At 40.3% G+C, this 121,896-nt stretch overlaps 1 protein-coding gene across 4 annotated transcripts; it reads right to left on the bottom strand.

Annotated features, from left to right (window-relative positions):
• Positions 1 to 922: 922 nt before the first annotated feature.
• On the bottom strand, positions 923 to 65,046 carry PAFAH1B1 (platelet activating factor acetylhydrolase 1b regulatory subunit 1). 4 transcript variants are annotated; one of them, XM_074974542.1, is made up of 11 exons: positions 64,930 to 65,046; positions 38,623 to 38,843; positions 29,967 to 30,051; positions 19,783 to 19,857; positions 18,461 to 18,667; positions 15,359 to 15,527; positions 11,067 to 11,169; positions 10,037 to 10,265; positions 7,653 to 7,754; positions 6,857 to 7,013; positions 923 to 4,715 (listed from the first exon to the last, which is right to left on the bottom strand). In XM_074974542.1, exons 2-11 carry the CDS (start codon positions 38,652 to 38,654, stop codon positions 4,642 to 4,644), a joined length of 1,233 nt encoding a protein of 410 aa, XP_074830643.1. In that variant the 5' UTR covers positions 38,655 to 38,843; positions 64,930 to 65,046; the 3' UTR covers positions 923 to 4,641. The 4 variants fall into 4 exon arrangements, with proteins under 4 accessions (XP_074830643.1, XP_074830647.1, XP_074830644.1 ...); XM_074974546.1 differs by lacking the exon at positions 64,930 to 65,046 and adding an exon at positions 64,438 to 64,459; XM_074974543.1 differs by lacking the exon at positions 64,930 to 65,046 and adding an exon at positions 64,096 to 64,226.
• Between the last annotated feature and the right edge of the window lie 56,850 nt (positions 65,047 to 121,896).

The following is a 121,896-nucleotide window of genomic DNA, read 5'->3' as shown; positions in this document are numbered from 1 at the left end:
CAGGTAGCACATATCAAGCCTGAAAAGGTTCATAGTTGCTTCTCCTTCACTGATGGGGTCTTACTCATTTCCTGTATGTCAAACCACCACTGTAGTTTTCCTGCTCTTGTGCAAGCAGCCCTTCACACTGGGTCCCTTCTACCCCAACTGTTTCTCAGGTAGAGCTTTCTAACTCAGGTTGAGTGCTGCATATTAAGTAGCTTATGCTCAAAATTTTCTACTCTTGAAGCTGACAGCGGTGGAAAGGAACCATCCTCTAGATAAGGTAAGTCTTAGACAAAAATTGACCTCAAACAAGCAAGCACTGCAGAGAGACGCCACTGCAATCTCTCTGTACTATTGCTACAAAGCATCATGAAGACCATTTCAATAAACCTAAATCCCCATGCTGTGCTGGTACCATCAAAAAGGCTGAAGACAAATAAAAGCGTTACATCAACCGATGCTTGTTTAATAGGAAAGGACAAAATTAGGAGGTAAAGAAACTAAAAATAATGGGAAATAAAGAGTTAGACAGCTTCCTTTGAACTTTGCAGTGTTGTATCTGTGTCAGTCCCAGGATATTAAAGAGACAAGGTGAATTAAGTAACATTTCATGGGACCAGCTTCTGCTGTTGAGAGTGCTTCTCTCTCTCACCAACAGAAGTTGGTCCAGTGAAACATTACCTCACAGACCTTGTCTCCCTTGAACTAGTCCGTCAAATTTTCAATTTGCATCACTTAAACCCAAGATTCTCATTTATGTAATTAAGTTAATACTCTTATAATATTAGAGCTAACTAATCAACTTGAACTATTTACACACTTCCTGGTTGGAATGGGTTTTGGAGTTAAAGTGTGGAGTAAAATCTGAAGGGTGAACCTACAGAAGCTTTTGTCAGAATAGTGTTACTTCCTGCATCCAAGGAAACAAAACCACATCTAGTTTTATATGCATTTAATAGTTTACCAATTGGTACAATAAGATTTTTTTAATATGCAGAAAACATGAATAAATTTTGTTTTACACAGTCTGAGAGCAACAAATCTTACTGTAAAACACAGAGCAGTATTATATACATTCCTTTACTGATTTTTTTTTTTTTATTATTGTGTCATATCTTCAGTTAACTCCTACAGTTTGGGAACGGTTTTCTCCAACTGCCACCTCTACATCGTTCTTATGAAAAAAGTTGATGTTTGCCTTCATGTCAATGTCAGCATCAAATTCTAAACTTGAAGATTTCACTAACTTATCTTCAGAATGAACTGGGGGAAGCCTGAAGGATAGGTAGGACAAGAAAGCAGCTACTTACATGACACAGTGGAAAGATAAAAAGGCCAGTTAAATCCAGTCGTGACTTGTAAATCCAACTCACTTCCGCCATCCCCCAAGTGTTCTTCCCTACCATTTTTTACAAGTAGTTTTCCCTCCACTCTTGGAGATTATTCTTTGTAGTAACTAGGTTTCTTTGTAATACACTGGACTTTATGTACAGCTGGACAGAGAATGAGCGGTTTAAGTGCCTTTTTCCTTCATTCAGTTCAGCAATTTTTAATCTTCAAATTGTTAAAGGATTATCAAGCCACCACGGTCAACAAAAAAAGTCTATATTTTTTCTTTTAAATAGCTTTTATGGGGAACAGAAGCTATTTAAGAGTGATATTACCAGGCAGTTCACAAAAACAGGAGGAGGCAAACAGAAGAAGCAGGGTACTGACAGTATAAGTAGACGGCTTGGTGAGTCTATAGCCAAAGCTTTCAAACCACTACAGTGCTCCACAGCCCTTGGAGAACTTGCTAGCAACTAGTTTTGCTTTGTTTTTTTTCCTTTTTAATTAGTGCCCTGGGCACATCATTGGTCACACCATACACAAAAGCAGGACGGCTTTTTTAATCTTCTAAAGTGCAAGATGCTATAAAACATCAACTTTCAGATTATGTCTAAACCACAATAAATTTTGCACTTTCAAGAATGCATCTAGGATTTCCTGGGCACATGAAGTTAGCGTGGCACTGGAATGTCTGTCTGTTCTCATTTGTTTGAGCAAATAATTCATATTTGTCTATTTGGGAATGTAGTACCACATGTTTTCTTTTAAAAACGCCAATTTTAGTAAGGAAAGTGACAAAGCAGCAGTGAACCTCTAAACCCTCCAATAAATTCTTTTTCCAATCCAAACCAGTAACCTCATCATTGTACTTATCACAGGAAAGGCACAGGATTAGACAGCTGACAGAAAACATTGAAAAGAGTGAAAAAAGATCAACACAGTGTAATATCAAGGGGCTACGCTGCAGGAAACCCTCAGAAACCCAACTCCTGTGTTGTAGCTTTCACTTTTTGTCTAAAAACAGGGCTTAACTTTTGATCCATTTTAGGACCATCCCTGAGATTATTCACTGCTTATTAAAGGAGAAGACTGCAAATTAAGTTGTTGCAAGTTTAAATACTCAGCAGGGTGTTTCACTTTCTCAATCAAATAAAATGCTGCTTACAAAACTTTAGTTCCTCTTTGTCCCTGTAAATCATTGCATGCTACAGGGGAAAAAATGCAGTGCACAATTTCCACATAATAGGTACCTTGAAGTTTCTCATTCATGTTTATGAATTATGTACACGTGTGGGGTTTACTTTACCCTTAAATAACTGAAGTTGCTAGATCCTATCAGGAATTAAAATGCAGTACTACTTTACAGTTGCAGATGTATAAAGAAATTTTAAAATGCACCATCTCCATGTATTTGGAATTCTCAAAACAGGACAAATAAATAGCAGCAAGTTTTTCCAGTTGAAACAGCTTAAGCAAAAACAAAGGCTTCAAATTTGTGTATGTTTTACTGTGAAAAACATTATCGTGAATGATATAAACCACTAGATTTAAGGAATTAGCCTCCATCTTCATCTGCTTTCAAAATATATTAACACTCAGTTTCCTCCCCTACACCAGAGGCATGTTTACGCAAGGAACCAATAGCAGAATCCAGGTCCTTCTGGTGGTTTTATGGACCCTTTTTGTATGTGACTGTAGGAAATTAACAATCTTACCACTCACCATTTTCTCCTTAGTGTGTGTACACCCTCCAATCCAATGCTTTCCATTGAATCATTTCTTTAAAAAGGGACAGTTTTAAAAGCCATGTAAACAAAATGAATAAAACAATGCACAGAATAAATTCACCTATTAAAATGTCAGACTGGTAACTTCATTATATTGCAAATTTTAAAGTGGATTTTTAAAAAGACCTGGTTAGATAAGCAATGGATTTCTTTATTATCTACAATGGAATTTGTCACAAAAATGCTGATTAAAATATTCATTTGATATTTTCATTCACTTCGGATCAAAATATGTAATTTTAGGGATATGCAAATTAAAACTTCTACCAGAAATGGGTTACTAATTACCAAATCAGACTAAGATTTTGTTTGGTTTTTAACATTTACCTGATAGTTTCATTCCCACACTTGGGCGGCTCATTATAAGGCTATAAATGTGAAAATTATTTTTAGAAGCTTGTATCAAAATCTGTAATGGAGTCAGTCCATCACTCTACAATCAGATCCATTTTAGTGCTTTATTGAAAGAATTTGAATACTGTACCCTAAGATCTTTCTTACACATACCACAGTAAATTTTGATGCAAGCTGTGTTAAAACTTGTTATGTTTTATATTACCTCACATTTCAGAAGGGTTTGAGGGGGGCACTGACGAACCCCTGCATTCCCCTGCTTCCCACATAGAATACAGGGAGAGTGTCCTTTGATATTGGGTAATGGGCATTGCACACAAACCATGTCAAAACCAAACAGTAAACTGCTACCACAAGGTAGTCACTGCAGAGATTAAGCTCTAGTTGGAAATTAGATCATTAAGTTCTACTAGGAAGGACGCCGCCTCTTGGAAGTATGTCTAACAAGAAAAGCATTAAGCTTAAAAGTTTTACATATAGCTTAACCACTGAATGACCAAATAAAATAAATATATCACATCAGCTGCTACTAAGATGTGTTCTCTTATTTCAGATTTACAAGTTAATTTGTTTATATAAATACACCACCCTTTGCGCGACAGGAGGCCAAAACAAATGTATTCTATTGATTTGGCAAATGGATCATGACAAAAATCCCAAAGTTTAATTAATTCCCATTAATTACATATAAGGTTCAGAAGATTCTGAATTGCAGCCTTATTATCTAGTATCCTTAGAGAAGATTTATTAAGCACACTTAAGTGATGTTCTATAGATACACATTTCTGAAAGAGCCCTACAAAACTTTTCCCAAATGAGGTCACCAATTCAGGCACCAACAGACAGCAGAAAGAAAAACAGGTATAATTATACAACATAGAACGACACCGTCAGCTATTCAGTTAAGTGCCCTATTTCAGTTATCCAACTTCTGCCTTCATAGGTCTGATGTGACCAATGCCAGCCCATGTTCTTAAACCTATGGTACTTCTAGACAACGTATGTAAATTTACAGTATACAATTTGGATTCACCATGCATGAATACTTTGTGTGTAACATTTAATAAGCTCAATCTACATCCAGAATAATTTACATGAAAGGACAATATTTATTTAAACAGAGCTCAATGGATAACCATGGTATCTGAGTGCATCCAGAGGAAAAGGGGGTCAAATGTGACTTCAATCAACGGCACTCCCACACTTTTACTGTTTGATCTACGCTGCCAGTAACCACATATGGTGCTGTCTTGTGGAAATCTGTGAGAAAGAGAAACTCTTATTAAATGAATGCAACAATTTATAGTGTTCCCCCTCCCCTTCAAAAATATCTTTTCCCCCCCTGAAAAGACACAACAATGCTATAAAGATCAAGGAGAGACTCAGCATGTAAGGTCTTTGGGGCAGGGACCATCTTTTGTTGTGCCAGGCACTGTACAAACACAACCGAGTCAGGGCCCATGACAAAACACTATTGCAACAGAAAACCATAATAAGCCTAAGAAGCATTCCCTAGAGTGTTGATGGTAGTCAGAATTACCAATGCAAGTGTTAAAACTCCCCAGCCCAGGATGTTACTGGAAGGGCGAAGTTAAAAGATCTTGCAACATAATTTCAACAAAAAGCATACTCTGAATATTCTAAAAAGGGTGCAGATCTCGATTTTCTCTGGAGTTCTGCTCAGGGAACTATGTTCTGAATCTGAGCCACAAAGGTCCCAAATAAGATAAGCACTCCCTCCCCAGTGATTGTTCAGCTAGAAGAACGCCCATGTTCTCAGTTCCCTCAAGGAAAGACTCTCCCCTTTCATACTGAAATGTTTGGATCTCATTAACATTTAAATCATAAGCTCTGTGGGGCAGGAAAAAAAGTCTTTTTTTTTTTAGAAAGTGTTGTGTAAATATATGGCTGTATCAAGTTTGTAGCATAACTTAAGGTGTACTAAGTAGTCAGATTGCTATCAGTTGGAAATAGGCTCAGGTCTTGCATCCTTTGGCTACAAATTCAAGACACCATTAAGTAACTTCATGCAGATCGAAGTGTTTGACTTTGGACATCAGCATATACCATGTTTTTATTCCTGGAGTAGACAGATTTAGTACTGATCAGGAATGGATGCGTGTGTATTTCACAGGCTTTAAAAGGGGACTGCTTTTCAGGGGAATCTGAGAGGCATTATAAATCTTGTAATCAACTTCTGATCAGGTCAATTGGTGGACAATATGTATTGGGAGGGCTAAGTGAAGACTTCATCACTGAAAAATTAAGAAACATTAATAATCCTTAAAAAGCGGGTGCTATAACATTTCAAATGTATATAACATTAACAACTTGATGTCATCTAACCCTCATCTTTTCTTTACTTCCCCATTGACTTTACTTCTTTTAGCAGTAAAACCCCTGGGCACGCAGAAAGCCTGACTCAAGTGCTAATTGTGATAAACACACAAATACTTAGTGGCCTAAGTTTCAGGCCTATCACTACCTTGACACAGAGGGTTTAAAAGAACCTAAAAAATTCTAAAGACTACAGAAAAACCACCACAGCTAGAGATAAGAGATTCTATGATAAATCCAGCGTTTTTCTTGTCTGGGTAGTATTTTAAACTTTTGGGGGGGAAGATTGAAAAGCTAATAAAGCCAATTAGCACAAAACAAGAGCGCACACGCACACAATGTAAAGTATTTAAAGGGACAGCTATTTTTAATACACTGTACACACAATCCCCTTCCACACATACTGGTAAAATGTTTCAGACCAACAACATTGCAAGTTAAAGCTTTTTATCCACAGCACTTCACCAAACCTGCTTCAACCCTATTCGAAGGGAATCTAAGTGGCTTGGAGGCTAGAATATGTACATGTCTCTGGCTTGTTTGCTGAAACTCAATCAATGCATGTGGAGGTTTTTGATGGAATCATCCACTAAAAACTGGTTTGATAATACATAAGCTAATGGCCATCAAATAGTAACTTTTAGTCAACCACCAGCCTAAGAGGAATGTGAACCACTGAGCATACATTAGGGTTTGTTTTAAATATAAATGGTTGACTAACCTTACAAAAATCTTGAATAGCAAAAGTATTTTCTACCAGATTTTCTCCCTGTAATACTGTATTGCTGATGTACCTTAAAATTAAACAGTCTTTTGAACAGATTTTGTGCATTCCTGATGGCAGCACTGCTTAGTGAACAGTGCATGAACTGCAAGTACAGAAGCAGTTCAGATGGGTGCCAAAAGGCCTTACATTTAAGCAGACTATTACTGTTATTTCTCTCAGTACTGTATTTAAGTCTTTGGGGTGGATATTTCTGGCCTAGAATGCAAGGAGTGAAAGTGCAGAAAGTTGGTAGTTTTGGTTTGGTGTTCTGCAGTAAGCATTGTAGAACAATACATACCCAAAGAGGTAACAAAGTGTTCGTGCGCATTAAGGGTTTTCATACATCGTTTGTTCTTGTAGTCCCAGACACGGAGAGTCTTGTCATCAGCACAGCTCAAAATAAATTTTCCTCCAGAATGGAACAGAACGCCACGTACCCAGTTATCATGGCCCACCTTATGAACAAGCAGACATAAGAAAGTTCTTACATTCTCTCTAGACCTGCTTAAAAGCATTTCAACTGTATCTCATTAGCAAGAAGATGTCAATATGGAATAAAGCTATCCCTTCATCACAGGATGCTAGTCTATTTTCTTAAAACCCATCCAACATCCCTTGTCTGTCCTACAAAACAAGGACAGCCCGTGTGTCTTCAGTGTTGGATATTTACACCAAATTTTCATCCCAGCCTTGATAAGTGTTGCAACCGCAGCCCAAACACCGCAACACACTTGATTTCACTTTTGAATTTGCTGGGTCTCACAAGACATTTATGTCGGGCAAAATTTAGACAAAACTAAGCTTAGTTTCAGAAGGTGAATCAAGATACCCAACCACACAATAGTACTCCAGAACCTATGCTTCTTTCACCAAGAAAAGCATTATATTTTATTTCTTAATGATCCTAACAAAAACCAAATACTGATGCTATTATGTTGTATATTTTGCATTAATGTGCTTTATTTTGTTGTATCTAGCATTGCAGAAGCTTTCTAAAGGAAGAGAGGTGGCCTATAAGTTTCAAATTCACATTTAAGATCATTCATTCAGTTACTGACTAAAGTAATATGTCTGCAGTACAGAAAAAACCTTACAAGTGTCATAAGGCACATGCCAGTGCTAATATCCCACATCTTAATGGTCTTGTCTCTGGATCCAGACAGTAGGAAAGGCCCAGGCTTACCACTCTTCTTAGTCTATGGAAACAAGCAGACTTTTAGATTATGGTATTTTTCCATAAAAGAAAAATATGTAGAGACCTCTCAAATGACACCCCTAATTTGAGTGATATTTCTAATTAAGCGGAAACTGGATTGTTGTCTGACAAGGTTAAGGCTACCAAGCACATTCTACCAAACTAAAATAAAAGTTCATCAGGATTTTATTAACATTAACAAAGAAAAGCACAAGCATTGAACTATTATATGAAAGCTGCAGCAAGGAATATAACTGAAAGTCGTCCCCCCGTTCCCCCTCCAGCGACCCAAACCAACTTTTCATTTAGAAGACTTAATAATGGTGCCCCCTTCTTCTTAACTTAGTAAGACAGTCTTCTCATTTAACATGCTGGTGGATATAGCCTGTGGCTTCCTCGGATCAAGTTCCAGTAGCAGTCCAATAATTAGACGAAAAGACATACCTTTTCTGTATTCTGAATCTTCATATAAAATACTATTTGGAAACCCTTACTCTGTGTGAATTTCCATTAGCCCCAATCCCAAATATCAATGCAATATTCGGTTGTTAGCTGCACAGCTGAAATACATTGTAGTCCTAATACATCTGCTTGCTTCTTTTTCAAAGTAGACTGTCAGACTGTATGTAGTGAATGAATCCAGAAGAGGGCAGGAGAGAGTACTACTTTAGGTAACTAATTTCCTCTTGCCATGGTAGTTAACATTTGGAAATTACCTCAAAAACTGTTAGTACATTAAGTGTTTTTAAAAAAAGTGAATAAAATCATCTTGACTGACATTTGTCCAAACCGGTCATTCTCACAAGTTACTATATAGCTGAAATTGGTCTACTGCTTCTTTTATTTCACCTAAATAAAAAGGAACTTCCAACAGCCACAGAACTGTCCACACAGCAGAACAGTCACATTTTATGTCACCCTTAAAAGGGATTTGTACAAATTCTGAACAAACCTTTCTTACTTTGGGCATTGGGGGGGGGGCGCGGCGGGGAAAAGAAGAGTGAAGAAAAAAAGCAAATGGGATGTGAGGAATCATTAAAAAGGGATAGAGAATAAGACTGAGAATCTCTTATTGCCCTTATATAATCCATGGTATGCCCACATCTTGAATACTGCATACAGATGTGGTCCCCTCATCTCAAAAAAAGGATACTGGGATTAGAAAAAGGTTCAGAAAAGGGCAACCAAAATGATTAGGGGTTTGGAAGGGGTCCCATATGAGGAGAGATTAAAGAGGCTAGGACTTTTCATCTTGGAAAAGAGGAGACTAAGGGGGGATGTGATAGAGGTATATAAAATCATGAGTGGTGTGGAGAAAGTGAATAAGGAAAAGTTATTTACTTGTTCCCATAATATAAGAACTAGGGGCCACCAAATGAAATTAATGGGTAGCAGGTTTAAAACAAATAAAAGGAAGTTCTTCTTCACTCAGCGCACAGTCAACTTGTGGAACTCCGTGCCTGAGGAGGTTGTGAAGGCTAGGACTATAACAGGGTTTAAAAGAACTGGATAAAATCATGGAGGTTAAGTCCACTAATGGCTATTAGCCAGGATGGGTAAGGAATGGTGTCCCTAGCCTCTGTCAGAGGGTGGAGATGGATGGCAGGAGAGAGAGAGAGATCACTAGATCATTACCTATTAGGGTCACTCCCTCTGGGGCACCTGGCATTGGCCACTGTCAGTAGACAGGATACTGGGCTGGATCGACCTTTGGTCTGACCCAATATGGCCATTCTTATGTTTAATCTCTTGTGTACTAGGACATTCAAATCAAAGCTCAACTCAGATGAAGTCCCCACAAATCCTTTAATAGGCAGCCAGCCTCTTCATTCCAGATTAGTTTTCCCTACCACTTCTCAAATGCCCTTTAGGTGATTAAAGGAACTGCCCTAACAACAAAAATGTACTCTCTCTTTTCATGTTCCTTGCAGGTTGGAAAATGGGGCTTCCTAAAAATCAGAGCATCTCCCCCTTCTCCCCAAAAGCAGAAGAAACTTGTCACACACACACACCCACCCCCGACCTCCTGATAGTAAGTTCACAGATAGCTCCTGAATTTACACAAAAAAGTCAATGGCAAGGGCACTAGAACCTGGGAACTCAGGAAGTGACACTGATAGGAACAATAACCAAAATTGGTTGTCATATATCCCTTGCACCCAATTATAAAAAATGTTTAACAGATTAGGCATTTACTTTTAATACTCCAAAACCTTTACAGTTGTCTTTGTACTGTATTTGCATTGAACAGGAAGGAAAGAGCTGTACTGTATTTAAGCTTACCTCAGATCCTGTAGCTTCCGATATGGTGGAGTATGAGCTCTCAGGAGCCCAAGAAATGCATTCTACCACATGCTCATGTTCTCGGAGCTCAGCTTTGCATTCCTTTGTTGCTACCACCCAAACACGCACTGTCTGGTCATTAGAACAGCTGGCAATCAGGGTGCCATCCTGATTAGGTCGCACCATGCGCACCCATTCTCTGTGCCCCGTGAAAGTCTTCACACAATAACTATCAAACATAAAAGCAAGTTATGAATCAGTCTATGTTCCTATAAAAACATCTGGTGTATGCAGTTTTGTGGTTTAGGGACACGGGGGCTGTTAAGCGGCTATGACTATAAGGTGGGCTACTGATGAACTGAAGTATCAATATGCTGGCTAAGCAAGATGGAAAAGGCTCTAGAAGAGTTAAAATTCACGGACAGAAAGGTCACTAGATTAGAAAGAAAAGGCAGCTAAAACAAGCAGACAAGGAAGGAAGGAAATATGAAAGTAGTAAAACAGCAGGCCTAGAGAAAAACTAGTGCTGAGAAAATTAATCCAGGTAAAATACTAGGCTTTTTTCAAAGACATCCGGGGAGAGCTGGAGAGAATACAGAAATACTTCACTGTGTGTTCAGAGCATATGGTTGGGAGCGGGGGAGAGAGAAGTGAAGATTTGTGGGATGGTGTTACATACGGAGGAATGTAGACGCTGACAGTACAAAGATGGGAAGAGGCTTTTGTCCACACCAAGAATGGCACACCTCTCTGGTAGCTATAAAGGTATAGTTGTTGTGGCTCAAAACTATATAGTAATCTATTGATTATATTCCTATAGTAGACTACAAGCTCACAAGGAGCAAGAGGGAAAAAATCAATATGTGGTTACTGGATCTTTGGGGCCCAGTCACTTTAGCAACCAGTCTCAAGGGACACAATCCAAAGGGTATGTTGTGATGACATTCAAGCTATATATAGTACACTTCTTACAAAGGGTACATAGTGTTTCCTTTTGGTATGGATGCTTTTTAAACAGAACTATACTTACCCTGTTTGAACTTCCCACATTTTGATAGTTTTATCCCTTGAGGCAGAGACTATGTGATCTCCGTTGGGCATGATAGCTACTGAAGAAACATTATGATCATGACCTAAAAACAAATCAAGCTTGTATTAAGTAGTGCTCTGACACATAGCATTACAATGCATAAGCAATCCAATATTCAATTCTCTTGAAAAATTAAACTACGATGTACTACAACTTTTATGGGAGAATATTAATACAGAAGCTTATGGGGGTATTTAATGAGCCAAGGAATATTTCAATGCATCTGCCCTAGCATGTCTAGTGTTTCTGTATGGCAGTGTTCGGGCATTAAAATATTAGCCACACTCCCTTTTGTAATTACTTTTACATACATGGTGCGCGTTACAGGGTAACCACTGTTTACAATAAATTCTGCAAATATGATACAGCAACACCATGTTTCTTGGAAAGAAAACTCTGAAGGAAAATAACTCAAGTTTTCACCAAGTGGGCAAGCACAAGACCTGAATGACAATCCTCATTCAGGGACTTAACACAATTTTAAAGATTAAACATTTCAAGAGTGCCTCATTTTAGGCATAAGTTATAGTACAACTGCATTATTGAGACCGACATAACTGATGGTCTCTCCCCTTATTATCTAAGGTAACTTAGATTATTATCTAAGGAATGGGATCAGGATTGAGTCAGAAAAAAGTCAGTTCTAGTCCAGGCTCTTCCAGATTCACGGTGACCTTGGATATGTAGTTTCACCACTTGGCTTCATTTCTCCCATCTAGAAGAGAGGATACTACCGTCCATCCAGGGGTGTTGAGGATTATTGAATTGGTTTTGGGAAGGCAACGTTTTCCATGTAACAAGAGATAATATTTCAAACATCTGAATAAAAGTGTTATGAATGGAAAGTATTAGTAAATTTTGCTGAAATAATTTTAACAAACCTCATCCAGAAAAAGTGTGTATTGTTTTGACAAGTCCAATTAAACAAACAAAAAAAAACTTTGACCATATCAACAATTGATATTTGTTCATTCATGTAGAGGTACTTAAACATTTAAGATAAATGCAAAATAACTTAAAAAAAATACTGCCTCCAGCTAAGATGTTGGGGCAGAAGTTAATATTTCTAAAGCTTTGGGTACAGTGATTTGAATAATCAGGGCAGCAGTTTAAGAGTATTAATTTAAGCAACCTCCTGTGTAAATATGAAATTCTAGTATTCCCCAAAAATTAGGTTACTAACAAGGAGGTTTTAGTGGCGAATGCATAATGTCTTGCCTACCAGATATCTATGAATAAAACAGGAAAACTCACTGAAACAAGTTTAAATTCTGCAAGATTTACTTTTTAAACTCCCACTAAAAAAATTAACCATTTTAGTGGATATTAATCATGCATATCAAGAGTCAGAGGAATGCTAGCTTTTGGTAGATTTTCTGTACTTCATACTGCTCCATCAAAGTGATATCCATCTCAATGGTCATTTGGAAAAAGAAAAAGGAAAAGTTTAAACAATGAAATTATGAAGTATGTAGTGAAGCCATTTCACCCATACCCATGTTAACTGAAAGAACATGTTTACAAAAAACAAATATCCTGTATGCTGGACATATGTACACTGGTTCTGAAATACTGCAGTAACCAAGAATCATTAGCATAGCAAGGGGGGGGGAAAAAAAAAAAAAAGAGGAAACACCACAGATTACATGTTCTTTCCGTGGCCCACTTAAGGTGAATATAGCCCCTATTCACCTACTGCTGAATGATTCAGAGGTGCTTAAAGAGGAGCAGATGCTTCACTGAAGACTCTGGGCACGAGAACAGCCATACTGGGTCAGACCAAAGGTCCATCTAGCCCAATATCCTGTCTTCAGACAGTGGCCAATGCCAGGTGACCCAGAGGGAATGAACAGAACAGGAGATCATCAAGTGATCCGTTCCTTGTCACCCATTCCCAGCTTCTGGCAAACCCCTGCCTAATATCCAAATGATGAACCTATCCTCCATGAACTTATCTGGTTCTTTTTTGAATCCTGTTATAGTCTTGGCCTTCACAACACCTCTAGCAAGGCTTTCCACAGGTTGACTGTGCATTGTGTGAAAAAATACTTCTGTTTTAAACTTGCTGCCTATTAATTTCATTTGGTGAGCCCTAGTTCTTGTGTTATGAGGAGTAAATGACACTTCCTTATTTACTTTCTCCACACCAGTCATGATTTTATAGACCTCTATCATATCCCCCCTCAAACATCTTTTTTCCAAGCTGAAAAGTCCCAGTCTTATTAATCTCTCCTCACATGGCAGCCATTCCATACCCCTAATCATTTTTGTTGCCTTTTTCTGAACCTTTTCCAATTCCAATATATCTTTTTTGAGATGGGGCGACCACATCTGCACGCAGTATTCGAGATGTGGGCCTACCATGGATTTATATAGAGGCAATACGATATTTTCTGTCTTATTATCTATCCCTTTCTTAATAATGCCAAGCATTCTATTCACTTTGACTGCTGCTGCACAGTGAGTGAGTGTTTTCAGAGAACTATCCACAATGACTCCAAGATCTCTGAGTGGTAACAGCTAATTTAGACCCCATCATTTTATATGTATAGTTAGGATAATGTTTTCCAATGTGCATTACTTTGCATTTATCAACACTGAATTTCACCTACCATTTTGTTGCCCAGTCACCCAGATTTGAGAGATCCTTTTGTAAGCTCTTGGCAATCGCCTGGGACTTAACTATCTTGAGTACATCTGTATCTGCAAATTTTGCCACCTCACTGTTTACCCCTATTTCCAAATCATTTATGAATATGTTAAATAGGACTGGGCCCAGTACAGACCTCTGGGGGACCCCACTATTTACCTCTCTAGTCTGAAAACTGACCATTTATTCCCTATCTTTTAACCAGTTACCAATCCATAAGAGGACTTCCCTCTTATCCCATGACTGTTTAGTTTACTTAAGAGCTTTGGTGACGGACCTTGTCAAAGGCTTTCTGAAAATCTAAATACGTTATATCCACTGGATCCCCCTTGTCCACATGCTTGTTGACCCCCTCAAAGAATTCTAGTAGATTAATGAGGAATTTCTCCTCTTTACAAAAACCATGTTGCCTCTTCCCCCAATTATGTTCGTTTGTGTGTCTGACAATTTTGTTCTTTACTATAGTTTCAACCAGCTTGCTCTGTACTGAAGTCAGGCTTACCGGCCTGTAATTGCCGGGATCACCTCTGGAGCCATTTTTAAAAACAGCAGATAGGCAGTTGATTGTTTCTCTTCTCTTGTTCTTCGTAGACTTTTCAATACAAACTGTGTTTCTTTAAAAAAAGATTATCTATTCCTGCTGATCATTCATTTTTAATACAACATCACCACAAAACAGAGAATTATCTTGAGATGATGCAGCAGCATATGAATACTTTTGTTCAGAACTTTCTGAAGACTGCAGGGGTGGCCTTCATATTCTCCACCCCACACCCACAACCCATCACCTCCACCATGTGTCTTTGTAACCTCGAATTGGGTGAGCCTGGAGGCTTTTCACTTTCCTCTGCACCATGGGGCACAGATCACTTGGAGGTTTAAACTATGTCAAGAGTGAATTCTCTGTAACTTGAAGTCTTTAAATCATGATTTGAGGACTTCAATAACTTAGCGTAGGGGTCTATTCTAGGAGTGGGTGGGTGAGGTTCTGTGGCCTGCAGTGTGCAGGAGGATCATGATGGCCCCTTCTGAGCCATGCTATGGCTCCTGATATTCTGACAGACTGGGAAAGTGTTCATCCACCACTGTACAAGGAACCCACAATTTACATACACAATTTATAGATCAAGAGCAGGAAGCATGTTAATTCAAAACAAGAAAATGTGGAACAAGAGACTCCCATAAAAGGTAGATTCAGTATACCAAGCAAAATAGCAAAAACCACTTTTATTCTTCCCACATGTACCAAGCTATGTTTTATACCCCATTCTCTTGTGGGATGGTCCCATTTTCTATTGAGCTCTGGACATAGCAAGTACTAAAGCCATCCATCTGCTGTTTCACTGAAACCACCACTACAGATATTTTATTTCCAGTACCATCTCATATACAGCAGATTAGAGATGCATTTTCAATAATGATGGGACAGAATACAGTTATGAACAAAGCACTCCAAAGGTTAAAGATAACTCTCTTTGGTATTCCAATTACATATCCGTTCTCACATCAGCAGTTTTCTGGATCAAAAAAATAAAAAATTGATTTCTCTTCATCTTATAGATCACTAAGTCAGTCTCCTTACCATGCATGGTTCTGATGCAATCAAAGCCCTGGAAATCCCATAGCTTAATGGTCATATCAGCAGAACAGGAGGCCAAGAGTTTGCCACTGTGGTCAAAAGAAATATCCTGCACAGAGTCTGTATGTCCCTTAAGGGTTCGTTCAAAGTCGCCTGTCTCATAATCCCACACCTGACAAGTGAACAGAAAATTCGTTAACACCAGCTTATCACTCTTCAAGTTCTCCAGCTTTATATTTGCACCCCACAGGCCAGTCTGGCACCTTGTTCAATAATTAATGTGAGCAGGAAACAAAGGAAGACTGTCCTAGAAAAGCCAAGCAGTGGAGGAAAATAAGGCCGTGCTATATTTATATGGTTTAATTACATTTAAGTTAATTATATTTAAAGAATAGGTTCACTTCCCAGATTTCAAAATAAATGAATGTAAATGGTCTCCTCTACAATGGGACTAGGAAAGGAGTTTGCTGCATCCCTGAAAAGTCTTGATACAAATTACAAGGAAGAAAGAAAGGAAGGTCACGCGAGCGAATAAAATTCCAGTTAGGTAGAAGAGTCCATATAGATATATGCAGAGTCCTTTTCTCTTTCCCACCCACTTCCACAAACCCTTGTCAGTGTTCTTCCCTTACACCCTACCCCTTTCTAAGCATTACTGTGCCATTAGTAATTAGGTGATGCTAAAGAGCCACATGATCAACACTCCCGACTGGAGAGCAGTATACGAACTCTGCAATATGCAGCACTTCGGTCAGGTTAGGGAAAAAGATCTGAGGTCACTCCAAAATTTAATATTAAGTAAATAGAATCTTGCATCAGCCAGGACACTAGTCAATAGAAATATGAAACACATTTGCAGTAAATACTAATCTAATTAAGAGGTGAAAATGAAGTATTCACACTATTACTTGTCAATACTCTATTAAACAAACCACGATGAACATAAACCTACTTCACTTGGAAAGAAAAGCTACTACAGATGTTAATTTCTTTAATGCCATTGGCCTCATCACAATCCAATTGAGGATTAACTAAATTAAGAGTTTCACTTAACATTTAGAAGCATGAAAACATCTGTGATTCTAAAATCATTAGCCTTATTTAATACCACAAATAAAATGAGAGGTAATTCTAGTCACAGCTATTATAAGGCTTAATTTCTGATGTGACCGGGTTTCTGAGGCTGCAAAGCGTAATTAAGAATAGTCATGGTTTATGCTGGACCTACGAAATATACGGTTTGTAATCTGTGTAGCTCTTCATCACTTCAGCATTACTTGGTGTTAACAAGTGAATGCCAGTTTAGAAAAATGACAGATGGTACTATATAGTTTGAATTAAAGAACAGCATTCACCAGATAAATTTCTTCTAATGGAAGACAGTGAAGGATACACAGAGCTTATGAAAAAAAAGTTTCCAGTAACATTTAACAAAGGCCTTTAAGAATGCCGCTACACAGTTTTAGCTGACCTTGTTAGAGAAATAATTCCCTCCCCCCGCAGGAACGGCATGCCTTGGAGCCTGGAAACGTAGGCTCTGCTAGAAGACAGGACCTTGCTCTTTTTTTTTTTTTTTTTTTTGGGGGGGGGGGGGGGGCTCACTGATATACTGGTAATAAGCTAAATGAAACAGTAACAAGTATACCTATGATACCTACCTACCAGACTAGGTAATTACTACACTATGAGGGACACTATGCCGTTCGGACTCTCTGCCTAAGGTGGTTCAAAGGAACTGAGTGGCAGTTGGGAGTCGTTGGGCACTTTATGCCCGGGGGGGAGGAGTGTCGTGAGGGCATGCAGAGTGCATATACAACCCCTGCGGACACTGCTGGTGAAAATGTTCTAAACTCCTATGCTGGGGCAAATGGACACTAAGTAGAATCCACACGTGCAGTAACTCGAAGAATGACGTTATAACTGGTTAAAACTTGATGCAAAATTATTTCAATTTAATCTTTGTTGTATCCTCCATCACGACAGGTTGCTCAATATTTCCTTACAATATTTGTTACCCAAACTCTTTAGGTCAGTATGACACTTTCAACCATTTCCAAAGCAGCATCAGCTCCCTGGTAGTTTTCATGCAAGCATATATTAAATTAATCCCCAAACAAATGCTCAAGGAGAAGGTCCTCAAGGATTGTAGCCAAGTAGAAGTACTCGTTTTCACTCCATGAATAAATCAGTTACACAAATATTTCTTTAGAATTAGGACACTAAATGGCCAAAGCACATGCCTACCACAAAAGAGTAGTATGGGTGCATTAACATCTGCAACAGGGGCTACAAAGATCTTAATAAAAATCATATTAGAAGTTCTGGAAGACTAAAAGTGTTTCTATACACGCTATCTTCCATTTCCCACAAATGTTTTTAGGTGAATATATGTTGAAAACCAGCATCAACTGGTGGCTGGGTATCACATATGAAGAAGATATCAATCCTTTACATTAAAAAGTAGTGGGGGAGGAGGGAACATTAAAGTTTGGTGTTTATTTAAAATTTTAGCCTGCAAAGTCGTCGTTCCATGAATCTGAGATAGTCTTTTCTCTATCTTTCTCAACATCTCTTTACTCTTAACCCAACCAAACACTTCTATATGCGTTACCTAGGGAGGTGGTAGAATCTCCTTCCTTAGAGGTTTTTAAGGTCAGGCTTGACAAAGCCCTGGCTGGGATGATTTAACTGGGAATTGGTCCTGCTTCGAGCAGGGGGTTGGACTAGATGACCTTCTGGGGTCCCTTCCAACCCTGATATTCTATTCTATCTATGATATTCCACATCATCTGCCTTAATCTTTGGCTATTCTCCTTCCACAAGAGTGTTTATCCCTTAATCTTCTGCCCAGTCTCTAAATCCATACTTGCGTCTCAACAGCTTTCAAATATTATTCTGACCCAAGAGAAACCCCCAAAGACAACTTGAAGGCATCAGACTAAAATCTGCTGAATACTACCACACAGACTATGATCAAAGTTATAAAGACTATGAAAGTAGGTAAAACTTGGCTCAGGATTGCATGTGTGTAGGTGGCCTATATTCCTCATTATCTCAAACTGATTTGCTTAGCCCATCATATAACTGTCTATAGCAAGCATTTACCTTTATTGTAGCATCCTCTGAAGCAGAGACCATAACACTGAAAACTGGGTGGAAAATTACTCTTGTGACAGGACTCCTATGTCCACTCAATGCATACTTCTCTGGAGGACGAGGGATCCACTCTTTAGGGTCTCGTTTCTGACCAAGAGGTCCACCTGATGTGAATTCTTCTTTTGCTTCATTTAGCTTAGATTCTAGTTCCATCACCTGAGATTTATGGGGTTTAAAAAAAGAGCAATTGTTTCTACAACCTTCTACAGCAAGATCTAGCTAATCTGCACTGGTCGTTAAGAAAGCTAAACTTTCTGAATGGCTTTGGATCTATAGTATTCTGTTTCTCTCTTAGATGGAGAGCAAGTTACTGACCTCCAGTAGCTCTGGACCATCCCTAAAATACAATGGGTCTGAGTAATACTTGATTTGAACCCAAAAATTTTCCTCATAGGTTTTATGTGGGAAGGGGACTAACATGCAAAGTCATTTAGCTCTACTATACTGGGAAGTTAACTACTTCAAACTGATTGAAAGTAGCTTTTCAAGTTGCATTTTGTGAACAGTCTTTTGGCAAATGATTGTCAAAGGTAATTTTACTACTAAAAATGCTCACACACAGCCCAAGGACCGCTTATCAAGCATGCATACAGGATACCCAAGGGCAAAAAATATTAAAAGCTCAGTAAAATCGTACAATGTTAACTACTACATTTGGTAGCCTGTGCTGTTAACATGCTATGATTTTTGATGCATTAATACAATATATACCTATGAAGGCTCTATTAAGCACGTACAGTTTTGTATTGTGTGTTTGCACTAGAACTACTTACTCTAATGTATCAGAACTAAAGGCTTCACTGCAAAGGAAGAGCCAAAGAGGACTAGCAGCAGAGCTTTTGCCTTCTTCCCTGCTAAGGAAGCTTTTTGGGGACAACTACTCAGCCTTTGCATTTCCAAAAAGCCTTGGGGCACTCTTTCCTTCCCACCATCTTCACAAAGTGCATCAGAAATCCACGAGATGAAGCAAAGAGTGAGATATCCGAGAAACCACTATAGGAAAAGCGTGAATATTTTTGCTGGAGATGAAGTGGATAGTAGAACACACATTTCAAGGCTAAATATTCTGCATGTTGGATACTGTTACCTTCCCTGTTCTGCCCTCCAAAAATACTTTTAGGAGAACATTTAATAAGCCCACACTTCGTTTGAATGCATATGATAGCTCGTCTTCAATTTCAGTCCACCAAATACTGTTAATTTGCTTTAAAAACTGATTACTCATTGTACAATTGTACAATATGAAAAATTCAAGTCCCCTCCCCATTTACCTTCTTTTGTAATCTTATAACAGATGTCCATTTTTTCTCCAAAAGTCCAGCATACTTCTTATCTAGCTCTTCATTCTGAAACAGTAATTCAAGAAGTTATAATGCAGTTGTTAAGAGACAAGCCAAAGCATGCCATAATGTTTTCAAGAACGTTTAAACATTCAAATTAAGTAATTTGTGGGAGGAAAGAAGAGGAATCAGTTGATTTTTAAATCATCTTAATTCAGTCACCAGATGGACATCTTGATTTTTATTTATTTATTTTGAAGACTAATACCATAAATACTTTGGCGGTCTACTTTGGTTACAAAGTAATAGTGATGTTTAGCCAAAGATTTTCTGTGAATCAAATCCACAAAACCAAAGGCTCATATCATCCACATTATTGTATTCTGGCTATTAAACCCCCCAACCCCCCTTTTCTAGAACTCATGAGAGCCTCTCAAATGAGTATTACTACTGGGGGAATTCTGTACCATGGCGTGTGCACAGAATTCATGTCTCCTGCAGATTTTTTTGCTTCCCTGCAGATGATAGGGAAGCAAAAGGAAGCTGCAAGAACAGTCATGCATCGTTTTGGGCGCGTGGAGCAGCTGGCGGAGAGGAAAATCACTGTGGGGTGAGGGGGGAGCCTGGCTCCTACCCTGCGTTGAACCCTGCTAGTCCCAGCAGGGCTGGGGGAAGACAAGACTTCCTATTCCCCTGCAAGGGAGCAGCAAAGCCCGATCAGACCCATGCCCAGAAACCCCCCCCAGTTGCACAAATATTTACACCACACTCCCTGCCCCATCGCTCCACAGCTACAGGTGGAAAGGTCACTATAAGGGTATTTGCTCCCCCGTCCACCCAACCCCCATGCGTCCAGTTCTCCCCACACCTGGACCTCCCACCGAGCCACCTGCACCCAGACTGCCCAACACAAGCCTCTCATCCCATACCAGAATCCCCACCACCACTAAACCGCTTCACACTTGGATCCTGCCAGCCTGAGCCTGCTTGCCCCACACCTTGGATCGGGGCAATGGTTGGGCATACATGAGACACTCTGTCCATCTCGCTTACTATCTTGGTACGCCTAGCGTGGAGGCAAAGGGCCCCAGGGTGTTTCTGGGGCAGGCCCGGCCCTTGCACTGTGTGCAGGCTCTAAGCCAAGTCTGTTGGGGAACGGTGGGAGTATTGCAGGATCTCGCATCTCCATGAAGCCAGTGGCCTGTGCTCCCCACTGCACCAAGATCATCCACTGCCATGCTAGAGCCGCCTCATTTATTTATTGACAAAATATTCAAAATTTTTATTTTTTTGGCACAGAATTTTTAGGTGCAGAATTCCCTCAGGAGTAGAGTATACAATGAATAGCTGAGAAAACCCTAATTATGACTTGTCTAATTATCTTTCCCACCAACCCCCATCAACTAGAAAAGAAAAGATAGGAAGGGATGTGTTGACTGTGTGGACGGGAAAGTGACCTGGTGATAATTAGGTTTTTGTAGTTACCTAACCTTTTAATCAATCAAAAACTGATTGACCTGTATGTACAACAGCCAAGGAGATATGCTACCACTGTGTTTGCACGCATAATCAGCTAACTTGAGACATCTGCTGCACTGCTTAAAATTTTACAACAAGCTGCCAAAAGACAGGCTTGCATATATATAGGCTATGGTGGTTTCTTCTTATTTTTAGCTGATGAATACAACGCCATCCTTGCTGAAAGGCCTTCACATCATACCAATCATGGGGTTCGACCCAAATAGTGATGGGAATAATTTTAGGCATTTCAATGATCTCAAACTATATGGCTAAAACAGAAAAAGATTTAAATCCTCTCTATTTCACTAGGTCTAAAAAGGTATTTCAAGGCCCTTTAAAAAAAGTCTTTGTAGTGTGCACAGTGGCGCCCAAGTGTTCCTTCTCTCAAAACAGGAGTACACTGGTAACACTGATGTAAAGGTTTCTAAAGATCTTAGTAGTGTAAGAGCACTGCTACATCTGAGGCCTCCTTGAGATTCATCCCAAGGAGTGGAAGTGCTCACAGAAATGTAGGTCAGGAAGAGACTGACACGTCATCCAGTTCAGTCCTCTGTATTGAGGCAGGACTAAGTGTTATCTAGAGTTTAGACCATCTCTGACAGATGGTCTGTCTCACCTATTCTTAAAACCTCCAATGGCAGATTCTACAATATCTCTAAGTAATTTGTTCCAGTTCTTAGCCACCTTTACAGTCAGTAAGTTCTCTATTGTCTAACCTAAATCTCCCTTGCTGCAATTTAAGCAGATTACTTCTTGTCCTGTCCATCTGGGGGATTCTACTTTACTCTTTCAAAAAATAAAATAAAAAATCAAAAGAAAACCCCCACAGATGATCACTACTGGGCTCAGAAATGGACATTTCTCTTCTCCAATTCTAGGCTTTTCCCTGCACAGTGAACCCTTTCTCCAACCTCTCCTCAGAGAAAAGAATCTGAAATTGAAGTGTGAAGTTTCATTAGGTCTGCTACACCTAGATGAAAAGCCCTCTCATTTCCTGCAGTATCCCAGATGTTGAGTTTTCTAAATCCTTGGCCTTACCCAATACGCTCAGAAAGGATAACAGCCTCCTGTCTCAAATCATGCTTCCAGATGCCACTACAGTTTGATCCCTGAAAGCTTTGCCCAGGATGAGAAATCCAGCTTTTGGCAAGACACACACTCCTTGTTCCTTTCTTTTGATAATACAAATACACAATTGCCAGAGCGTCCATCCTAATTGGGAAGGGTTTGTCTCACTTGCTGATGAACTGATCTTAAGGCTCTATTTCATTTGGATGTCTCTAGGAAGACAGGTATCACACCCCATCACACAGCCTGACATCTGTGGTGATGGTTTGACTTTGGGGAGTTTGCAAAGGCTAACCCTAAAAGATGACTACTAGAGACTCCTATCATCTCTGGAACAATCTTATGAAGGTTGAGGACGACACTCAAACCATTGGAATTTCAATAGCTTTTGCGTTTGAGGTCTAGAGTGCATTCTTGCCCAGTGCATTAGTTGTGTATAGTCAAACTGCAGGCGCTGAAGGGCTAGCCTCAACTTGAGTATTCTGAGACAGTGACTTGACAGGCCATAAAAATGGTTCTATCGATAGAGACAGAACTGGGCATTGAACAAACGGTCAGTGATGGAGTTGCTGAGCTGAAGTTAGCTTGCTGTAACTAATTAAGAATCTCTAATTAGGTACAGCAGATTCCTATACTGCTTTTCTAGAGGCAAGGGATGGGGGTCAGACAAGCCAGCTGTCCAAACAGAAGAGGGAAAAACTTATGACAGGCTACCTACTAATACAAGACCTTTGGAAGAGAGCAGATATCAGCCCAAAGGGGGAAGGATGGGAACTGGAAATGTCTAGGGAACAGAAGTAAACTAGGGAGAAACTTGACAGAAAACAGGAGTGTGGAGGTATGTACTTTAACTATGCAGACATTCATAGAAGTTTCTAGGCTCCACTGCTCCAATTATGGAGTTGATGCTTGCCATCTTATAGTTTGTAAGTGGTGAAAGTTCAAATCTAAATACATGTCCCCTAACATATTAGGAAAATGCAGCAGCAAATATGCTGCAGAATCTGGGAGAGTTTTGTGGACTGCTCGGATACTGATGAACTGATCAGCTGCTATCAGATAAGTCTTTAATGGACAAAATGTTCCAGGAGAGGTGGGGATAAGGAGTCTAATTACACACAATAACTAGTTGAAGGTAGAAAGCTTTCATCAGTAACAATCGGAGTTAACAAGCCTTCCCTCTTTAAAAAACTCTAATGGAGACTAGGTACCAGGTCAAAATCTCATCTGTTCAGTTTGCCACGGGATGAGTTTTAACTTGATCCCTTAGAGATGTAGGACCTACAGATGGAAACCTGGAATCAGCCATACGTTCCATATCCTTGCTGGTCTCTACATCAGGAAGAAGGAAAGAAGGAGTAAAGTCTGCTGTATACAGGGGAGGTACTGTCCCTCCAAAGTCTTGGTCTCCTCACAGGAGCTTATTCCTGTTAAAGGAAGTTACAGTAAGACACTATTTGATTCAGAAATCAAGATTTCCATGCCAGAGGCCAAGGCATCCTGTGACTTGCAAAGATACTGGTCAGGAGACAAAAAAGTTACACGAAACAGAAGTCATTTGATGAATCAAGCCAATGGATTAAAAAAAACAAACAAAAACGCAGTTTAGACTTGGAGGATTCTCTGCAAATATTCCATTCTAGCTCCTGAAGGTGCATCAGAGAAGTACATTTTGACAAACCTGACTTCATCATTCGGTACTAGGTTATAGTTCTTTTTGAAATTATCACAAGTCTTAGATACTAGGGCATTACCTTGATGGCAAAGGTCTTAAGCGGAGTGATACACAGGATCAATCTTAAGAGCATCTCCCATAAATCATGATGGTCCTTGAAGAGCTTTTTTCATCTGGACATGCCTTTAGGGTTGAGCAGTTCTGGAGTCCTGACATTTCCATAAAACTTGTATTTTATTCAATATCAAGATGAAGACATTATAAATTAATATCCTGGGTCCAGTCTTATTCTAAGACCCTGGGATTCTTTGCTATTAGATTAAGAGAAAATAAGGGTAACCAAAGTTTAAAGGAATCTGTGTGGAATTGTTGGTTTTCTGGGTGCAGGAGGGCCATGCCATCAGATCATTCCTTTCCCTCTTCTCACAAATTGGATAACTCTGACCTGTTAGCTCTCTGAAGCCTCAATAGCAGCCAGAAGTACCAAGAAACCTTTTTTTCCCTGATAAGTTTTCAGAGACAGACTCCATGAGGTTGTTCACTTAATGAGCTTAGATGACGGTGGGGAATATGTACAAGGTCTGGGGCATGGGAGGGGAACAGAAGGTTGAAGCTCTAGAAGCAATAACCAACAAAGCTTGGATGGTTGAGGATTTTTCCCCAAGCACTTTCCTTCCTTTTAAGGCTCAAGGGCTCAGTCAAGGAGCTCCAACAATGAGCAACTGATCCCACCACTACAGTGGGATAACCATCTTTCCTACTAAACACCAAGAATACGAGGAAAGGAGGCAAACACACTGAATCCTAATCCTCCCTCTGTGTGTGAGGAGAAGAGCAGGAGAAAGAACCCAGATTCAGGAGGGGCAAAAAAGGCAAGGAGACAAGGGCATCCTGCCTACATTACAGGTTATGTAGCTTCTGTCTCTGGGTCTTCAGATAACCTGAGCTGGAGGAAGGATACAGACTGGACAGAGGCAGGGGAGAAAAGACGACTTCAGAGTGTGACACCTTGACATCCCAATATTCACCACTGTTAAGTAATTAGCATATGTTTTGTACAAAGTATGCCTTGTGAGGTGGTATTCTAAAAGTCTTGATCTGCTAGACATTAATATCTTGTTGGATTGTATGTGCTATTGTCATATGTGAAGTTATGAAGTTTGGCTATGTATGCGTTACTGAAACACGTGCGAGGTTGAAAACACCCACAAGCAGCCTTTCAGATACAACAGTAAAGGCCAAACAATGTTAATGGCTTATTGAGGAAATGCACACAAGCACAAGGATTACCCCAGGAATTGTGTACAACAGAAACCTCTCAGAGACAGCACTACACAATGGGAACTGTTTGACCCAGGTCACAGCAAAAGAGCTTTCCAGCAAGTGGGGAGAAGATATAAAAGGGGAATAATGACATCATGAGGGGACCTCATTCTCCCTGCAACAACACACCAGGAAACACCCGAGGGGCAAGGACTGGACTGTGGAAAGTGATGGTCCCAGGCTGCCAGCCTGTTTATCACTCAGGATGAGCATTTGCTAATTTATATCCTACCTACCTAGAGTATTAAACTCAGTTTGAGGGTTTTGTTTATTTACTAAGGTAACCTGCTTTGATCTTTTTGTTATCCCTTATAATCACTTAAAATCCATCTTGTGTAGTTAAATCAACTTGTTTTTGCTTATTCTGAAACCAGTTTGTGGAATTCATAACAGGGTGGAGGGGGGCTCAAAAAACTGTGCATATCTTCCTCCACATTGAGGGAGGGGGCAGATTTCATGAGCTTACGCTGTACAGATTTCTGTACAGCACAAGACAATTTTGGGTTTACACTCCAGAGGAGGTGTGCATTTCAGTGCTGGGCAATTCCCGAGCTGAGTCTTCCTACACAGATCTGTTCTCAGTGTCTGTCTTTCTGCACCTGGGTGTGGCCCTATCTGTATGTGTGCTGGAGGAGGCTGGAGGGCCTGGCTCAGCAGGGCAGTGTACGGGAACCCAGACTGGTGGAACCAGTGGGCTCAGTGGTACCCCAGTGCATCAGGTGGCACCCCAGAGGGGGGACAACCCGTCACACAAAGTTTCTAGACAAATATGCTATCTGGGTCAGACTCCATGGTGGAGCAGCCTATTACTCCAGCAATGTTTCTGAGAACTGGATTTATTTGCAGAATTAATCAGTACTGGAACCAGAATCGATCCCCAGATAGGGCTCTGCTTAACTCCTCACCATTCACTGAACCCATTACTGTGTCAGATATTGTTAGTCTTTTTTAGATGTTTTAAAGTAGTCCCATCTAATTCTCATTTTCCTATGAGAAAGTTAAAATTGCACACAGGAACTAACTTGATTTTCTTGTACCTCCCTTAAGACTATCAAATAACCAGACTGCCTAGCATATTTAGGTCTTTTAACCTTTTTTTTTTTGGGGGGGGGGGGGGGGCGCCACACCAAATTTAATTAGGTTGATGGATAAGTTTGATAAGTGAATGTTTTTATGGTTTTCAATTATAAAACGTATGATATCTCAACTAGTCGTTTCTACTGATTTGTTACTTAGAACACTGAGTGCAGTTTAGGGAAATCAAGTAAAACCTCAACTGAATATTTTGGAAAATAGGATAAACAATCCTAAATTTAAAGAGAAATGTTAAGTTACACAGTTTGCTAGTCTGGAGGGATATTTTCAGAGAGAGGTGGAAAGCACAATTACAAACAATCTGCTCACAGTCAACTCAAAACTTCTCCTGATTAATCTTACATATATGTACATAGTATTAATTTCACTACAAATTTTCAATCCAAAACAAGGTATACTTGTCTATTTTAGAGTCAGCTCCTAGTTGTAAAACAAAGATCAGGGATTTCTTCATATGGTTTGGAAGTGAGAAAATTGGCAAGTGTTTGGTCAAAAGACATTGCACATATGCAAAAGCAGTTTTTGAATTTGAATATAATCCAGTTTTCAAGTTCATTTGACCAGCTGTTATGGAGACAAGTACCATACAAATGAAACAAAAATGAAAAGACAGGGTTAAATTCACCTGCGTTGTGAATCCCAGCCAATGGCATTACAGTGACAGTAAGTTTGGTCCACTATTTCTAATAAGCACTAAACTGGCTATCCTGTCAAAATAAATTGTTTGGCAGGATTCTGAGTAGCTAAGTTAACACTACTAAAACTTTTCTTCCTTCTACATTACCACCAACTGACTTCTAGCAGTTTCAGGTACTGAAGTAGCTTTATGAGTCCAACTCGGGACATAATAGGAACATTTTCTGGATGCTCTTAGTAAGATGAACATTGAAAATGGTGACAAACATGGCACAGGCTTTACCGCTCACAGAACATTTACAAAGAAGGGCACGGCCATTGTTACTGACAGTCTCTGCAGATGCAAACCGTGCATCAATGTTATTAGCCATTCCAGTTTCAAAAGGACCTTCGTAATTTATTCCTCTATGAAATCGTAGATTATGGAGTAAAAAAGCAAGGTATGCGGATAACATGAGAATAATATGATTGCAGATTTGTCATTTTATAGAAATAGTATTTTTAATAAAAGTTTAAATAGACCTTCAAAAAAGGTAGATAGATGATTTCTTGGAAAGACATTAAGCACATTCTGACCCAAATAGTTCAACTCTTGGAAAAATTAAAAAAGCTATTTTTAAACAAATTGTGTACGTTCAGCTGTTCAAGAGATGCTTTCACTTAAGTTTTAAATGACTCATTTATCAAAAATAAGTCTTTGCTACCATCAAGTTCAAGGTGTCAAATATTAGTAATTTTACTGACATGCAAGAGAGTCTCAATCTGTAATAACTGACTAGATTTTAGAGGCTAGTATTTAACAGGATTAAAGGTGACATGAGCACTTTCAGTCAACACACTCCAGTACTTATTACACATACCTCTATCCCCTGCCTCTCATGACTATACGGAATACAAATCAACAAATCAACGATCGAGTGTGAGAGACACCAAAACTGTTTCAGCCACATCTGGAAGGTACTTACAGCTGGAGCAGACACCTGATTTCTTCACTTTAGTTCAGCAATTAGTATATCCACTACACAGAACATGTTGCACTAGCACATTAATCCTGTGGAAGTGGTGCTGACTAAGGTTTCAAAACAGGAGGCCCAGAATTCATAAGTCACTTAATAGGAGTCGGTTAGATAAATGCTCTAGACTACAAAAGCCTCATTTAGCTCTCTGCTTCTGTATAATTCCCAGTAAAAAATTGAATTTGGGGGTAAGAGATGGGACCATCTAGCAGTTAAACATTAGAAAGCCAGGAAATTTTTAAAAGTTTAAATATATGCATATAAGTACATGTAGCAAGGTTGTCTGTTCAGTCAGCCGGCCTAGTGGTCTTCTGCCTCCAGTCCCTCTTCCTACCCAATGTGTCCTGGACAGAGTCCCAGCTGGGTCAGCTTCCTTGTCGGTAACCCATTGTCCTGTTCATCCCAGGGTTAGGAACAGGGAAATCTGGGCTGGGTAGGAAAAGCGTGGAATAGCCAGGATTAGGCCCACCTCCTGCTCACCTTCCCCTGGGCCACTTCCTACCACACGTGATGCCTCCGTTTGAGGTGTGGCTGCTACTGGGTTAGAGTCCCTTGTTTCAAACCCCCCACAGCCTGGGGCTGATACAGGAGACCCTCTGGTGCTACTGTATGTGGTTCTCCCTCCCTCTTGAGTGATGGCTGGGGATGGGGAGGGGACTCATACATAGACCTCCTTAGTATGGGCTGCTTCTACTATGAAGAATGCTCCTCCTGGAAATGCCTTCTCTCCCCCACTCCCCTGACCTGCTGGAGATCTCTTTATACTGGTCTTTTCCCCAGGAGCATGCTCAGCAGTGCCTACGGGGCAGAGCCTTCCTGGCCCAGTACTGCTCCAGCTCTCTTCCTGTCTCTGCCTTAGTTGTGGGATCCATAAACCTCTTCCCAGTACAGAAGAGTAGAGGCCAAAAGATTACAGCATTTTTAGAATGAATACAAAAGGATATTTCTGGAAGTATGACAATCCCCTCATTTTCCCCTTATGACACAAACAACTCATCCTATTTACTCCATGCATTCCAAAAGGTTTCCCCTCCAGCTTAAAACTTCCTGCCAAACTTGATATGGACAGGGTTAGTTTTGACAAAGCTAGATGGGTCAAAAGTGAATCAGTCTTACCACTGTTAAGGTTGAAACTAAGCCTGTTTCCATAACACTAAACTGGAAAACTGAAGAATTTGTACTCCTTTCTCCAGCTGGGACCCTTAAGCATTTTAGGAGGGGTTCTGATTCGTCCTATATGGTGGTGAAAGTTCAGTATAAGAATTGAGTAACCAAGGAAATGGATTAATTTTCCAGCAGAGTTAAACTAGTACAGCCAGGTTCAGATGATCAGCATCATCAGAATACTCAAGGAATAATATTATATGTCTCAGAAAATGAAATGCATTCTCCTGAACATTTACTTTTTTGGTATCAAGAAAAAGTTTATTTTATATTGCTATAGCACCTTTCATCCTGGAGGAACTCAGAGCCCTTTAGGAACTGGATCCCTACAATACCACAGAAAAGCAGGCTGCTCTGGAGTGATGGGTGACAGGCAGGTGGACAACAGGCCTAAAGAACAATACACCAGTGTCAGGAATAGGGGAGTAAAGTGGGGGGACGAACTTTGCCCAAGAAACTTCACGTTACAGAGTTGAGACCATCACAATATAGAGAGAACATTTACTGTCTCTTAAAGTGATTATTGCATTAAGCTTGCGTATGATGCATCAATTTCCACATTGTAAGAGCTAACAGGACTGTTTTAGCAGATGTTCAGAAGTAGTGCACTCCACAGAACTTATATAACGTTTTACAGAACAAATGAGCTTTATGAAGAATCTTGTGTTTCAACTCACCACATCTAGCTCAGCTTCCTTTTTAAAAACTGAATAAGCCTCTTCGTAGCCATTGGATCGAAGGTAATCCGCTATTGCTCTATTTCTAGACAAAGAAAAAAAGATTTAACAGTAAGACATTCTTATCTTAGCCACAGTTCTGAACAGTACTGAAAAACAGAATGCATGCGTACAGGTTTTCAAATTGTAACCAATAAGGTACACCTTGTTCTTCATTGTATTAAGACAGCATCTGCTAACACGACTAAAACCTTCAAACCAACTTTAAAAGCAAACATGGCATACGCAGTTATGTCAAAACATGACCAGTAAAACAAAAATGCACATTTAGTATGTAGTTTTAAATTCTAGCAAACTTGCTGTGATTGAAAAATTCAGTATTTGACAAGTTCTTATGATAAAGGCTGGTCTTGCTCACTATTTTAATACTCATTATCCCTTTAAGTAAGGATGAAAACGCAGGCCTTAAATACATAAAAGCCACAATGTTTTAAGAGCGGTTTTTGGTTTAGCTCAAGTAGATTTTAGGGAACAATTTTAAGACAAACCTAAATAAGTATGCACACAGGGATTTGCGCTGGTTTAAATTCATATCTTAGGTTAAACAGTGCAATTCTCTCAAGTGAACATGTCCCAAGTTTTAGAATACATTGTATTATTCTGTAAAACTATGTTTTTAATTGGTAAGTATCCCTACATATATTTCTGCCACGAGTATATATCATCTTCAAATTACAGGTAAGTTAACATCCTTAAGTAGATAAAGTTTCAGACTTAGAATCTTTATAAGAAAGAACCGAAAGTGACTTAGCAGTAACTAAAAAGGTTTATCGTTATGTACAAGATAATTAAAAAATGAATTTCTAACATGAAAGGATGCCCTCATGTTCCTCCTTAACACAGTAAGTTTAATTCATGCTCCATTATAGATTTGGAGGGGAGAAGGGAGGAATGTTATTCTTACATGGTATAACTAACAGAAACCTAGACTATTCTGCAGTATGTGTGTCAAACTGGGGACACTTCCAAATGAAACAGTCTTCCTCATGGTCTTTGCCTATATTTTTAGTTTGGTAAAGGACAAGTTTGTCAAGAGTCAAATAACCTAGTCGAAAGGGCAACTCTTACAGGTGGTTTCATGAAGTTCACTGGTGTTGATTTAATTGGTCAACCAGGGCTAACCTCCTAAAGAGGTTTAGATAGCAAGCATTCTGCATCTGTTACAGAGTCTCACTCCATTCTAACTAAAACAGTTAAAATTACCAGGAAGGCTGAAACTCAGTCCTGAATTTGTTTACTTTTCCCTTGAAAGAGTCTCTGAATCAAACTATCTGCTACAGTAGCTGTAACTGCAGAATGAAAACTGTAAATTAAAATACATTTCACTGGGCTTTAATATATTTGCAAAATTTAGAACTTTGAATCTGAAGCAGAGGAGCCAGGGCTTGAAATATCCATTTGCCATGAGTGAGCGAAATTTCCCAGGTAAGCATCAAGGCAAGCCAGCAATTTCTGCAACATTCAAGTTCTGATATACCACTAACATCTTTTGCCTGCAAAACCAAGCTAGAAACTTTAGTGCCTTGCTACTAAGAGACATGTTTAAAAACACATGACTCCATGTTTTGAATGCATTTAGTCAGACCACCTCAAGAAAATACTAACTTAAGAATGACAAACTTTACCTTACTACACATCAGATAACAATACAGCATATATGGACAAGTGTTTAATGAATAAACAGAAATGCTTTTTTTAAAGTAAATAAATAAATACAAAGACTAAAAACAGATTTAAAATTAAGTGCATTGCAATGTTTACTTTATTTCCACAAAAATGGCTAACACCTTAGAAACTGGTCTTATCTTGGGTGTGACAACTTTTATTTTAAATTCAATTCTATTTATGAGTGATTTAATTTTCCAAGCTATCCTGCTCAGATCTGTTCTAAACTAAGGGCTACAGGAGGACAAAGTGTCTAGATTAGATCATTTTAGAACATAAAAAGCTTATGACATTTATTCACAAGAGGCAGAGACTTTTTGCTGTCAGGAAAGAAACCCAAAAGGCAACAATTTCACTTTTTTTCTTGGTATTACTGCTCTTTCCCCACTATAATTTCTGAAGGAAATGACCGTATGTTACACTGACTGTGGGGTAGTTGGGTCTACAAACTTCAAGATCCACTTACCACTGTGTGCTATATTCCCCCTCACCCATAGGAATGAATGTGTTATTTTTTGTTTTTGTTGTTTTTATTTGTTTGAAAAACAAGGTTCTCTTTATGCAAAAACATCTAGGACAATAAAAAGGGCCAATACCATCAGAAGCTCAGTGAAGCTCAACAGAGCAAGTAACTTAGTGGCTGTGAGGTTGTTTAACTCAAATGACCTCAAACCCAGTGTACCCAGTTTACAAATAAAAAGGGTTAGTTTTCCACAGTACCAGCCTTGAAAACTCTACCTGGGATCTGAGAGTCAAGCCGGATTCATACTGTCTCATATACAACAATTGGAACTTAAGTAAATCACTCTCAATAAAAGAGCCTAAATAGAACACGACTTCACTCTAACTCTCTTGGATCGGCAGCATTAGGAGCAAACAGTGTAAAAAACCCCACACCACCACCACTTTTTAATCACTAAAAGAAGCGGAACTTTGATATACACAGGGACCAGATCTACATAGTAAAGCAGTTCCATTTTTACATAGTCACTCTGAGTAGACCCACCACTTTAAATAAATAAATATTAAATGTATTTAAAAAGTGTGGGTCTACTCAGAAAAGTGACTATGTAAAAAAATATATATAAGATGGATGGATATTCCTTTCCCAGGTATGGGCTAATATTCAAAAAGTCTAATCCAGTACTTGTAAGGTGCTCAAGATGTCATTTACATGTGTGCAGTAACTCAAGCAACAATAGAATGTCCAAGTCCTTAGTTTGTCTCCCATTATTAGGAACTCATTTTCCTTGAGTGCATACCAATGTGTTACTGTAAAGCTGCTTATACTTAAGATGGCATCTTTTTGTTCACTGAACAACTAAAAGGCACTTAAAATATTCCAAGGCTTTAGACCAATTCCAGTTTTTTTTAAATGATAAAACCACAAATCTCACCTCACATTTAACTTTAAAAATATTGAATAAAATCACTTGCAATCTCAACCTCTCCTCTACTGTCTTCATCCTACCACTTCTTGCCAAAGAAGTTCAGGGCCAGAGATAAACCTGGCAATTCTATGGCTAACCCAAAATATATACACCGAATAGGTTTCTCCACTGAAAAAAAGCGTGAAAGCCAATTCTTTTTAAAATCCAAAAACCTGTTGCCAGAATCTTTTCTTAGATAAGAATTCATTTAAACTAAATGGTTCAAAATAAAACCAGATCAGTCAGAGGTTCTCTCATAGCATATTGCTTCACAGCCAGGGCTTTGTCAAGCCTGACCTTAAAAACCTCTAAGGAAGGACATTCCACCACCTTCCTAGGTAACCCATTCCAGGGCTTCATCACCCGCCCAGTGAAAAAGTTTTTCCTAATATCCAACCTAAACCAGTGGAAGTTTTACTCCTTTCAACTAGCACTACTTTACAAAATAGCTTATTTGTCAAGAGGGTAATTAAAAATGTTCAACAGCAATAATAAATTGTGCAATTTACAAAAAGATTCCTGCTAACTGCCAGCACTATTACAGAGCTCACCCTTGTATTATCAGACAACCAGGCTGTGTTTTCCAGTCACCTGAGCAGTGAAAACCTGAGCAAATACACATCTGAAGACTCAAATCATAGCATCATAGAAGAACAGGGTTGGAAGAGACCTCAGGAGGTCATCTAGTCCAACCCCCTGCCCAAAGCAGGACCGATCCCCAATTAAATCATCCCAGCCAGGGCTTTGTCAAGCCTGACCTTAAAAACTTCTAAGGAAGGAGATTCCACCACCTCCCTAGGTAACACATTCCAGTGTTTCACCACCCTCCTAGTGAAAAAGTTTTTCCTAATATCCAACCTAAACCTCCCCCACTGCAACTTGAGATCATTACTCCTTGTTCTGTCAACCGCTACCATTGAGAATAGTCTAGATCCATCCTCTTTGGAACCACCTTTCAGCTACCTATCAAATCTCCCCTCATTCTTCTCTTCCACAGACTAAACAGTCCCAGTTCCCTCAGCCTCTCCTCATAAGTCATGTGTTCCAGTCCCCTAATCATTTTTCTTGCCCTCCGCTGGACTCTCTAATTTTTCCACATCCTTCTTGTAGTGTGGGGCCCAAAACTGGACACAGTACTCCAGATAAGGTCTCACCAATGTCGAATAGAGGGGAACGATCACGTCCCTCGATCTGCTGGCAATGCCCCTACTTATACATCCCAAAATGCCATTGGCCTTCTTGGCAATAAGGGCACACTGTTGACTCATATCCAGCTTCTCGTCCACTGTAACCCTTAGGTCCTTTTCTGCAGAACTGCTGCCTAGCCATTCGGTCCCTAGTCTGTAGCGGTGCATGGGATTCTTCCGTCCTAAGTGCAGGACTCTGCACTTGTCCTTGTTGAACCTCAGATTTCTTTTGGCCCAATCCTCCAATTTGTCTAGGTCCCTCTGAATCCTATCCCTACCCTCCAGCGTATCTACCACTCCTCCCAGTTTAGTGTCGTCTGCAAGCTTGCTGAGGGTGCAATCCACACCATCCTCCAGATCATTAATGAAGATATTGAACAAAACCGGCCCCAGGACCGACCCTGGGGGCACTCCGCTTGATACTGGCTGCCAACAAGACATGGAGCCATTGATCACTACCCATTGAGCCCAACAATCTAGCCAACTTTCTACCCACATCTATAGTGCATTCATCCAGCCCATACTACTTTAACTTGCTGACAAGAATACTGTGGGAGACAGTGTCAAAAGCTTTGCTAAAGTCAAGAAACAATACATCCACTGCTTTCCCTTCATCCACAGAACCAGTTATCTCGTCATAGAAGGCAATTAGATTAGTCAGGCATGACTTGCCCTTGGTGAATCCATGCTGACTGTTCCTGATCACTTTCCTCTCATCTTAGTGCTTCAGAATTGATTCCTTGAGGACCTGCTCCATGATTTTTCCGGGGACTGAGGTGAGGCTGACTGGCCTGTAGTTCCCAGGATCCTCCTCCTTCCCTTTTTTAAAAGATGAGCACTACATTAGCCTTTTTCCAGTCATCCAGGACTTCCCCGGATCGCCATGAGTTTTCAAAGATAATGGACAATGGCTCCGCAATCACATCCGCCAACTCCTTTAGCACTCTCGGATGCAACGCATCCGGCCCCATGGATGTGTGCACGTCCAGCTTTTCTAAATAGTCCCGAACCACTTCTTTCTCCACAGAGGGCTGGTCACCTCCTCCCCATGCTGTGCTGCCCAGTGCAGTAGTCTGGGAGCTGACCTTGTTCATGAAGACAGAGGCAAAAAAAGTATTGAGTACATTAGCTTTTTCCACATCCTCTGTCACCAGGTTGCCTCCCTCATTCAGTAAGGAGCCCACACTTTGACTTTCTTCTTGTTGCCAACATACCTGAAGAAACCCTTCTTGTTACTCTTAACATCTCTTGCTTGCTGCAACTCCAGATGTGATTTGGCCTTCCTGATTTCACTCCTGCATGCCCGAGCAATATTTTTATAATGAAACAAATGTGTCCAGCAATAAGGTGCCAACTTCAGTATTATCTGAATACAGGACTGTTTGGTTATGTTTAGAAGAGACAGGCAGTTAAGACTTTATAAAAAAATGATCAGTAGTTTGGATGGTAAATCAGGAGCCCCACACTGACCAACGGAAGGCAGTCATTGTTTCCGTGAAGGTTAAGATCTCCTCCTTTTGCCCAGTGTTTATATACTGGCTCTTGACTCTCAACTAAGGCAAGTTACTGACATCAATATGGTCTCATTGGGGGAGGCTAATAACAGAGAACCTGCAACAGTCGAATGCTATAGGATGGTGTACTGAACGAACTGGGAGTGGAATGCGCTACACTCCACAGTGCATCACTAAGTACCACCAACAGCAGCAAGCTCAATTCATTTTGGGAATATAAGAATCTTTGTAACTACGTTTTACTATCATTATGCTGTGTACCAACATTTATTTCTCACAAAAATCATAAAAAATTGGAGGACTGCACTTGTCCAGTAGCAAGTCTTTACAAAAACTTTCGAAGGAGGAGTGTATGGTACTAATTCCTGTAGCTGAATTAAAGAACTTTCAAAAAACATTTCACGTCATTAAGTCTTCTTTAATATGTGGATAATAGTTAATATTTAGTGCTTAAAAGAGCACTTTGAAATACTTGCCTTAACTGAAGCAGCAACCTCTAAAAATATAAATGTTTTACCCCTCACACCTATTAACAGGCCTAAACAAGATTCTTCCAAAAAAAATGGAGGGGCCCCCAAAATACTTCTTACAAGGTTTTCACCTAAAATATCACCATGGAAGACAAGCTTTTTAAAAAGAATCATTGGGATCCTCTTTCTGTCTCTCGCACACACATTTGTCCCCAACACAATAAGGCATGTACCAAAATTTCTTTTAACTACCTTCCCTTATAAGCTACTGGGCCGGTAGACATCTCCAAGTTCCTCCCCAAACTCTACACAGTCAGCTTTCCCCAGTTCCTCTGAATTCCCCATCCCTGCTCATTCTCTAGGATCTTCATCACATCCCCATCTTCCTGTTACACATACCTCTTCCCTTAGGCATTTATTCTAGACATCAACCCACTGTCTGTATTCAGAGAGAACCGTCAACCCCCTCCCAATATTTCCTACTCCCCATATGCAAAACTCATGGATCTCTGACCTCCCTACCATCTTCTCAGGCCATCCCTCCTCTAAAGAAGCCTCAAGTGCCTTGTCAACTCCTAATTATCCACATAGAATGTCTCGTTATCCCCACCTTCCTGTTCATGTATTTGTTCCTTGAAGTTCTGGCTTCTAGCAACCAAAAGACAATATTTTAATTCTAGATGTGTTCAGGAAGCCTTTCCTGCCTCACTTATCCCTAGCCCTTTCATCAACAGTGCTATAAATACCTGCATAACCCTTCATAAAAAAATTAATAGTTCACATGCCGTTTTAGTACATCAGGGTTTTGCCTCACTTAAAATTACTTTAGTGCAATAAAACAGGAAGAAATGGCATGTGAATATTACTTATTTTTATATTAAGGGGATGTACTGACACTGAGGAGATACCTATGAGGGTAAAATGGAAGCAGAGAGGTGAAGTGACTTGTCCAAGATCAGACAATAAGACACCAAAAGAGCCAGGATAAGAATGCTAGGGTTCCTGACTCCCAATCCGTTTTCATTCTTTTACCAAGCTTTATTTTATTTTTAACAAGGCAAAATTCCTCCAACTTCTCCCTTCCCTTTTTATAACAGGGGAATAGTTCAGTCCATGCATTCATGAGCCATTTAAACACTTTAGGCTGCTGTCCATCAACTGGGGCATTGTGCTAAACCAAACCAACTCCTTTATGCAAGCACCATTTAAAACATCCCATCGTAGTTTACTGCAAAAGCACACATGCAGAAGAGTATGCACAGAAGACCAGTCACAGTTTATCATGTGACAATTGCCTGTCCCCCAAATTGACACGACACCATATTTGTCTCATCTTTTTAAGCAGAACTTTCATTTTAAAAGAGGATGTAGGGAGGCAGGAGTAAGCTGCTCCAGTACTCCCAGGGCCATGTGCCTCGGGGCCAACAGGCACCCCGCTGAGTAGATCCATACCAGGCCAGAATGGTGGTAGAGCGACAGGAGATGCACCAGCATCTGCTCAAGACACCTCCTTCCTTTCCTTTTATTCCCCCCTATTAAAACAAGGAACTTGGAGAGACTTCTGATGGACTCATTTTGTATTAATTTCTTCATGACTAACTCCCCCTCTCTTTCACTGACAGGGGACAGAGGCTAAGGGTGACAGTGGAAATTGGAAAGTAGGTTATTTATTGTTAACTCCAATGATGAAGCAGATTGGGTCAGGGACAGATTGCAAGAAGGGTATCATTTATTTTATGTCTGGAAACTAAAGAGACTTAGCAACACTATACATTTATCATCATTTTACTTGCACTGTACGTGTATTTCTCATTCCACACACCTGCATATTGTTTTTACTCTATTTACATTGGTCCTGCAGAAGTTAATGTGTGCTTGCTAGACATCACAAACAGAATACAGAGCAAATATTTTAAAGCTCTAAACTTCAATATTTTATTCCTATGTACTTTAAACAGATTACATCTAATTTTCACAAGTCATTCCTGTGCCAAAAACCAAAGCTTCCAGTTTCGGCCTCACTATAAAAGTTTTAAGAGACTGTTTCAAATAATTTGTTACGTTTTCCCTCCTCCAGCCTACCATTCCTGAACTCCTATCCTTAAACACCCAAGTTAGTTTTAAACCAAAGTACAGATGCACAGACAGATCATAAAAAGGTAATTCACAGAAACTTAACTGAAGTAGAACAAATATGTGAAGAGCCATTTCATGGAATCAAACTGGAAAAGAAAGATCAGTGTTTCTTTGGAAGGCTGATGAAATAAGAACCAAGTGTAAGCAAAGGTTACTTTTGCTATTTTAAATAAATACTGTAAAAAAATACTTACAGTTCATCTCGTTGCCTCTGTGACAGCACCATGGTGGCTGTGATGGCAGGCTAACGTGATTCAGCTGTGGCTGCCTCCTCAAGATTAAAAAAACCTTTGTGAATCCTGGATCCAAAATTCAGTCTGCCACAGAGCAGCTTCAACCAAAAGGAAAAATGTTTCTCCACACGTGAAATCCAACAGGAAATCTGGAGGCATTCAACAGGGAAGGTTCATTCCATCTAGAAGGGGAAAAAATATATTTTGCTTTTGAAAAGGTTTATGAAGCCATTTGAAGCCATTTTGGAGTCACATGAACATCTACGTACCCAGGTTGGAATACTGAAAATGGATAAGTGTGTGCGCAAACTACTGCATTCTTCCCACATTAATTTTTCTGACTTGCACCCTTGCAAATTTTCTCCACCTCTCAGAAGAGAGGTCTGGATAGGCTATAGCGGTCTCCTTCAATCTTTAGTTGCTTTCCTCACAGCAGTCTCCATAACTAATGATGTACATCTCCACACCACATTGTGAAGTGAAGATTTCCCAATTATTTTAGTCCATTTCAGTTTGCAACACCCGGCACAGAGGACTAATGATCTGAACCATTTTGGTACTGCCTGTTTCTCCCAAATTCAAGGATGGACTTTAAGGCAAAGTGCCTCTAAATTAAAGCTACAAAGCTATTGACTGCACTCAATAAGCATTTAGGCCAAAGCCTACAACATGAAAAAGCAGTACTAAATATGAGATTTTAAGCCTGTCATGCCACTTATACACCATCCAAAAAAAGTTCACTAGAATTTCCACTGTAACGTGGACTAATCATCTGCTAAACATACCTTTAAAAAGGTAAATATTAGTACTAAGTCTTCACCCAGCCATTAAGTTTTAAAATAGATTTTTAAAATCTGACCAAGTAGTATAATTCTTGGTGTTCTGGGTTACCTTAATTAAAGATTGTTGCTTTAACTGTACTAAGGTGCATCTTGCAAACAGTATGCAGTCACTTATGACAGTATTTTCAAATTCATTCTCAACATTATCTTCAAAATCTAAATCTTTATAGTGGTAGGATGAGTCATGGCATAAGTTTTGCTTTTCACCACTTAAACTTATCCTATGCAGTACTGGAATTTTAATATCCTTAGTGTGCAGAATACTTTTACTGGATGGTTATGATCAGATTTGGACCAGGAGTTGTCATTTGAATCACTTTAACACTGCTTCCCCTGCAGTTCCAGTGATCTTCCATGCTCCAGGTTCTGTTGTGCAAACAGCAATATCATTATGAACAAGCCAGGATCCTGCATCACTGTCTATTTTTCGCATGCACTTGACAAGTGTCTCTCTCTGTACCACACCATTTATGCAGTCCTCTGAAGAGCAAAGCAGACTGACCAAACAAATGAGTGATTTTTAGGAATAGAGTAAAATGTGAAAATAAAAATGTTACAGTACTTCTGTGCTCACTTGACCTTGCATTTGGAATATTTATATTTAATAAAAACAGTTTAATCCAGAATTTTGTTAAGAAGCCTGTTCAAAGCAGACAGTGTTCTTTTAAAAAAAAAAAAGAAAAGGAGTACTTGTGGCACCTTAGAGACTAACCAATTTATTTGAGCATAAGCTTTCGTGAGCTACAGCTGCTTATGCTCAAATAAATTGGTTAGTCTCTAAGGTGCCACAAGTACTCCTTTTCTTTTTGCGAATACAGACTAACATGGCTGTTACTCTGAACAGTGTTCTTTTATACACTAAACTCAACGCTTTTGTACACATACTTTAGTCCACATCCTCAAAAGCTAGATTTAGGAATAGTGCTTAAAAAAAAAAATGTTCAGCTGTTATCACATGCTTAACACCATTTGGCTATCCATTGTGGACACAGGGAAGATGTGCTTTGAAGTCTAGGCTATAAGTTATTTGTATTATGGTGGAGCCTAGGTGCTCTGCTCTCGGCTCCTCTGTGCTAGGCATTGTACACACACACAGGGACAGTATTACACTGTCCCTGTCCCCAAAAGCTTACAATCTCAACCAACAAGACTGACAATTTAATTTGCTTGACCCCATCCACAGTGCCAGTCAAACATGTTTTTCATGAACTGAAACAGTGCTGTAGGAGCCGACAGTATGGACTCCATGCCACCAGCAAGAGGCAGCAAAGATGACTGCCTCTTCACTTAGTTTTGTGCTTATGCCTTGCTTCATGGTATGGGTTGTTACAAAAGGTTGTTACAAGGAGGAGGGAGAAAAATCATAGAATCGTAGAATATCAGGGTTGGAAGGGACCTCAGGAGGTCATCTAGTCCAACCCCCTGCTCAAAGCAGGACCAATCCCCAATTTTTGCCCCAGATCCCTAAATGGCCCCCTCAAGGATTGAACTCACAACCCTGGGTTTAGCAGGCCAATGCTCAAACCACTGAGCTATCCCAAAAATTGTTGTTCTTAACCTCTAAGGACAGGACAAGCAGCAATGGCTTACATTGCAGCAAGGGCGGTTTAGGTTAGACATTAGGAAAAACTTCCTAACTGTCAGAGCGGTTAAGCACTGGAATAAAATTGCCTAGGCAGGTTGTGGAATCTCCATCATTGGGGATTTTTAAGAGCAGGCTGGACAAACACCTGTCAGGGATGGTCTAGATCAGGGGTAGGCAACCTATGGCAAGCGAGCCAAAAGGTGGTACACAAGCTGATTTTCAGTGGCACTCACACTGCCCAGGTCCTGGCCACCAGTCCAGGGGGCTCTGCATTTTAATTTAATTTTAAATGAAGCTTCTTAAACATTTTAAAAACCTTATTTACTTTACATACAATAATTTAGTTATATATTATAGACTTATTGAAAGAGACCTTCTAAAAATGTTAAAATGTATTCGTGGCACACGAAACCTTAAATTAGAGTGAATAAATGAAGACTCAGCACACCACCTCTGAAAGGTTGCCAACCTCTGGTCTAGATAATACTTAGTCCTGCCTTAAGTGCAGGGGACTGGACTAGGTGACCTCTTGAGGTCCCTTCCAGTTCTATGAAGGGACAATGTAGCCCTTGAAGACCGACCTTTCGCAGTACAGGGAAGAAGTGGTATTCAAGGTTTTTGGGTTGGGTTTTTTTTGTTTGTTTGTTGGGGGGGGGGGGGGGTGGAATAAGTAATACAAAACCATTATCCCTTGAATTGACTAGAAAAGGTGCCCTCTAGTGGGAAATGCTGCCAGACCTTTGGGCATTCCAAACCACCACTTAAGCCTTGCAATGGCTCTTTGGGTTTAAGAGTAAAGGTCTAGACACTTATCTAGTTTATAGCACTCTAGCTGAAAACTGAAAAACAAAGTATTCTAAATACAAATACAATCATTGTCCACAATGAAAGAATCCACTTGTTTCTGAAATACACTATTCATGCTCTAACGTGTAGTACTAAAGGCAGACAGAAATATTACTGACAAGCTGAAATATTACTGACCCATTCAACCGGCTACAGAAATCAGGCTCCACATACAACTCGAACAGCTGGCTGCCAAGAAGCTCAACCACCTAAACTTCAAATAATGGGATACCAACAGTGCATTAAACTTTAGATGCTAGATCATATATTAAGAAAATATAAACTTTAACACTCATTCAACCTAGCAAAAAGATTAAAGCTACCTGATGCAGACTTATTTAAATTCAGCATTCCAGATACATGCAGAGCCTATACTACAAAAAGGTTTTCTCCATCTACACCTACAATTTAAGTGTAAACCCTACATTCTGGATTAGTATAAATAAAATGCAATAAGTAGTCCCTATATTCATACCAGGTATTTCAGTATATTGCACAAATACTACTAACTCCTTGAACAATAAAGTCATGACCCAGTATTTTGTCAGACATATAATTTTACATCTAGGAACTACAGCCCTGTTTTTTTGTCACACTAGTTGATGTGATTCACTGTTTAGGGAGGGACCAGTTAGCAGGCCATCACTCTCAATTTTTCAGAAGGAAACTGCACAGCAAAGAAGAAGGGTGTCCCTCAAAGTCAGCATTTGATTTGCTTATAAAACTCAGTAATAGCAAGTCAAAAAAAAGATGTAAATGGAAAGCAAACAAATTGGAGCTAGTCTCATTAAATACCAAAACTAAAGAATTAGGTTACTTTTGAACAAAAATCTAGTGAAATATGCTATATATACACACTTGATTGAAACAGTAATGATTATGAAATTTACTGTTTTAGGAAGCTTCTTTTGATGCAGTTCTACCATACACGTTTAATGTAATATCAAAGGTGTGATTTTTGTAGCTCTGATAACACTGCCTCTCCTCCTTTCCTCCTGCACACACCTCCCACCAGTGTGTTGTGGTAAAAGCTATGGAACATCATGCGGCGATGATGTAATCATTCTGCCCATGTCACGGACTCCAAATGCCCTATACAACTCTAGACCAACTAGCTGACTATTAAGGTAGGTCCTCTCTATGCTAAAAGAGACAGTGTCTAGGTTTACCTGGGCAAGAGCATGGATATGAATCCAGTTGCAAAACCTTGTATTTCCACAAAGGCTGAGCCATATTATATTAAAAATGTGGTTGAACTGAAATATATAGACAGGGCTTTAGATCAGTAGGCTGTCTGGCCAAAACGGTCCTGTGGGGTGCATACACATCCTGAAAAATTCATAAAGAGATTGTTGTTTCTAAACTGGAAGTTACTTCACATATAAGGAACAAGCATTACTCACATATCTAAGAACGCTAATCCCTTGATATCAGCTTTGAAACCTACCAGTACTTCCACTGAATATATTCATTTACATATAGATCTTGAACCATCATACTAAATTTTCATGTAGTTTGGAAAGAACAAGTTATGTTTCATCTCTGAAAATTTAGTAAAAAACTGAATGAAGAGTCAAGTGAAACAGCCTTCATATTATCAAAAAAAACAAAAACAAAAACCGCTAACTAGAACCAGGAGCTTGATTTTCCGAAATGTTGATGATTCCTTCTCTCTCAAGAGAGAATGTGAGCTATAGGTGCTCTACAACTGTGAGCGCTAAGGGGGAAGAACCACCACAATAAGGCCCGAAGTTCTATTTCTTCTACTGGTCACATTAATAACTTGTGCATCATAGATAGCAGTATAGTTTTCCGCACAGTGACCCATCACTTGCCTTGAAGGGACCATCTACAGGAGAAGCATAGTCTGATCTCCATACCTAGTGTACAAAGCTGGCAAGGGAGATTAGGACGGTGGTTTTTGTAACATGACAACAGCCCACTAAGAACCAGATCTGATTAGATGACAACTGTTTTCAGTCACTACAAACAAGCTAGATCTGAACTGTGACCTAGAAGTGGAAAGCTATTAACCGACCAGAACTATCAGTTTCTGTCAACACCACTGCTTTAACTGTTTGTATGCATGTCTTGGTGAAGGTTTACAGTAAATTACATTACTTCTCCTTGATTTGTCTTCTGATTCAGACAATCCCAGTCCTTTCAGCAGATGGCTAGTTTTGTTCTGTCTGAGATTAAGTCTTATTTAGATGGGTTGAACAGAGTTAAAAGACTCAAATATCTTCATACTGCAGTTAAATAGAATTCAGCCGAGTGGCATTTATACCAAGTTGTTTAATTTTAAGTAAGATGTGCAAAAACCTGTCTTAGTTGTGAAAGTCAATTTCAAAGACATTACACTACACAAGAAATACAGTAATGTTCCAGCCACAAGTTACAGTCAATGTCAGCATTAAGGAGTCAAACTGGAGACAGCTCAGCCCTACAGCGCGCTTAACAGTGAGGTGCTGCCGATATAATGCAGTAGGCCAGAGTAAGGTCATATGTTGCTTCCACCAAAATGAGTTTCACAGCTGGCCGGGGGTAAGAGTGTGTTTAATGACATAATTCACTCCAACAGGTTTTACACACACATTCATTTTATGAATAATTGCCTACTTAATCTGTTAAGACATCTTGCAGGATTTAAGAATCCAGAACTCTGTTTTAATAACTCAGTCTAGGCAAATGGAAGTATCAATAAGCCAAAACTCCTCTTCTCGCTGGGACCAGGATACTGTCAGAGCCCAGTAATCATACTTCAAGACATTGGGACTTCTAAGCCCATTTTTAATCTATGCCAAATAGCATCATGGTGCCAATGCTTTTCCAACAGTTTCAGATTTTCCAGTAATCCTATCACCCAACCCAGACACCTAAAATCCCTAGTGCATTAGAAAGAAACAATGTTCCGTCAGCAAGAATAGTGCAAACTGGCTTTTTCACCATGGTACCGCCTGCAAGCGCCACTGAGTCCTCACATCTTTGGTATAGGCCTTTGCTAGTAGATTCTGGGGTTCCTTATGTAAAGAAACTGGAGCCAGTGCCAGATTACATATGCAAATACAAGATATATACAAACAGTGAAACCACATATGCAAGAGGTAAAGCTGAATTTACTGAGTAGTAAGATAAGTTCCTTGTAAAAGAGTGGTTTTGACTTCCTCTTATTTCTGTATTAGGCATTATTACAGAAAGCGTGGATATTAAGTGCTCTGCTGTGCACACAGTGCCATTTCTCACAAATGAATGAAGGCTTTATCAAATTTGACATTCAAACAGATGAGGAAACTCCAGCAAGGCTAACACATTAAGAACATAAGAACTGCCATACCGGATCAGACCAAAGGTCCATCTAGCCCAGTATCCTGTCTTCTGACAATGGCCAATGCTGGGTTCCCCAGAGGGAATGAACAGATCAGGTAATCAAGTGATCCATGTCCTGTCACCCTTTCCCAGCTTCTGGTAAACAGAGGCTAGGGACACTGTCCCTGTCCATCCTGGCTAATAGCCAATTTTTCCCACTTCACTAAAGGGCTGCAAGCACCTTATGAAAACTGAAATATGTTCCTCTTCCCTCGTTACTAAGATCATGCTCATGAACAGAATCTTATAAAATTCACCTGTTTATTCCTTATCCTGTTAATGTCAACAGCTTACTCAGATAACATCTTGCTGTCACTGAGTCACCCGCTGATGCTCTGGAGCTACTCCATATGAAGCCAGTCCGGACTCTGGGGGAGCCTCTTCTCTGTGAGCAGACTCCAGGGCACTTGTTTTCAGGTCAAGATGCTTACACAGTTTCGACCTTCCTGAGTCTGACCTCTGAGCATTCAGCACCCCCTTCCATACCGCGCACTTCCCACAGGGAGTCCGCACAGGCGGGGCTCCTGGGGAAGCCAGTGGGTCCTGCACCCCAATTCCGCAGTCGGACTTGACTCTCAGCCAGCCAGTAAAACAGAAGGTTTATTAGACGACAGGAACATAGTCCAAAACAGAGCTTGTAGGTACAGAAACCGGACCCCTAAGTCAGGTCCATCCTGGGGCCAGGGAGGCCAGACCCCGGGGGTCTGGGCCTCGCTCTCTTTCCTCAGCCAGCTCCAAACAAACTCTCCAGCTCTCTCTCTCACCTTTGTCTCTTTCCCAGGCCAGGAGGCCACCTGATCTCTTTGTTCTCCAACACTTTCAGTTGGCACCTTTGCAGAGGAGGGGCCCAGGCCATCAGTTGCCAGGAGACAGGGTGTCGTCCATTCTCTGTGCAGACACCATCACACTGGCCCTCTAGGGCTCTGCAATAATCACACCCCCTTATCCCCCCACCTAAGAACTGCACAGGGCAAACTGAGGCACCCACACAGTATTCAGAGAAAACATTAAGAGCATTCCCACTTCGTCACACTTGCAAAACAGAAGATTAAACTGCAATAGACTAAGGAGAAGATCCTTTTTCATGCAAATGTACGTTTTTCTTCATTTACTATAAAGAACAATATAAACAAGCAGGATATTAAAACTGAGAAAGTCCTAGCCACTCATGGAGCTGTCTATGCTACAGAATAGTTTCAAACCTAATTAAAGAAATGGTTGACTTCATACTGATGATGTCCACATGCAAGTTGTTTACTCCTATCCATGTGGAACCCAACTCATGAACAGAGCTACATTATGAGGCTGCACATGCTTCCAACATGTCTTCGCTGCTTAGATAAGACCAATTAATTATTGTGTAATTATGCTAATAAGTTCTATCTCAGTACAGCACAGATGTGAAACAAATTCACAGTCCTTTCCTTTACTTCTGGTACAAGCAGCTGAAGCAGTGGAATAGCTGCCCAGAATTTTCCTGAATATACATATATGAATGGCTGTAAGTGTGTGAGCAGGTCAACATGGTCATACACGGCTGGCATGGCTTAAAACAGATGCTTTTCCTCTGGAAGTAGCATATCACAAACCAGTCAAAACTAATGATTTATTTATTGCAATAGTATTTCACCAAGAGGTCAACTGTGTAGCTAATTAAGGCCTTGTCTACGTGCCACTTTACAGCACTGCAACTGTCTCGCTTGGAGGTGTGAAAAAACACCTACCCAAGTGCTGCAAGTTTCAGCTACTCCCCTCGTGGGGGTGGGTTTTTTACAGCACTGGGAGAGCTCTCCCAGCGCTGGTGCCGTGACTACACAGCCACGTTAAAGCACTGCAGCACTTTAACGTTGCTAGTGAAGACATACCCTGAGGTACTCACTTTTCACTAGTCAGTCTGAGCACTACCATTGGTTCAGCAGGATACTTACTTGCTGGAGAATTCTATGGTATTTTGGAGATAGGAAGAAGTTAGTTTTGCAAAATACCCTCAACTCAGTTTATAAGAAAGCTATATGCCTGTACACACCAGCATGAGGTGGACTGTACTCCCTTTACAAATGTTTAAGCTGAGACCAGGACTAACCGACAAGTTAAAGCTCACAAAGCAAGTCAACTGTAGGCCTAGAACCCAGTATTTTCAATTCATGGACTAATTTAAGACTACACTGCCTCCCCTGTAAGGATTTTTTTATTTCAGCTAAAAAGTAAATTCCTGGTCAGACAGTTTATTATAAGCAGTCTTATTTTCCTACAGGTTAAAAAACAGATGTGTCTTTTTCCAGTGCATCTCCCAGAGCACAAACAGCTATCCTTTCAACAGCTTGGCTCTTGCTTTTGCCCAAAAGTTTAAAATTAAGATTACAAGCAAATAAGTTATCATGCCAATAGCACTACTGTATCCATTGAAGTTAGGTGGCCTTTTGTTGACTAAAAAAATAGCTAAATTATTTTCCTCTTCATCTAGCTAACAAAAGGTTAAGCAAGGTCATCATTTAAAATGACATACTTTGGAGTCGTAACATTTTTTGGGTAGCCATCTGCTAGTGTCTTGCCTATGAACAGACCGTTCCATATCAGTAAAGCTAATCAGACAAGTTCACAGGCAGACAAACTTTTACACTTGTCATCTTACAAGACAAAGATGTAAGCAAAACAAAGATTTCAGGTTTGAAAACACACAAGGAAGAGTATTAATGTACCATGTAGTATGGAGTTTCTCTTTTTCGCTAAAGTCATTAATACAGACAGCTCAGAATAGCTCACAATACTGACCCTATAAATCCCTTGAGGTTTTTAAGGAGAAATCCTATAACAGATCCAAGACAGTGTTACTAGAAAAATATGTAGCTAAATTAGTTTGGACGCTTGTATGATGAAGTATACCTGTTATTTTCCTCACTTTGTCATGACTGTAGCCAGGTATAGAGGTGACCATGTTCAGATATTACAAGTTAAATTCCTGTGAACCTGTTCCACAAGAGAGAAAGTCTGGCTTTGAAATAAATATAATTAACTTACAAAGGTAGGAACTACTGGAACTTATTTCTTTCTATCTAGTAATACAATTAAAATGTAAAACTCTTAAAACATGAGTAAAAATTGAAAATACAGGCTAAATATTACTCATTCCTTAAATTTTTCTGGGTAAGAAGTTGTTGGATTGTTAAATCAGGGTTTAGTGTACCAACTACTGATCCAAGACTAAAATTTAAAGAAAAACCATTTTTCCTGTAAACCCCCCCCCCCCCCCCACGTATCAGCTCAGAGCACTAACAGTTTATAAAAAACGTTCTACTACTCAAACTACTCTGGTGGGGAATAATGTAGAACACACGTACCAAAGGCAGCAGAAAGTGCTGTCACATACAGTCCATCTGGCCATGTGATACAATTTATAGCAAATATCCTAAAGGATACTTGCTTTAAGAGCCAAAGGTATTTTCCATCTCCTTGACCAAATAGAACTGGTCTCATCCCAGTGTAACTAAAAAAACCCCATGTTTTAATAGATGTTCCTGGAGAGGATTCTAGAATGATGGGGGTTTTGGTTATGTTTAGGTTCTTTATTGTTTTTTGGGGGGAAGGGGGGCATGTTTGTTTTTTTTAAATGAAGGAATAGGATTTTCCAGCTAACACCAAAAATCGTATGAACAAATTTTCCTACAGAGATAAGAGCTATAATAATGTACCTGCTGATCAATTTAAGAGTTAATGGATCAAACAAGCCTCCTAAAAAAAGACCAACTGAAAGACACTTTAGCCTACTGCAGGAGATATTCCTTCCCTCGCCCCAAAATGAGACATTGTTTGTTTCTCCTATTGTCTGTCCTTTATCACAGTATCACTTTCTCAGTTTAAGATGGCAATTCTGTGAAGTAAATAGATGTACTTATTACTTCAAAAACAGATTTTCATTTCCAGATATCAAATGGTTAACAATAAATTATACGATTCCCACAGACTGACAGGGCACAGATGCAATAGCGTGAAGCTTCTCTACTTCCTACTCCATAAAACTGAATGGAAACCAAAGAATAAAATGTGACAGACTTGCTCTTAACTGCTTCCCTGCCAAGCATGCCTTGCTCTGAAGATATGAGCAATGTTCAATCTTCTGAAGGAAGAGATCTCCAGTAAGCAGCACAAAAACTTCTCCAAATGCTCCTACAGCAACTCAGCTAGAAGGCCCATCAAGAGAATGAGACTGAGGCCATGTCTACACTATCGGGAATGTAGTTATGATGCCCTAGCAATGCCAGCATAATCCCATAGTACAGAAGCAACCCAAAGCAACGGAAGGGGTATTTCAGTCTCTGTAGGAACCACCGCCCGAAGCTATGGCAGCTAGGCTGAAGGATGCATTCTTCCATCAACCTACACCAGGAGTTAGGTTGCCACATATTTTAAGCATAGGCTAGACCTGAGTGAGAACGAGCAGGCGGCACAAAATTTAAATATCATCCTGCTTTTTGCCCTCAGAAGGATCTCTTCAACATGAGATTCCTCTGACATATCTACTCTTCATATTACCAGAGGGTGCATCTTACATTAAAAAATTTAAAGACTGTTGTCCAACTATTTCTGCAAGAAGATAAATAACGAACAATACAACATTGTCAGCCCTCTACAAATACAGGATTGAAGAGTGGTATACATGCTGAAGTACAACCTTTCAAAAGCAGTGTCAAGAGACAGACAAGTGAGGTTCTCATTACAGCAGACTCAGGGTGCATTTAGACAGGTTAAATATGGAGGATAGTCAACCAGGCAGTGGAAAGGTGAAGACCTGTTGGATCCTTTCCTGTAGGGAAAAGGATGAAGCAGAATGGCCCTGGAGCCTCTTGTTCTTTTTCTAGGAGGTGATGGGAAGGAAGAGAGTTCTTTTCCAATAGGAAGTAAGCAAGCAGAGAAAGAATAGTACAGGCATCCTTTAAGAGATGTGGAGGGAGGAGCAAAGTTGAAGCCCCTGTTCTTCCAACAGAGAAAAGCAGCAGCAGAGCAGCATATGTTGAGAAGGAGTTATTGGGTGGCAGAGGGCCTCCTGTGTATCTTGGAGCCCTGCAACAGGAAGGTAGCAGGGCAGGTCCTGTGTTTATATTAGAGAGAAGAGCCAAGAATTCATTTAATAGGAAGAAAAGAAGAACAGAGGCCTCACTAATTAATGGGGCACTATAAGAACCCAGAATTTGTATATTTGGGGCAGGAACCCATAATTTATTGAAGACAGAGAGCCCAACTTAAATTAACTGAGTATGCCCAGCATCTTCCACTCTAGCTTAAGCCCCTAAGTATGCTACAACTTAAATTTGTAATTAGCTCCTAGCACAATTGGATCCAAGTATAGGTTACGTACACATACCACACAGTTAGAGGCTGTTACTACCTGTGATAGTTAACAGCACTTCATTCCTGCTAGCCGGTGGCTGCCTTCCTATAACCAGTTCAACACTTTCCTACAGCATGGACAGGATCCTCTAACAAAGTATGTGTAACCAATTTAACTGGCCTTCCTTCTTCACAACAGGCTACATACTGCGACAACCCAGAGCACATTACCATAGGTATCAGCAATACAAGTGTGTGTGCACGCCCTGCTTGTAACATTTTTCCTAGCTAAGGCTGCCTACATTTTCCTAAAATGCATTGCTCCAAACAGTAAGTGCTGACACACAGGCACAGTTGAGATAACAGAAGCTGCTGTGTGGGCAACCTCTATTACTTATAACCAATTAAGGTGACCTAACTGGATATAAAAATGACAGTAAAAAGCTTTAATGAAGACAAGGCCAAAGTGCATATGTGTAGTGTAATAAACAGACATTTTTGGAGTGTCATGGGGAAGCATCCCACTGCAAAAAAGGCAGAAGTACACTAGCATTCTTTTACAATTATTAAAAACTAAATCTTACCAGCTTCTCCTACAGAGGCAAACACCTACTAGTCAAAAGAACAAGCTCGGTGGTCCAAAGTTGTTATAAGAGGAGGAGTCCCCATCAACATCGAGGAAGTCCCCAACAGCATCATGGTAGAAGCAAGTAACATTTACTAGAATTCTATTCCAAGATCTAGCTAAGGGATGACATCTTTGTCACCCTGACAAACAAGAAATCTCCTAATTCATTCCATCTTCTGGAAGCAGCAGCTTACTGCCTACTATGAGAAGCCAACCCCCATTCCTCTATCACTCTTCTCAACTCTTTGTAAACCCCAAAACAGCATTTTTGCTCATCCTCTCTTATGAGCCTCCCCAACAATCCTAGGTATCCTAGATTTCCTGGCACAGTTAAACTAACAAGTTTGATCAACTTCACTGCAGCCAAAGGTGTTATGAAGGAAGAAGTGAAATTGAAAATTAAGAGCCTGTGAAACTGACCCGAATCATCTTAATTTTACTCTACAGCTGCTTGGGAAATCTAAAAGCAGCTGCTAATTGTGGATAGATCCATCGACTCTGGAGAACACTATTAACATCTGTTTATATTCAGCATACTCTTTGCAATCACAGGGCTAGGGTTTTGGGGGAGGTTTTTTTGTTTCTTTTAAAGTTGAGTTTTGCAGAAACTGATGGCTTAGGCTCCCCAAGCAAGTTTCCCCCACTCAGAATTGGAAGGTGGTTTTATGAGTTCCCTGCTGTGATAACTGACATTAAGACAAAAAAAGAGTCTGTTACGTAAGTTTTTCTGTACATTTACAAGTATGTATGATCTAGAGTCTATTAGACCCTAGTCATTCACAACTTTGGTAATTTAAAGGAGACAGTAACAAGTTTTACATGCAGCCCACTAAAATATCCTTGCTCTGTCACTTTTTTTTTAAACCTTTAGCATACTACTACTTTAAAGCTAAGGTAAATGAAGTTCTGATGTGATTTTGCACTTACATGTTTTTAAATAAAGAGTTTCTCAGTTTTCAATACAGTGGAAAGAAGTTATCCAATAACTTGTACAGCAATACAGTAAAAAGTAAGTCTGAAGGCAACAATTGTAAAAGGCATCAGTAAAAATTCAGGACCTGTTTTTAAAAGTGAAACAAGCTCAGGAATATTCCATGAAGGTACAGGTTTAGCTGTGAAGGAACACAGTTATAGCCTTAAAAAAAGCATTGAAATCCAGATTTTAAAGTCAATTTGTCCTAAAATATTTTTAAAAAGATATACAGTTCTCAAAACTTCTGTTTCATCTTAATGATTAGTCTAACACAAGTTACACATTTGAAGAATACAACCGCTTCCAAAACATTCAACCGCAGTTCTCAATATAGTGGCATACAAGCTGAAGGGTTAATCCCTATTTAATATTCATAGACCATATATAAACCTGGCCTAGAGGATTAATTTGTTACTAGATCTATTATGTCACATCATCCTCTTGCAATATTTTAACATTAAAAATCAGAAGGGGGTGAAAAGGCAAAACTAAAATAGACAGAGGATTTCAGTAGTCCAAAACCCAGGGTTACTTTAAAGGGTATCAAAGATTTGTCCATTGTCACGTAAAAAAAACAAACCCACCCACCCACCCGTGTACCAGACATTCCATATCTGCCCTGGAAACTGAGGGACCAGCAACTACCAGTAGAGAGGATTTTTTTCAGAAACAGGGTTATACAAATCTGTGCGACATTATGAAGAACATAGTATGGGTAGAAAAAAGAGTTACACTGAAGAATCAGAAGAAAATTAGACATGGGGATTGCTTAAAAGTAATTTTGAATTTACATTGCAACTAGCAACCAATTTAGGATCCAATGACCAGTGTTTAATTATGTAAGACTGAGTTGTCTTTCAAAATTAAAAAGACAGACAGATGAATATATCAAAGGGACATAAATTAAAAGTCATTTCTGTTTGAAGACTTATTTACAAGTACACCTAAGGCTAGAAGAATTCTCCAATTTTATTATTTTCTGTTTATACATTTGACAGAGCTATGTGTCTAGTCAGCCTTCTCTCTTCATACAAGTTTTCAAACTCACCGAGAGCAACTGACTTAAAAAATGGTGTTAAGCCACAAGCACTGGCACAGGGTAGACGTAACTTGAAACAGATATGAGCTAATAGCAGTCCTTTAAGCACTACCAAAGGCTAAACTACTGTTATATGTAGAGCTGCACTGCTGGTGAATTACATAGACATACAGGGTACTCGGGCCTTAATATGACTCTTTCAAAATACATTAAGAGAATGGTCATTCCCTGGCAGCTTCAAAGATATAATTCTGAAAAATATTATGGGAGAAGTGTGTCAAAGGCATTTCCTTGGATCTAGCCTTATTTCAACGGCTTAATTTTGTTCTAACATATAAACAAAAAGCTGCTCTGAACCAGTGAACTGTAAGGGTGTAACCCACAAAATAGATCCAGTCTCTCTAGAACAAATGGAGTGGAGGGGGAAGGAGGAGAGAAGGGGGAGGACCAGCTAGCCATGGAACTGGTCCAAAAACAAAAAAAAGACAGTGAATTAACATCTATATCTCAAAAAGAAGTTTAAGACATCTGTCTCCATCTGCTGGGAAGAAACTGCATGGTAAATTATAAGGGGGATAAAATATAAACCTCCTATCCTTTTACCACCATATATGTCATAAAATAAGTCAGTGAACAAAGAAGTCACCATACTAAGGTTTTATCCATCCTGAAAAAGTGACCATGCCAGGAAATTTGGTTAAAATACCATTGAATCTTCAAGTAAAGACAGAAACTGAGCTATATTTTAAATAGTATTCCTATATCATACTACAGTCCTGCAAGTCCATAGCTGTAGTACAGTTCAAGAACATGATTAAGAACATTTTTAGTTCCCTCCCCTCTACTTTGCTACATCAGTATTTTGATCATTGCATTATCTACAAATTAGACATGACCCAGTACATAGGTCCTACCCTGGAAGATATTTAGGATTAGTACCTGCTAAGTATGCAGGGATGAAACTAACAGTGCAAAATGGGAACTCACTTTGAGGTGGACTACTCTTTCTTCTGTTCAACCTATGTAGATACACAACTGGTTAAGAAGTTAGAGAAAAAACACTTACAAATCCTTCCACATTAACTATTTTTTTCGAAGAGGTGTCCATACTAACCTCAGATGACTAGGCTGAAACATAAGTCCGACTCACCTTTAAATTATGGCCCAAATGAACAATTTAAAGCAAAATATCAATGTAACCTATTACACATAGGGTTTGATCATAAGAAACACTTAATTGATCAAACAAAAAGGACAAAGATACCAAATTTTGTTTTCAGAACATATTTAATACAAAATACAACTTAACATTACACTCGTGCATGTTTTATTGGCCCAAGATAAAGAAGAAAAATTGGTTGACGTTAGACCACTGCCACCATTCATACAAGGAATTAGAACTCCCACCCCGCCACACACCCCCACAAGGCCGGAGATAAACAGTTTTTAGAAAGCAAGCAATAGCCTACTAAAGTTTTAGAAAATGAAAAAAACATGTCGTACCATTCATTTTGTAAGGTATGTTCTTCAAACAATAAAGAGGTGCACAATGTTCAAAATTTAAAAACTTACAATTCCGTTACAGTCTACTTTAGAAAAAGCAGACTGGAAAATTCAGATTTATAACCAACATTCAGGTGCCTTTCACATATTATCAAGGCCTCGACACCAATGCAATACTGCAAAAATATTTGCCTTTTCAGCACCAAGCCTATTATGAAGTTTTGACCAAACCAAACATGCTACGAAAAGGATTTGCTGGAGCAAAAATGAGTATCAAATTTTGACAAGACTCTGAATTCACTTCTGTATTCCATCATTTTTTTCCTCAGCTTTCCAGTGATTTTGATGGAACAAAGTTTGACAGCTTCCTTCAGAAACAGAAACCATTTGAAATCAGAAACTGGATCTGTTCCTTTTCAAATATTTAAAATTAAAATCTCCTAATTATATTCCATTAAATATATTTTGGCTTCTTCCTGCTCTAGACTGAGTGTATAACCTTGCAATTTAGGATTAGTTTTGTTGGACGTTGATGGAAAGGAGACAGCTTTTCTGTAGAGTTTTCCAGGTTTGCCCATGTGGTTCTCTGTTTTTTTAGACCAAGAGAGGTTTCTCCAACTGCAAATATAGCATCAGCCTGCAATCTGTCAAGCCCCTCTAATATCTAAAACAATTTTAAGCTTAATACCTTTCTGTAGAGTCCTTTGTATAAAGCATGTGTTATGTTTCCATCAAACTCCTCCTGGCAATAATTACAAGTTTAAACTAACATTTTTGATTGTCTTTATATCTCCTTATATATTTTACGAATGTATATCTCCTTATATCTTTACGAATTCCACTGAGTGTCGTTGGGAAACTGAGGCACCAATCCTTTTTTGGTCAACCATGTGGTTGTGGAAGAGTTTCCATCTTCCACAATCAGCTCTGAGATTGTTTAAAGTAGAGTCCCTCAACTACTCAGACATTTAAGATGACTGCACTCAAGAATTTCTTGTCTTTTTATACTTAGTTTTTGTTGTCCGACCAAATGGCAAAGGCTTCCTTATCATACTGCATCTTCAGGAGCTTGAACACATTTCAGTTTTCTTTTCAAAGAGTTAACAGCATCAACAAACACCCTTTTCCTCTGTGGAGCCATTACAGGACCACACCTTATGTTTGCCCGGGCATCCTGCATTGGATTTCTATGTTGATTTTTTTTACTATAAGTTTTTCTCCATTTCTCTTCCAGCATCGAGTAGTGGACCTGTAACTTTAAATTTGTCTGTAGGACTACATCCAGAGTGAAGTACTTCAATCGTTTCCTTAAACTGACTGTTGTGTGTTACACTGAAGGTGATGTGGCCATGAAAAACACTAATACAATCCTATGATGCATCAGATGAGGTATTTCTAGTAGACACAGAAGTGTTATTACCATTATACAAGGCACTCATGAGACCTCATCTGCAATACTGTGTTTAATTCTGATCTTCCATGTTTAAGAAAAACTAATTCAAACTGAAACTGGTTCAGGTATGGTCTACAGGGATGATCAGAGGAATGGAGAACCTACTTTATGAAAGGAAACTTAACGAGCTTGATTTCTTTAGCCTAACAAAATGAAGCAGGAGAGGAGATAAGCTTGCTCCCAATAAATACGTCAGAGGCAGCAGAGGAATTATTTAAGTTAAAGGCCAATGCTGGCACAAGACCATATGGCTATAAACTGGCCATCAATAAGTTTAGGCTTGAAATTAGACAAAGGATTCTAATCACCAAAGAAGAGAAGTTCTGGAACAGCCTTCCAAAGGGAGCAGAAGGATCAAGAAACCTAACTTGTTTTAAGACGGAGCTTGATATGTTTACAATGGGGATGGTATGACGACATTGCCTACAGTGGCATATGGTCATCCCCAACTGTTATTAGCAAAAATATCCAACAGCTGGAGATGGGACACTACACGGGGAGGACTCTGAGTTACTACAGAGAATTCTTTTTGAGGTGTCCAACTGGTGAACCTTACCCACATGCTCAGGGTCTGATTGCCATATTTGGGTCAGAATGGAATTTTTCCCCAGGTCTCACTGGCAGAGACCTTGGGGGTTTTCACCTTCTTCTGCTGTATCAGGTACGGGTCACTTGCTGGTTTCAACTAGAGTAAATGGTGGATTCTCTATAACTTAATGTCCTTAAATTAAGATTTGAGAACCTCAGGCTGAGTTACTGAAGTCATGGATCTATTACAGGAGTGGGTGGGTGAAGTTCTATGGCTTGCGATGTGCAGGAGGTGAGAGATGATCATGGATGGTCCCTTTGGCTTTAAGTCTATGAATCTACATTAGCATAAAATTAAGTTGCAACTTGATAAAGTTCAGTTTGTCATCTTCTGGATCTTTTAAATGTTCTTTGCCATTCAGAGTGAAGTCATAGCCTATTTCCAGCATAAACAAATTTCAATATATGAGTATCTATCTTAATGCATCAGAAACAACAGAAGTCAAAACATGAAAAACCCTAGGTAACACTTCACAGGGCCGTTTTTTTTTGTTTTGTTTTTTTAAAAAAGGGGGGAGAACTTGTTTTCCCCTGCTGCTCTGATTAGAGCATAGTAACCTCCCCAGCCTTGCCCTGGTTTCAAGTATATGAAACACATTTAATATCACTAAAATGGGTGGGAAAGATAAAGGAGAGAATAAAAAGAAAACAATCAAAGATATATTTCCCTGTCTTTGGGCAAGAGACACGTGTCTCTAATTACTATTAATGTAAGAAACATCATGCATCAGGACAGATGTCAAATTTTGAAAGGAATAGTGCCAGCCAACACTATAGTACTCTGTTCATCACAAAGGTCAGTATACAACTGCTCTCAAATTTTCATTCTGCCATCTTCATTTTTCCAAGGAGATGGCACACTGGATCAAAATACGCAGTTCATTTCTGATAGTCATCCTTTCCCCACCCCCCGCCACCCCGCTCTATACAGCATTATGCCTCTAATCTAGGTCAATTAGGAAAAATTATTATTCCACTGTTAATAAATGTACCTTCTGCTTTTAGAAAATCATGCATAAAGTAATGAAACCATACTATCCCTAACTGTATGCAAGAATTCAGGCATCTAAAGAAAGTCAATTAAAAAGAATTGATTATTTCTCTTCCACTTAAAAGGCAGGTGGACCAAGTGTAACAGATAAGTAGGGCAAGTTCAACCACCACCTATTTACTTTAAAAAGAGTGGTATATCGCCAGATGAAAGCTTCAATCTATGGTAAGATGTGTAAATTAACTGATTTTGTTTACTGTGTTAAACTTCCCTACCATACTATCTTACATTTATTTAATACCTAAAATTGAGCTCCCTTTGAGGAGAAGAGAAATCAGCCTTGGGGAGTAAAAAAAGTGACTTATCCAGTTAAATTGAGTCAATTTAGTTTTGCCTAGCATAATAGGAGCAAATATCCTTCCTCTCATAAGCCTCATCAGTCGGGTCCTACCAAATTCACAGTCCATTTTGGTCAATTTCACGGCCATAGAATTTTAAAAATTGTAAATTTAATGATTGCAGCTATTTAAATCTGAAATTTCACAGTGTTTTAATTGTGGGGGTCCTGACCCAAAAAGGAGTTGTGGGGAGATTGCAAGGTAATTATTGTACGGGGTGTTGCGGTACTGCTACCCATACTTCTGTGCTGCTGCTGGTGACGGTGCTGCCTTCAGAGCTGGGCAGCTGGAGAACGGTGGCTGCTGGCAGGGAGCCCAGCTCTGAAGTCAGATCCACCACCAGCAGCAGTGCAGAAGTAAGGATGGCATGGCATGGTATGGTATTGTCACCCTTACTTCTGCGCTGCTGCCTGCAGAACAGCTGCCACTCTCCAGCCGCCCAGCTCTGAAGGCAGCGGATAAGGGTGGCAATACTGCGATCCCCTTAAAATAACCTTGTGACTCCCCAGCAACTCCCTTTTGGGTCAGAACCCTCAATTTGAGGAACACTGGTCTCCCCTGTGAAATCTGTGTAGTCTAGGGTAAAAGCACACAAAAGACCAGATTTCACAGTCTGTGATGTGTTTTTCATGGCCGAGAATTTGATAGGGCCCTAGTCATCAGTATTAAAAACTGAATGTGGCAAAGGTCTTTGTTTTATGTCCCAGAGAAAGCACTATGTCCCATGCTACTATAAAAAACCATTACCTTTAACCAATGACTCAAAAGAAGACATGCCATCTCAGTCACCAACAACCCTTTCTACGACATCTTTTTATTCCTGAAGATCTATCCAAGAACTGATCAGGCACAGTGATATTTTGCATAGAAAACCTGATGAAACTGCAGCTGAAGATTGATGTGACTGCAGACGCATCGATAGGAAGCCTCAGAGATCTGGACATGTAAAACAATTGGGTCTAACTCCATTCCAGAAACAAAAGACTTAAAAAAAATCAATTAAGATGGTAACAGACTAGTAATTATAGTCATTCACCAAGTCCAAGAACTTAAAATCAAGGAAGACAATAGCCATTCAAGAATCAAATACATACTTAATCACAATAACCCTTAACTGAGCCAATAATTGTTTTTTGGTTATCATGATCTTTGTATATGAACAATTTCTTAGAAGCAATTCTATTAAGTGGGAAACTTAAAATATTTGTTAACTGACAATTTGCAGTAAAGTACTTGGAATTCTTTAAATGAATGCATAATATGGATTTTTAGTAAAATGACATGTGAGGTATTGCCCTTGACACTGCTTAGTGTGACAATGTACATATGTAATTATTTTTCAAGACTTATGTTTATATTTTGAGTGCTGTTGAAATAGCATTTTTGCTTGGGTCAGAACTAAAGTTTCTTGTGATGAAATATGCTCTTTATATTTTAAAATGAAGTGTTTATGACTCCATTAGCGCAAGATTATATATCCCTTACTAATCCTTTCTTTGCTTTTATACACTTGGGTTTTGTAAGTGATGGAATAGGTGAACTACATCATTGTTAACTAGTAACTTAAACAGTTTAAAGGACAAGACACCAAAAAGCCCACACCACCATTCATTTTTTTCCCCTCATATAAAATGGGGTTTTTTGTGTTTGTTTTTTTTTAAACTACACAGGATGGACAATTCACTAGGTTAAGTTACAGTGGTACCGTGGTCAATGCAGCAATGGTTCCCACAAAAATCCTTCCTGCATTTGATAAGTGTTGATAAATCCCTTTCCTACTACACAGCTAAATTAGACACTCATGGCACATGCAGTACAGATTACAGCAAGCTGTATGCCAGACTGAAGCCTAGGTCCCAAATCTGTTCCACATCCAACGTATAACTTGCTATACTACGTCATCTCTTAGATAAATCATTGAATCACTGCCTCCTACTGGCCCCAGGTGAAAAATGTGGCTGCTAAAAGTACTTTGCATTTTACAGTAGTCACCAGCAGGCCCAAACACTTTATCAAAGACATTATCCTCATTACACTTGACTTTAGCACAGAAATTGGACTCATCCTGGTCAGAGAGGCTGTGTGGTCTAGTGGATGTGTTATGTGTCTACCACTTTAAAAAAAATTCAAGGTTCTGTTCTGAACTATAAACACATACTTCCATCTGGAAGATGACCCTGTACATATTCCCTCTAAGTCAAGGGAACATTTTGGTGTAGAATGTAGGAGTAGTAGTATTTCTCTTTGAAAAATAGCCTTGGTCAGCTCAGTCTTAAAGTGTTCTGACACCATGTTTTTCCTCTGTCAATTTCAATGACATGGCTCCTTCAGATCATGTCTAATTTACACGTAGCAGCAGATTCTTGAACATTTTACTACTCCTGTGCCCTCCAAGAGTCCATGTCAAAGTTTACCTGTTTCAAATTTGAGATGTAATATGACTGTTGGGCAGACAGAAGAACTTAAAGCAACATGATAATATAAATATTTACCAGTATCTCATAACACCCAAAGGCCCCAATCGGGACTAGGATCCCCACTGTGCTGGGAACGACTTTTAATTACTATTCCAAGAGTTACTTTATAGTATTTTAGTCACAAGAAGTATTCGTCTTCTGAAAATTATGTTATCATACTTCATTCTAAAACAAGGTGGGGAATGGGAGTTACAATGGAGCTCAAAGTTAGCCTTTTAATAAAACTGATTGTAGACTTAACTATGTAGAGGCCAATGCTTCATCCTAACACTTAATGCCAGAACCAGAACCTGTTCTTCCAACACACAGGCCTCTAACATTTGAGAAAGGAGGATCTCTTAACTGGAACCTATGGAAATATCAATATATTCTAAGATGCAATGCAATAAGCCAATAAAGCACACCTGTTAGGAGGAAGATTGGACCTCAAAACAACAAAAATAATTAATAGATTAAGGAAATTTAACTACATGGAAAGTTCGAACAGGCAATAACAAGCTGTTTTTAATTTAAAGGAACCAAACTTTCAAATCAGGATATGATTGTATTTCCCCTGATCCAAACAGTTTAAAGGTGGATGAGTTTTCTACATTTTCCTTTGCCTTTGGGCCAAACCAGTTTTCCAAATGGAAGTTAAGTTCATCAGTTAAATTTGCAACCAGCTTCTACTGTGCAAAGGCTATTACTTCTCCTAACACAATAATTCAGACCACTGCAGTTCATGGCTAATAATAACTTCTCAAATATCCAACTTTTTGCTATTAACTCACATAAATGTATTCAAGGACCACTGACATGCATAACATTTTACAATAGTAAAAATAACCACTGACAAACAAAATACTTATGTATCGTACAGCTAGATGCAAGTTAGATTGCATAGGCCTTAAGGAAAAGATAGTTTTGAAAGTAAGGCAAGGCACTCAGCAAATATTGATTGAATGGCTGTTCTAGGTGTAAAAGATAACATGGAAGAAGGCACAGAGTTGAGAGTAGACGATAAAGACTGAAAATTTTGAAAAGAAGATTGGGTGGAGCTTAGGAAGCAGTGTAGGAAGAAATGATGTCAGATTTGTAGGCAGGAGAGACCTTGCATAGAGCTATACGAGTATTAGCTGCTACTTCCTTCAGAGACTAAAAAATGAACAGGTTATTCCTGTACTAAAGGCACTTAAGATGATGCATTTCATCTTTCCAAGGAGGAAAGTATTCTGCTCAATTTAGCTTTCTTCCTCTTCCGGAGACATCTTACAGGACAGATGTTTTGTTAGTAAGCATAAACCTTTCCTGATCCGTAACACCAGTTTCTCTAGTAAATCAAAATTTATCTTTTAAAAACAACTGCTCTGTAAGAGATATTTAATTTTATGTTAATTTGGCAAATAAGTTTAGTCTATACTCACCTAATACCAGAGACTAAACCCCAAAACAAAAAAGATACAAGCACCACACAAAAAATGATTCAGACAACTTATCAGAGAATCACCCTCAGTTCAATGAGAAGTTTCAGAGTAACAGCCGTGTTAGTCTGTATTCGCAAAAAGAAAAGGAGTACTTGTGGCACCTTAGAGACTAACCAATTTATTTGAGCATAAGCTTTTGTGAGCTACAGCTCACTTCATCCGATGAAGCTCACTTCATCCTCACGAAAGCTTATGCTCAAATAAATTGGTTAGTCTCTAAGGTGCCACAAGTACTCCTTTCCTCAGTTCAATGTTATACTTTCTATGGTCAAGACTGGATTTGGGTGGGAATACTGCTTCTCCTCATTACAAGAGGAGAGTACTTCTAGAGAGAATAAGAAGTCCTTCCTAGACATCTACTAGTTGATCCCTATGGTGTTCCTCAAACGTCTTTGTTCTGAAGCTTTTTCTGTTCATCTTTAAACCTAAGCACCAATATTACCCATGATGCTGAAGGTTTTAGTTGTATGAGAATGCTACACAAAGCAACACCTTTGTACAAGAGCTTTAAAAATCCTTACACATCACTTCACATAACTGCACCACCCACTTTCAAGTCCTGCATTCCCTACACCTTATAAAATTACCCTGCTAGGGCACTGGAGTGTGTAGGGAATACATCAAGTTATATGAATGAACAGAGCACCAAGCCACAATATAGGAATTCAGAATGCATTTTTTCAATTCTTCTGTGTAAACAATCTCCCTTAAAAATGATAATAATCCTTAATTTCATTTAAATAAAGTCAACAACTGAAAAATCAAAGTCAACATATGAAAAGCATAATCAGACAACATAATCCTTGCTTTGCAACAGTGACTGGTCACTTTTTACTGCCAGACAAATCGATATCCACCCTGCAGAAAAATAAACCACAAAACAAAATGCTAGATTCGTTTCATTTCAAAAGATTCCTGCACCACTAGACTCTTCCCTAAAGAAGAGACTTCATTGTTACAGCAATTAGCATTCCCACACCCCAGCAAAATGCAAGCAAAGAAAAAAAAATGCTATGAAAGGGTAATCTAGCCATTTCTCAGCTTCTCCTCCTTACTCCACCCAGTCTCTTCTCTGCTCAATGGCTGCACCCAGCATCCATAAACATGGTCAAATCAAACGAAAACACAAAAACAATAGCCCAGCAAACAAACTAGATAGCGGCAACAAAACCTTTTGTTAAATACATATTTTCTTTGTTTAGCTCCTTAGCATATTTTCCTGTTTTTCAGAGCCACTTTAAAGGCAAATGATATATTTTGGTAGGAGACCCTCCCTCTTCTGAAAGCCAGTTGAACGCTGCACAATTGTTTCATAAATGACAAATCATTGTGAACAGATTCTTCTCCCTATCTCATAAATCTAAAATGTATATGTACCATTTTGCCATAATATACACCCTGAACCCTCCCCACACACACACAGATGATTCAATCAGGTTAATAAATCTAAACATATCATCACTTACGATTATTTTGCAGTCAAACAGTTCAATGAGGGCTTTTAATATAGCTTCAGTAACCTACCACCACCCTGGCTAGGTAATTCATTATGAATTGATTTGACCTGCAACAACCAAGCCCTGCTGCAGCATTATCAGCAGAGAAATTTTACCACAGCTAGTATGGCAAAGGAGGTGGGGGTGTCACATTATTGTTGTATCAAAGGCCAAGCACACTATCTCCTTCACCCTACACACACAAAATTTACATCCACAAAACTGAGCCACCCCAACTTTTTATGACGGTAAAAAAGACGACACCAATCTCAACCCCTCACCCCCCCCAAAACTGCCTGCATATAAACTCCATCCTGCACAAAAGCCAATAGCAGCAGGAAAGATTCCTACTTAGATGTCCATCCTTTCTCCCATCCACCTATTTTTGTCCTAAAAGCCATTTTAATGCCAGGTACTAGGCAGGGATTTGACCCGCCCAAAAATGAGAGATTTAGACCTACCTCCCTCCCCCATTTCTGCTGCAGCTGGTTCTGAAGGTCTGACCCGCCTCCTAGCAATGTTTTTTTCCTTACTAAATCACTGCAAGGAGGTGGGGACGGGTGGGAAACTGACTCAAAATAAAGGCTAGACCTCTCCTCTCTAGTAGCAATCCTGGTTTTGTTGTTAGTGTTGCGGCTGGTTCCGAAGGTCTGGGCCACCTCCTAACAAATCTCAAACGGAACAAGAGAAGGAAGAAACAAAACTAGACCCTCTAAGGGACTTTTTTTTTGGGGGGGGGGGAGTTTACATGACACACACACCCCACCCTCCTCACCCCCAATATATATATATATTTACACTACCAGTCTCCTGTCCGGCCCATCAGCCCTATCTTCTCCTTGCTGGTTTCTTGTTAAGTCATTAGGGGAAGGGGAGAACTAGAGGCCTGAAGGGGGGGGGGGGCAAGAGACCCCAGAGAGAGGGGGCTGGAGCCAACCCAGAAGGGGCACATCTCTCCCCCACCCCCGCCCTGTTTTCCTGTTAAATCACCGGGGGGGGGGGATGAGACCCAGTGATGGGGGGGCTGCCTCCCCTCACACCCCCAGTGCTGCGGAGAAGGGGATGTGAGCTCCCCCCCTTGTCCTCCCACTTCGCCCTGCCCCCCCTTCCCTCCCTCCTCACCACCAACGGGCGCGGCAGCCATTTTGAGAGCCGAGCTGGAGAGAAGGAGGGAGGGGGCACGGGAGGAGGGAGGCGCACGGACCGCAGGGCCTGGCTCGCACCGCCGCTCCCAGATTCGGGGGGACGGACCCTGCTGGGGGCGGAGAGGGGCGCTCCGCGGAACGCGGCCTTACCCGCGCCGCCGCCGCTTCTCCTCGGTCCCAGAGGCCGGTGCCGCCCGTCGCTCCCATTCACCGGCGCTGAGCCCTGTGGAGCGGGTGGGGGTGGCGCTACGGGGGCTGGTGGGGGTGCGGGGGAGGAGAGGGAGGGGGGTCTCGGCAGGCTCCGACCCGCTCTCGCCGCCGCTCCGGCTCCTCGGTCTGTCAGTAGCGCCCCGGCCGCCAGGAGGGAGGGAGGGAGGGAGCAGCTCGGCCCGCCGCACTCACTGCGCATGTGCAGGAGGGAGGGCGGGGACAGGAGCCGAGAGACCATCTTGGGAAGCTAAAGCTGAGGCTCGCGTCCCGGCTTGCACCGCGCCCTGCCGCCTCTCCCGGCATGCACCGGGGGCAGCCCCTTCTTCAAACATCTCCCAGCCCAAGTGCCAACATCTCCCCCATTTCCAGGCCGCAGCCGACCCCCCGCATCCTATCCTCCAGCAGCTACCCCCACCCTTTCCCCCAGTATGCCCTGTCTGCCAGCCCCACACACCCCATCCTCCAGTATCTCCCAGCCCCACACACCCAGCCCCCAGCAAACCCATTCCTGCACACCCTATCCTCCAGCATCCCCCACACCCAGCCCCACACACCCCATCCTCCAGCATCTACCAGCCCCACACACCCAGCCCCCAGCAAACCCATTCCCAACCCCAGGCCTGCACACCCCATCCTCCAGCATCTACCAGCCCCAAACACCTTCATTCTCAAGCCCACAAACTTCCTCCCTATCATTCTCCATTCCCATCTCCACACCCCACACTCCATTTCTCAGCATATCCGACTCCCAGCCCCACAGAACGCCTGTCCCCTGCTCAAAAGAGATGGCGTTGTCAGTTTGAGAGGACTATCTTGTGACATTCCACACAACTCTTCCCTGACATGCCCACTCTCAACACCCATCTCCCACGTATCAGAAAGTGACTGCTCTCCAGTCTCTAGTTAAGTGCATATTTTCAAGTAGACTGCCAGAGATGCATGTGCAAAATCCCAGTTTGTGTGCACATGTAACGATAGATTTGCATCCAGCCATGGGCCCATGCATTTATTTATGTTTACTTATTTGGATTGAAATTCAACATAAAAGAATGCCTAGCTGAAACTCTAGGCACCCTTGACAGTAATTATAAATACAACATGAAAATAATTATGAAGGTGAAACAGGAGCATGGGTCACTACATAACAATTATTAGTCTGCATACATATTACAGATCAGAACCTTCCATTTCTCACATTACCATTAAGTCAGCCTCAGCTCTGCCAAAGGCCCACTCAGAGAAGTGGGCTTTGCAGCATGCCTGGAAGAGCAACAGAGTTGAGCTATTTTGGACCAAAAAGGGGAGCAGCTCCCTCCTTTTTGTATTGAGGAGCTCCAGCTCAGATGCCTCTACTGATCTCAACTGCAGCACTATGGCACGTAAAAAGCAGCAGTATCTCAGGTAGGAAAATCCTAGATCATTTAGGACTTTATAGGTCAAAATCAATACCTTATATTTCACTTTGAATCCAAGAGGCAGCTAGTGCAGATCCCAGAGCAGCGGTGTCATGGAGGTTGTATGGTGCATGTTGAATAATGTGCTCATAAAGTAGTCACACATTTTTGTGCACTCATGGATACTTCCCAAGGGACAAAAAATCAGGTAGACTCACAAAATCTTATTAGAAAAATGTATTCAAATTGGATTGACTATGAACCCTGTAGACTGAATATTGGTTCAAGGACAATAAACACAAGGTAATGATAAATAGCATTGTATTAAGTTGTGGGAGGGTTCCAGTGCAGGTATTGCAGGGATCAGTTTGAGGTTCAATGTTATTTTTTATTAACCTTTTAATTAATTATCTGGAATACGTAGTTTAAATCATTTTAATATTTGCAAATGATGCTAAACTGAGAAGAGTTGCAAATACTTGTGAAGAGGCAAATATTAAAAAGGGACATGAAGAAGGTAGCAATATAGGAAGAGGGTAACATAATTAAAACCACCATGGAAAATGTATCTTAAATAGTACAAATTGCTAATACCTATGGAGAAAAATAATTTGAAACATACACTAAATGGGAAGAAATCTCGGAAAAAAGTAGTACTTAAAGAAAGTAAGGTGGTAGTAGCAGTCAGCTAGACTGTGAGTTTGCAATGCGGTGTGGCAACATCTTCACAGGTGAGGAACATCAGGTTCATTGGAACATCAGGTTCAGCTGCTGTGCGGAAAAAATCCCCAGAGCTAAGTCATCACTGTTCCTTTCTGGTTGGTGTCGCATTTGGTCTCACCACAAGGAGATGGATTGGCATGGTATGTTAATTCTGGCTTGTGTGAAATCTGTTGCTGAATCAGCAGTATATTTAGCAAGTGAGCTTGCCCTCAGGACCTAAGGTCACTAGATCTGAAAGAAGCATGCACATCATTCATGACCCTTACCTCCTTTTAATTTGAGATCTAGGGACTCGGCAAGTCTCAGCACATCCTGCTGAGATACACTCATACCACCCTAGAGCAATATGAGAGAGTAATAATACTTGTCTGCGGTGTTATTATAGCTATGTTGGTCCCAGGATATGAAAGAAACAAGATAGGTGAGGTAATATCTTTTATTAAACCAACTTCTGTGGGTAGACAATCTGTCTGATCTTGTATTTAGCTTGGCCATTCTGGTTACCTTCTCCAGACCTGAGGAAGAGCTCTGTGAAGCTAAAAAGCTTGTCCCTTCCACCCACAGAAGTTGGTTCAATAAAAGATATTGTTTCACCTAGCTTGTCTCTCTCAGTAGTAAAACTTGGCACTTAAATAGCATCTTTAAGCCAAACATCTCAAAGTCCTTTACAAAAACTTGTTAATTAAGTTGCAGTATTTAATTGTGAAGTAGGTAAGTGTTGATAGCTATGTTTCGTGGAAGTAAACTGAGGCACAGATTTCAGAGCAGCAGCCGTGTTAGTCTGTATCCACAAAAAGAAAAGGAGTACTTGTGGCACCTTAGAGACTAACCAATTTATTTGAGCATAAGCTTTCGTGAGCGACAGCTCACTTCATCGGATGCAATGGAGAGGCACAGAGAGATTGTGTGCCTTGTCCACTAGTTTCCTGCAAGTAAGTAGCAGAAGTGGGCATAAAATCCAGAAAAGTTAAGACCCAGTTTCCTGCTCTGCCCATTTACAACCCTCCTTTCTCAGGATTTATACCCCAACAGCCAAATTCTACCCTCAGTTACACCCATGCAATTGCCATTGACTTCACTGGCTTACCTGAGTGTCAGTGACAGCAGACTCTAGCCTAGGTGCTTAACAACATATCTCGTGTGGGGTAAATGACAAAGAGCTGAGCTGGTAATAGACAGAATCAGTGCAACCGCTTGATTATAATATGTCAAGCTGAAAAACAGAAAGAACCTTGTTATTACAAGAAATGTTAGAGAGAGCTAAAGTCACCCCTTGTGTTGGCCGGCATAACTCCATAGTCCCACCCATTTTACACCATGCCTGAATTTGGTCCATAATGTTTTCTATATTATTGGTGCCCAGTAAATACTTAAATATTATTTTTCCATTTAATTTTAGTTGTAAAGTATACATTTTAAGAGGACTGAAGGCACACTGCCATTTTCACAATCACACTTCTTCTCTTTGAATATTTTTACCCAGTATTATTACAAGTAACATATAAGATTACGACACAAGTAACTGAAATTAGAAAAAAAAATATCTCTGGTTTTTCGGTTTGTTTACTATGGGCATTTGACCACACTTTGTGCATAGTCAATTTCATGTTTCCCTGTGTATCATCAGTTAGTCACTTTCCCCTTTCACTTGTTTGGTCTTTCACATAGCAATAGGAAAGATAAAACAATATACAAACAAAAAACAAATTATGAAATGTGATTGTAAAACTGCTAAAACAGCAGGGTCACTTGGGGTAAGTGTAGAATACAAAGCTTCTTTTGACTTATTTTTTTAATTGAGTAGATTGCAAATTGAAAGTCCCTTTTAAGTTCTAAAGGCTCCTTGTACTTTATACCCAGAGCAGCTGATATGACAACTATTTCCAAAGGCAATTCTAGGGATCCACAATGTACCAAAAGCATAAAAGTCATTCACTGTTACAGCTATGAATACTAGAACTAACAGTGAGGTGGATGGTATGATGGTTAGTATACCGGCTTTGAACTGAGGAGACAAGAGTTCAAATCCTAACTTAAAGGGAAAGCAGTTTTGTGGGTCTTATCCTGTGCTCTATTTCTGGTTTCAGAGTAGAAGCCGTGTTAGTCTGTATCTGCAAAAAGAACAGGAGTACTTGTGGCACCTTAGAGACTAACAAATTTATTTGAGCATAAGCTTTCGTGGGCTACAGCCCACTTCATCGGATGCATAGAATGTAACATATAGTAGGATATATATATATATATATATATATATATATATACAGATAAGTTGGAAGTTACCATACAAACTGTGAGAGGTTAATTCGTTAAGATGAGCTATTATCAGCAGGAGAGAAAAACTTTTGTAGTGATAATCAAGATGGCCCATTTAGACAGTGGACAAGAAGGTGTGAGGATACTTAACATGGGGAAATAGATTCAATATGTGTAATGACCCAGCCACTCCCAGTCTCTATTCAAACCCAAGTTAATGGTATCTAGTTTGCATATTAATTCAAGCTCAGCAGTTTGTCTTTGGAGTCTGTTTTTGAAGCTTTTCTTTTGCAAAAAGGCCACCCATAAATCTTTTACTGAGTGGCCAGAGAGGTTGAAGTGTTCATCACAAGGGTGTATTGTTATTATTGTACAGTTTTGCATAACTGACTATTCTTGCATTCAGGAGAGCTAGGCTAGCAGGCATATTACAGGTCAGGTTTGAGATGCAAAAGCCAAGCTGGGTTTAATTAGTACTTGCTTTTGCTGTATTTAGCTCAGGTCTCTAGTATGAGTCACTCATTTGCTCAAAACTAAATGCACTCATGGGCTAAAACAAAAATTTAAAAACTACAACGAAGGCCCCAACCATTCGAAGAGCTCCTTGCAGGTGTATTCCTGCTGCCACGTGGAACCTCACTGACTACCATGGAGCTCTGTGTGGATCTAATCGCAGGATTGGGGCTTATTGTTAAAGTATATTGATTTCAATGTTGAAAAGGGCAGTGTCCGTTCAAAATAATGTATCAGAACAAATTTCCTTACTTCTGTTAGTTATAACACCTGAGATTATTAACACTAAAATGCTTTTAGACCAACTTAATTAGCCTAAATTTCCCGGCATGCATTTTTCGTTTAATTTTCGCTATTTACACTGTTGACTTTTTTTATTTCACTCATCTTGAGCAGTGAAAACAGATCAGTCATTTTTTGACTTGATTTTGATTTATACTAAGGTCCCCTTCCACTGCATTGGAATTGCAGAAATGTCTTGAAGTGGGTGCAAATGTAATTTACACCTGTTTTAAGGAACCTTTGTACTGCTAGATGAGTGTAAAAAAGAATGTTTCTTTTGCTTCTAGTCACTTCCACTTTCATGTTCTCATGCACTAGCAAGATGCTGCAAAGCTTGGGTTTCAAACAGTGAAGGGAATGTTGATATCCAGAAAGAAAATATCTACATTGTTTGTTTGAATTTGTTTTTAATTTATGAAAAGATTCAATGTATATTTGTTTTTATAAAACATTTTCACTGTAACTAAACTTAAATTTTCAGCCTAAGCTACATGACATTGCTCTTCTACATCCAGGATTTCCACTGCAGGTACATGATAGCAGGTAAATTGTGTCAGCATCTGTGAAGTACTGTGCATTAACTCTAGGCATCCTGTATTTTAAGGAAAACATTTGCCAACAAATCTAGACTATGTGGGTCCAGTTCAGGCCTGATATAAACTGATGCAACTTCACGACTGACTACAGTATGTTACACCTACTAATATCAGGCCTGAATTTGACTCTACATCTATACTCCCACCACTTCTTCTCTCTTTTTACTACCCCATTACCATAGTATCTGCGCACCATGCAAAGAAAACAATATTTATTTCAGGGAAATCTTGAATATGGTATCTTCCAGTCAAAACATACCTCCCTCCTTCTCCTTCCAAAGTAGTTCTCTCTAAGGTACAGGTGAGTGATATTCCAGAAACTAGCCAACCAAGAGAACTTGTTATGGGGCAAAATTTTCCAACCTTTTTTCATGCCCAATGAAAAAGTCACACTGCAAACTCTGAGTGCTAGTAGACGTGGAGCATTATCTCATTTTAACCTCTGAAAATACTAACCATTATCTGATATCATGTTTTTCATATTTAAATATTCGAAGTAAATCTTACTGTCTGTTTTATATTATGAGTCCAAGGGTCATTGGCTCAGATTCTTCAGAGTGCTGACTAGTGATATAAGGACAGGCTCTTAGAAGTTGCATAGGCCAAGATCCTCAAAAGATTCATTGAAGTAAGGAGCCAAAATGCCTTTGAGGATCTGGGCCTCAGAGACTTGTTCATGGTCATAAGAGAGTCAGCACAAGAGCCAAGGAATGGACCGTGGAATTCTAAGCATTCCTGTCCCCTAGATTTGTCTTTCATATCTCTCTAAAAGTGACATTGTTTGTGACACTCGTAATATCATCAGATAGTGGGAACCAGTTTTTTCATCCTACGTGAACTGCTGGAAATGGCCCACCTTGATTATCACTACAAAAGGTTCCCCCTTCCCCGCTTCTCCCCCCCTCCCCCGCCCCGCTCTCCTGCTGGTAATAGCTCACCTTAAGTGATCACTCTCCTTACAGTGTGTATGGTAACACCCATTGTTTCATGTTCTCTATGTATATAAATCTTTCCACTGAATGCATCCAATGAAGTGAGCTGTAGCTCACGAAAGCTTATGCTCAAGTAAATTTGTTAGTCTCTAAGGTGCCACAAGTCCTCCTTTTCTTTTTGTGATCTTTTAGAATGTCAGCAGAAGAAACTGGAGTTAGCTTTCTTGAAAGCACCATCTACATTTATATTCCTATGGAAACCCTTAACAGATAGACTCCACACCGGTATTAAAGTAGAAACTCAAGTGTATCCAGTGCAGCGGGTGTGGTCACAATTAGCTAAATACCTGACTTTCTGTGACAAGCTCCTACTCCTTTATATTGGATGATAATCCATTAATGGCCCCTCAGTAACAAACCAGGTCTCCCTGCTCTCCAGAAAGTGATACAATCATGTTAATAATACAAAGACCTGATATAATCAGGCTTGCCTGGAAGGATTGTTTGTCCCAGCAAGTGTATTCAGTAAGAAAGACTAGTAACAGGAACATACTAGGAGCAAATAATTGGAACTTCACTTTAAGGTTAACCTTACACAGTGAAAAAATTAATGATTTTTGAAATACAGAGTAAGACACTAAATAGAATTTAAACCACGAGCCTCCAAGAGAAGGGATTCTCTGGAGATGCTGCGTGCAGATATAAAAGTCATATATATACTTGGCATGATAAAACTGCTTGGGTATCTTTAAATAAGATTTTTCAAATAAAATACTGTAAACAACTATTTTTTAGGAAAACATTAATAGCCTTTCCTTATTTAAAATTTAGCTACTCTGTAAGGATGCATTTCAGTATTACTTTAAAAACTGCCATGAGGCCCAGGTGCCTATAGAGTACAAAGTTAGTTCCATTTTACAAACCATAAAGACTTTTTCTGACAGTGTTTTAAGGATCAAACAAGGATCTCTCTGGGCTGAACTTCAGAATGTCGCCAACAAAATGAAGGGTTTTTGCCACTGACAGTATCCTATTTCCTATGGCCATCACTTGATCTCATTGTTAAATCGGATCTGCCCATTACATTAATTGCAACCTGTGTTCAGGCACTTTGAAGAAAGGGAGATTGAAATTTAGGATTAGAACTAATACTGTAAATCAAAAGCATATATATATATATATATATATATAGTTTGGAAAGAATATTGAAATTAAAATGTTGAACCTCGTTTGGAATTTTTGAGAATTATAACTCTATATCAAATATTGTTTGAGGTACACATCCAATAATATTTTACACTTTTATCTAAGAATCTCAAGGCACTTCACAAACATGGATTAAGCCTCTTGGAGCCCTTATGAGATAGATATTATCCCCACTTTACAGATGGGGAATCTGAGACACAGAAAGACTGTGACGTTTGCAAGGTAAAAGTAGGCAGCAGAGTTGGACATGTTCTGACTTCCAGTCATGTGTTCTAATAATAAATCACACTTCTCTGTAAATAATGTGGTACTAAACTACTAACTCAGCTTTACCTTCCTTGTAATTTTCATTATTTAATCTTGGGGTGAAACAAACTCCCAAATCAAAACACCACCTAACTTTGGAACTAGATTAAAACTTTTCATTTGGTCCCTAAAATGTATTTTAATAATGGGCCAAAACATGATCTCAGATTAGAATACCCTCAAATTCTGAGCTGGTATCAAGATCCCAATGTTGTGACTAGGCCCCCTCTGTTGTAATTTGTCTTCATACTATTCCTAAAGTAAATGTTTACAGATTACACAGCCATACTTCAGAATGATCTCTTCCTCATTGTATTTTATACCTTTCCAGACATGCGTAGCCTTATCTGTTACATTGTAGGTGTGTTTTTATATGTTTTTAAATTATTGTAGCAAACTAATTTGTGGTTGAAGATCTAGCTTTAGATTTGCAATAAAATTGAAGATACACAATACGAAGATTTACAATAAGATCTATATAGATAGATAATTTATGTATTCCCTTCAATATTATTGTAAATCTAAATTGTAATCTATATATAGAATCTATTGTAATTGATATATATGTGTAGGTACTCATTTTGCTAAATAACAAAAGTAACCTTGCACATTGAAAATGCCTTCCACTGGACCTTTATGTATATTTACTAATTGTTATGTATGAACAAAACTTGTGGTGGTTATTGTACTAGCTTATGTATGTGCATGACAAAGCAGCTGTATTGGGGTATGCAACAAAATATAATAGCTAAAATATTTGTTGCTATAGAAGATGTTGACTTTGAATGGTCATTTTACCTACTCAGGTCCCTAAGTGAGTGTTATCCACATTTTGCCTTTATTGACCTTGGTCTCCACAAATTTGGTGCCCTCTTTTATTTTTGTACATTACCTACATTAGAAATGCTGAATCAGTAGATGCAGGTTTGGGGAAATTCTGTTCTTGCTAAAGAAATCAATTCTGCATCATATGAAGCCTCCTGCACTAGTCACTTTTGGTCTTTCCCCACATTTATGTTTGGGCAGAGTTCGGAGGTATTCACAGGTCTCTGATAAATACCCTGGGTTTGGCTCATAGAAACTTATAGGAAACTCAGAGGTTATTTTTATTGGAAATATTGTTTAGGATTAGGGTAGGATTGCATCTAGTGATTAAAAATGTAGGCTGGAACTCAAGACTCCTGGGCTTTTCTTCTGGCTTCTGTCATTGATTTTGTTTGCATTTGGGGAAATTTCTTAAACTCTCTGTGCTTCAGTTTACACATCTTTAAAATGAGTATTAAAAATTTAGTAAGGACCATTATTACACATAATGTCATAGGGTGATTGGCCCTTTGAGGGGAGCTGGGCCAGCTTCATCTGTAACAGATCAGCCACCTCTCAGTTGAGACTGATCAACTAAGGATCAGGTGATTATAAAAGCCAGCAAGTGGGTTAGTTGGGGTAGAGTGCTGCTGGGAGCATGGAGGCTCTGGTAGGAAGCTGCTGAGTCAAAGGAAAGGACTGGGTTTAGCTCTTGGATTTATGTTGCACTGTTTATTCTAAGGTTTTGTTGGAGATTGTTGATGTCACCAATGAATGAAGCCCTGAGAAAAAGAATCAGCATGGCTTCAGGCATCGCACTAATCCTTCATGGGCTGGGGAGACAGGCCAGGGGCCTAATGTGGTGGAGAATGCAGGCAGGCACTTGGCCCCTGGAACTGAAAGGAAATTGAGGTAGCAAAAGAGAAAACAAAAGCAGCTATAGAAACAGTGACAGAAGTGATAGCTGGCAAGGTTTATCTGATGGAACCCTCTCTTGCCTTTTTTACTATGAAGAAACCAGATGGAGGAGATTGCCTACCTGTTGGTGACACAACAGTAACTGACCCCTGTACTTCTCCTGGGTGGACAAAATCAGCTGGAGGCCCAATGCCAGCAACAAAAGCGGTTCCTGAAGTACCTTGAAAAGTGGGCTCCAGGGAGTCTTGATGGTCCTGGCGAGGGTAGCTTAGGTAGGCCTGACCCTGCGTTGGTGAGGTTGGACTTAGAAGATGACCAGTGAGGCCTTCCTCCACACCTTTGAGCAAGTGGCCTGTGCTCCTACTTGGCAGGACTCAACTTGGATGGTCAGAGTGGCATAATTTCTGTCTGGAGAGGCAGAGGCAACATAACAAGCCTTGAACAACAAGTGGTCTAGCAGCTCATATCGTGAGGTAACAGCTGCCAGACTGAGACTGACTCTGAAGGCATGTTGTCACTGGTTCTGGGTTAAACTGTTTCCACAGGGAGTACACCCATGTGTAAATGGTGTAGCAGTTGTGGCTTTCAAGATAAATTCCAAGGGTTATGAATTCCTGCAAAACACACTGCAAGAACCTTTTACATTAAATTCTATGGGAAAAAACCAGTTAAATGGGACATTTTGCTTAGCTCTAGGAGTAAGCCCTGCTTTAAACCCACAAGAGAAGCCACTAATTACTGGTGAGTGAGAAGATGAGGAAATCCTCACTTTATGTGATATATGTTGGTGACAGAGGTAATGACACAGGTAGACATGCCCATTGACTCATTAAATTGAATGGTGAGACATTGCTAGACCTTAATTTTCCCTGTGTCTGTACATGGACGTCTAGTTACGACAATATTTGTGTCACAAGAATTTATTTCCTATCTAGAGCTAGGTGAGTATTAATCTCATAGATCAGATCCATGTAGGCATCTCTGAGCAGACTCTTGGATGTCTCTGTATTATTTCACCATGCCGAGATGAATACACCACCACAGTGGGTGGGGTGACATTTACGTCTCACGCCAACGCCCATTTCTGCGGTGCATCAGCCAGAGGAGGCGTGCATTTGCCATTCTCTATTCTGCTGTTGAGTCTCCTCCAGTAAGGGGCATCAGCAGCAGGAAGTAATACATGCTTTCAAGCAGGACACAATGTAGCAGTTAGAGAGACAGAGGCTTTCCAAAAGATAACATTTATGAATATTTTAAAGATACCAAGAGTGGCCTTCTTGAAAACAAGAGCATCGCTTTACAACAAAACCATTATGTACCACCTATTGATGAAGAGATGTTATTAGGTAACAATTGTTCGCCATAATTAAAAAGCATGGGAAAATTAAATGCAAAAGACGGATGATGGTCTTGTTGCTAAGCCACAGTACTCAGTGAGCTCTGTAGCACCATGGAGGATTGGCAAATCCGGATTCTAGCAGACTAAGAAGGGGAATGAGTTCCAAGATTGAGGACCTGTAAATGGACCCAGTCTTCACCCAGCCTAGTGGAATTTTTGACTGAAGTGAGCTCATTTTCAATTTCATAAAGAATGCACAATTACATTACTTTCAAGATGTTTTGCATTTTGGTACAAATATTTCATAGCCCTCTATTCCACAGTGGTTATAGCCAAGGCTAGTGATCCCTTGCTGTGTCATAAATGGCTCGTGCAAACAAGAGTGTATTTCTTTCTTTCTTTGCCTTGATTGAACAGCTTGTATTTTGTGGCTAGGATCTTCTGGTTATTTTTTTTTTTTAAATCACATGGTGATTCAGAATCTGCAAATTGTCTTTAAAGCTAAAAGCACAAAGGTCCAGCTACAAATAGTGTTTCATTAGCTTATCAGTCCTTTTTACTGTTCTTGCACTAGCAAAGGACTTTTATAAACTTCCCTGCTCACCTTTGAAGTACAACTTTATCTAGCATATCTAAATCTGGCTCATATGGTGAGTCACCATTCATCTGCTGTCTCCTTTGTACTTTGGTGATGTTGTAAGCTCTTTTCTGCTACATTGCAAAGTTCAACCTCCTTTGGCACCAGTATTGTGGAATGTCACTCCTACAAATGTTGGAAGTATGTATGTATGTATTTATTTATTTATTGGTGACACCGTGAGATCTGGAAGCAAACATAGTGTCTTTGACGAAGCTTTTCATGTTTAGTATAAACTGTGGACATTTATTTCCATACATTAAGAAATTCACTTAATACATTCAGACATCTATCTACCGTTCTTATAAGGAACTAGAATCCCAGCATGAGATGATATATACTATTTAAATAAGTTGCTGGTGGAAGTTCTCTTTCAATTATGCTTAAAAGAGCACTATCAATTAATTTTAGGCCAAAACATAAACTTGTCAAAAAAGGAGGGGGCATAGAAGACTTAACTTGAATAAAAGTGTTCATTTAACATTTCTACTAGCTGTGGGTGTGACCTATGATGGGGTATACTTGTGCCAGTTGTGCTTATTTGCATGTTACGTCATAGTACATGTTAGTACCCAGACTTTATATAATTTTTGTATGTTGTTACACCTTTCTGCTTCCTAATTTAAGAGCCCATGTACTTACCTCAGAGCAATAGCCTCAGTAAAATCAAGTTTCAGAGTAGCAGCCATGTTAGTCTGTATTCGCAAAAAGAAAAGGAGGACTTGTGGCACCTTAGAGACTAACCAATTTATTTGAGCATAAGCTTTCGTGAGCTACAGCTCACTTCTGTTTCAGCCATACAATTTTGCTGCCATCTCTGGCTTTGCTGAGGAAATTGGTGGTGCTCAATTTAGTTGCAAGAAGCAAATATCATATCACAGTGATCACAGAATATCAGGGTTGGAAGGGACCTCAGGAGGTCATCTAGTCCAACCCCCTGCTCAAAGCAGGACCAATCCCCAATTTTTGCCCCAGATCCCTAAATGGCCCCCTCAAGGATTGAGCTCACAACCCTGGGTTTAGCTGGCCAATGTTCAAACCACTGAGCTATCCCTCCCCGACATCCACCATCAAAGCATTTCTGCATTGTCTTGGTATGTTATAATAGACCCCCTTCTGTGTATGTGTTCGGATAGACCGGAGTCCTGGGAAGCCACCACAGTAGCTACCCTCTGTGTAACTGTGTTGCACAGTGATGTTGTAGCTGGGTGAAATCTCCAACAGCTTTGTAGCTGCCAGCCATGATCTACTCAGCGCCACAACCTCCAGCTGAAATGACACTTGTTGCCAGAGATCTGTACAGAGTGTGAGCATATCTTCTATCAATGGGCCAGTGTAACCAGCAGTTAGCACTTCCCTGGGCCAACCAGGGGCTATGGTAACATATGGGAAACTTTCAACCGACATTTGGGACGACTAGATCAGTTAAGTAGGTAAAGTATTTTTCAGTGGACTACCAGACCAATCAAAAAACTATGTATCTTATATTTAACTGTTCCCTGCAATAGCTTACCTGCCAATATCCTCCAACAGAAAAAAAGTAGATTTCAGTTACCTGCACTTTCATTTATTTCCATACATTAAGGCACTATCCATTAGAAGCACTGGTCTTCCCATTTTAAAGCAATGCTGTAACCACCCCCAGCGTAGGGAGATAACTGCACGTGTTTGTGAGGAGACTGCAGTGTTTGATAGGTGCTATCCAGCCTGTAATTCCAATACATAAGTAAAAATGAAAATCTTCCATTGCATATTTCCAAAATTATTCCTACTGCCTTTACACCTTTTAGTTTTATAAAATAAAGTTAACACTATCAGTGACATGCAAAGCTCTGTTAATAAAAAGTACAGTAAAACCATGTACATGCACACACATATCCCGGTTTTTAAACTAGTTAGATATTCAGATCTACTTGTAAAATATGTGTGCAATTATGCTGGTAATTTGGGCATGCACATACTACGGATGTACATGTAAATTAGGTAATCGTAGCCTCAAATGGCTAATTAAGGTCATTTGTGGGCACAGGTACCTGATTTGCATAATAAAATCACTCAGTTGTGGAGCTAACTTGTTTAAAAAACAGACACCCAGTGTCTGGATAGATAATTCCGTAATCCTAGCATTATATCTCTGATCGCATGACAAGTGAAGTTCAACGTAATCTGAGCTTTCTGAATAAAAATTAGAAAACAAGGAGTACAAGTCTTCCTTGTATTTCAGTGACTTTTTTTTTCCAATCAAACGTACACATTTAACAAGCACATGAATTATAAATCATTTTAGCCAGGAAGAGGTGAAACACAGCAGCTTGGCCAGATTGTTATAAACAGTGATGTAAGGATGCATCATTAATTGTTTGTCATAAGAAAGAAGGTACTGTAATGCTTACTAGTATGGGAGGAAAAGGTTCTGGAGGCAAAGCATGTTAGCGTGTGGTAGTTGTATTAAAGGAGGGGAAAGCACAGGCTAATATCACAGCATTTTTAATCCATAGTTATCCCAGATTTGGATTTTCGTGCCTTCTGGGTTGTTTCTCAGCTGCCGCCATCCTTTTTTTTTTTTTTTTTTTTAAGATCCTTTTCATATTCTACTGTTTACCTTTGGTCACAGTGGTTTTCCTTTTAGTAGGTCCAGGTTTAAAAGGAAACAGATACATTTTTCTGTTGAATGAGTCTGAGACATCATTGAAAATACAGTGGATGTGTTGCATATTTTTTCATTCTTTAACTCACACTGCTAATTATGGTAACTTGTAATGTGTGTGTATTTCTGCTGCGGCTGCCATCCAGAGTCCCTTGTAAATTAATTTCAGTGGGTCCCTTTCCTAGAAATAATAGAACAATGCAGGTGGAATTAAATGAAAATGCTTCTGTTTTATGGAATTATTATTCAGAAAAGGATAGTTTCGCTTTAAAACATATTTGCTTTTCAATTCCAACACATTGCATTCACTCTGATATTAAAAGTTGTTGTCATGTTGTTTTTCATAATTTTTATTATCTTTTATTTTATTGCTCATGGGCCTTGGAAATCTGCTGTCAAACTGAAATTTTATTTCCTCCAATAGACTTTCAGCGTACACACTGATTTGTTATTGCAGGGTTGCCAGGACCTGGCTATTAGCAATTATGTTTTAAAGTCGGGGACTGCTACGCTAGGCACTCTACTAACACAGAGGTAGACATGGTCCCTGCCCTGAAGAGATTACAATCTTCCAGTCATTCCCTGTGGTGTTGTGAACCCAGAGAGAACAACATAATGCTGGTGCAGGAGAACCAGAAAGATAAATTGACTGGGAGTAAAACAGATTAACTTAGTTCCAATGCTCTAGCTGAGTGAAATGAGAAAACTAAAAAATAAATAAATACAATTCAATAATCGGAAGTGTTGTGAGTAAAACAGGCAAGGATATCTTATTTATGTAGAAATAAATTTTATTTATGGAACAATGTTGCATAAAGTTTAAACTGTATCCACTGTTGCAGTATAGTAGACCTGTAGACAATAATCAACTTTTCAAAATTGCTATATATATCCTTGCAGTAACTGTCTTTCTTACTCTTCTCAGAAGCAGCACAGGGCTTAGCTGGCATAAAGACTGAATTGCTTCTTACTCCAGAGAAAGGTGTTCTTTGCAGTTGAAGTAATTAATAATGTAACAAGAAATTCATGTTGCAGATACTAAGATCTTCATGTAGCCTGGTGAGTAGCCCACCTGAGTGGCAATTTCTAACCTTTCTTATCTCCTAATTTTCTCAAATACAAATATTTATTGCCTGAGAATGAAGAGAAAACTAATGCCCTTTTCCTGATCTTGAATGTAATCTATTGTTATTTAGCAAATGCACCCACTCCTAATTGTAAAAGATTGATAGTCAATTACAATATTAAGTATCTGCAAAATTTTGTAGAAAATAAAGGATAGCATTTTCAAAGCTATTTCACTAAAAAACACTGTTGTAAATATCATGTTGATTTATCACTTTAAGAAAGATTTTGGGTACTTTTCAAAAGAAATGGACCTGAACTAAAGTTTTACAGATCTGAATACCCCTAAATATAATCCCCCTAAAAATTTGTATAGTTCTCTTCTACTTCTGACATGAGTGTTATGGGCCTGACGAGCAGCTGTTACACCTGTTTAAAATATGCAGTAAGTGTTCACTTCTCTTCTATCTGACAGAGGGTGGTTGTCAACTTTTTAAAAAATGGTTCAGATTAGGCTATTTTTCCTTCTAATCAAGATGTAGCATCTATGGGAATAGTGACGGTTGCTGTCTTGTCTGCCAAGAGCTAGGCGATTCACAGTATGTTATGATTCACAAACATAGGACATACCAAGCACAACCCTTGCACAAATACACCCCACCCCAATGAAATTATACATTTGGCACCGCCTTAAAATGAAGTTTCCTGAAAATTAAAATGTTAATTAGCTATGCTGCTATTTGAATATCATACTCCCTACAAATTACACGCTTTGGTGGAATTTGGCCATTCTGTGAGTGTATCCAATGGACAAACAGTAGTAAGCTTAGGTAGCCTTTTTCACTCGGGTTTGAATCTCTGGAGAATGGTTCTAATTAATATGACATTCCCAAAAACATGTTCCAAAGAAAGGCCTCTCTGAGACACCAGCTGTGATTGTAGGCACTTTTTAATCAAGTGAATTGAAAGTTGTAAAGGAAGAAAAAAATCTGAGTGCTTTAAGCCATTGTTTTTGCAGAAAATCTATGGAGTAAAAAGTCCAATGGGGAAGAGAAAATCGCTGGTCTCAGTAATTTACCGTCAGAATGATAACAGCAATGGGAATGGGGGCTTATTACAAATAAAACGATATGGAGGAAACTAAGTTGGCTGCCTGAGAGAGACAGAGATAGAGATAGAAAAATCTTAGACTATTACGGAAATGTTTCTCCTAAGGCAACTGGGGGAATTATTGGCTTATGTTTATTGTAATTCTCTCATCCTCCAGATACATTTTCCCAGCATTAGATTTAACATATAAAAAAAAGTCTTAGAGAAGAGCAAATTGGGGGAGAAAAAACAAACAAAGAAGTCTTTCTGTTACATCCTTTTGAATGTGAGAATCTAGATAAAGGTGTGTTTTCCTAGCTACATAAATCATCTGAGACTGTACTGAAAATGGGCTCATAACTTGAGTGGCATTGTGAAGAAAGAGAGAAGTTGACTCCCCTGATATGTTGCTTTATGGTCTAGCACTTTAAATGGATAGAAAAGGCACTTTAGACCTTCTCTAGTGAGTGACGTGATTTTACTAGACTTTCTAGTTTTACTTTTATATTTACAGAGGTGGCAAAAGCCACTGTACCTCATGGATTCAATAGTTCAAGGGCAGAGATTATAAATGATTGTGGCAATAAAAGAACCTCATTCTAATTCCTTCTAATTCAAACCAAAATTTCTGTTACTCAAATAAATAACAATAGGAAAAGGGAGCAATCCTGTTGAATACCACCAGAGAACAGGAATGCAGGATCAGATATTCAGGTTTGGGAGTTTTGTCTAGCAATTAAAATGTGAACTAGTATGATAAATGTGATCATGGGTTCCATGAGGTTCCTTTGGAGGATAGGATTAAAATTCAGAATGATCTGGACAAACTGGAGAAAGGGTCTGAAGTAAATAGGATGAAATTCAATAAGGACAAATGCAAAGTACTCCACTTAGGAAGGAACAATCAATTGCACACATACCAAATGGGAAATGACTGCCTAGGAAGGAATAATGCGGAAAGGGATCTGGGGGTCCTAGTGGATCACAAGCTAAATATGAGCCAACACTATAACGCTGTTGCAAAAAAAGCAAACATCATTCTGGGATGGGGTGACCAGATGTCCTGATTTTATAGGGACAGTCCTGATTTTTGGGTCTTTTTCTTATATAGGCTCCAATTACCTCCCACCCCCTGTCCCGATTTTTCACATATGCTCTCTGGTCACCCTATTCTGGGATGTATTAGCAGGAGTATTGTAAGCAAGACACGAGAAGTGATTCTTCCGCTCTACTCCATGCTGATTAGGCCTCAACTGGAATATTGTGTCCAGTTCTGGGTGCCACATTTAAGGAAAGATGTGGACAAATTGGAGAAAGTCCAGAGAAGATCAACAAAAATTATTAAAGTTCTAGAAAACATGACCTATGAGGGAAGGTTGAAAAAATTGGGTTAGTTTAGTCTGGAGAAGAGAAGACTGAGAAGGGGACATAACAGTTTTCGAGTACATAAAAGGTTGTTACAAAGAGGAGGCAGAAAAATTGTTGTTCATAACCTCTGAGGATGGGACAAGAAGCAATGGACTTAAATTGCAGCAAGGGCAGTTTAGGTGGGACATTAGGAAAAACTTCCTAACTGTCAGAGTGGTTAAGCACTGGAATAAATTGCCTAGGGAGGTTGTGGAATCTCCATCATTGGAGATTTTTAAGAGCAGGTTGGACACACACCTGTCAGGGATGGTCTAGATCAGTGGTTCTCAAAGCCAGTCCGCCGCTTGTTCAGAGAAAGCCCCTGGCAGGCCGGACCGGTTTGTTTACCTGCCGCATCCGCAGGTTCGGCCAATCGCGGCTCCCACTGGCCTGGAGTGGCGAACGTGCTGGCCGCCCTTCCCACAGGCCCCATTGGCCTGGAGCGGTGAACCGCGGCCAGTGGGAGCCACAATCGGCCGAACCTGCGGACACGGCAGGTAAACAAACCAGTCCGGCCCGCCAGGGGCTTTCCCTGAACAAGCGGCGGACCGGCTTTGAGAACCACTGGTCTAGATAATATTTAGTCCTGCCTTGAGTGCAGGGGACTGGACTAGATAACCTCTCAAGGTCTCTTCCAGTTCTATGATTCTATGCCTTGATCTGCTAATGACTGTGTTACTTTGGGCAAGTCTTTTAACCTCTTTGTACCTCACTTTCCTCACCTGTAAAAAAGCTTAAATTATTAGTTCATGTTTATAAAAGCAAGTTTGTTTCCATGCTTTGATAGACAGCACCATAGAAAAATATATTTATTAACAAAGTGTTGAAAAGTTCTTTTAGAAATCAGTGACAAAACTCCCATTGACTTCAGCTGTGATAGACTAAGCCATTAACTAATTGGTCTCTGCTTCAATTTTTTTTATAGTAGGACTTCAACATGAATACACGTTCTGCCGGCTCAAATGCTTTTTCAGCACCAAGTCCTACAATGTCATTGTTTGTGGTAGGATTTACCACAATCAATAACCTTACTATCTCAATATATATCATTATAAAGAGATGCATTGAAATATGCAAAATTTTTGGCCATGATAAAATAACTGTTTTTCATCAGAACTCTTTGGACTGATTCTAAGGATGAAAATCTCCATGGTTCTCTTTTGTATCCTCTGTACTTTGGTATAGCTACAATCAGTGGAAGGCAGTAGTTAGAATGTTTATTACATAGTTTGAATTTATAAGTATTAAAGATATTATTAAGTGGGTATTAGTGAGAATGTCTCAGATAGTTTCAATATATATGTGTTCAATACATTACCAAATAAATTGAGAGAGACATGGTGTGGTGGTCTCAGCAGCAGAATGAACACTATGACCACCAGAATTCTAACCTCATTCTTAACACTGTACCTCCTTGTGGTTTGTCTAGCTATAACTAGGAACAATATTTGACACTAAAATTATAAAAATTACAGAGGGGTATTGCGATTAGGCCTAATTCACTACTGTTTGTAAAAGCGTAATCAGACCCTTGGTTGGAAATTGTTATAATACATAAAGAGAGTTCTTATTTAAAAATGTCTGATTGAGAGGTAGGTTTAATAATTCTTCAGAAATGGGAATCAGCTACTCTTGGGTTCCTTTTATAGAATCCCAGTGGGATTCCATTTGGCTTGGAGAATTTTCTCTGTCCCCATTTTCAGACTTCCTCATGTTATTTGTAGTCACTTCTTTATCTTGTATGGCAGCTTTTTCATTAAACAGGCTCTGTGAAAGCTATATTAAATTAGATCATTTTTGACATTTTACAGCACAAGACAATACAAAATCTTTCCTGAGCTTTCTGATGGCTTACAAAGTATAGGATTTATTGATGTCATATGTATTGATTGAAGGCATCCAATATCGAGTACACTTCTAAAATGTATTTATTGACCTGCACTTTTCTTTCTTTGTTTTAAGAATTTGTTTCCATTTTAAGGAGGTGTTTAGAAAAACCAAAAACAACCAAAGAGGTAGAGCCTGACAAGTCAGGGAATGAGAATTATGTGAATATGAAGAGTATGTATCATCTCTTCAGTTGCAAAATCATTTCTCCCAATATAGATATTGCTTAGGATTCTGGATATACGATTCAATTATTTTATGTATTTGTGACATTGAGTAGGGGAATATAGAGAACTCATCAAACAGATGATGTGGAGCACAACTGAAAGATATGTCTTCCATTTTGGATAGAGTTGGAAACTCTGCTTTAAAGAGGTTATTGTGTTTATGAGAAGTGACTAATTGGCAGAAGAAGTGCAAGAAACACGTCTAGGGGAAACTAGTTTGACAACAAGGCACCTAGTAAGAAATTTAATTATGACCAGCATGAGTAGTAGCACAAGTGGGGAGCAACTTGTGCGGGAAGCTAGGCACATAATTACTTGCGGCTGTAAGGGGTTCACAATCAGCTCTGTCCAGGAGGCCACCACAAGACTTATACATCTCTTAAATCCCATCCTGAGAGCTTGTCTCTGAAGCATGAATGTACATAATTGCCCTTGGCCATCTGCCCTAGAGCGATTCAGACAAGAAGCCAGCCAGGCCAGAGAGTGCTGCTAGGATCTATTTAGATGAGTTAAAAAATCCCAACTATAAAAGTGAAATCTGTTTTTCTCTTACAACCTTGGCTTGCCATTTGTGAGAAATAATTTGACTTTCAAACAGCTCAACCCTGCACCATGGAAGACAATTTATATCAGGTTTTCCATTGACTTTCACGTGACCAGGATTGGGCTCTACGTGAGAAATCCTAATGTAATCGTCCAAATGCTGAGAAATGCCTTTAGACAATCCCAGTATGGCAAGATTTTTTTTTTAACTGTCTTTATTTAGAAGGTTTTAGCAAGTGTACAAATCCTAGCTACGTAAACATCAGAGACAATACAATAATAATTACACCAGTGAGCTTTTGTTTAGAGAAACAGTATACTATCATACAATCAGATCTCTCTATTTTAATAGGGTGTTAGTATAATACAGAGTGAGCATCCTTATACTACTCCTGACATGTCATGTGGTTTTATTACATTGAGTGAATTCTCTGATTACACATATTTAACAAACCAGGCATGTCTATGAAATGTTAATAGTCAAAAAATTGGATGGGTGAGCTGGATTTTTTGCAGGCAAATGTACTTTGAGCATTGAATAAATAGTAACTGAATGTCTAAGTATCTCTTTGTCCTCTGTCTATTTTGCTGGGTATGTAAATTGCTGCATTCATTTTTCCATAACAACCACCTCTCATATTTTTGAGCCAGTCATCTAGAGTAAGCTTAACAAGATTTTCATTTGAGAGAATGAGACTACACCCTCAAAACTGGATGGACCATTTTTTTCGTGCTGGACAACCAGATTTGAAGTCTTAGATGCCTGCAAACAAATTATCAAGAAAAAAACCTCCCTGCCTGATACTCAGGAGTTTCTGGCTGAAAGTCCTGCTCAGTCCATTAGAGCATTGTTACCCACTAGATTCTTACATGTGCCCCCTTAGGTACTTGATACAGATCACCTTTTGTCAAGGTTTCATGGAATCTTTCCCTATGAGTTAGTCCTTCCGCGCCCCAATTAATTATGTTTGTCTCCTCTGTGGTTTGTTTGGTACTCAGAAATCAAATCTAATCTATTTTAGATTTTTCAATGGTGTCCGCTGCTGTAATGTCTAAGCACTAGTCTAAAGGGATGACAAAAATCTGAATGTGGAGAAGAGGACATTCAGGGATTATCCTAGTTCTCACAGAGCATAATGTTTTCTGGCTATCTTAAATAGTTGTCCTGAAGTAATAATACTACGTTATGCTTGGCAGAATCCTGTACATTTAATGAGGTGCTTCAATCCCTATATTCTAGGAAAAGACCTTGATAGCATTATCAGTCATTACTTACACATACTGTATCTATTAGAGTGTATAGATCTAGTCTTGTACCACTAGGCCAATTAAATGAAAACAACCTCTTAAAGTGATCTACAGCTTTGTGTGTGCATGCTCCTGGCTAAGTGACTGCCAGAGAACACCAGAGACAAGAAGCCACTACTGAGCTGGGCTGTGAAGAGACACAGTAATGAAGAGCAGAGGGGACAAAATGGAAATTGCAAGTGCTCAGCACTTCTCATGGTCAGTACTAGCAGCAGCTACATCAGATAACAGTCTGCACACGCTTCCCCTCTTTCCCGTGGGTGCTTGACCCCACCCTTTTGCCCCCGCCCCCACTCCACCCCTTCCATGAGGCCCTGCCCCTTCCCACCTCTTCCTTGCCCCCATTCCAACCCCTTCCCCGAATCCCCGCCATGGCCCCGCCACTTCCCCGCCTCCTCCCCTGAGTGCACCACATTCCCACTCTTCCCCCGCCTCCCAGAGCGTGCCAACGCTGCCAAACAGCTGTTTGGCGGCAGTCGGGCAGGAAACACTTGGGAGGTAGGCAGAGAAGCGGGGATCTGGCGTGCTCTGGGGAGGAGGAGGCGGTAGGGCAGGGAGTGAGGGGAGCTTGGCTGCCGGTGGGTGCAAAGCACCCACTAATTTTTCCCCGTGGGTGCTCCAGCCCCAGAACACCCACGGAGTCAGTGACTATGCATGCTACTGACATAGTCCTAAATGTTGATTGCGAGTTTCAGTCCCCCCCTTTGCCCCACAGTTGCTGCCATCATTGTCCACAACAGTGAGCCTTCAAATCCTGTTAGATAAAAGCAACAAGAATCCTACTGACACGTAAGATGGAGGAAATAAACCACTCGTAGTGCTAAATGTCATGCTTGGAAATGAGTCTTGCACATGTTCAGCAGCCCTTTACCAGCTGAAGATTAAAAAATAATGTGAGGGAATGCATCACCAGTCAGAAAAATAGAAAGCAGGCCCCCCGCAAAAAGAGCTGAGCCAGCTGAAAGCACTGGAAGGATCTCTGGGCCAGTGAGCTGTTACCTAGTAGCTTAGCAGTTCAGTCTCTGGGAGATACAGTCACAGAGCACAGGAGAGCAATAGATAGCAGTAGCTTGACATTTTGGCACCTGAAAGAGAGAATTAAATAAAATCACTGGCTTTAAAAAAAATATTAAAATTCGTGTGCTCCCATCGGCAGTGAGGCGTAAAAGAGAGCAAAGTAAAGTCAAACAAGACTGTAAAGCCCCCAAGCCAGCCTTGTGGCATGGGATTTACAATACAGGCGTGGCTAGAGTAGCCCGTGGTAGTATGGCCGCTGTGGGAATCCTGCTGCCAGATAGGAAGGGGGCCCCTCTATATGGCTAGAATGTCCATTTCTATCAGATCCTTGGGATCTGTGTGGCGTGGGATTCCCGACTCATCTACAGATCCTTGAATCTCTCACCTATGAAGGGAACATTTGTAGCAAACTCTGCAAGGTGCATGTTGTGATGAGCTTGTAAGTTGCATTCATTCTGCCCACCCATTAAATGTCAAGGCCTAGATCTTCCAGTCTGTCCAAACTGCGTTAAGTGCAAGACCAGGGGATGGAGCTTTATGCACCTCGAACCCCAGAACTGGCTGGGGATTGGGCCAGTTCCCAACAAAGTTAGAGCAGCGTCAGAGCTGCTCCTATTTATGACCAACTGATCATAGCTTCCAAGGGGCCATTTCAAAAGCTGGGGATTGCTGAAGCACAGGGACTATGGCTGCTATATGCTCTGAATTCTCGTAGACAAAGGCAATCTTATGTGGTTTGGATCCTCCGGCTTTATCATCCTTTTGTGATGCCAGAGGAGGCTCAGGATCTGGCCCATAATCAACGAAATTCAGTGCTGGTATAACTTTTTTACTTTAGTGGAGTTACAGCAGGCATTAATTTGGCCTGATAGGAGGATATTTAATCCGTGCATTTCTTCAGCAGGAAAGTCATCAAGAACAGAAAAAAGAGAGGTGAGAAGGTCTCTTGGTCACTTCTAAGAAATCATTTAAAGCGTGTATGAGAGCATTTTTTCTAGTATAGGTTTTCATAGTAGAGATGCATTGCTCAAAGGTAGGCATTGAAGCTAACTGCACTGCCAGTACATGCTCTCTCAATGGCAATAAGTGATTCCTGATATCTTCTCAAGTGTAGATCGAAGAAAATCAGACATTTGACTGAAATGAGGACATTTTTAACTGGGAAGGCACCCTAGCTTTACTAATTTACTAATAGCTCTTTTTATGAAAGGCTACTTAAAATAGTTTCTCCTACCTTCGAACTCGAAAACGAATCTTTCCATAATTATGGCTGTATTAAGATAAGTGACAAAAAAGCTACAAAGGATAAGTAGGCTAATTCCAGGGAAGCACAGGGACCTGGAAGCTCACACAGCCACTGTACTTTGTAAAAAGGTGCTAGCACTTTATTTAATTGTCTGCTTGTGAAATTTAACATGAACTTAGGTATGTTATGGGTGAGTAAAAGCATGTTTTTCACCTCTGCTGTGCTATCCGTGACTTGGATACTGTGCCTATGACAAAAGAGTAAAAGGGATACAGTACTTAAAATGACAAATCAGCAAATCTTTCTGTATTTATTTTCTTTAAAATATATTAATATTTAACAATAATAATAATTAATAATACATATATAAAAATAAGTAACAATAAATTTACACCCACACACACACAGAGTATTTCCATGAACTAAACTGGTCATCACAGACTGATGACAGTCTTCAAATATGTTGACGTGGTAGGTCTGTTATAAAGAGGATGGTGATCAATTGTTCTCCATGTCCGCTGAAGGTGGTATGCGAAGTAATCAGCATAACCTGCAGCAAGGGAAATTTTTAGGTTAGATATTAGGGAAAATATTCTAACTGTAAGGGATAGTTAAGTACTGGAATAGGTTACTAAGGGAATTATGGAATCCCTGTTACTGGAGGTTTTTAAGAACAGGTTAGACAAACACCCCTCAGGGATGGTCCAGGAGGTATATTTGGTGCTGCCTCAGTGTAAGGGGTTAGACTGACTGACGTCTCAAAGTCCTTTGCAGCACTGTGATTCTATTATTTTATAAACATCTAGAAAATTGGACCAAATTTTGTAATTTCTTTCTTATATGAAAAGAAACCCTCTCAAGATTAACCACATCTGCTAAGCCAATATAGTATTTTTCAACATACATTTTAAAGCTAATAACGTTTTAGTTCCTAAGCTAGCCCTCAATGAAAATTTCCCAGGTGCTATAGTTATTTGAGGTGAATCACTTAGATGTGCAATATGCTTCTTTTTAGTAGTTTTAACTTTTGTAAAATCAAAAGACAAAAACACTCCATATCTAAAAGCAAAAACTCTCACCAGTGTAAATCGGCATAGCTTGATTGACTTCAACTGAGATATGCCATTTTATACCAGCTGAGAATCTGGCTCCCTAGAAAAAACAGTTTCTCTGTACTGCTTGGGACATTTTCCATTGAAAAGTCAGTGGAAAGTTTTCCATTGCCTTCAATGGGACGAGAAGCTACAAGAAACAAATTAATCTCTGGTTAATATTAATGAAGTTACACCAGAGATGAATTTGACCCTATATATTTCAATCAGCGATTTAATTTTTGTACAAAGATTGCAATTAACAACGTACATTATTTTCAAACCCATGTTAATGAACATAAAAGCTTGATATTAGCTATTAATTATATTACTAGGCAGAATTTAAAATACCACAAAACCTCATCATAACACACTTATAATTGGAAAAAAAATCATTTGCAGTGTAAAGGATTAAAAAAAAAAATCTAAACTGCAATGCATGGTGGGAAACTTATAGTGCCTGTTAAATATTCCAGAAACAAGTTAATTCTTTCCAGTGCAAATATATGGGCCAGATCCTCAGATGAACTATAATGGCATAGCTCTATTGACTTCAGTGAAGCTATGCTGATTTACACCAGTTAAGGATCTAGTCCTTCAGGCCTGATTCTCATTTACTCTAAAACATCTGGTGTTGTAATGGTTGTAATTTACATGTACACTCACTTCAAGGCCCCTTTACAGTGGTATAAAGAGGCTTAGTGTAAATGAGAATAAAGGTCCATATGTTTTGTGGTACTTACTTCAATATTAACCTTCCCTCTTTCTTTCTCATCTCACTCCACAATAAATATATGCATCTCTTGTGGGAAATTATTTTAGATTTCCTGCCTTTGATACTATGAGAAATCTTCTGCGTAGCATCATAAGGGCTAATCTTTTGGATCAATTAACCAACTTAAGGAAAATTTCCTTTTTTCTGGTGTAGCACATTATGTATATTCCATTCGTTAAGGAAACCTGAAATATGATATTAGGTAATAAATGATAATGATAATAAATGACCTTTGAACTGTTTTACTAGAGTCACTGAGTTAGTGGACTTGGAATAAACATATTTCATCCAGAATCATAATTCCAGGATTTATCTTTACATTATTCAGTCTCAGTTGAATAATTTGGAAAAAATGTTTTAATAATTACCTTTGATCAATTAAAAAAATTGGATGTTAGGTCTCTATTTAAAAAAATAAGATATGGTGAATAGAGAGCTGTCCATCATTTATTCTTTAAGTTGTTCACTGTGCTGTGTTATAACAGATGTGAGAATACCTAATTAAGCATGATAGATAGAAAAATAAGCTGTAATGACTGGGGCTCCTGTATTGTTTTTATGTAAGCTATAGTTAATGCTGGTGGGTCCTAATATACTTATGGAGGGCCTGATTTGGGCACTATCACTGACTTCAGTTAGCTTTGGCTCAGGCCCTGGAAGCCCCTAAATAGATTCCAACCTGGCAGTAGGCTGTTAAGAGCGGCATGGAGACAGGTGGGCTCCACACCTTGCTGTGCACCATGGAGAAGATCTCCATGACGGAATTCCCAGACAGGGAGGTGTAATTTATGCCTCTCTTTGCCAGCTAATCTTCTTGACTTACAATAGAAGATAGGCGGTGTTGCTGTTGTTGCCATTCCTCAGAGTTTTCTACAGTGGAGAGTAACTTTGGTTTCTGGCTCTGGATTCCTACAAGCCCTACTAGTGGCTGATGGGATGTGCTGAATCATAGCAGCCTGTGGCTGCCCTGGCTGTGCCCTCTTCCCAGCCACTGCAGTCCACTTTTGGGGCTATGTCTGTTTGCTATGAGATGCCCCCACTGACCTTGCAGAAGGGAGATTGCAGCAGTTTTGTGTCAGTGCCACCTCATCCTCCATAGTAAACTTTTCCCTAAGGGAAAACCCTTTGCCTGAGTTTACCCTTGTGAAAGTCAGAGCAAACCTGGGCTGACTCTGACCCATGGCTTTCTGCCACATAATAATTGCTGGTTACTTGTTGGAAATGACGTCTGGCTTAGGAGATGAGGTAGAGAACATTGCATTTGCCTATGTCACTCACTGGTAGAATACAAGCATTTCCTAGAAATAACAGGTTTCAGAGTAACAGCCGTGTTAGTCTGTATTCGCAAAAAGAAAAGGAGTACTTGTGATACCTTAGAGACTAACCAATTTATTTGAGCATGAGCTTTCGTGAGCTACAGCTCACTTCATCGGATGCATCCGATGAAGTGAGCTGTAGCTCACGAAAGCTCATGCTCAAATAAATTGGTTAGTCTCTAAGGTGCCACAAGTACTCCTTTTCTTTTTCCTAGAAATAATAATTATCATTGTACTCAGGACTCGTCTAGTATGTTTCATCCAAGGATCCCAAAGCCATTTATAAACTTTAATTAACGGATTCTTACAACATTCCTTGTGAAGTATTAAAGTATTATTATTCCCATTTGCAGAAGAGGAAACTCAAGCAGAGAGATTTTAAGTGACTTGTACAAAAACATAAAGGGAGTCAATGGCAGAGTTGGCCAGCTCTTCTGATATTGCCAGTCTCTTGCTATTTGATGTAACCTAACTCCTCAAAAAACCGAAGGTAAACAAAAACCCTCTACATTTATTATTTTATTTTATTAACTAAAAGAAAACTCAGGATTTATCAGCCAATCTCATGACTCTGGGTCACCTAGGTTGGGTTAGCAATACACTGCTGAAGTCTTACTGACCCAGGCTTGCATGCTTTGAGTCTGATTCTCCACTGCATTGAACCTTGTGGAGTCCTTTACATGTGTGCAAAATGAATGTAAAATGCTACTGAATCAGAATGCACCATTTTGCACTCCCATTTCACAGATGAGGGCATGACACCAGGTACAAGGCAGTGGAGGAAGATTCTCTCTGGGCCTGAATCTGATCTCACTTACACCAGTTTCATACTGTTCTAATTCCTCTGGCTTTGTTGGAGATTATACAGTCATGAGGGCAGAATCAAGCCCCTTACATTCACAAGAAATGTTCAGTGAGCTGCTGCTACAGCATTCATGAACTGCTATCAACCACTCCAAGTGAAGTAAATAGTAATCTGGAATGCTGAGGACTTTAGGTTAGAGGCAGGAGGGGAGATGAGGGGGGAAGGGAGCTTGGAAGAAGCTAAGAAAATGGGAGGAGAAGGGAGAGAAGCTGATGTCAGTCTCATTTAGCAGTTAAGGAAAGAATCTGCCTTTATCCTTGGTGGCAGACAGACAGAGGAAAGTAAGGAGGGGGAGGGGTTGGTCTGGGGTGTTTTCTGAGGAACACAGGCTAGGGTGAGACAGCTGAGTGAGAGCAAAAGAGAGTGTCTGCTGTCAGTATCAACAATAAAGAAATGTCTTATCAGGTTGACAGTCAGCTAGTCAAATATTCCATAGCCCATTTATTAGCCAGGTGGCCAGTTCCCCACTTAGCCTGCCAAATGAGTTGATCCATCAGCTAAGAGCCAGACAGAATGCCAGGTGGCCAGATCCATCACTCAGGATCCAATTAACACTGAGGCTGGTTCAAAGCCAAATAGCAAGCCAGCTACAAAACAGGGAGAAAGCAGCACCCCAGAACTCCTACGCTGCTTCCAATATCATGTCTTTTTTGTCCCCCAGGCTTTAATTCTCCTGTAAAACCCCCCTCTGTGACTCTCCACTCTCAGTTCCTTTTCTTACAGCCTTCAACTTTCTCTCTGTCTCTCCTTCCTGTGTCCTCTCCCTCTTTTTGGGAACCTGTCCCTCGTTTCTGAAATTCCACATTGTCAGAATTGTGCCAGACTATGTGTGGTGGCACTGGGTCTGTCTAGTCTACAAAGAAACTCCCAAACTCATTTCTGAATGGTGCACAGTATTACCCCAGAGACGAATAAACCAACTGGATGTTAGCAGGTAGCTGGTACCCCAAGCAGCAGAGCAGGTGAATTCTACCTGACTGGACCAGAAATATTTGGTAGCAAACAATGAATCGACCCACTGTCCCTCCTAGTCCCCATCGAGAGTATCCTTTACCTAACAGAGCTGTTTTGTGAGTGTTTTTTTCACAAAGGCACAATTATAAACAAGAATGTACTTTTGGAGCCTGATTCGACACCCATTCAAGCCAATGGAAAGACTCCTATTGACTTCCAAGGGTATAGTGTATGGCCTTTATTACATAAGGGTCATTGAAGGTATGTCTACATTGCAAACCCCCGCTCCCTAACCCCCGTGGCAACAAGCCGGCTGGTTTGACAGGCTGGTGCTACAGGGCTAAAAATAGCAGTGTAGACATTCCCGCTCAGGCTGGCGCCTGGGCTCAGAGACCTACCCACCTTGCCAGGTTTCAGCACCTGTGCTCCAGCCCAAGCCAGAATGTCTACACTTCTATTTTTAGCCCCATAGCATGAGCACTTGCGAGCCTGAGTCAGTTGACCCGGGCTCTAAGACTTGCAGCCGTGGGGTATTTTTTGCTGTGTAGCTGTGCCCTGAAGGGCCTGATCCTTTTCCACTTAAAATCTGTGTCAAACCTCCCTTTGATTGAAATGGGAGCAGGGTAGAGTCCATATCGTTAGAGAGAGAGAAAAAAAAGAAAGGATTTATTGAGAAATCCAGCACTCTCCAGAGCACTGTTAGTGTGTCACAACAGAATGTTCCATCTTTATAGCTTGAGGCTGACGCTTAAGGCAAGATAAACATTCATGAATGAAACTGTTTGACTGGCCAAAAGTGACATGATGGTTTGTAGGGAAGCATCTATATATAGCCTCCAAGATACTTTGAAATGCAGTAGCCAGGGACTCATGAGCAACTCAGGAATCATCTGGCACCACATCCAGAAATCTGTTAGATTGTACAAAATCCTTCTGAAGAACTGCTACTGCGGCTGATATGAATACACACCTCCACCTGAGGACTCGTGGTCTCTAGACAGCTAGGATAAGCAGATAGAATGTTGAGAACATTTAAAAATCCATTCCAGAAGATAGATATTAAGTATGTTGCACCTGATTGTTTCATTTTTGTTTAAAGCATAAAGAAATGTATATAAAAGGCAATTGAATAAATAGTATGGAGGTATGTTCTAGTGAGAGAGAGAGAGAGAGGTGTGGTAAACTGGTCTGACCACTGAGAAGAAGGAGATCTGTGTTCATGTTTTGGCTCTTCCAGAGAGTTAATCTGGGAACCAGGTCAAATCACTTAATATCTGTGCCTCAGTTTCACCACCTGTAAAACAGGAATAACAATACTTGCCAACCTCACAGGTACAGTTTGAGGCTTAATTTATTAATGTTCACAAAACCTCTTGAGAGCTTTGGAGGACAGGATATTAACTGATTAATTGGAATCCTGGGTCTGACTTTGATACCCTCTGTGATCTTGGGTAGGTTTCTTAGCCTCTCTGCCTCAGTTTCCCATATGTAAAATCAGGCTAATGATACTTAATCTTGTACTTTACAGGGCTGTTGTGAGGTTTAATTACTGTTTTTAAAGGGCTCTGAAGATAAGTGACTAAATATCAGTGCTGACTGTTATACTGTGCCCTGTAATTTCTGGAATAACTTCATGAGAGTAAAAAGAAAAGGAGTACTTGTGGCACCTTAGAGACTAACCAATTTATTGGAGCATAAGCTTTCATGAGCTACAGCTCACTTCATCGGAGCTCACGAAATCTTATGCTCAAATAAATTGGTTAGTCTCTAAGGTGCCACAAGTACTCCTTTTCTTTTTGCGAATATAGACTAAGACGGCTGTTACTCTGAAACCGTCATGAGAGTAAGAAGCAAAACATGGCTCATGTTCAGGCAGGGTTAACAAGCAGATGAAAATGCTATGCACTATGTCACTCTTGGCTCTGCAGTCAGAGTTCTCTCCACTCTCAGTGACTGCATCCATACATCCGTGCGGTCTCTCTTGGCTAGCCGTGCTTCGTTGGCTTCTTACGAAAGGATGCAGCCTGGTGATTGCTGAGCGTGAGACCAAGCCCCTTGCATCATCCTCTTTCCTCCCCCATCTCTGTAGCACAGCTGTTATAGTCACAATTCTGCCAGGAGGAGTGTATCTGTCTGTGGAACTGCTACCCATTTCAGCCCCTTTCAAAGGATCACAAGAAGGTGTGGTTTCTGTCTTGCTGACGTGTCTATGTTTTTAAAGCTCTTCTGCAGTCAAGATACCACCCAACCGAGTCTCTGCGCTGCACTATGTATAGCAACGTGTCTGCATCAGAGGCTGACAACTTGTGGCTTGAAAACATTATGCAGCTTTTCAAAGACAGTCAAGCAGCTCGGGGGCAAGGCCGAGAAAAAATCAAATATCTCCGCAGACACACTGTCCCCCGTTCAACTCCCAAGTGCCTACGGTTCAACTCTGCCTGATCACTCTCTCTAATTGGCTATTTGTGTGCTTGAGAGGAGAGAGAGAGGGATTTTCTTTTTTATAATGTAAGAGATGGAAAAGACCTATAACACAGTTGAGCCTATCCCCTGACAGTTTCAGGATACAGCCCCCCTGATTGAGGGTGTATCAGATATTAAACTGATACAGCACTAATATTGAGCACCATATACACTAAAACAAGAGCTGTGTTAAGTTGAACCTGTATATAGTATAGTACAGGTAGGTCTAGATGCACTTGATCCTGCAAAGTTGAGGGTGCCCAGCCCCTCTCAGAAAACACTCGGTGCCTCACAGGATTAAATCCTCTTGAAAACAGATTTCTAAAACAGATTTAACACACTCTGGCTGATACACACTTACCAGGCAAAGCATCTTAAACCCTTAGTCGGCTGGGCCATTTTCAAAATAGTGTTCAGGTAACAGATTTTTTGTACTCTAGATGGGGCCATCCCCTTATCCAAAAATGCTGCTTCTCTCTTTCTTTTGTCCTTTACGTTTTGAGTAGAACTGATTGGGAACTTTTCAACTAAATGTTTATTTGTCAGAAAATGCCAATTTGTCAGAAAAGAAATTTAGTGGAAATGTATCAGTTTTGACTAAAGTTTCCTCAGGAAGATGTCTTAGTTCCAGGATGGAATTTCTGGTCAAAAGTGGAGGGGAGGGGCCCTGGGTTTTGTTCCACATCAGGACAGAAATCAGTGACCGAAACCTTGCATTTTTTGCAAAGCGGAAGTTTTATTTTCTGGCCAACCCTAATTTTGAGGACTTTGTTTTTGTTTTTAGTTTGGCTGTTTTTAAACATCTTCCCAGAGTATTTTCATTTGTTCGTCTTGATTCTCAGAGTTCTATCCCGGCTCTTCATCTGACAAACAATATACAAAAGACAAATGGGATCAAAAGCAGTTGACAGTGTACAAACCATGTACCATTCTAAGTTAGTTGGGGACTATTTTTCTGGTCAAGGTTCTCACAGAACCAGACACCAGATGGAAAGCAATTATGATTAGGTTTGTGGACTTGATCTTGCAAGGTGCTGAATGGCTCCTGAGTAGACTATAGGAGTTGAGGTTGCTTGGCGTTTCCTCAGGATCAGAGCAACAAGATCTTTTGGGGGCAAAAAGCAGCTGTTTGCCTTGAGCACAGGGGCTTCCACCAGTGACAGCTCTGTGTTCATGCAAATTTAGACATGTTTTTAGGTGCACGTTAAGCCTCACGTACTACCAGAGGTGCAGCCATTCATTTGAAATTTCTTCACACACTGGCCTATCTGTTGTCCCCTGACAGCAGCATGCCCATTATTTCCCATGATAGACATGCCATTGCACACAATTTGATCACTAACACAGCGGGTGCTGCTACAGATCTCTGGCAGTGTGTTAATAAAAAGCCTTATGAAATTCAGAAAGCCCCTGCCAGTCACCATAAGCAATGTTGCCCCAAGGAAATGAAAAATTGCTTGCCTGCTTATACCCATGTGCATTACAGATTAGAAAGTGGCTCTAAGTATTTAGGTGCTTGAAGCCTGTCTGTAAGATTACTCTCCCCCCTAATAATTAAGTGGAACCAAATGATCCATTTTCCAGTATGCCACAAGGCTGATTAAAATGGGAGGTTGGCAAGGAGTTTTAGACCCAACGTTTAGCTTTGTTTTTTTAAAACTGGGGGGAAACGGGAAGGGTGGGGAAAGATTACAAAGCCTGTAATGAATAGAAATAGTTTCATGATTAAAAACAACAGCAACAAGAAGAATTTAATTTAAATCGTGCCCTGCAGAGCTGGAAACTGAAAGACAACAGCATGCGCTGCAGGAGAACTCCAAAGGGCAACTGATAACAAGAAGTTCTTTCAACCTACCCGTTTATGGTGTTGCTACTAAGATGGGTAAGGCAATTATTATCTATAGTAATGCCGATGTAACACTTTTCATCTTCAAAGTGTTTTGCTAGCAGTAAGTGATTCTCACAACACCCCTCTGAGTTAACAATAATAATAATAATAATTAATAATTGTTTGTACCTAAATAGCAGTTTACACCTTTGCAAACACTAGCCAATCAATCCTCGCACAACACCCGAGAAGTAAATAAGTTACCTACCCATATATAAGTAGTGGGTAGATCTGAGTGACGCTTTACAAAAGAAAACAGTCTTTGCCCCAGTAAGCTTGCGGTATAAGGCTTCAACTTTGCAGTTGCATCTGTTCAGGAGGACATCTGTGTCCGTATGGAGCGACATTGGGTTCTCCATTCAGGTGCATGTTTCTGCTGGTATAGAGCCACTTGTGGGATTGTGGCCTACAAAGTTATGCAAACATGGATAATGAGAGCAGATAAAGGTAAGGTGAGTGAATGGAGGGAAACAGGTGACAATAGAGATTGGCTGATTTGTTTATGCCATTTTCTGAGAATATAGACTCACAGACTTTAAGGTCAGAAGGGACCATTATGATCATCTAGTCTGACCTCCTGCACAACGCGGGCCACAGAATCTTACCCACCCACTCCTGCAATAAACCTCTCACCTATGTCTGAGCTATTGAAGTCCTCAAATCATGGTTTAAAGACTTCAAGGTGCAGAGAATTCTCTAGCAAGTGACCCTGCCCCACACTGCAGGGGAAGGCGAAAAACCCCCAGGGCCTCTGCCAATCTGCCCTGAAGGAAAATTCCTTCCTGACCCCAAATATGGTGATCAGCTGAACCCTGAGCATGTGGGCAAGACTCACCAGCCAGATACCCAGGAAAGAATTCTTTGTAGTAACTCAGATCCACCCCATCTAACATCCCATCACAGGCCATTGCACCTATTTACCACTAATAGTTAAAGACCAATTAATTGCCAAAATCATGTTATCCCATCATACCATCTCCTCCATAAACTTATAGAGCTTAATCTTGAAGGCAGATAGGTCTTTTGCCCCCACTGCTTCCCTTGGAAGGCTATTCCAAAACTTCACTCCTCTGATGGTTAGAAACCTTCGTCTAATTTCAAGTCTAAACTTCCTGATGGCCAGTTTATATCCATTGGTACTGAGCTTAAATAATTCCTCTCCCTCCCTAGTATTTATCCCTCTGATATATTTATAGAGAGAAATCATATCTCCCCTCAGCCTTCTTTTGATTAGGCTAAACAAGCCAAGCTCCTTGAGTCTCCTTTCATAAGACAGGTTTTCCATTCCTCAGATCATCCTAGTAGCCCTACTCTGTACCTGTTACAGTTTGAATTCATCCTTCTTAAACATGGGAGACCAGAACTGCACACAATATTCCAGATGAGGTCTCACCAGTTCCTTGTATAATGGTACTAACACCTCCTTATCTTTACTGGAAATACCTCACCTGATGCATCCCAAGACCGCATTAGCTTTTTTCATGGCCATATCACATTGGCGGCTCATAATCATCCTGTGATCAACCAATACTCCAAGGTCCTTCTCCTCCTCTGTAACTTCCAATTGATGCGTCCCCAGTTTATAACTAAAATTCTTGTTATTAATCCCTAAATGCATGACCTTACACTTCTCACTATTAAATTTCATCCTATTACTATTACTCCAGTTTACAAGGTCATCCAGATCTTCCTGTATGATATCCCGGTCCTTCTCTGAATTGGCAATACCTTCCAGCTTTGTATCATCCGCAGACTTTATTAGCACACTCCTACTTTTTGTGCTGAGGTCAGTAATAAAAAGATTAAATAAGATTGGTCCCAAAACCGATCCCTGAGGAACTCCACTGGTAACCTCCCTCCAGCCTGACAGTTCACCTTTCACTATGACCCACTGTAGTCTCCCCTTTAACCAGTTCCTTATCCACCTTTCAATTTTCATATCGATCCCCATCTTTTCCAATTTAACTAATAATTCCCCATGTGGCACTGTATCAAATGCCTTACTAAAATTGAGGCAAATTAGATCCACTGCATTTCCTTTGTCTAAAAAATCTGTTACTTTCTCAAAGAAGAAGATCAGGTTGGTTTGGCACGATCTACTTTTGTAAAACCATGTTGTATTTTGTTCCAATTACCATTGACCTCAATGTCCTTAACTACTTTCTCCTTCAAAATTTTTTCCAAGAACTTGCATGCTACGGATGTCAAACTAACAGGCCTGTAGTTACCCGGATCACTTTTTTCCCCTTTCTTAAAAATAGGAACGATGTTAGCAATTCTCCAGTCATACGGTACAACCCCTGAGTTTACAGATTCATTAAAAATTCTTGCTAATGGGCTTGCAATTTCCTGTGCCAGTTCCCTTAATATTCTCGGATGAAGATTATCTGGGTCCCCCAATTTAGTCCCATTAAGCTGTTCGAGTTTGGCTTCTACCTCGGATATGGTAATATCTACCTCCATATCCTCATTCCCCTTTGTCATGCTATCATTATCCCTAAGCTCCTCATTAGCCTCATTAAAGATGGAGGCAAATTATTTGTTTAGATATTGGGCCATGCCTAGATTATCCTTAACCTCCACTCCATCCTCAGTGTTTAGCAATCCCACCTATTCTTTCCTTTTTTTCTTCTTATTTATATGGCTATAGAACCTTTTACTATTGGTTTTAATTCCCTTTGCAAGGTTCAACTCTGCATGACTTTTAGCCTTTCTCACTTTATCTCTACATGTTCTGACCTCAATAAGGTAGCTTTCCTTGCCGATCCCTCCTATCTTCCACTCCTTGTATGCTTTCTGCTTTTTCTTAATCACCTCTCTGACATGCTTGCTCATCCAGCTTGGTCTACAACTCCTGCCTATGATTTTTTTCCCCTTTCTTGGGATGCAAGCTTCCAATAGCTTCTGCAATTTTGACTTGAAGTAATCCCAGGCCTCCTCCACCTTTAGATCCATAAGTGCTTCAGTCCAATCACTTCCCTAACCAATTTCCTTAATTTCTGAAAGTCAGCCCTTTTGAAATAAAAAACCCTAGTCACAGATTTATTTTTGTTTATGCTTCCATTCAGTTTGAACTGAATTAGGTCATGATCACTCGAGCCAAGGTTGTCCTCTACAACTATTTCTTCTATGAGGTCCTCACTACTCACCAAAACCAAATCTAAAATGGCATCCCCTCTTGTTGGTCAGGCAGGGGAGCAGGAGAGGAGAAGAGGGAGAGGAAGGCTGTTTTAGCTGTAACATTGGATGAATGGATTGAAGAGAGAAGTTAGAGACAGGAAAGCTGGAGAAGAAGTTGCCGTAGTCCGGGTGAGTGAGAACCGAGGTGTGAACCAGGGCTTTTGCAATTGGAATAAGGCAGGAAGGGATGCAATTTAGAGTCGTTAGAGAGGGAGAAGCAGCAAGATTTTGTTGAAAACCTGATTGTGAGGGGAAAAGGAAAAGGAAGAAAACCTCAAGATTGTGATCTTGAGTGACCAGGAGGAGACTGGATTTGTCAGCAGAGATGACAAAAGCGAGAAGAAAAATGCGTAGATGGGGAGTTTGTGAGGGTTGTGGAAGTGGATTGAACCATGGGGTGGGTTACAGGGACGCAATGAGGGTGGGGATTAGGCCTTAAGGGTGGTTGTGGAAGGCCTAGGGTGAAGTGGGGGAGATGGGAAGCCAGCAACAGCAGTGATTTAGCTAATAGGTACATAAAGCTTAAAATTACCAGCTGAAGCTGATTCGAGTCCCATAATTTGTATTTGTAGCATGCTACAAGCACATTGCTTAGATTGTAAACTAGGGTAAGAACAGTGTCTTCCAATGCAACACCTAACACAACAGGGCCCTTATCCTGACTGGGTCACTTGGGCCCTGCCACAACATTAATAGTAAATATAATAATGTAATTAATTGGTCCTCATAAACTCTGTGTGATAAGGGCAAGTGAAATTGTCCTTCCTGAGAGGTGGGCAAAAAAAGACACAAAGGAGTTAAGGTAACCCAAGGTTGTCAAGAGAATCGGTGACAGAGCCAAGATTAGAACACCAGTCTTCTGATTCCCACTCCCATGTCCTAACCTCCGGACAGTGCTGCCTTCCACCTCACTATCACACAGCCTTTCTGAAGGAATCAGGCAGTGGATCAAGTGGAGCATAATGGAAAAATTCTTCCACATGCCCACGACAAACCCCAAAGCATTTTGCATTTATTTCTACTGCACAGATTGGATGATCTAACAGGACTTTCCATCTCTATTTTGTCTTGTTTCTAGCAGGATTGTTTTGTGAGCATGCCACCTTTAGGACTGTTATTGTGTGGTATATTGCCATAGCCTATGTTTATAGCAAATGTAGGGCCAGGTTCTCAATTAGTGTAAATGAGCATAGCTCTAATGACCGCTGATTTACACGAGCTGAGAATCCTGCCCATAGTATCCGCAACATGTAGTTTAAGGTTAGTCTTATTTTCTGATCCAAAAGAAATCCGGCAGGTGGAGACCAATCCTAGACCTATGAAACCTCAACATATTCATCAAACTGGAACGTTTCAAGATGGTTACCCTATTGACCATTATCTCAGCACTGGAACAGGGAGACTGCTTGTTGGCCCTCAACCTCCAAGACACATATTTTCACATCACAATGCACCCTGCTCACAGATGGTTCCTCTGATTCATCACGGGGACCGATCACTACCAATAAAGGACCTTTATTATCCACTATCTTTGGACTCTCTACAGCCCCCTGAGTATTCTCCAAAGTCCTTGCAGTAATGGCCACCTCCCTACACAAACAGGAAATTGTCATATTTCCCTACTTAGACAACTGTCTCCTCAAGGCCCCCATCTGAACCCGACGCCTTGTATGCAAATGGACCTCTTTTCGAGCCTCGAAGAAAAATCCACACTGTCACTGGTGCAACATCTGGAGTTTATCAGGGCACAATTGGGTGCCATACAAGCCAGAGGCTTCCTCCCAGCTCACAGATTTTCAGCAATAGTCGATCTCATGTCAACGGTGAGAATCTTTCCCCAGAACTCAGCCAGGGCGTGTTTCCAGCTGCTTGGCCACATGGCAGCGGCCAAGTTTTTGGTAAAGTACCCAAGGTTGCATATGCACTGTCTCCAGGCTATGTACAGTCTGTGTACCTCACAGACACAGCCTTCACAACTCCTATCCACACCTGTCAAGGGCTCACTACTCTTGGGGACACAACCGCAAAATGTCTGTGTCAGTTTTCTTCAACTAGCACTGTCCATGATACTAACCACTGACACCTTCTTAATCGGTTGGGGAGCGCACCTTCAGATCCATATAATGCAGGGCAGATGATCCTTACCTGAATCCATGCTACCCATCAACCTCCTAGAGTTACCAGCGGTCCGCAGTGCCTGCCAACATTTCCCACCATCCTCCCACTGGCAGGATCAGACATCGTACTATAAGAGTTATGATGGACAATATCACCTGTGTGTTCTACATCAACAGGCAAGGCGGAATGAGGTCCCACTCTCTATACTCAGAAGCACTGAAATTATGGAACTGGTGTATCCAGCACAACATCGGCATCTCAACCGCATACTTCCCTGGACACCAGAACACCACAGCAGACTCATTGAGCAGGAGATTCTCCCAAGACCATGAGTGGGGAGCTGGATACACAAGCCCTGCACCACACATTGAGCTGCTGGGGATTCCCAACCATAGATCACCCAATGTCCTCAATTCTGTTCGAGAGCAGACCTAGGCTGCGGATACCTGGGAGACACATTCCTCCTCACATGGGATGGTCCACTACTTTATGCGGTTCTCCCTTTTTGTTCAAAGTATGTCACAAGAGTCAAGGAGATTGAACCCGAGTCATTCTTATAGCTCCAACATGGCTGCTACAGATCTGGTATACTTACCTCATTCACATGGCAGTATATCCTCCGATCACTTTGCGACTGACTCCACAACTCTTCTCACAGGATGCAGGTTGAATGCCCCATTCCAATCCCTAGCTCCTCCCTCTGAAGGCATGGCTCCTCCATGGTTTCAGGATTTGGAGATGATGTGTTCAAAGGCAGTAAAAGAGGTACTCTTGAATAGCAGACATGACACAACTTGATGCAACTACCTCCAAAAATGGACAAGATTCGAATCCTGGTGCACCACCAATCATGTCACAGCAATGAGTGCTCCATTACCGCTCACTCTAGATTGTATTTTACATCTTAAAAGATTGGGGTTATTCGCCAGCTCCATTCATGTCCACTTAGCCGCCATCATGCCTTTCACCCCGATAAAGACGACCCCTCCGTTTTCACCCACCCACTCATGTAGAGATTCCTGACAGGCCTCCAAAATCTTTACCCTCACATACAGGATCTCACCGCAGTTTAGGACCCCGGCCTTGTCCTACGCTGTCTTACTAGACCACCATTGGAACCAATGGCAACATGCTCTGATATTCATCTATCTATAAAAACAATATTTTTTTGTCGCTATCACCTCCGACCGACTGGTAGGAGAAATTGTCGTGCTCATGCAAAGATAAGGTTATGTTACATCCTGTAGCGGGGTGGACACCCGCTCGGGCCCAGAGGGGTTTAGAACAGCCCTGAGAGAGGGCTGTTGTAGAAGGAAGGCAGCGGGGCTGATTGGGGAAGCAGCCTCAGCTGGGGGCCACGCCCCAGTCAGGGCCCAGCTGGCTCTATAAAGGCTGTGAGCCAGAAGCCCAGCACACTCTCTCTCTGCCTAGAGAGAGAGAAGGGCCTGGCTGCAGGGGCTTAACCAAGGACCTGGTTTGGAGCAGGGCTGGGGAGAGGCCAAGGGAGCCTGGGAGCTCCAGCCTAGGAAAGCCCAGGCTGCGGGCCTGGTAAGGTAGGTACGGGAGTTGCAGGGGCAACCACGGGTAGGCAGAGACAGCAGGTCCAAACCCAACCTTGCTAGTGATGAGTGGTTCATACTGCAGTCTGCCCCAGGGCGCGGGGGCTAGCTGGTGACTGGCAGGAACCTACGACTGAGGTGAGGTAGGGATAGTGGGTGCGGGGTTCCCCTGGGAGGGGGAGACCCAGAACTGTGGAGTACTGCCAGAGGGCAGCACCCAGTGAAAGGGGCACCAGGGTCCTGGGAGGGTCACGGGAGCCAGCAGCAAGGTGAGACACCGGCCAACAGAGGGTGCTCCGGAAGCTGGAATGCTAATTCCCTGAGACGACCAGCAGGAGGCGCCGCCGGTGAGTCTGCGCCCAGTTACACATCCACATCCAAAGTTCTTACCTAAGGTACCATCCTCCTTCCATCTAAATCAACCTATTCACCTTCCCTGCTTCTTTCCAAAACCACACAGCAACCAGCAGGGCAGCATTACACACCTTGGACATCAGGTGAGCATTAGCCTTTTATTTGGACAGAACAGAACTAAATCTTTCAGACAATTGCCTCACTTATTCCTATCAATGGCCAAAAAATCGAAAGGCACAGCCATTTCTAAACAATGCCTTTCCAAGTGGATCTTGCAGTGTATACACCTGTCCTGTCAACTATACAATTGACAACCTCCTCCTGGAACTCAAGCGCATTCCACCCACCCTCTATCCACCTTGACTGCCTTTCTCAACAATGTCCTGATTGCTGACATTTGCAAAACAGCCACCAGGGCAACCATGGACACTTTTAGTCGTTAGTACGCAATTACTCATGAGGCAGCTTCAGATGCCCTAGTAGGACACGCTGTCCTATCATCCACATTAAACACTGCTCCAAAGCTCCAGCCTTCCAACTAGAGGCACTGCTCTATAGACACCTAGAATGGAGCACCCATAGGAACATCACTCGAAGAAGAAGGGGTTACTCACCCTGTGCAGTAACTGAGGTTCTTCGAGATGTGTGTCCCTATGGGTACTCCACTGCCCGCCTTCCTTCCCTCTGCTTCAAAGCTGACAAGCTCTGCGGTAGAGAAGGAACTGGGGGGCAGTTGGACAGCGCAAGACGGGTAGGAGAGCATGTGAGGTCCAACGGGCACTGCTACCGAAGATCTCTGATCCCAGATGCAGGGGGCGTTACCGCACCTACAGTGGAAGACCCATAGGGACATACATCTCGAAGATTCTAAATTACTGCACAGGGTGAGTAACCTTCTCTTCTTGTCTATAGACAGTACTATCAATCTCTCATTTCCACTAGCGTTGAACAGAGACAGATTTGACCCAGGCTGCCTGGGTGTGGATAGCTGACTAGTTTTTGGTTTTTTTTAGATATAAAATGTAGTATTATGATTTGACATTTTCTGAGCAATAATACATATAAATCAAGAGCCTCTTCCTCAGCTGATATAAATCATTTTAGCAACACTGAAGTCCAGGGCGCTACACCAATGTATGCTAGCTGAGGTTCTGGCTCCTAGTATCTTATTCTTGTCACTTGATGTACATTACTGTGTTTAGCTACGGATTAATACATATTGCTTATCAGCTTATCATTCCCTGTATTCTTTACAAACTGTTCCATTTGAGGATGGCCCTTAATAAATCAATGAAACAAGTGCAAGGACAAGCTGCCTGAGTTTACTTATCTGGCATCTAAATACCCAGTTTTTAAGCAGCATGAGCAGATAAACTTGTGTGGTAGGTCAACGTTAAAAGGAATACTTCATTTAAATGATATTAAGGGCCTGACGCTCCATTGTCTTGCACGTTGTGTAGTCATTTAAACCACTGCAAAAGGAGTATAAATGCTACCAGATCAGGGTGGCAGTGTTTTACACGCACCTTGAAAAGGTATAAATGTTTACACAAGGTGCAAGGCAGTAGGGAATCCGGCCCTTAAATTTAGCAATATGTCCTATGCATGTATGTATTGAATAATGACAGCTATGTATTACCAATGGACCAACCATTATTTTTGTTCAAAAGAGAGGAAACTGCACAATCCAAAATAGAGCAAACAAAGTCCAGACATGACCAAAACATTTAATTGTGAGCTGTGAATTAACCTGTAGCCAGTGTCCTTTTTCAAAAAACCTTAAAGAGAGTATTATTGCACAGATCTCATAGACCCCTGTGGATTGAACCCACAGCCAAATCATGCGGCTAGCTGTTAAACTAAAGCAAGCGTGTTTCAATTCTTACTTACTTTTTAGGTTTGTTTGAAGTTAAGGTTAATTTTGTTCCTACCTTTCATGAGGGTATGCAACAGCTCTACCATCTTTGGGAGCCAAAAATATACCAAAAACACCATCTAGTTTTATAGCCTTTTAGAGAAAAGGGGATAACAATTCATTATGAACCGTAATCTAAATTTTTTTTAAGTGACTAGTCATTTTGGATACCTCAAATTTTGGGTGTCCAAATTAAGACACCTTAAAAGGGCCTGATTTTCATAAAGTGCCACCCTCGAATAATCAGACCTCTTCAAGGTGTGCCAAGTAGGGCACCCAAAAATGGAGATATCCAAAATCACTCGCCATTTTTGAAAATGTAGGCCACTAGCTTTTCTGATTTTTAGTTTTCAGCTTTTTGTTAGTATTAACTCTGTGTACAAACCCACTCTCCTTAGTGCTGTCTGTACCTCAGACACACTTTCTCCTTATTATACCCATTCCTATGGCTTTTGCTTTAATACTGGCCCCATTGAGGTCAATGAGAGTTTTGCCCCTGGATTCAGTGGAGCCAGAATTTCACCTAAAGATTTTTGTCATATTGGTAATAGCCTATGTGGTGCTGCCAGATTTTCATTGTGACCATTCAGAAATGCAGCCCACATCTTCTGGTCGGGGGAAAAATGTATTGCAGAAGGAGCAAGAAGCTTTTGGATCCTGTCAGCTCCCTGATCCAGAGCCTTAAGTCTCTGCCATGTAACATTTCTGTTGGCATCCAAGCTTGTCATCTTCTCAGTCAAGCCTAGGAATTCTTTTCATGCTGAGAATTAGCGAGGAGGAGATGAGTGGCTCTTGCCTGTAAATCGTACAGTGAGGTAAATGGGGCTTCATTTAGGAGCTTAAGAAGTCTTTGAGAGTTTGTAATTTTTTTCTTGGATGGTTTGTATGTATCTTTTGCCACTGAAAGTTTAACATCTAATCCTAATATGCAACACTGGTATCTCTTCAAAGTAGAGTGCAAACATTCATTAAGCCTCGTCGCTAATTATTTTCCTCTGTGAGGTAGGTAAGCATTATCCCCATTTTACAGATGAGAAAACGGAAGTAGAGAGTGTATGAGGCTCACATTTTCAAGAGTGGCCTCTTACTGCAGGTGCTTACATTTTTGAGTGTCCAGCTTTACATACCCGAGACCTGATACTGAGGAGTGCAGGGCACCTATGGTTCCCATTGGCTTCAACTGGAGTGCAAGTGCGTACTACCTCTATTAGGCCTCAGGTGTTCAAAACTGGGCACCTGAAAATTGAGGCATCCAAACTAAGACACTAGCAAATTTTGGTCTATGTGACTTGTCCTAGGCCACACAATGAGACAGTGGTAAAACTGGGATTGAACTCCTGAGCTCCTAGCCCATCAGATATGAGACCCCAGAGAGGGCAGATCCTCAGCTGGTATAGATTGTCGTGACTCTATTGACTTCAGGGACTGAATAAACATTTTCCCAAGACGATAGTCTCACCTTTCTATTTTTTTTTCCACCTCCCTTTTTTGCTTTCCTTAGCAAGTGAAAAATAGTAGCTACTCTCCAGGGATTGTCCTGTCAGGAAGCTACTGTCCTTTAACTCTCTTTCTGGGGGCAAGAGAAATGTCTTTCTGTTTCATAGGCTATTTTGAGAGAGCTTGTGACATATCAAGAGATTCACTACAGCTAGACAGAGTGCTGCAGGCTGTCTGCCATTTTGCTGAGCACTGAAAGTTGTTGTCTGAAACACTTCAAAGTTCCAGAGCGGCAGCTGGGGGCGGTCAGCAATCCTGGTGCTGCAGAGTCAGCCTCTTGAGCTTTTACGTGCTCAACTATTGTTCCTGAGATGCTGCGCCACCTACGGAAGGGGCCATTCTGTGCCATCTTACTGGCATTTCATCAAATTCTCTCTCAGCTTCTAATGGAGCAAAACTTCAGCACTGCTGTCGCTGTAGCATGTGTTAGAGGCCTACTCTATACACAGCTTCGGTACTGATATAACTATGTCAGTTAGAGGTGTGATTTTTACAGGAATAGGTATACCGGTACAACCCCTTGTGTGGATGCAGTTATATGGGTGCCTTATTCCCTATCCCACACAAGGATAAGCTATACTGGTGTAAGCACCTTTATACCGGTATTACTGCGTCCACACTGGGGAAGGAGGAGGGTTGTAATTATAGGAGTATCATTAAAGCAGTACAGCTTTCATTGCCAACAAGATTGGCTCTTCTCTTTTCAGGAAAGTAATTCTGAGTATCAAAGAGAATCTATCGTCATAATTTACTCAGTTCTAGTGTAAAATTTGGCTTCACGATATGAGGCAGTTAAAGAGAAACGAAATCCTTGAAGAAAAGCTTTCCCAGATTTCCTAAGAAAAGCGTTTCCTCTGGGGACCTTCCTGTCTCATTTTTTTTTATTTCCCCTGCTGCCGGTGAAACATTTTGGTAGGAGAGGTCATTACGTATGGAGGCATCTGAACTTTCCTTCTCCTCCTTCATGTATTGATATTTCTATGGCTCCCTGCTACCGTGTCCTATGTGACTGTCCGCTGCAGTCGAATTCCCTTGCACTTCAGTTGTGAGCACACACCAAACACTTCTGCAGCTAAGCATGGATGTAATTGATCCACACTTGGCTGCTGCGGAAGATCTGTTTGATACGCATTCTCTCTTGGAGCATGAGGGGCACTGAACTGCAATCGGTGGCCATCCACTATGGAGCAAATTGAACAGGCAGTAAGCTGGTTGCCATAGTGGCAATTCTGAGACACAATATATCACCAAATTGAAGTCTCAAAGGTGACCTTAAAGTAGCATTTCTTTCACCCTGGCTGAGAGTCGCTTTTATAGCTAGATGCGCTATGTGTAAAGGAGTTTGTCTTTGTTCCGAGGAACTTCTCATGAATAGGTTTTGTATAATGTTCATTGGACAATCAAGTGTTTCTGTATTTTAAATGTAAGTAGTGTTTTGAAAAAGCATGCTTCTGCTTTACGATTACTTGTATAATTTCAAATATTCACATGGGGTTTCATGTAATCTAGAAAATGGGTCTTATTCTCCTACCTGTTTTATACCCAGGGAGTTCCATCGGCTACTCCTGATTTTCAGAGGTAGGAATCAGGTCTAGTGTTTTTATTTTTGATGCAATTTTCTGTAAATTGCCAGATCCCCAAAACAAATCTTAATGTATATATTAGACAAGAGTTGGTTCATTATTGTTATTATATCTTATTCTTTAACCAATGTTATAGAACCAAGGAATGAGCAAGCTAGTTAATGTCAGTATTTGAATCCTGTGATTGCTACGGCAGTATGGATAGTTAAACTTGTTTCTGGTTTTGCTAAGGAATTAGCAGCAACACAGCTCTGAAGTGAAAAATGCAGGTGTCTGAAGGAGATACAGAGACTAGTAATAATAACAATCTATGAAGTAGGTCACCCCCAAAATAATCCCCAGTCTTTTCATACACAGAGTAGCAATCATTAAAATAATTATTTTTGTAAAGTGAGGGAATGTCAAATTTTTGGTCAGTTCATAGCAGTTGTTTTGTGGCTCTTTAGATGTCTCTCTTCCCTCTTAAAATAATGTTGTTGGGCCAGATTCTGGCACCGCTACTCACACACACGAGTAGTCCTGTTGAAACCAATGCGTCCACTGGAGTGAATTCTCCCCACTATGTATAAGGACTCCCCAGTATAATTCATTACTTTGGATTAATCGGATTTTTAACATCCAGGAGCTGATTTGTCTTTTCTGTTTTTGAGGGCTTGTTTTGTTTTGTCTTCTTCTTGTGGCCAAATATTGGTTTTATGTTATGCAGAGGCACCAGACTTACAGATACACAGGTTTTCCACCAGCTAGCTATCTTGCCTTTGTGTGGGGCATTTGAGAGTAATTTGTTCGGTGAAGGGTGGATTCAGTCTCTATGCTCAGGGCTTTAAAATTTTCCCCAAGGAAGGAAAGTCCCCACTTTAGGCAGTCTGACTAACAGCCAGTTCTTGCTCCACTGTTATAAGATAAAGTCATCATAATTGGACAGAATGGACTTCTCAGCTGTCTAGCAGACTTCCAGTTTTTCACAGTGCATTTGCAACTTTGTCTTGCAACCTTGCCGAAACAGAATTTTTAAAAGGCAAGGTTGAGCTTTCTTAATTTTTTAGGATTTTTGTTCTAATTTTTAGCTGATTTGTCATTTTCTCTTACCCATTGGGCCTGATTCTCCCAGGGTGTGGTCATTTTAACCTACACAAGTTGGGGTAAAATGCTGCCATTCTGATTTGGTAGCATTCTGCAGACACTTTGCACAGCAGTAAATTACTGCAAAAACTGCAAGACATGAGAGAAGCAGGCCTATTGGCTATTAACCCTACAAGGAAGCATACTGTTTTATTCACTTTTTTCATTCTTTGCTTTGATATTTTGGATATATTGAGACCGCCAGGAATAAACTGTAAAGTCCGTTTAAACTCTTTTCCTCCCCTTTCTCTTAATGAGCAATGTTTCTTTGCCGCTCTTGATGTACACCATTTTGTCTCTCCCTAGTACTTCTGAAGTTGTGGTATATTGCGATGCCCCTAGGTGAGTCATCAGCAGTGGGAATAAAAACATGGGATCTAGATCTAAAAGCACGAACCTCTGCTGCCTGAGCCAAAGGACCCATCTCAACCTTGTACCCAATTCATACACCTTCCAATGTGATGGAGCCACTAAAGGGAGACAGAGAGCCACCCTGTATTAAGGGAAGGAAATACTTTTGGTCTGTAACTCAGAAATAGCATTGTCTCAGCTGCTGCATTACTAGTCAGCTTGCACGATCTGGGGGAGAGCATGCATTTGAGCTCCACCCAGAACAACACATGTCACAGGAGATTAAACTCAGCATCACCAAGACAGTGATATTGATTGTATATCTGGCCTATAGGCAGTGTTATGCAGCTGGTTAGACTAGATGAGCCCAGTGGTCCCTTCTGGCCTTATAATTTATGAATCTATTAATCAGACTGCTAACAAATTCACAAATAAACAGACTTAAAAGAGGAATATTAATGCAGGTGTTCCTTGTCACAATACATATGTTCAGACAGAAAATGTGATCAATGTTCTTTCAATATCTGGAAGCCATATTTCTAATCATTGTGTGCAGTGGGGTTCAGAGTCATCCTATCATCTTTAAATATTTTCTAATGCCAAACAAATGCAATTTTGTTTTTGTGTGTGTAGACCAGGGATCGGCAACCTTTGGCATGCGGCCCATCAGGGAAATCTGCTGGCGGGCTGGGACAGTTTACCTACAGCGGTCACAGGTTCGGCCGATCGCAGCTCCCACTGGCCGCAGTTCTCCGTTCCTGGCCAATGGGGGCTGCGGGAAGCGGCGGCCAGCACATCCCTCCGCCCATGCCACTTCCCGCAGCCCCCATTGGCCTGGAATAGCGAACCACGGCCAGTGGGAGCTTTAATCAGCTGAACCTGCGGACGTCCCGGCCCGCCAGCGGATTTCCCTGACAGGCCGCGCGCCAAAGGTTGCCGATCCCTGGTGTAGACTAACAGTGACATCCAGTGGCTGATCAGCCTAATCCCCAGAATAGTAGCAATCATTTCACCTGGAGCATCTTAATAGGGTAAGCCTGTGACGTAGAGCAGATTTAGTTTGTGGGAAGATCATTGCAAGATTTTGTGACTGGTACAAAGTTGTCAGCTTTGCATTTATTCCTTTAGAAATATGCTAGTGAAATTCTCAGACCTGCTCCCACAGTAGCCAAAGGAGATGGTGTTTTCGCCAGTGTACAGTTTGCTTCCTTTTAGATTTCCTTGACAGCAAATTTATTCACTCAGATGCTTACAGATTTCCCTATGGTTTAAATGCATGACAATGCAAATCTTTGTATAGCGTCTAAGCCAAGTACAGTAGCCACTGAACTTATAATTAGCCAGTTCTGCCTATACTACTAGGTCTTATTGAATATTACTTTGGAAGGCTTTTGAGCCCACAAATGAATCTAAGTTTTAAAAAATATGTACATTTTGGTTAGCTAAAGTGAAGCATACTAATGAGCTACCTAAGGCTGAAGTGACAGGGCCATGGAATGACAGGAAACCATTTCTCTCAAAGCAGAATTTATGAGAACAGGTCTGGGAGAGATCTCGTTAGGTCAGATGCTCAGCTGGCGTAAATCAGTCTACCTCCATTAAAGTCAGTGGTGCTACTCTCATTTACAGCAACCTAGCTCTAGCCCATTTATCTTTTAAATCCTGGTTGTTTTCAGGATAGATAGTTATTTATGAAGAACAGTGTCAAGAACTGAATTAAGAATTAGTTACATTTTCTAATTAGCATATGGGAGGCAGAACATGTTGAACAATGCAATGCCAGTTCATGATGGAAATGATGTAGCTAAATTCCCATAAGTATTGCAGAACTATACCTTTTAAAGTTCAAATAGAGTGAAATCCCAGATATGGTAGGAAAAGCATAACATGCCAGATACTATGGTGCTCGGCGCCAATATAAATCCTACGATAGATTACCAGAAAACTACTACATCCTGTGAATCATGTAGGTACTGTAAGGGCTACAACAATGATGTAGATATGGTGGCCGTTGTCCAATAAAAATTGATTTACAATGTAAAAGGTCATTTCATATATACCAAAATATAACAAACCCCTTAAGCAGTAAATTATACCAAGAGCATACTTCCAGAAGCAGTAATAGGACAGTATCCTAACAGTGGCTAGAAGTAAAGGGCGAAAAAGAATATGTTAATTTCACTGTGACATGTGAATGTTGTTTGACAAGAGCAGGTGCTTGGTGAGGCTATTGTTTATCATTGCAGTGGCTAGCCTCAGGCAATAAGACTGAAATTAAAGCTATCATTGCAATCGGTGATTACTACAGTGATGGGTGTAATGTAAGATGAGAGTATCGGTTGCATGTTTGTTGGTAATGCAGTGTTTATTCTGTTTGCAAGTTGCTGATGTCAAGTCAGGGTTAGACAACTATTGGGGAATCCTGTTGCCACTCTATATGCATTCTGTGGAGATGAATTTAGGGTTGTTTCCTACAGTCTGCTGTAAATTTGAGTTCATCTTAATGATGCATCATATACAGAACCTACCTGGATGAGGGGAGTGGGAAATATTGTATAATCATCAGGCCCACCCATACTTACATAAGCGTATCTTGCCCTAGACTTACTCATAATAGTAATATTGTGTTTCAGCTATTATACAAGCTGTTTCAGAAAAATCTGGTACAAAAGCGATAAGAAGCTGTCTTCTGATACCAAACACACAAATAACCTGATAGAATGAATGGTTGTTCCAATATGAACACATCTACTTTTAGATAGTAAAACAAAAGGAGGACTTGTGGCACCTTAGAGACTAACAAATTTATTTGAGCATAAGCTTTTGTGAGCTACAGCTCACTTCATCGGATGCATTCCACTCAAAGCATCCAATGAAGTGAGCTGTAGCTCACGAGAGCTTATGCTCAAATAAATGTGTTAGTCTCTAAGGTGCCACAAGTACTCCTTTTCTTTTGCGAATACAGACTAACGTGGCTGCTACTCTGAAACCTGTTATTTTAGACAGTAGTACTTCGTGTGCCCTCCAGTAGTTCAGAAATGAATGATTTACAGTTAAAAATAGATTTTTTGTATGTTTATTTGTGTCAGGTTTGAGAGCTTCAGGGAATATAATGTTTAGTTCCAGAAAAATACTTTATTTCAGTATGTTCTGGAGATGGGTTTCACAAGGTCTGCTTAGCATAACTAATTGCACTGTCACAAGTGGAAAATGTTTCCAACCCTGGTTATAATTCGAAGAAGTAGCTTGCAAATTTATTCTGACTTGACTGCCTTCTGTTGTTTGGTTAATTTAAAATTAAATTAACTGTTATAATAGCTGGTTGAGTAAGCCACGCATTGTGGCATCATTTCCTTTCTACTAAATAAATGTACAGTATATAAGTTTTGTGCAAAATGAGGATACTATTTCAGAATAAGAATGATATGTAAGGAAATGCCGCCTTTTGTTGATAGTAATGTATATGGGTAAATTGTTATTATATTACATTCACCAAATCTCTCTTTGTAACAAGGGGCCCAATTTTCTTCTCATGTACACCAGAGTAATCCTGTTGAAGTAAATGGAGGTACACCACTGAAACTGGTGTAACTGGGGCCCTGCACAAATACATTGAAGAAATTTGACGTGTCAACCACTGTGTGTTTCCCTAGCAAGCCTGTAACACACCTTGTATCCACACACAAAAGAGCTCCCAACAACACAGACTTTCACCCCACTATTTGGACTAGAGATTCTTTGAGAACAGTGGGTATTTCAGCAGTCCAGATTAGTGGACCTAACTAAAAAGGTATTTTCTCTTGTAAGAAGTTAACCTTTATGTTCTGCCACTGGAAGGGAATGGGAATTTTTTCCCCCCAAGCCTTGTTCTTAGTTAATTTCTTTACTTGTTATTTGCCATCTCACTTATCTTGTGTTTGTTAATCTTCACTTTAAACATTTTTCTCCCCAAGTCATTTCACTCTGCTTACCTCCTTCCTACTCTGTGATGCAATTTTAATCAAATATCACCAGAAAACTAACAGATATTTTAAATGTGCACATTTTCAAACAGTGCTCCCTTCACAAAGCCAGCTTGTTCTTTTAGCATCCTGAGCACTGCATGTTATGAACACTAAGGGACCCCAAGATTTAACAGGGAACCAGCCTATTGTGCAAAACCTGGAAAGCAAATATATACAGCACGCGTTCTTGAGGGGTCAAATGATTCCACTATTTTTCTAAGCATGTAATATATCCTCAGAGAACTGATTTTGTATTAAGTGCTTAATTAGCAACCAAAGAGTAAAGTCAGGAAAATTCAGTTAATTATTTTTCTTAGATGCATAGTATGTTTCACTTTGCGATGTACAGTAATACGTTTATATTAAGACTTAACACTTTCATGGTTCACAGGTCAAGATTAATCATTTGTGACCTTGGAATGTAGCTCTTCTCTTCATGAAGTAAAAGCTGAGTAAGGGAGACTCAGACAAGAGTCCATACGTTTGATCTGATAGAGTGGTTAAAGTGTAATTGAACAGCGAAGATAACATTACTTTTTGGAGAGAAGAATTAAAAACCTCAGGGACAAGAAAGGTGAAATATGAGTAATTGTTCAGTGTGAGAAAATTATGAATTAAGCCGTAACAGAACTGAGGATGCTTGTCACACTGTTATTTTTCTACTAGAATTGTTTTTCAGGATCAATTTTATCTGCTTAAAATATTCAATGGCTTATTTTTTTAAAACAACATATCATTGACTGTAGCAACTATCTTTACTTCTTCATGGCATCTTTATTTTATACCAACCTTATTCCTGGTTCCACCTTACACATTCACTGGCATAAAAAGAAAAAATAGCTTGACAGTGAATTACTGAAGCCTTTTTAGCACTGACTTTGGACAGACATACAACTGGTTTGTTAGTAAACAAGCCATGACGCCTAATATCTATGAGGCAGCGTCTCAACTGCATCTGAACACCACTTGGACTCAGGGAGAGAGTGAGGGGGTCAGGAAACTGATTGCAGCTCCCCCATCCTGAGTGACACCCAGACCCCTGCAAAAGAGCAGCTCTGACTTACACTCGTTCAATGACCTTGTGCCAGTCTTGGGGGGCAGCCGATCCCTGCTCTTCCATGTTCCATTCCTGCTCCACACCTGTCCCAGAATGACCTAACATGCCATCTCCCCCACTACAGCAGGGATGGGGAGACAGCTATACTATCTCTGCCAACTTTACACCAGTGGAGTTCTCCTGCACAAGGGGAGTTCTCCACTATTGGCTATTTAAGGACATTTTTTTTGTAGCTCAGTGGGTTTAACAGACCAAAGAATCTCAGCCTGATAGTCTGAATGAATTTTGTTTGTTAAACTGAAAACAAAAATCCCTTACAGTTCTATGCATTGCATTGGTATGATAATCAGTTTTCTGCTGTGGGTTAGCTGCAGGGCTTCTATTCAAATTGTATTAGTCAGCTGCCTTTACAATCATTTTAAAACGATCCACTCTTCATTTTAGAAAACCTTAATCTGTTATCTCTACAGATTTAGGAGAAATTCATAAAGGAAATATCATTTTTGCTTGGTTGCATGGCTTTTTCTGTCACTGTACACGAAACATTATATATTAAAGCTAACATGTTTCTGGGTAGAAAATGAATGACTTTCACCATAATACATGATCTCTTTGAGCAACAAGCTTTTTCCCTATTATTTTCTGCTTTTATGAGCTTCTGTGCCAAGACAAATCATTATTTTGTAACTCCTTATGGTTGTTTCTCCTATCACCTTTTTTATATTAAAACTCCAAATACTTTTAAAAATATTTAATTATTGCCAACTCTCATGATTTATTTTGAGTCTCATGATATTTGGTGTTTCTCTTAGCTCCTGAAGGCATGTGATTGACTGAGAATCTTTGTTTTAATTAAAAAAAAAAAAAAGTTTCCAGTCCTCATGGTTGCAGATAAACACACGAAAACATGACCCATAAGGCTCAAAGACCAGAAGAAAAATGAAAAGAACCCCACATTTATTATTTTTTAAATAATTTAATTCTTTTAAAATGTCTTGTGATTATTTGCATCCTCACTCATGATTTTTGAACAGCTGGAGTTGGCACCACTGATGTCTGATTTACTTTTCATATTTGCACTTTGTCTTGGACAATGAAATTGAGAGGAGTCCTTTCACAGTTGTTTTTAGTCGGTTTCACTTTCTGGTTCTCATGTACTAGCACAATGCAGGACTGTTTGGTTTGTAAATTGTCACCCTGCTGGGTACTATATAAATCCAAACTAATATCTTCATTGACTTCTTCTTTTAATCCAGGGAATCATTTGTATTTTTATTGGTTTTGTTATTTTCTGTTTAAACACACACACACAATTTTGGTTTATATGTGCTTGACGGTGTCCCTTGTAGCACTGTTTGTCTATTATTATGAGGCTAATAAGATGGAACAATTTATTAGTTTGTCAGCGCTTAACAAATTAGTTACATTTATTCTGCAGCCCTAATGTAGTGGTTATAGGTTAACCATCTTGTAAATTCCATAGGCATTTCTATATATATGTAAATAAAATAAACTAGATTCTTACTGGTTGACTACATCAAGGAAAACTATAGTGAAATCCTGGCCCTATTGAAGTCAATAGCAAAACTCCCATTTGGGTTAATAGGGACAAGAATTAACCTGTGGCCCCAGTCCTGCAATGCACTGCATCCTTGCAGAGCTATACTAACTTCAGTGAGGCTCCATAAAGGCACAGCAGTGCACCTGCATGCAACAAATTGCAGGATCAGGACTGAATTGACACACTTCATTTACCCAACTGGTGGTCATGTAGCAAGAAATACTTTCAAACAACAATTCCTATCCATATCTATGCTTGAAGTAGATTCGTTGTACTTGGCTTTTTTAACCTGTAGTTTATACATTTTTGTACATTGTATATGTATAAGATTTGTTGTAACTGACACAGAAGTAAACATGTGGTGTTGTCTTCCTCACGCCTGGTGTTACTCTCCAATTTGAAAATTGTCTTTGAAACATCAGAGTTTGATTCTTCTTTAGGCTCAATTAATAGAGTTAACCCTTATATAAATGCCACGTGCTTGCCATGTGCACATGATTGAGCATACCAATGATATAATGGACAGCTATGAAAATACCGGAAGTGAAGTCCTTTACAGTTGCTACAAATTTATATCGAATTTGTTCAACTTATTTTTGTCCATGGGTATGTCTGCACTGCAGTACATGTCGACACACCCAAGCTAGCTTTGATCTAGTTAGCTCAAATAAGATAGCCGTGAAGCCATGGCAGCGTGGGCTGTAGAAGCCCACCTGGGACCCTGGGTTTGTACTCAAGTGGCTAGTCTGTGTTGCTGTCCACCACACCTCTGTAGTAAAGACATACCAATGTTTAGTACTTCATTTCAAAGGACGCTGGCAAATACTCTTGCACTAAAATGATACTGGCAACAAAACATTGGATACCAACTGTTTCATAAGGATTCTTTTGTTTAAATGCATTTTGATATTATTCAGCAAAAATGCCAAGAATCCAGAAGCTATTAAAGTTCTGATGTACTCTCCTGAAAGAAGAGTTTGGACTTACAATTGATACACCTTCGGAAAGGTTAATTCCTGCCGTTCTCTTAGGGGTTGACTTTATCCCTTGGGTAGAAGATCTGATTGATCATGATTCTGACAAAAACACAAAACTCTCTTTGATGGGGAATTTTACATAAGCACGCAGTATGCTACTTACTAATCCACTTCTTATTTATTTGGATGATGTTGGCACACCAATTCACTTTCACTATCAGAGATTGTAAGTGATGCTTTTGATTGACTGCGGGTTTGTCTACACTGCAGCTGGGAGCATGCCTTCTAGTGCAGGTAGACAGACTCTGCTCAAGCTAGCTTGTTAAAAAGAGAAGCATGGCTGTTGCAGGATGGGCTAGCCACCTGAGTCCAAGCCTGCTCTTCCCCCTGGATCTGAGCTCAGGTGTCTGGCTAGCCTGTGCTACAAAATCAGTTCGGCTATTTTTAATGTGCTAGCTTGAGCAGAGCTAGCCCAAGTCTGTCTGCCTGGGCTGGGAGGCATGCTCCCAGCTCCAATGTAGACTTACCCTAAGAGACCCTGATATGCATCTACCTATATTAAATTTTTGCAGTTGTTCCAACAAAAGTTGGTGTGGGTGAGAGACTGGATAATATCTGCCCTCCAAATACTTTGTTCAAACCTCGGCTAAGTTCCTCCATACAGAGCAAATAGACTTCAGTCTGGTCTAGAAATACCCCTACTTTTCCCATCCTGGATCTCTCCTGAGGATAGACTGTAAGCTATACAGAATTGTGTTACATTTTATTGTGGCTTAGTAACGTGCACACACAAATTGATGGAATAGCCTAATTTTGGCAATTAATTGATCTTCAACTATTAGCGGTAGATATGCCAAATGGCTTATGATGGGATGTTAGATGGGGTGGGATCTGAGTTACTACAGAGAATTCTTTCTTGGGTGTCTGGCTGGTGAGTCTTGCCCACATGCTCAGGGTTTAGCTGATCGCCATATTTGGGGTCGGGAAGGAATTTTCCTCCAGGGCAGATTGGCAGAGGCCCTAGGGTTTTTTTGCCTTTCTCTGCAGCGTGGGGCACGGGTCACTTGCTGGAGGATTCTCTGCATCTTGAAGTCTTTAAACCACGATTTGAGGACTTCAGTAGCTTAGACATAGGTTAGGGGTTTATTACAGGAGTGGGTGGGTGAGATTCTGTGGCCTGCGTTGTGCAGGAGGTCAGACTAGACGATCATAATGGTCCCTTCTGACCTTAAAGTCTCTGATTCTATTATTCTATGATTTTACTTTGAAGTTAATTTTTGAGTCTGGTTTTCCTCTATTAAAAATACTTTGTAATGAATCCATATTATTCATGTAATTTATTTCTCCAGTCTTTGTCAATAGCAATGCTTCCTAGCTTTCTCATTTTGTACTGTGTAGGATATCAAGGTAATACGCCAGTTACTCTTTATACGACTTTTCTCTTGGACATCTGTGATTTTTTTACAACCTGAATACAGTCACAACAAATTTTAGCTTTGCTTTTTGATCAGTTCACTCTTCAATTAATCCAGCTTCTCAGTTCCACATGCATTTATCTAATTGGCTGGGCCTTGTTTGATTTCTTGAGTGTTTAATTATTTTTCAACTCAGAACTCTCTTGTGTGATAAGCCACAAAGAGAGTTTAAACAGAAGACAAGGAAAACACTAGAAAACCATATCTGAAGTATGATACCCTCTGCTTTGCAATTGTACTTGAATTCAGTTAAAAGAGAGCTATAGTTAGTCTGATCCATTTGGGGAAAGATGTCAAATCTTGTAAGCCAAGATATTTTGCTGATGCAACTACACTGTCCACTGTCTTTCCCATCTCTTCCCAGCAGTATTCAGTGCTGCTGCTTTTACCAACCCTTCTTTTAGAGAGAAAGTTCATAGTAGTGTTGTTTTCGTTTTTTTAAGCAGACAGGACAAATGAGCTT

Source organism: Natator depressus, chromosome 17 (assembly GCF_965152275.1).
Source record: "Natator depressus isolate rNatDep1 chromosome 17, rNatDep2.hap1, whole genome shotgun sequence".
Taxonomy (NCBI): domain Eukaryota; kingdom Metazoa; phylum Chordata; order Testudines; family Cheloniidae; genus Natator; species Natator depressus.
The sequence above is the reverse complement of the archived record's forward strand: the minus strand, read 5'-3'. Positions and strand labels throughout refer to the sequence as shown.

Bases quoted from the DNA above. Each gene is read 5' to 3' on its own strand.
- PAFAH1B1 (XM_074974542.1), bottom strand. From the start codon at position 38,654: ATGGTGCTGTCACAGAGGCAACGAGATGAACT. The intron at 18,668-19,782 runs GTAAATGGGGAG...CATAAATCTCAG, and splicing joins TTATAAGATTACAAAAGAAG to GTGATGGAACTAGAATCTAA. The intron at 11,170-15,358 runs GTAAGGAGACTG...ATTTGTTTTTAG, and splicing joins TTGCATCAGAACCATGCATG to GTCATGATCATAATGTTTCT.